Source organism: Solea senegalensis, linkage group LG20 (genome assembly GCF_019176455.1).
Source record: "Solea senegalensis isolate Sse05_10M linkage group LG20, IFAPA_SoseM_1, whole genome shotgun sequence".
NCBI lineage: Eukaryota > Metazoa > Chordata > Actinopteri > Pleuronectiformes > Soleidae > Solea > Solea senegalensis.
The window spans coordinates 10,439,880-10,569,898 of record NC_058039.1 but is presented as its reverse complement, the minus strand read 5'-3'; the positions used below and the strand labels follow the sequence as shown (position 1 = coordinate 10,569,898).

At 41.1% G+C, this 130,019-nt stretch overlaps 3 protein-coding genes across 7 annotated transcripts in view; all 3 read right to left on the bottom strand.

Annotated features, from left to right (window-relative positions):
- Window positions 1–17,161: 17,161 nt before the first annotated feature.
- Window positions 17,162–35,532, bottom strand: ptp4a2b (protein tyrosine phosphatase 4A2b). Of its 2 annotated transcripts, none has more exons than XM_044052791.1 (7): window positions 35,397–35,532; window positions 21,647–21,942; window positions 21,209–21,317; window positions 21,027–21,119; window positions 20,812–20,942; window positions 18,891–18,965; window positions 17,162–18,314 (listed from the first exon to the last, which is right to left on the bottom strand). In XM_044052791.1, exons 2-7 carry the CDS (start codon window positions 21,649–21,651, stop codon window positions 18,203–18,205), a joined length of 525 nt encoding a protein of 174 aa, XP_043908726.1. In that variant the 5' UTR covers window positions 21,652–21,942; window positions 35,397–35,532; the 3' UTR covers window positions 17,162–18,202. The 2 variants fall into 2 exon arrangements, with proteins under 2 accessions (XP_043908726.1, XP_043908727.1); XM_044052792.1 differs by lacking the exon at window positions 35,397–35,532 and adding an exon at window positions 32,480–32,556.
- A 1,707-nt stretch (window positions 35,533–37,239) lies between these two features.
- On the bottom strand, window positions 37,240–121,351 carry col8a2 (collagen, type VIII, alpha 2). Of its 4 annotated transcripts, none has more exons than XM_044053270.1 (4): window positions 121,220–121,351; window positions 78,689–79,151; window positions 47,900–48,091; window positions 37,240–41,954 (listed from the first exon to the last, which is right to left on the bottom strand). In XM_044053270.1, the coding sequence occupies exons 3-4, from the start codon at window positions 48,048–48,050 to the stop codon at window positions 40,051–40,053; spliced, it is 2,055 nt and encodes a 684-aa protein (XP_043909205.1). In that variant the 5' UTR covers window positions 48,051–48,091; window positions 78,689–79,151; window positions 121,220–121,351; the 3' UTR covers window positions 37,240–40,050. The 4 variants fall into 4 exon arrangements, with proteins under 4 accessions (XP_043909205.1, XP_043909207.1, XP_043909206.1 ...); XM_044053272.1 differs by having other exon boundaries at window positions 78,689–78,895; XM_044053271.1 differs by lacking the exon at window positions 121,220–121,351 and having other exon boundaries at window positions 78,689–78,895; window positions 79,034–79,212.
- Window positions 121,352–130,004: 8,653 nt separating this feature from the next.
- Window positions 130,005–130,019, bottom strand: part of trappc3 (trafficking protein particle complex subunit 3) — a 4,916-nt gene continuing 4,901 nt past the window's right edge. Inside the window, exon 5 of the mRNA XM_044053475.1 lies at window positions 130,005–130,019. This exon is cut by the window's right edge and continues 827 nt beyond it. The gene's annotated coding sequence lies outside the window, so the exon portion shown is untranslated.

The window sequence follows — 130,019 nt, the reverse complement described above, 5'->3', positions numbered from 1 at the left end:
AAAAACCAAGGAGACCGTCTCCCTCCATCAGCCTCCTCATGGTGGATGTACATGGAGGCCAATGCTTAAAATAACTGCTGGGGGCGGCGCTGCTCAAATGAATGAGGGAAACCATTTTTCTTAAAACAGCGTGATCTGTTCTCCATGTTGAGAATAAATAGAGAAATCCTGTACTTTTCACAGACATTCTGTTTTCTTCAGTTAGACAGATAATGTGATATGATCATATTGTAAAATTATTGGTATTGTGGACCATGTATTGTGTATCGTACCCTATGAATCCCACCCCTATTACAGATTATAACAAACTGAGGACTCCTGTCCAACTCACATCAGGGATTATCTCTTTTTATCAGGGATTTGGGCCACTGCAGCAGTGGAGGCTGGCTGCAATGCAGCTGCAGCAACACTGTACAGGGCCTCTGAGATGCCCTCTAAACTGCAATCATAAATTCTCTCAAAAAAAGAATACCAGGATCTTAAGGAGCAGGTTAACCAGGTGGATAATATATTGAAGTAGACAGCCAGCTCAAAAGGCATCTGAGCTCCTCGGCTATAGATTCACCAAGATAAAAAAGACTGAAGTGTACAAAGAAGGCATGAGCCTGTTCATTCAAACACAGAGCAGAGGAGGAGTGAAGTGAACAGTAGATGATCAGGTGGAGGAAAGAGTGCAACAGGAGCTGAGTGAGAACAAAAAAGTATGGGAGGAGAAAAAAAATTCAGTTGAAATAAGAGGAGAAGCAATTAAACGTCCACGAGCGCAGCATATTAAGAAGGCACACGAGGAAAAACAGATTCTAAAAGAACTAAGAAAACAAAAACAAAAGTCAAAACAAACAGAATGAAAACACTTGTCATGAATTGTGATTAGAGGAAATGGTTCATTTACAGCTCATGCATTATTCCATTAGTACTGTGCTTTAGGCCTGTAACTAACACTTACTTTAATAATCAATTCATCTGTTGATTATTCAAGTACTTGTTTGGTCCATAACATGTCAGAAAATGCTGATCAGTGTTTACCAATCCTGGAAATGATGACGTTCTTAAATGTCTTGTTTTGTCCACAAACCAAAAATGATTACATGTAATGATTTATTTGTTACACGGAGCAAAGTATGATATGATCACATTTTCAATCACAATTCTGTGTTAAAGTATGTCTGTCATGCATTTTTCCTATTACAAATAGGACAACCAGATACAGGTATCTGTAAATAAAATAAAAGATGTGGATGCCATAGTTGTTTTCTTTCAGTTCAGTTGCAATGATTTATGTGTCTTTTTCATACATTAATACCGTTTACACATCGCAGAATGTAGAACATACGTTACATTTCCAGTCACCCATTTTAACCAGTTTAAGTTAATACAGCCGTCTACGCCACTCACACAAAGCCTTGTGTATCATTTGCACTGAATTCAAATATTAAAAAGTGGGGTGGGGAAAAAAAAGACATCTTTTTTTTTTAAGCCTGCCAGTACATTTTCTTCCATTTTATACAAGTACAGTTACTATATCTGTGTATTGATTTCACTGCAGAAGCACTTCTGAGCCCACAGAGGTGCTCTCACTAAATGCATCCTATGTGGATTGAGGACTAAAGCTGCTGCTACTTTCACTTTCCAGTCTGTACAGACACGCAAGCCTAATGCGTACTTTAAAAACAAAATGTAAATATGAACATATAACCTCATCTTGAAATGTTATGTCCGAGGTAAATGTCTTTTGATCATTTTTCATGAGCACGGACTTCAATGAAAAATGTCAGCTTGAAATACCAATGAATGGCTTCAAGAGCGGATAGAGCGCTCCTTATTATCCATTCATTTCATAGTGGCTTATAGTGCAGATTTGGATTTTAATGGACAACTAATCTGCTATGTGCGGTTGATGGCCTTTCAAAAGGATAAAAAAAAAAAGGCATTGGCCAAAAGAAGAAAAGAAAAAATAGATTTCCTTCCATTTGAAGTGGAAAATTGTCATTTAAACTGACGGAGACATTCAAAATTCGCCTCTTGTTTTGTGTTTTTTTTTTCCATTACCAGGCTGTGACTGAGAATGAGAGTTGTAGAAACTGACAAGCTTGAGGAAAAAGTCACCCCAAACCGAGTCACAACTGTGCAAACGATGCCAACACATGTCTCAAAACTGTATTTAAATTCCTGTGTTTCTCTGCTTAACAGTCATTCTCGACACTGCCGTCACTCCATCTTGTGGCTGTCCGGAGAAAAAAAAGGTGTGGTGTTCAATTATCCCTCGCTTTGCAGGACATGTGCGGTGACCTTGGCCAACCCAAATGAATGACAGAGTGAACTTTTATTTGAAAGGTGGAAAAAGTACAGCACATGACAGGCAATTACTCTCAGTGATGTCAGTCTTTCAAGAGGTCACTGCTGCCACAATTGTTGTTATGCACTGTTCCTCCCATTCAGCCAGCGTTTGATAGGCATTTCTTTAGGGTTTAGGCCGAGTACTTCTGGCAGTTTGTGGCTGCACCAGGACAGAAATTCAATATGGGCCAACACTTGTATGAAAGAACTCGAAGAGAGGGAGACAAAAGGAGGAGGAAAGAATGCAATTAAGGGAGTAATACAGCCGTTTCATACACAGAGGAAGAGATGGATCAAACAGATCCCAAAAACTTGAGGAAATCTTTTTGGCTTTACCTGTACTGAAATACAGATGTTCCAAACAAAATGGTGAAGAGATAAAGGTAGCCCTGTTGTTTTATAAATATAAGCAACCATCTTGGGAATACATACAACGAATACATGCAAGCCAGGTAAGTGCTGTGTCTCAGCATAACCACATCCCATTTACCAACTTGAGATCAACTTGCTTGCTGCTCATCTCTTCCATAAAGAGCAGAGAGATTTTGCAAAAAACGTGAGAAGCTCGTTCCTCCAGGGGCCCCAATTTAAACATCCTTTTGGCAAAGTGGCAGCTTTTTATCCCTCACTGTCTCTAGTTCTTTTATTTTCATTGCATATAACAAACTGCAGGAAAGAAGCAGTGAAAGAAGACTATAGAAATGGAGAGCCAAGAAAGGGAGGAGGCGAGATAGGCTAGAAGACGGAAAGAGCAAGAAAGCTATTAGTCACGCATTAGTCAGAAATTATGGAATAATTTCAAATGTTAAAACTCCCTATCTGGTATTCAAAGCCATTATTGTACCATGGTTTGCGTGAACCTTCGGGACTGCGTGGACTGCTTATGCAGGCCGAGAATAACAGCTTGTGAATATTAAGCAGTATATTAACCAAAAAAAAAAACAAGCAGGTTTAAAAGGGTCTTTTAAGTTGAAGTAAGAAAGTGTTAAGGATGTACAGTGTGTGACGCAAATGTGCTTTCAACATGTACGCTGACAGTTTCTCATTTTTCACGGAATAAAACTGATTTTAATTCATTCACCGAGTCTGGAACTGATATTTCAGCCGGCTGATTTTGTGCAGATATTCACAACACCAGCCCATATTAGGGCATTTGAATTGAATACTTACTCATCTCACTGGGTAACACTTCAAGTGCATTCAGCTACAGAAGCAGTACAAGCTTTTGCTGTTTTGAAGAGAGCCAGTAAGCTGTGTGATCATTAGTTATGCTTGTGGGGTTGGGATGACTGGCAAGATGGCTGTGCTTTCCTTTTCACTATCTCTTTTCCTTATCAATGTAATAAGAGCAGTCGTGTGGTGGTTCTAAGCAGCTGTTGGCTGGGGTTCCCAATCACATGGACTAATGAAAATGGGTGCATGTTCAAGGAAGTGGAAGGTCCAGATGTGCTTAATGGTTCAGGCTTCAGTGCAGAACCGTGCACTGAGAAACTGATCCGGTGTGCATTCAATCTGTGGGATGACAATTGAGCCACAATGGATGCATAGACTATGCCTAAAGTTCTAAATATGAATTTGCCAGTCCTGAAAATCTTTGAAAACATGAATGGATGAAAGGAACTAAAATACTGGAATGCTTTTACTATGAAACAAGCACAGAAACTCTGTGTTTATGACACAGACGGATTATTTTCAGCACCCATTTGCGAGTGTGGCTTGTAGAGGAAATGGGTGAAAATGCAGCTGAGTCGCATGAGATGAGTGTCTCACGCTGAAATGATAATGTGGGTGTCCAAATATAAAAAATATACACCGTGCCATACACACATTAGTCAAGCATGCAGTGTGGCCCAGGCCTGAAATTAGGGTGCTGTAAAAAAATAAAAATAAAAATGCTTTGCCAACACTGCAGGACCAAATCAGTGAGGAACACAGGGGGACATGGTGAGGAGCAGAACCAGGCCAACATGGAGCAAAAGAGCTGCAGACACCATCAAAGGCAATATAGGCAGGGCTCAGAAATCAAAGGAGGCGAGGGATTTTTCATAAAAACAGTGTTAAGACTGAGTAAAAAGAGCCAAGTGATGCAGAACAGAGAGGGTGAGATATCCGTCCTCCTTGAGAGGCTTGACTTTAACAGGAAACTAAATCTGATAAAAGGGTTCCGAAATCCTTTTGAGCAGATGAGTTTGAAATTGGCAGAAATTGGGTTTTGGTGGCTAATCCGACAACGAGCACAAACCCTACATGTGCTGGAAGGCATCAGAGTGGAGTACAAGTAGTAGCATTAAAACACTTAACCTGCGTGTTTTCACTGTGTGTGGAGGTGTAGTCAACTATGTGACCACATAATATCAATAACGTACATAATACGTTGTTGAGATTATGTAACACATTAAGAACTAGAGTGGACATCAGCGTGCAAATATGCAAACATTTTCCAAACTCTCTCTCTCTGTAAACAATCAAGTCAGTCTGAGACTGAATGACACTGATCCACAGTGATTTCACTGCAGCAAAGATAAGAGGGCCAACATTACTCAACACTAATGAAATCAGGGACCATATCTCACTCCAGTACATGACACACCATGAAATATAGAGGCAACCATGCAAGTTAGGCAAGTACTGTGTTGGCAATGCGAGTGTGTAGCAGGGAATGTGACAGAAAGGAACAGATAACTGTGAATGCAACACAGACAACACAGGATTTGGAGTCTGTATGATATAAGGGGGGAAAGGCAAAGAATGACTAAAATATTTATTAACTACAGCACTTGGGGAAACAGTGGTGGTACTGCGAGCAGCAAAAGGAAACTTTCTTCCGTCGTCTATCACGTTCAAGTTGTACGGGATTGGACGTCTTTTACACAGCTTTGTGTAATGTGCATCCAAATCCATGCTCCTTTATCCCACAGCCACATGCACACTTCTCCACGCAGGGACAATGAGCTAGCTACTTATAACTATGTTGGTAAGACTCGATTCCAGTCGCTGTTGCGCTTAATTGTGGACAAAGGCAGGTCGTAAGGCATCAGTGTTATGCAATGTTATTTGCAGCCGTGTCTATGTCAACGTATTTTCGGAGTGAGTTTTTATTGCTGCTTTAAAGTTTCAGCCCGTCATTGAGGTGGGGGCCATTAAGCCTGTTTCTTATGCATGTGTGTTTTTCACGACTCTGGCCTTGTCCTTTCATGTCTTGCACTATCCTGCATTGCAAGTTGCCCCACTTGGGGAAAAATAAACACTAGCTACCCAGCTACTCCCCAGAAGCTGGGCCCTTTAAGCCGCTCATTTGGAACTTGTCAGCAGATAATTACAGTTGTCACACAAGCAACAATGTCAGCATCCACATACGCTGCATTCTTTGTAAAGGATCTGCAAAGGCCATTTCAGGACATGTGGCTCCAAATCCTGTCAATTAAGATTAATCCATGCAACTCAAGCTACACCACTGAAAGAGTGAAAGGATACACTGTAGCCCTCAAGGAAAATTATGTGTGAAAAAAGTATATTTATTATTCACAGGATTTTGGAGTAGGTAAAAAGAAAAGCATGAGAAAGAAAAAAAAGCATTTCTGCATACATACTCTGAATGACCATTCATGTGAGTATGTGTTACCAGGATTTTATCCACTGACAAGTCTTAGTCTGTGGTCAGTGAGGCAAAGTCCTCAATAAGCAGTTTGAAGAGCAGAACTTTCCCAAGACCTTATCCTGTCCTGATCCTCTGGCAACTACAGACACAACTGAAGAGAAAGCCTGAGGTGTTTGGACACAACAATAAACACTGTGATTATGAGGAGGGTCTGAGGTCAATTTTCTATTCTAGAAAATAACACACATACACATTTCTCTGTCATATATATATATATATACCCTCAGTGTATTTCTACATCTTGTCATTTGTTTCCTGCGAAAATTGCCTCCAAGACTGGCATGGCTCGAGTATATTACCATCAAGGTGGTGCTCTACAAACACATTTGAGGAAACAGAATAGTGCACCAGTGCATTTGCATGAAGACAAGTTTACCAGTTTCTCAACCTCTCATCTCACTCTGATTTCCTCCCCAGCCACTCCAATTGCCTCCACGAACAGGAAACATGTTATACATCTTGACAGCGCCGGGTGTTTGCCTGTGTTTCCAGAGCAGTCAATGGTTGGAATACCAAATAGGTTCATACAACGCATCTATATACGAGCTCTGCAGCAAAAACAGGGTTGAATTATACATGCATTTGGAGATCAATGTGAATATATAAAAGGAGTAGGAAAGAGAGAGATAAAAGGAAAAGTAGAAAAAGGTTGAGGGGGCTGCTATGTAGAATTAGCCGTCGATTATGTAAGCCCTTATTCACCCAGTCACCTGTCTGTCGCCGCTGCCCTCCGTCAACCACACTTGTTGAATTTGGATGCATCGTTTGTTCCCTCCCACCGCCACTCTTGTTTAGTCCCTCTGATTGCAATCCAAGTTCTGGCCTCCTGGCATTAATGCAAGCCACTCTGCATCGGGGTGCATTTGCCATCAGCAATCAGCAAAGGCCACCATGTCATGCCTAAAGACCGAATAAAAATGAAATGTGCAAAGAGATGGAAGACTGAGCCCTTAGAGGGACACATATATAAATAATACAGATAATTATGAATGTCAGTGAATGCAGACAAGGAGGCATGTAATCAAATGCAAACACACCTGCCACAGTGCAACTCAGATGCTTAAAATGAACAAAAAATCAGCTCACTACAGACACACTCACTCCCACTCTCTCATCACTATGTTGAATGTGAACCAAGCTGCAGCCGCAGCAGCTGATTAGTTTAGACCACCATAAACACCAAAGAATGATATTCTGTAAGTATTCTGGTGATAAATATTGCTGTGAGTCAGTGATAGAGCAGGTCATCTTGCAAGCGGAAGGTCAGGGTTCGATCGCTGGCTCTGCTAGTCTATATGCTGATTTGTCCTCGGGCACCCAACCCAAAATTACTTGTGCCAGCAGTATTTGAATGAGTATGACAGATTTTTGATAGAGCGGTGCTGCAAATAGATGTGCTGCATGAATGGGTGAATGGCAAAACTGTAGTTTAAGGTGCTTTGAGCAGCCGGGGGGGGGGAACTCACCAACAGTTTGATTCCACTTAAATGTTTTGTACAAATTTAAACATACCAACTTTGCAGAGAGACACGCATCCGAACAATGTGAAAACTACTTCTTCAAAACAGCAGCCCTATTGTATTCTAATGGTACACTGCAACAAGCCCTTTTGAACTTCCGTCCAATGATTTGAGCCAAAAACCTTCTATGCATTAATGACGCTTTGATACTGTGAGAGTATCACTGTACAAACCAACATGGTGTTCATATTCAGCCTCCTAGCATGAATACCCACTTTGCTCTGCCCACGATAAAGGAGAAGCTTTGGCATAATAGTGAGATCACCTCTCCAAAACCCTCTCATCCACTCGCTGGAATATCAATCAGGCAACAGTCAATGACCAAAGCGCTGTACACTGCAAAAGTCAATAGTGGAAAAGGGCATCACTGAAAAGAAAATATTATTGAGTCAATTATTTGACCAGTACTGAGAGATTAACATCACTTATATTACTTTCAATTCAAAGTCCATAGAAATACAATCCTGGAGACGCACTCTTGTGAGGGAAGGTTACAAGTCACCAGAGAGGGTGTTTACTTACGGCCTTTGTTTTGATGAGCGGTTTGACCACAGAGATGGACTGGGCTCTCTTGTCAGTGAGTGGAGGGAAATGTTGGCATTCAGATTGGATTCCTTAAGAGTGGTTTCACTCAGCAGGGATTAGCTGTCTAGCAGAATGGATTACGACTGGCATACGGACGTCTTCCACAAAGACCGTTTTGACAACTGAAAGTTGATCTCTCATGGAAACACTCACACACAACAGTAGAGCACAGTAAATACAAATACAATATCAGCTGATGTATGATATAAGGATATTGAAGCCTGGAACCTCCCTTTAATACCAATACTGAACCCTTACAGTATCTTAACACCTAACCCTCAAAATGTACCCATCTGAAGGACCAGAGAATAACTTTCAATACATGGCAGTTACTTACAACTGCATGTAAAAATACTGTTTTAACAATTTTAAAATGTAAAAAAAAATAAAAAAATTTCATGTTAAATTTGAAATATGAACAGCATAAAACATATTTAAAATAACATTTGTCTCACAATGTGCAAAAACAAGCTACAAAATGGAAACTATGTACAGGTGTACTTCCAACTCTCTCCTCTCAACAACACAAGTGAAATTACCCTAAAATAACATTGGCTTTGACTTGTGACTTCTTAACTCACAGAAACTGTTGGAATTTTTCCGATAGCTGTCACATAATTACGATAATGTAAAGGAGTGCTTGTGGGTTAGGGAGTGCCAACATGTCGTCAGCGATACACCCGGTGCTAAAGGGTTAAAGAGCAGAAGACATGTATTACCACCATATCAAACGAGTGTCTCAATATCTGTGCATTGAAACAAATCATCTTGATTTTCTTCAGAGAATCTGGCCATTGTGCCCTCACTCTTGAAACCCAAAAGTGTTCTATTTCTGCTCTGGAGAACTAATAATCAGAGACAGACGTTCCCCACTGTATGCGCCAGGAAGGTAATAAAGTTGTCTTTGTCCATTTATCCATTTACAATCAACAAATTATAAGCAATACATATCAAAGCACTTTGCAAGGAATAGTAAATGAATCAAATAGTTCAGATAATAGAATCAAAGGCGTAGTTTATAACTTAAATGAGAATGAATGTCCATTACATTCGAGCCATTGCCACATGAATTCACACAATACTAATTAAGCCCATCAGCTCCACACGACCCTGTATTTCTCAGTGCAACAGATGTTTTTTGTGTGTCTGTGGTGGCATTAGCGCACAGAGTGAAGCATTGTATGTCACGACTGAGCAGGCAAGGCGGAAGAAGCACATAGTACAAGCAAAGTGACCAGCACTATGGCTAAGAAGTGCCTGCAGACACAGATTCTACCGCTCAAAGCATATTTTATCACAATCCAACCACAATTTTAAACTTTCTTTTTTAATGGGATCTTCCGATATTAAAAATGCTTGTTCTGCCAGATAACAATCGACTCCACCTTACAACACTGTTTCCTGGATGCAGTCTAGATAAGTAATGCTATAATAAAAGACAAATAAAACAGCACATGACCAAAGTGCTGTCGTGTATTTGTTTCTGCGTTTTTGTTTGTTTTTGGTAAATGTGGTATTTGGACTGCTGGTCACAAAAAACAGGTGTGCTTGAATGGTTTAATAATGTGCTCTACAATTCCAATATTCATATGAAAAATATTCAGTCACTAAAATAACTCTTAGTTTTGACACCTAAGTCACCATCTCGTTGTCTTACCATTAGTATAGTATAATTATTACAAAAGGTCAGATTCTGTATGGTCTTATTTTTTCTCTCCATAGGTGGGAAAGGCATGAAGAATAGTTGCTAATTAGACAGCACATTTTAATGTCCGTGTGCATGCTATAATCAATTATGTGCTGAAGTAGACTACAAGGTAAAGCAATCAAAGAAAGTGACAATGATAAAGTTTAACAGAGGAAATAAGGCAAAGGGAGATAAGACAGATTGAAAATAAAAAGGAACACACACACACACACACACACACACACACACACCTGCCCACTGGAATAGCAGGGCCCTAACGGCTAATGAATATAGAGCTCAAACACAGCCAATCAGTAATGGTGCTTGTTAAGCCGGCCACTTAACGCATGCTGTGTCAGGATAGATTGGCCTTTCATGGTTGCTTTGGGGTTATTGATATGACTGCTGACAAGTGCATTAAGAGAGGAAAAGAGCTTTGGGTCTAACCGAGTCCCCTTCTCTTGGTGGTGTGCTTCTCAAGATAACTACTTCATTTTTATTCTGCAAATACATGAAGGTCAGCCACAGCATCTCCCCAACTACTCAAATGTTGTTTATTTGCTTCAGATTTTGCCTTTTTCCAGCATTAGAGAGAAAAGGAATGAATATGCGGGGAAGGCGGGGTACGAAGAGATTGTGTCAGGGGTGCAGAAATGGAAAGGTAAGTGAGAGATAGCAAGGGTTGGAGGGTAAAGCTATGAGGCACTGCAGAGCAGCAAATCCACAGGAAAAAAAGGGAGATGGACAGAAGCAGCTGGAGATGAGCGCTGGACTAATATACAAACATGTTAGGAGAGGAGAGAAGGTGAGATTTCTCATGGGAGGATGACACACATTTTATCCCCTAGAGAGTGGAGAGAGGGTCCAGACAACCCTGCTGATTGACTGGCAGTGTCTCAGCCTGTCATTCACCATCCACTCACACTCATCAACACTGGCTGGGCTCCCCGCAATGCAGCCAAGGGCAGAAAGCAGCACCGCACAATAAGATTCACCCACTTAAAGCTGGTCTATTCCAGACAAAAGCACCACATAAATAGGGGCTTTTCAAAAAATATGCGATTCCCCATCCTCAGCACTTTATCAATAAACATCCACGTCTTTCTGCCAAGATGGCAAGACATCTGAGAGCTGCAGCACCCATTTCTGATCTACACAAACAAACACTGCGAGAAGGCGTGAGCAAAACTGTGCAGTTATAATTTTTGATAAAATAAAATGCATCCATGTGCCAAGTCGAACTGCAATCAAAAACATGTTTTCCACATTGCAGTCTCCCTCGTGAGTCAAGCAAAAACAAATAAAAGAATCACAAAGAAGTTATAACATGCTCAAATGTGCCGACAAACTTCAACAACGAACAGTTAATTTGATATTAATTACTGCTCGGCCTCCGCTGCTGAATCTCAACTTGAATACAGTGGCAGAATGACTCACCAGATTGGTGCCATCAAAGGTGCTGCCAAAGAGAATGCATCACACTGCTCAACATTGCAGCCTGCCAGTATTCTGAAGGTGTGGATGGATTAGTACTGCCCTCTAGTGGTTATTATAGAGCAGGCATTACAGCAATGTTCTTGTGAGGCTCTATCACCATCTCCTGGCCAAGGGGGAGATTACACTTAAAAGCTCTGTACTCGACAGTAGAAACAGGGAGGTGTCATGAGCTGATTCACACAGGTGCTAATACAGGTGAATATCATGTCAATAAGAAAGTTATTTATTTCCTGTAAGGAGGGGTGAATGAGGTACTTATACAGTTGGAACACAAAAGAGTGGCAGAGAAAATGTGCTGTATCTCCTTTAAAAAAAAACAACAACATTCTAGTTATATGCTATATTCTGAATATCTTCAGAATAAAGCTCTTGTATCTCTTATATCTCATGTGAAGGCAAATATTTTGACACGCATAAGTACAACAATGTAGAAGCTTTTAGATGGTACTTTACAAAAAGGGCTGTCTGACAGTAAATAAATGCATATTTATGCTATGTTTCAGTTTCAAACCATGTTGTCTGAGCAAAACAATGTGTAAATCGGGTTCAAGTTCTCATCTTCCTCTTCAAACATGCAGCACTCTGAACACCATTTACTGTATGTAATAAAATGACTTGCTAAAGTACCACATTCAGCCCCACTATCCCTAACACACTGATTAATCGTTTTATGGATTGCACCCGAACTATGGACAACATGGAAGCTAGAGAGGCTATTTAAATGCAGCTAATGAATATTAGTGGGTGAAACATTTGATTACTTTGCATAAGGAGTAGTAAATGTTGAAAGAAGTTGGATCATCAATTGAAAAGCAAGTGTAAAGTTAAGATGTGCGAGTTTAGGTTCAAGGGTACAAATTGACTGAAGACAGCACTGAGAGTAAGCTGTGTAAGTGCAGAGGAAGTTATGATGTGGGGCGGTTCTGTGTTACAAGGTGTTGAAAACGCTCTTTATCCACATGTTCTTGCATGTTCACTGTCCATAGCAACACAAAATAAGAGGTCAAGGTCACAGCCAGAAGTTTTTTTGAAAAGAAGCTCTGGTGTAAGTTCACTCAGGAAGATTACTCCGGCGCATGCTTCTATGATGAGTCACATTCACCTTCTCCTGACTTTAATATCCTTTTGTGCATGCGCGCCGTCACTTCCTGGCTTTCACTTCCTGAGAAGGTCAGCGCTTATCTTTCCAATAGCACTGCAACTCATTAGTCAATCATCTTGTTGCTGACTTTTTCTCTTTCTGCCTTAGTTCTGCTTAAATAAACATGTCCTACCTCCCAAACCTGTAGTCTGCAATTAGTTTATAGATCAACCTACATATGTGTGATATTACAAACTCCTAAGACCCCAAAGGTCAGTAACCTCAGGTGACACTCCAACATGTTTCTGGGCCTTTGGTAAGTTGTCACAGTTGGTGAGTTGAGATTTGTGCATTCTTATTCATGCTTCCTTCAAGCAACACATTCTAATGTGACAAACACGTTCTACAAATACGCCTCACTGCCGAGTGAAATTTGATAATTTCTTTGAGTGTGCTAAGTTTTAGAGATGCTAAATCCCACTTTGAAAATTAAATGGTTTTGCTCTGAAGCACCAGAGAATGATATGCACCAGTGTAGCCTGTGGGGAGTTACAGTGCGGAAATATTCCGTCTGCATTAGACAGAGACAATTGATCAAAACAGACTAATTAATGTATGTGTTTTACATATATTCATTTCCGTATCAAATATTCATGAAAATAAACGTATTTGTTTTTCAAATGAGCACAAGGCTATCAAATATTTCAGACACGCCTCATTAAAGATACAGAGCCAAGAGCGAGCATGCATTTTTAAAGGGCCACGATTCACAATAGCTTATCATAGAGTTGGCTGCTTAATAACGTGGCCTAGATCAGCTTTGCAGCAGGCTGACTGTTGCTTGAGATAAAGGTCTACTTGTACAAGTATCACTTGTACCCCGAGACCTTTTTTACACCCAAAGGCAACTCTTAAGTCATAATACAAGTGGGTTATGGTTAGAATTCACATATTTGTGTAAAACGTAATAAGAAAAGCTCTGGTCAAACACTACGCCCAGGATTACTACAACTACTCCAGTGACTTTTAGTAAATAAAGTGAAAATATATGTGGCACCAACAGCCCATGGTCAAGCGGAATGGGAGGGTCGTCTGGGTCAAATCCCAGGACAGGTCAAGAGGTCACTCAACCCCATTGCTCCCTGGGCACAGATTAGTGCTGCCCACTGATCCTGCTCCTGCATAAAACTAATTCTAATTCAATAGGTTTCTGGTGTTGACATGACCAACACAAACGTGATAAATCAACACTTGCTAATCCACATTTTAAAAAAGAACTTTGGTCAACACTGCAGCAAGAGACCAGACGTTTCAACATATAGTAAAAATAAAAGACAGGAATAAAGAAAAATAACTCAATTTAAATAAATCTTGCAAAACATAGATCACCACATGTTCTAAGCGCTCCAATGTTATTTCTATTCGGTGATGTTATTGTTGAAGTTGTTGAAGTACTGTACCAACCTTGACTTTTAAATGGAGTTTAATCTCAAAGTGACGTCTTTTATGTAATAAAACTAAACTAAAAAAAAACAATTCAAGCCTTATTTAGTCTACAATTAAGATGGAACATATACGTTAACACCAAGCACTCAGACATGAAAGCATAAGACATGACAAGCATGACCCAAATCACAAACTCAGAGATAAACTGACACCACAAACACAACAAATAAAGGAAAGTGATTGCACTCACGGTTAGTTGAATGAGCTCTCTTCCATCTTGAATCACCAGCTGGTTCATAAACCGAGGTTCCCCAGTAGCGTCTTCGTTAGCGACGCAGAAGTGACGTCCGGACCTTTATGTGCTTTGTGTCGCATTTTCCAGTTTTTTGTGTTTAATTAAACAGGTTGTATTTGTCTGGAAAATACTGACATGACCTCCTTTAGCAGTGTGTCCACTGACAACAGACTTTTTGTTCTCCTTGTCCTCCAGATACCACGCGGTTAGCACCGGAACAGGTGAAAGGAACCTCGCTGCTGCTACTGCTGCTGCTGCTAAAGCTCTTATTTTACTGTGGTGGCAAACTATAAAAACTATAAACATGAGCTATTTTTTTTTTTTATGTATATAAAAATTAGATTACAATTAGCACTTTCCACAGCAGTCATTTTTGACGTGTTTCGCAGGGAACAAAACAACAGGTGTTACTAATCACGTTAATGACGGCGAACCAGCAGGGCCGGCCCTATGCATTTTGGTGCCCTGTAGGCACCCCCACCCCGCCCGCTGTCACCCAACACACACACACACACACCACAGTGGTTTCTAAACCATTTTAAGTAACTCTTCATATAAACAAAAACATCATTAAGATGTTAAATATGTACATTATATAGTATATAGTCAACAGGGAAGCAGGCAAGCAAAATGTGCACACAAAAATAGGATAAACCTATCCTGCATAGTAATAAATATAGCAAATGGTAAAACAAACAAAAATTGTTACATTACAGGTCATTTGAATGTGTCTGAACTTCCATGCACTATTTTTTCTGTCTTAATTATTATATTATTTGGTATGTTCATTTGTTAAGGGAAGTAAAGCACCCATGGGTAGATTTATTTGTTCCTTTTGTGGTTGTCCTGCGCCCCTCCAGTAGATGGTGCCCTAGGCGACTGCCTATATGGCATATGCCTCTGAATTGAACTCACACTTGTGAGCTGTCAAAATGGCTGATGTGCAGGAGCTCACTTAAATGCCTTAGTCTTTGTTCGTACTCCACTGTGAGATGCATTAATCCACTTTTGTTCAGTCTAAAATTTGAAATTCAAACACAAAAATGAATGACCCACTTGGCATGTTTTCCCCTCTCAGGTTGTCAGAAGTTACATATTTCTGTACCGCTAAAATTATTTGCTTATTTATGGTAAAAATATATATATATATATATATATATATATATATATATATATATATATATATATATAGTAAAATATGAGTCAGAATATTTATTTTCTTGCTGCCAACATATTTGGTTTCAATGCTGAAATGTAAATGAAAAAGAAAAATCTATATTTCAATGTGTATTTCATTGGGTGATATAGAATTGAAAAGGTATTAAAGAGCACTGTTTAGATTATAAATATTAGTGGTGTAAAATGTGCAAAAGCCTTTTTAAAAACACCAAATTTACAAAGGAAACTATTGGTATGATGACAATGTATCCTGGCTTAGTGTGCCATATGATGGGAAAATTACTTGATCTAATTCCATTTTCCTTGGAACACATCCTTTTGAGTTGTGGTGCTCAGTCAAAAATACAGACATGGACGAAAAAACATGTGGTTAATTGCTGGAGATAATTGAGCTTCTGTGTTATACATTATATTATAAAGTAATATAATGCTTATCTTGCCAGGCCTTTTGTAACAGGAGGCATTTTTAGCTGTCATCATTTCACTGATATCTTTAACATTGGCTCAGGAACCAGAAACTCAACAGCTCTTGCACTGTGTCTGTTCGTGTAAATAACCCGTTTTATGTCAAGGAAACCTGAAATTATAATTGTTTTTGCATGACATGCAAGTGTCAGTGAATGTTAACGAGCGGTGCTTTGACTTATACATGACCTATCTTGATACATAATATATTAATGTCATCAACTGACGTATTTTTCCATCTCTCTGAATGGCCAGCCTAAGGTCAAGGTTGTCTCCCGTCTTAATGGCTGAGCTGATGGACAATCTGCGCTTAAAATACCAAGATGAGTCTTCTTAACCTTCCAAGAGGGAAACTCAGCAGGTCATCGTCTTGACAACACACAGCAAAAAGAGATTTATGGCTTTGATAGTCATCTTGCCCGGCAATGACAACATACCGAGTCATTCATGTACTGTCCTGCATCACATTAAACACCATGAGGATCCTATAGATTCAGTGACACCTGATGGTGGAGAGCATGCCAGATAATGGTCTGGAATGATTGAAGACTAAAATGCTGGGACTAAAACCAGGTTAAATCTCTAGATGGATGACCATTTAGAGTCCATTTCAAAGCAGGTTGTGCAGCATGATTTTAATGGTGCAGCATTGCACAAAAAAAGCAGGTAGATAATGGCAATAATTACGGGTGTCAACAGTTTAAGTGAGCCTGATCAATGATTTGACGTCACTGCACAAGTGTTCGGGGGCAGATAATAGGATAAATGTCTGCTTTGATACAGAATTATGGTGTTTTGGTCACATATTGTATAGAATATGCTGTTAACACTGCCTTTCCCACTGGGATTACTCTCCAAATTGTTTTCACCATGACATCATTTGGCCAACAGAGGGAGCACTTTCACTTCATGCAGGTAATGGTAGGAGTCGTGATTACCAGCTGAGGTTGTGACTCACTTCTCAGTACCACGGTGTCCTGTGCTTTCCACGTGGTGCTGACTCACCCACTCTCAGCTGGTGAAAGGACATGTAGGACAGCTTTAGACTGACATGTCTAATGAGCACACACTGCCTGGGAAACACTGAGTGCGTTTATCACAAAGTATGAGGTGACAGCACTTTTATGAACAGACAATACTGACTTAGGTAGACCAAAACACTTCTGGTAGAATAAACACAAAAGCCCATGTTACTTTTTCTGTCATCTGAATCGAACTCAATGCTCACCGGTCCAAACTATGCACTCTTCATACATCACAAAGTAAAGCAAGTGAGTCAGGAATAGTCAGGAATAAAAAGACAAATGCTTTTTATTTCAATTTATTTATCTTTTAAGAACCAATATGAATTAGGGATGTTTTCAAAATGGGTACAATGATAAAAAACTGACCATTTTCATTCTTCTCCACCTTGTCTTTCAGATTGAATCTTAGGCTCTGTGTGAGTTTAAATATGCATATTTAGGGAAATCCTATAGTAGACCCATTACAGAGAATGAATGAAAGCAGGAGAAGTACCTGTTGTAGGAGTTACGTCTGTATTTTATTTCCTGTTGAACTGTCTGGATGTGTATGTGTGTGTGTGTGTGTGTGTGTGTGCGTGTAGGTGTGCATGTGGGTAAGACGCTCAGCAGGGTTTGGTGGGCTTATTCGAGGTGGACTGGTTATTGCACTCCAACAAAATTAAAAGTAAAATAACATGGCTCTCAAGGCTAAAAAAACAAAACAAAGAAAAACTATTGGATGACAAAGTGTCCATGCCCCTGCCAAACTCTCACACATAGAATATCTTGTGAATAAATATTGCAGACATATTCAAACTTAGTGAACCCCTAAACTGAAAGTGACTTAGCAAGTGAAGGGTAAAACATTACTGCATTGTCAGGTGAACCTTTGAATCTTCATGCAAAACAAAAAAACACCCAATACCAAAATGGACAATCACAACGTGTTTGAGTTTAAAAATGCTTTTTTAAAAAGGTACATTATTCTGGTCTAATCATAATATCATTAATTGGTGGAAATAAAAATCATAATATCATTCAACATAACATCTTTTTATCACCTGTTTGTGTAAAAAAAAAAATTCACAAAATGGAAAACGGTATCCCATGATTACAACTGGAAAAAAAAAAAATACAGGATGGACTCAAGTTAAAAAGATTTTGGCCCGTGGTTGTACAGTGTAACCGGGAGGCGGGGCCTTTTCTGTGTGCTTTGACCTTCCATTCATTGGTTCAGCTGGTGGATCCCAGATCTGGATTCATTCATTACATCACTCACTTGCTCTCTGATCAATTAACCATGACTCAGTGTTAACAAATCATCACAATAATTACTGATAGCACGCTCTTCATTTTTTTAATTCATTTTTTTTTTTTTTTTTTAAATCTTCCCCTGTCAGAAGATTCCCCACTAGATGCACATAAGTAAGATGCACTGACAGGTAGCCTTACTGCACACAGCAGATGTGGCCGTTGGTATCCTTGAACCGCAGACGCATCTTGGGTCTGTATTTCTCGAGGTAAAGGAGCTGTTTGGAGTTGAAGGCTCCACGTCTCTTCCTATAAAAATCAAAAGGGCAGACATTAAAACAAGACTAGCCTCAAACGGTACACTCCACTGTGGTGATTAAAGGAACAGCTTGATATTTAGGGGCCAATTCATATGAGCTGATTGAGTTAAATAAGAAGATCAATAGTATCCTGACTTGTTATGTTAATATATAGGGCATTACTTGGCAGCAACTTAAGCTTTTCTTAAAACTGGCAACAAGGGGAATAAATAGCTAGCTTGGCTTTAGCTGGGTAAACCATCAACCTGCCAGCACATTTAACGTTTACTCATTAACATATTATCAGTTTTTGTATAAAGTATTTATTGTTTCAGGTATAAAGCAACTATTCCTTTCACGTGAGAGTTTTTGCAAGGTACAGCAGTGAATTTACCTAATGCTTGAATTAGATTACGACAGTTCTTAACAATGCTTTATTTTATTAGTTGTAAATAAACCACAGAAACAAAAATGGCTGATTTATTTAGATTAATTTTTTTTTTACATTGCACCCTACAGGGCAAATTTTTATCTAAAACCTTTATATAAAAAAATAAATCAATAAAAAATTCGGGAGGTTACTTACTGCCTTATGAACTGCACAGCGTCTTCATACTTCATCCCACACTCAATGAGGGCTAAGGCCACCAAGACTGGAGCTCTGGAGGTAAAGGAATCCAGTAGACCAGATCAGGGAAACAGTGAGAGAATCAAAAGGAGAGAGAAAGAGAAGATTAAATGCCAAGGTTCACATGGTTCCATGGTAATATTGTGGAGAAGGGGGTAACAGGTCTGCTCAAACCTGGGAAACAGGCCTGGGAAATCAACAGGGGTGCACAAGTTCACCACTGCCCTGCTGAGGCACAGTGCTCACACCCTAAGCCTCACACACATAACTCTGATAAGTAACAGTGAGACAACCTTCTCCTTTATCACCAGAAGAGATAGAGTGAGTGGAAAAAAAATAAATAGATACAAAAAACTTTCTCGAGATCCAGTGCTGACAGAGCATTTCATTGAGAGGCTCTTCTCACATGAAATTCTCAGGGGACAGTATGTGAGAAAGACTGGCTAGAAAGAAAACGGGAAGGAAAATAGGGTGAGAGAAAGGGTGAGAATATCATCAAAGAACGGACAAACAACAACAAGACAAATCGCTGTAGCCACCCACACTGACGGCAACTGCCAGCACACGAGGGCCCATGTGACAGATTTTGTCAGTGTGTGTCTGTGCACTCTGGTGGACTAGAGATATGGATCATAAGAGCAACTGCAGTGTCCATGGCTGTTTGTGTGTACATTACAATAGAGGCCTGGGGAGAATGTTGACTGGTGTAAAAGCACATCGGACAAAAAGGCCATGAAAAACCCAGATGACTGCAGTAAACACAGGACAGGGAAAAAGAAGAAGGGAAGAATGCCGGTCTAACCAATACTGGTAATTATATAACTTCTCAAATGCCACAGCAATGCAAGAACGCTGGAAGCCATTCAGAACCTATTGGCTGATTGCACGTCTGTGGTCAGGAAAGAAATTTTCACACTAGCTCTCCCGTGTCATGCACTTCTGCTGTCTTTGTTTTCACACTTGTTGTTTATTTGGCACAACCCTTTCGTAAATTTACTATCACATAGGCCTTTGAATGTGACTCTGCATATCTCTATATCTGCACACTGCCAGTGCAACCTTATGACCGACAGGCAGATCACATGCAAATGTAATTGCCTTTCCTTCTTCAAATCTGCAGAGGCCACAGCAGCAGCAGCAGAAACTGCTGTCAGACATGAAAGAAAAGATTAGCGGCTGATTGTCGACATGAGCACGAGAGGCGATGTGTACTTAACATGGGACAAAGAATAACAGGAAATAAAGGTTTAGTGCCACATCTTAAGTCAAGTCGGACAAAGCTGAGAGCAAGTGTGAGCAAGACAAGGAGGGAGGAGAGGGATGAGATATCTGGAAAGCTAGAAGAAAATACGATTTACATTCAAGTACATTCAATCAATAAATCTGTGCCGACTCTTACAGGTGGCCAAAGTCTGCTTGGATACGTTTTGATCCAGTGGAGGTAAAATGAACCTTCCTCCATTCACCAAAAGAGCACAAACAACACACCAACAAGATAATACTAACAGAAAGGGGAAACAGGTTGAGAGATTAGGACAAATGGGACGCATTACACTGGAGAGAAGTTGACAGTTTGTGTTGCTACCTTCCAGTTAAGTCTTTCATCTCTACAAAAAGATATCTGCCCTCTCCTGATGCCAAGATAAGTTAAGGGTTGGTGGATTTTAAATATTAGTATCAATCTTTGGATACCACAGCCACACAACTTCACATCAATGTATTTGTTTGTGCTCAATAATGCATGTCATATCCTGGTTACTCTCATTAGTCCAAACGGTTGTTAGTACAAGTAGTAAACTAGGATTTAGCAACAGTAAACCAAAAAAGAAAATGAAAGAATGAGACAAAGAGGACAGCCTTGCCCTCTAATAACACTCACCGGCCAAGCCCTGCCACACAATGGACAGCGATGCAGCAGCCAGGCTCCTCTCGAAACTTGTTGTTGAGCAGCTTGAGCCAGTCGTCCACAATCTGGGTGGGAGGAGGGGCACCATCATCGAAGGGCCAGTCCTAGAGGAGGCAGTAGAGAAGATGATATAAGTTGGAAGGGAAAAAACATACACTAAAACAAGCTGTCAGTGTGTGGACTCTTACCAGGACCTGTATCCCCTCTTTCTCTACTGGAGCCTTATCGTAGGTGGCATCACAAACTCTAACCAATGTATTCACCTCAAACTTTTTCAGCTCCTGGCAGACAATGAAACAATAAAAACTTTATGCAAAGGACTTTTAAAATCAATACACAAACAAATTCAAAGAGACAGATGAGGGCATACCTCAGTGAACTTGTTGAGCGTGGCATTGGTAGGGTTGTGGGTGATAAGGAACCTCATGCACTCATAGGCAATCTCGACTGCAGCGGGGCGGTTCATGTTGGCGAGACGGCTTAAAAAAACAATTACAATACAATACTCTTACAAAACAAAAGCGACTTTTGGCTCAGAAGTCAGCAAAGACTGCAAGGAGACTTATGTGTTCAGGAAATGGGAGAATAAATAAAAATGACTTGGAGAAACACTTGGAGAAAGATGGGTCACGATGACAACAAGTGTTCAGCTATGGGATGGATAAACACAGAGAAGGAAAATAAAAAGGATAAACTAGTCCACAGTACTCCGGGATGTTAAAAAAAATAATTCTTACAAAACCAAAAAAATTTAAAAGAAAAAGAAAAAAGATGGAGATACTATCCAAGAGTCATCCAGTCAGTTTACCCCATTCAGGAGAGCTGTTTGTGATTGGCTGTTCAAGGAGAAAGTAGAGAGCAAAGCTTTTTCGTATTGGTTGGGACAGGTCAGGGTGGTCGGTCCAAGGACTACGCAATTTCCAGGAGGGGGGGCTTTAGTCGGGTCTGCAGTTCCTAGTGCGCTGGCAGTCAGGGGGGTTTCTGGGTAGCGTAGTCCCTTGGGGGGCGGCCGATTCACTTCTCCACTGAGGTGAGGTGCTGTGCCTGGCAAAATTCTCCGCTCACACACGCCATATAGGTACGGCTCAAGTCAACACGGAAACCCTGTAAAGAGCAGAGAAAGGGAAAGAAGCGAATAATCAGACAGAGAAATTTTGAATGTAAATGAAATTAAATTAATGACACAAAACATATAGGGTTCAGCAATTAAAATAAAACATTTAACTGGTAGAGCTCAGGATCCAGGCAAGGCACATTGAAAGCCTCGCCATTGATCTCACTTTTTTTTTTTTTTAACTATACAATCAGTTTTTTTCTGGGGAATTATGGAGAATCAGAAACTTTTTTTCACCATACGCTCATGATACTCCCAGTTGCTGAAGTATATTTAATTTCCATCTTTACAATTGCTCTCCACATCAGCTATGGAAAACCAATCATTGGTGGTTGGTATAACACTGATAAAATGCAGTGCTGCCAGTGCACAGAAAGAGAATGTCACCACACACACTACATTTAAATCTTCAGACTGATCTCCACCCCGAGATTATTAGTGTTACAGAAGAATGTAACAGACATAAAACTTGTATGTAGAAGTCCCACAATTCAGCCTTTCAGACTGCTATAACCTGACAACATGTTTGGATTACATCAACCTTTCAGTTTGCTACCCGTCAACAAAATGGAAACTAATAATATGCACAGTATGGAGTTCACAAACATGCGCACAAGGGTGTCTTAGAAAACAGGTAATGTCTGGTTTGTAACTGGCCATGGAGCAAGTCCAACTGTGCCAAATCCTTGACAGTCCAACTCCAGCCGCCACAGACTGGCTGGAACCGTCTCAGAGCAAAATAGGGGGAGGGGGGGAGGGGGGTTTGTAGGTGAGCACAGGGAAGTTGGATGACGAGAGCTGCCCGTCACTATGTCGACTGCAAACACGTAGGTCGTAGGAGGGAAAGAGAGAGAAAGGGCTTAGACTTTAGCACCGTGTCAAAGGCAGTAGTCACAAGGTGAGGATTACAGGGTGGGCAAAGCTTCAAACAGTCCAAGTATTTCAGCCCAGTGTTCCCTCTTTTCACCTCCTTGAGAGTGACACAGAACTCTCTGTACTCCCTCTATTCTTGTTACACCCAGTCCCAATTTACTCAAGATATTTAAGTGTATCACACACAGCATACACTACTTGTTTTGTCTCACAAGTGCACCTACTTGAGTTTTAACACAGCTAAATGAGAAAACAAAGAGAATCATTTCCCAATAATTATTGCAAGTTGACTTCACTACTTTTTTTACAGGTTTGGCGCCAACTTCATACCTCATTGTCAGTTATCCTCTGTTAGCTGCCAACCACAGAGCCACAATCCACTCTCATGTCTAAATATCCTTCCTTTCCTTCATCCTTTAGACTTTGACATTCAAAAACAGCCTTGAATTCTTTTATTTCTTGTGTGACGACTGTGATCCTCTGTGACTCCTTTAATTACCACCTTTCAGCGCTACTGAAGATAATGTGGAAATGCTGCAGACAGCCCTTACTAAAGATTGGACAAAAGTAACCAAACCCAATTTGATTCAATAGGCTACTTATACTTCACAGATAAAGAGGATGGACAGGGGCAACAAGGGTTATTTCAGCTGGACGGCTAAAAGGAGAGTGGAGTAAGACATGGAAGAAACGCTGAGGAACAAACAACCAACAGACACACCAAGGACACCACAATGACAGCTTATATTTCAAGATGAAAAGAAACTAGACGGCAGAGGTTTGCACGCATGCACATTGAGACATACAGTCTGCATGGGTTACAGAGGCAAAAAACGGAACACAATTTTAAAGATGATATTGGTGTACCAACTATAGCGCCTCAGGTAGGAAGTAAGAGCAGCTAGAAAACCCATCTATGGTGACTGCAATCCCCTTACCATGTATTACTTTTTAAATGCAACACTGCTACTGCACTGATCTGGATAATACAAGCAACTGCTGCTATGAATGTCTGACTCACAAGTCAAATAAAAGCAGACAATTTAAATTAAGTAAAGTCATTTATAATTTGACTGTGGAAAGCTGTGTCACAGTGAGCCACAGTTGAACTGAAAGCTATGCCTCCACATACTGTATTGAGAAAGCTCCTCAATAGAAAAGTGAGTAGGCCATGGTAACATCAAGCCTGGCACACTCTGACAGACTGCCGTCACTGCTCTGTCAGGGACACATGCAAATCACTCTGAAATTTGCACATTGGTTTGGCAGTTACACACTGCACAGACACAGAAACGATAAAAACAAATACACATACACCAGATCTGTTTGTAGGAGAAAAGAAATTAACCACACAGGAAACAAGAGGCAGTGCTTACACAACAGCTGTCATAACTATAGACAAAAAATATCACATGAGTCAAAATGTTTACTGTATTACCAACATATTAGTAAGCATATTGATCGTTGTAGAATATATGTGCACAAACCAGACTTCTTTATACACTATGTATATCTTATCAGCATTGTCCATTATGCGGCTGCATGAAACTGATGTGACGTTTCATATGTGACACACACAAACTAGTGACTTATAAATTAGTTTTCGGTGTACTGAATCAGTAGCCTAGACTAAAGGATTAGCTAACAGAATCGTTCAGTGACCAGAGCCCACACTCCATTCGACACAGTCACAGAACTGAAATACGGCCGCTCTCGGCAGTGCTGTCGCTAAACACACCAGACTCCACACTTTCCCTTACTATGTGTTATGTCGCACTCATGACTCTTCCAGTGACTTTTTGCCAATCACTGGCTGGCAGTGTCGACTTCACATCTAGTACCGGCTCGGCTCGCTTGGAACCTCATCAGAGCAGGTACTAAAAATGTACCAGGTACCACTGTGCTAAGTTGAGTTGTGCTGGAACTGTGTTGTGGAAAAGGCGACATTAGGTTCATTTCTATCCCCAGAATTACAGTAGGTGAACGTTCCTCAGTTTCACAGTGCTTTGTTTGGTAAATTCATTCCTCTGCATCAGATGTCCCCTCCTTTGGATGACGATGTCTGCAATGAGTACAGGCATGGCTTATTTACTAAATTACATGAACATTATTGACAGTCAATAAATGCTATTTAACCACATTGAAATATGTTCTGCCAGGTCAACCGAGTATGAAAAAGACTGAACAAATATTGAATGCAAATCTGATTCAATAACCCAAAGGGTACAGCCCTGCTGATGTAAAGTATATTTGAGGTACATCCGGCTTTCAGTGCAACTACAAATGCTAAACTGGGAGAAAGGTCACAGAGTAAAGTCAAAAGGCCCACGCAGTGGCCCAGAGAAAGGTCCCTTGTTGCCCTGTTCCTCATCACGTGGTCTAATGTTGGAATGGGTCAGCAAGTGGAGGGAGCAAGAGTGACAGGGGAGGGGGACATGTTGGTAGGGAGAACTTCCCAGATCAGCTGGCCTCTCCCAGAAGCCCTCAGCAGTGACTCAGGAGAATGAACAGACAGAGGTAGAGAGATATGGAAAGTGTGAGAGAGCAGAGATTAGCAGAACTAGCTGATAAGGACTATGGTATCAGAGAACAAAAAATGACATGCAAACCTAAACGGGTGATAAATGTGGCAAACAAATGGGAACCAGGCCATGGTTATCCTACAACTGCTAATGCCAAATCATCATTTTAGGATGATTTATAAATGTGTCCAGCAAAATAGAAAGACGTCAGGGTTTGATATTGGTAGAATTTAAGTGCACAAGATGAGGCAGCTGTTCATTATCAGGTTCATACAGTAGCCAATTCATATTTTGTACCAATGAGGATCACGTTATCAACAAATGATTGGAGCACTGCCCGTGGAAGTTGTAAAGTGCATAGAGATGGACTTAACTGTTACAGTGGGAGTGCTAACAGAAAGCCTTTCACTTGTTAAGCTTTTCATGGACGGGGGACTCAGTCCATAACTGCCACATTTAGCCTATGAACAGGTTGTGTGGACACCTGTTGTTAGGTGCAGTATTTTAATTTATTTCCCACCATCACGTTCACATATTCACTATTCTCATGATGTACAAAGTGTAAATAGTCACGGGCTGGCTGGAGCAATACATTTGCCAAAAGGGTAAGTAGGGTTGTTCTAAAATTAGACACAAAAAGACAGACACACAAGAGCAAATAAGCCTGTCTGGATATGGCAGTCTAGAAGGGCAATGTGGCAGAACATCTGAGTCCATCTTCTCCCCTCCTTGTGAAAGATGTTAGTGTTAACATCCAGCCATGTCTGGTCGTCTGAGGTTGTGCTCCAGTCTCACTGATGTTTTGTCTGGAGCCAGACTGGGCATGACCAGACTGTGCTGCCCTGAAACAGCTCAAGACCTAATTTGATGTGTGGGAGCTGAGTCAGGGAGCAGGGGCAGTCCCCGTTATCCATGGCAAGATGGACACTGAGAAGAGGAGGGGGATAGCCCAGGTTCTCTTTGCAGTGACAGCAGCATGGACAGCACAAGAAAGATTAAGGGCCTGATACGCTTGCCCCAAATACCGCCTGCTTGCTACACCCACAGTACACAGTTGCACACTTCTCCTTTTCGTGTGGCAGCTATTTCCTCAGGCAACACAAACAAAATGCACAAACGTAAATACAAGGTGTCAGAGAAGCATTTTCGTCTTAACTGCCTGATCTCAAACTCGCCACGGAGAGTATAGGACAAACAGACAGCTGCAGTCAAATTTACAGAAACCACAGTTTGGTGGGAACAGAAAGGAGGCCAAGTGTCACAGAAGCATGTCGCCATTCCTGTGGCCTCTGTGAGTGCCAAATAAGAGATAATTGATATGCATGCAAATGTCAAGGAGTACTTGAAGAAAACCGGTAAGATGTGAAGGAAAATCTTCAAGAGGACATAACAATGGATAAGAACAATTAGATGAGAAGGAAAAAAGCAAAAAAGTAAGGGACAAGCAAAGAATCGTAGAGCCTACAGCTTGGCAGGGACTATGGCTGAGATATAACAGAGGATCACACCTGCCCAATGGTCCAGCTGGTTCTCAGCACTGACGTCAATACTGCTGATAAGATGGGTGGGTGGATTTCACCACAAAAAAAATTGGAGCTGTACTCAACCCAAACTTGCAATTGAAGATAAAGGAGACCCTATTTATTAATTTCAAACAAGTAATGAGGCCAGCTCTAATGTAAAAAGACCCACTGACACACACTCATAGTTTTAGGGGGGGTTCACTGGAGAATCTCCGACTAGACCCAAAGGCATTTTCACTGATCTAGGAAGTTTTGGTAGATGTGTGTCCATCTTGCATGTTGGCCACTTCAAAATGGGATTAACGACAGCAAGCTCAGTTGAGGATCATTTTCATGGAATATGATATGCACAGTGAAAGCTATGATGTTGTCACACAACAGATATCTGACCTACAGTACAGCAAAGAAGGAAAACAATGATCACTGTGATGTCTTGGAGTTGACAATACTATCTTCTGAATCCATGCATGAAGTCACCAGAACAAAGCATGTCAGGTAAAAGTTCGCAGTTACAAAAAACAATAGATTGGCCTTGTGTGAAGGAGCAGCTGCATTGTGAAATGCCTCACACCCATTAAGCAGACTGATCGTCTTTTCTACTCTACTTCACTTCTTTATTTCTTTTTTTAAGTGTTTTCATCTTAGAAGTGTGAAAATTGTTTTAGCGCAACATTCAAAACCCTCAGTAGATCATAAGAGAATTAACATCAGGCTCGTTAGAGGAAAACAAACAGCATTCAACAAAATTCACCAAACACAGTGCAAGAATGAATGGGCCCGTCAATGTTGGGTATGGTGACAGGTCACTGCAGAATTGGGCAAACACTACACACAAGGAAACAGTGTGCAAAGCTCTCCCTCACCATCAGTCATACTCAAAACAAACACAAACAAAAGGACAAACAAGCAAGAAAGCAAACACACACACACAAAACTATAATAAGCTACAGTACTCAAACTGCTCTACGTATTTTAGCCTTACCAGTTTATCTGGTATAACAAACAAGAGACTAAAATCCCTATGCATGTCTGGACAAGAGGATTCAAAGATGGAGTAGACACAGCTTGTATGCACAAACTGAACTTAAGCAGCTATCCCAAGCTGTTGCTGTGCCTCTTATGAATTGCAAATTCCTGAGCTTAGCAAACAGGAGCGTTCAACAGAAAGCTATACCTTTTAGTCACTGGATTCTGCGTGGCCCCGTGCTTTGTTGACTGAACTCTGATAACATGCTCACCAATGGATTTCTGAGAATGTAGTGTTGGCTCAGTGAACCTGTCCTGTACATGTTAATTCACAACCTTTCTGAGAAGAGCATCTGTCTTCACCTGCCGTGCAGGTAGGGCAAGATGACCCCTACACAACAAAGCTTAATAATTACAGGTGTGTTGGGAATGCTGCCACTACTACTAACACCTTGACCAAACCTCAAGATTATCGTTTGCTCAGTGGCAAATAGCTGGATATTACAACACATTACTTTTTTTAAATCTCTTCTGATAGTTTAAATTAATATTTAAGCTGTACAGTCATTTTGTAAAATAATTTGTCTAGCACAGAATGTTTGACTTTGTATGTATTATCTTTTTGAAGTTGAGACAGCTTGATGAGCACCACCAATCTATGATGCAACAGTGTAGTGTATGCTACTCAGAAATAAGACAACGTTTTGTTTGAGTTTTTTTTACATTATATAGTATAAATTGTAAGCATAATTGAATTATTTTTATTCTTGTACAGGCCGTTGATGGGAAAAGACATTTTAAAAGAAGAAAACCATACAAACCCTATGGAATATATTAAATATTAAATACTATTAAATCTACTAAATACAACTAAATATAGCCCTTATTGGAGAAGATCACTGGATCAATCATTTCCAAAACAAATTTAACAATTTCTTATCATAACTAATAATGGAGCATACACGGTGGATGTTGTTGTGTTGGCTCTCTAAATGTGAATTTGTGTAAATGTGAATGTTACAATGGAAAAGACAGCTTGCATACATTTGTGCAGGCAGCAAAAGTATTAATCACTGCAAGCAGTAACAGACAGACCACGTGCTCTTTGGACCAGGACAGTAAATCAGAACCTTATAATTGGGACATGAGTCACCACTGCTCATGTCTTTGTTTACCTGTGTCTAGGTAGACCCAGGCACAGTCACTCTGACTCAAGCTTGTGGCTGTCTCGGGTTGAAATATAATAAACCTGTGTTTTTCACAGCAGGCCCCTAAGATACACACAGTGCCCACAGTGAGCAGGAGTGTTTTTAACTTTTTTTAAGACTTAAAAGAATAGCATAGGGCAAAACCTACTATTTATTTATTTTATTACTTATATATTTATATAAGTACTATTTGTCCAAAATTCAAATGTGCTGACAAACATTTGAAAGTGTGCATGACCAGGGAAACCTAAAAAGTATGAATACAGAATTTCAGTTAATAACACAATGATCTTGACTGTATTTGATCAAGCCTTGAAAAATATCGGGGGTAAACGGAAAAAACACAAAAAGAAAAAGAAATTTAAGACGCTAAATCCAAACTGCTAAAAAAAGAAATATTAAAAAGTACAGCAACAGCCACTGCTGCACATAGAATGATGATGCCTGGATAAGAATAACCCAGCTCTGTGTTTACCAATGCAGAGCATTTGAATTTGTCCACTTCATCCTCCACATGAGGGTCGCTAGAGCCAATCCTGGCTTTCCAGCTAGGGTAATAGGTGGGGGTACACCACATGGACAGGTCGCTAGTCCATCACAGGGCCAACACGCAGAGACAAACAACCATTTACTCTCATATTCACACCTATGAGCAATGTAGAGTGTTCAATTGACCTCTGCATGTTTTTAGACTGTGGGAAGAAACTGGAGGACCCGAAGAACACACACACGAAAGGCCCTTGTTCGGAGAGGGTTTCCCAGGTTTTTGCTGCAAGACAGTGGTGCTAGCCACTCAAAATATTAACTTTATTAACACTGTGTCACATAGGAGTGGTAACTGTCCACCAGCCATAATGTTCCCTAAAGATACTGCAGTACACACGCCTAGCTGAGAGGACATTAATCACACATCAGTCAGTATGAACTCACTTCAATTTATAAACCACTAAACTCAATATCTGTCCACTGAAATCAGATTAAATATGTAAGTATCATGCCTACCAATTAACACATTCGGTTTAGGCTGAGATTCATCACAGATGCTATGAAAAAGGCCAACAAGGACGAAACAAATCAACAAAAACATCTACCTACCAGGATGCTAATGTTGCTTTAAAGCACCATATGTAATATGCATATTATATCTTCTGTGTTATTATTGTGTAGCTGTTTTCACTAGACTCAAATTACTTCCATCCATTTTACATATCCAAGGAGCCATCTTGGTTCTGTTGCCTCCAGAATCCACACCTCAGTGCTTCTTCAGATTCTCCACGGAGATGAATCACATGACACTCAATATATTCCTTCTTGCACAATTACAATTTAATATTTGATGTATTTGCTTTGGTGATGCAGTTGTGTTTTTTGCCATCTTTCTTGTGGCTGAATATTAATCAGGTGAAACAATGCCACTTCTCTATAGGAATCAATACATTTGTTTTAATCCTGAGAATTGGACATTGTCATTCTATCCCCCACTCAGCACAACAGGTTACTCTCTTCTGCTCCCAGAGGGCTGGGGCTAATCTGCCTTTGGAGTGCTTGTTGTTCTGGGATCTTATGTTCATGTAAAGCATGCCAGACTTAGGAGGCACAAGAATATCTAACACCACGGATGAACCCCCACAACCCCCAATTTCCATGGACAGACAAACACCACCTACACTCACAGGTGGCATGGCCCACTTATCACACTGCTTTTCACTCCCTGTATGAGTACAGATAAACAGCGTGACAATCAAAGGCCTCTGTGCTTACAGGGAGGGAAAAGGGGGAGAAGGACTGATCCATCTCTGAAAAAGACTGAAAGAGGCCAGGGCACATAGTACCCTAGAAACGGGAATGAAAGAGGAGAAAACATATCCTTGTTGACCGGTTCTATTCTTCACTGTGACCTAATTGCACTTATAATCACACTTTACACAGAGGTTAACTCTGGTAAATAAATAATAAAAACAAAAAAAGAGATAACACTGATTTTAGACTCTAATTTGACTGATGGTGAGAACACAAAGACATCTGCTGACAAAGGAATTATATAGGGTTAAATAGGCTGTCACCAAAAACTGTTTATATTTGCATATATTTTATATTTACACTAAGAAAAATATGTATATTGAAATTTTGATTATTTACCTGTTTGTCAGTTGAGGATAATGTGCTGATTTTGCAACAGACATGGGAAATACCAACCTTCAGAGTTTACTGACACTTTATGGAGTAAACAACTAATTGATTAATGTAGAAAATAATCACTAAACAGATGAATCTATTAGGAAAATAACTTTTAGTTGCAGCTCAAAATCAATCTTACGGGGACTACTACAAGGATTTTTGCCCTTATCAGTCCTCCTTTATGTCATTTTAAAATCTTCCAGCCTGGACAGACACAGAGGCCACCACAAATAACTGTAAACCAAACCAACCTGTTGTTGGTCCAGGTAAACAAATAAAATAGTGCTAAAACTGAGTTCAAAAGAAAGAGCTGCAAAAACATTTACTGATAAATCAGTCACAATACAAGGTGTTCCCTTCACATTCAAGTTAACAAATACTTACACTGTGGTAAATAACTGACAGCCACCTACACTGATGCAAAACCAGTTCTATAGAGACAAACGGTATCACTATAAAGAAGTGGCTGGATTATTGGTTAAACTACATATTCTGTCTAGAATAGAAACAAGATTCGTGCAAGAGGCCAGCACTCAAGCAGACGGGAGAATGTCCCTTTACATTTTTGCAGAGAGGTGCAGAATCCCTCTGCGACATCAATTCATCTGACATTTGGAAACTAACATGGCTTTCTGACAGCAGCATCAGGGGATGCCTGTTGCCATATCAACAATTGTCTCAGTGGTAGCAACAAGTGCTCCTGTGGGAATTTTTGGTGTTCCTTTAGAAGAGATCAGAGAAAAGCTGTGTGCTCTCTTTAAACATTCACCAAGCAGTAGGAGGTACAGCAATGAGCAGGTTCAGGGTCCAACTAAAAGCCTGCACGTGTACACAGATCTAGGAATTTTTTAATTTTTTAACATCGTCACCAAAATCTTAAAATATGCCCTGTAATATAAGATTAGCCCCTAATAGGGATGAATATGAATAAATTAGTTTGAGGTCATGTTGTGAGAGGCACCCACACATTTCAAGCATTCAGTAAGCTACTTTAAGGAACTGAAAGAAAGGTCAAGCCCTGTCAACAACAAAACACAATGCCAGGACAATAGCGAAACACAGCACATTTGTTTATGTGTGATAATCCAGCTTTGTCTAGAGTGCACTAGTCCAGATGCTTTAAAAAGTAAAACAATTTCTCGATCGGCTGCTGGAAACACCTATAAAAAACATAGCATGTTTCGGCAAAAAAAACAGAGGCACTAGCAGCTTTAGCTCAACATGGTGGCTGAAAACAACAAAAGAAACCCTTTTTACCTGTTACTATAGTTTCAGTAGACAGCCTTGCTGCAGCATCTACAAGAGGCATCAATCTGTCCGACACAGACAGTGCCACAGAGCTTGTGCCTTTGCTTTATCCCAGCACTGTGGCAACAACAGTAAACGAACGCCATGCCGACCAGGACATGATTCATTAACCAACACGCTGCAGAAGAGACACACAAGTTGTCCATGGCGACTAGTACATAACTATATTAATTTTCACCTCGTAGTCTGAAATGAGAAGAAAAAAACGTGTTGGCATCTAATCCTGGCTTCCCATTTGGAGTGATTTCAAAGCAACACAAGATTGCTTTGAAGCAAGGGACCTTAGCAAGCTAACACACAATAAAAACAAAGCTTGTGTCCCATTCTCACCCAGGGGCATAACTGGATTTTAAACTGGCCAAATCTGTTAAGCCAGTCTCTGCGGAAGGGACCCTACCTTTCAACATTCACAGCCACTCTGTGGCTAGATGGGCTTAATGCCAGCAAGCTACAACATACAGTGGGTGTTCCTCTCCCCCAGTAACCTTACTTAGTAAGTGGGTGTCATGTTACTGTAAAATGGGCTCACCTTTCACAGTTACTGTAACCAAGGCAGAGAACTTCCCAACTTGTCACATGGCTTTCTAAAGATGAACTACCCTTGTGTTGATTGGAATACGTGTGTGTGTGAGTATGTATATATACATACATACATATATATATATATATATATATATATATATATATATATATATACACACATACACATATATACATATATACACATACATAAAAACAAGCATCCTGCTGTATTGCCCATAGGTAGTAGTAGTAATACTTCAAATGTAACATTAACCAATGCAGAGCAAATCAATATATATTAAGATGTCACAACTACCATCAACCACAATTACTAATATATTTTACAGCTTATTGCAAACACAAAGCGAGAGACACACCTACAATATTTTTTACCTATTAACAACTAATGTTGACACACACCTACACTATTTTTTACCCATTCATGCCTTCTATTAACAACTAATGTGTGCTGACGCTTATTAAACAGAACTACTCAGATAATGGCAACAGTCTAGTGGTGTGTCATGAATGTGGCCTCCTACTGTAAGGACCTGTCTTTATCTGAAGGGTGTGCTGCTTAATGAAGAGTAACACTAATTCTAGATTGTACAGTGCATTGTGTGTCAATTAACTATAATAGAAAGCAAGTGACTGGTACAAGAAACCTTCCTTCACAACAACATGTGAACATAACATTAAGACTCAAGTTGACGACATTTTACACTACCCAAATCAGTATACTTGTGATTTGTATAATAACTTCAATATTTACAATAAAAGTATCTACCTTTACTTTGACTACACATTGCCATTGCTTCTGTTTTGATAAGTGACTGCACAAATGCATGCTCTTCTAAACAGAATGCTAGGATTTTAGGTCACCTTGCAGTGACTCACAGGCTGGAATGTATAATTAGCTTACCTGTTACACCAGTCAATCATTGACACATAGACTAGTGTTAGTGGGAGTGCTAAACGATATTATTTTGTATTAACTACTCACTAAACATTTACTACCAGAGAGGAGACTATAACCACTGAAAGGTCATAAATTGAAAACTGAGAGGCATGGGAATGTGCTGCGGCCTTTAGTGTCACAGCTGCTCTGGTGTACTTCCTCCCCTTCTGCATTTCCTCATTTCACTTCAGCCCACATGGCTATATTGTATGGTTGCGTGCTTTCTGGTTTAAGAAGCCAGACGTAGCTGAAACATAGACCCACCCATTCCTGATATTAGTTAAATTTATACATGCAAGCATATAGAAATTAAGTCAAGGCGGCTTTTGCCAATAAAGAAAGCAGTCTGACGAATCACAAAACAACAAAAACGGGCAACAAAGGCAGCACGCCAATCGACAGACGGGAAATGATCTGGTTATGGACTACTTCAATTTGTTTCCGAGGTGATATCTTGGTAAATGGGCCACAAATAAATAGGTCAGCCGTGGTCTGGGTCAAGACTTATCACAAAGGGCGGAAAACACGTCGCTCAGTCGCCATCTACCTACAGCTACAGATGTCTGTCGAGGACACTCCGTTACACAGCTTAACATAGTGGAAAAACTAGCTTGTTATACTTTAATCGCTCGCGGAAATTACACTGTCATAAACGTTAACCAGCACAGCTGTTAAAATGTTAACTCAGGTGTTTGTTGAATGTTACATGTTGTTCAAGAGAAATGCTCCCTTCACCGAAGTACACATAGCTCATTCTACAGCTAGACTATCCTTAGCTATCATTTTATGAAATTTTCTGTCGACGTTGAGTGTGAACAATAACATGGTGCCATTCGGCACCTAATATACAGTTTTCCACAATGACAATAAAGCACACGGGGACATATTGGTATAACTTTGAAATTACCATGTTAGATACTATCTTGTGTTTTCCGTCTAGGAAATAGCCTTAGCCCTGGTAGCAAGCTAACACAGCTAACATCAGCTTGCTAGCTCAGCTCCGTACAATGCTTCTTTAACTCTCGGCAACATTTGGTAACTAACACCCGTTGAATCAGAGTAAACAAGGCCGAGTAATGTAATTATTAATTATGTATCAACACAAATTTGAACACAATACGGAGCAAATTCACTCCACTGAGCATGATTTGCTAGAGAAGCTAGTGTTAACGTGGCTACCAACTGGAGCGTTAACTCATACAAATGACCACTGTAATCCACTTGAGCTATCCCGAGTTATTGTGATCATTGTATACATACGATAATATCTGAGCCAACTTTTAGTCAAACTCTGGCGGGTCTGCGATGTTGCTACTGAGTACGATTGCAACAGAAACGACTTCCTACAGATCCGTATTGAAGTTAGCTGAATTATTAGTTACTCACAAAGAGCAGGCTGAACATTGAAATCCCGGAGAAAGTGGCGAGAGAGCAGAAACCGCTGTCAGGTCGTCGTTTTGTTCCTCTTCAATGTGGCAGCTTCTCGTCGGAAGTGGAGAACTGTTGTTGAGGAGGAGCCTCGTCGGTTTGTCGACACCCTCGGGCGCCGTCGGAAATGTGACTTTCAAGGCGGGCCCAGGTTGACGACACATTGCCACAACGGAAAATAGGCCGTGTTTAATAAAAACAAAAAAAAACTTTATTATATTTGTAATGATTTAAAAGAAGCCAATATATATATTTGTTTCCTATGTGTATTTGTTGTCAACATGCGCAGTGAGTTACAGATTGGAGCATAGGGTCTTCAGTTCCGCACGCATTGTGTGAGAAGATGTCAACAGAGTACACTGAAAGGAGACACATATAAATGAATGTGTATTAAAAAAGTAATCTGCCGTAGCGAAGTTTATTTGTCATAAAAACACAATAAGTAAGCAGGTGTTGTTTCACCCCATAATAAGAGACGCACACACGTCAACACATAGTAACATAAGTATTAAAACCAAGATGCCGAGTTTGCCGACAGCACCTGAACGCAGCATCCAGTGACTGGCGTCAATACGACGTAAGAAGAATCCGGGTGCGTGCTGACTGCTCACCATGGTGACGACAGTTCCAGAAAATAAGTACACAGCATCCCTGCCCTCGTGGCGTATTTAGTGACATAAATAATTTTAATTAAATGAATGAATTCAATCAAAATTCAAGTAACTCTAACAGACAAATGAGGGAATCATATTATAGACAATAAGATATATATATCTTATACTTATATTTTATTATAATGTTTTATTAATTTTCTTTGTGTAGTATCTATCTATCTACAAACACATTTTCGATTAGATTACATGCTTTTTCCATTTAGATGCATAACATCGACAAAGCTTCAGTATGTAAGCACCTGATGATTCAGGCAAAAATAACCATGTCAACAGGAGAGGAAAGTGAAACTGAGGACTTTTAACAAACACCTATTACCAGTGTAATTATGCAATTACCCAGTTGGCAGAAGAGCAAAGTAAGAATGCACAAACAAAAGTGTACATCATAACAGTCAAGCCATCTTCAAATGCCACTTACAGCGTATTGCAGTACACCGCAAGGCAAAAGTAGCTTAGAACTAGTTCCTAATTAAGTGCTTAGTCTATGTTTTCAATTTAAGATTTAAGACTTGTGTGATAGTATTTGCATTTAATTGCAATTCCAAGTGACAGAGCGTGTGAACTGATAACAGAAAACTGTCTTTACTTTGAGCTTCAAGGCAGATCAGACAAGAATCTGTGAGATGCCTGAATCAGTTTTTTTCCTGTAATTGAATATCTCCCAGACCACAGGGCGGAATAGTAGCTTGCACTGTTGCCTTGCAGCAAAAAGACACAGGTTCATGACCCAGTCTGAATGAGGGCCTTTCTGCATGGAGTTTGCATGTTATCCGCCGTGTGTACGTACGTGGGTTTTCTCCAGGTAGTCCGGTTTCCTCCCATAGTGCAGAGGTTATATCGCCTGTAGGTGTGAGTGTGACCCACAACCCTCATGTGGAGGATAAAGGAGTAGACAATCAATTAATGAATATCTCCCTCTAGTGTCTGTTCCTTTTACCTGCAACATATTGCTACATCACATGTGTCAAAGTGGAATCTTTCCTGAGGAAAATAGAAATGAACGTCTACATCTATCTATATCTACTGATACCACTAATCCCACTACGATGAAACATTTTGTGGTGACTTTTATGGTCCATGTTCCACATGTAGTTGTTGTAGACAGAAATGAGAACCTGACACCAACGTACAAGAAAAGGTTTTATTGATGTGATATCAATACAATCAAGTACTGTAGATTTTGTGTAAGCAGACAAACATTTTCAATTAAATAGAGTGCACGCAATAGCCTTGTATGACAAAAATTCTATACGGTGATACATTGTACATTACACAAATAGAAAATAAAGTCCACAAATAATCCTTCACAAACAACACTAGAATGCTAACTACAAAAAAGTAAATGCTCTTAACTCATCGATGCTGTTAAATACCATTTATGCGTTACTCGGCTTCGGTGGTCGGTTTTGGCATCCCTATTAAATTATCATAAATGTATAAATACATCTTCATTAATTTCATGTGCAAATGGGAATGACCGTTTGTATTACTTGAAACTGAAACAGACAAATATCCCTTAAGAACCGAAGCAAGGCTGTTTTTAATATCTTTTTTTGTTTGTTAATTTTTTTTAAAGAAAAGAAAAACAACAACAACATAAAAGCAATTCTGTGATTGAGACGGTACATAAATCTTACTGACACTTCACTTGCTAAATAGTTTGCACACTGGGCAAACTCCGCAAGCAAGTGACATTGTCTATGAAAACAAAAGGACAGCGAGTGTAAGCCACACGTAACTCACATCACAATGTCAAAAGTTCATAAAAAGAAGGTGACAAAAAAAAAAGGCAAAATACAGTACATAACGAGCCTTGGACTGTCTTGTAGACCTACATAACAATAAAAGTTTGCATTTCACATAGATAAAATACTGATTTGGCCTCCTACAACTGATTTATGTATAGTGACACAGCATGGTTTGGGGAAACTACTGAAAATCAAACAGTAGATATTCTCTGATTGCAAAGCTCATGTTGGCACACTCCTCCTGTATATTGACATTCCTCCATTGGGGGTGTAAGGTAGTCATAATTTTGTGTAATGGTCGTGTTTGGGTGGCACAAGTTGACTGGATTCATATCTGAGCTGAGCAGGTGAAGGCACAGATTTGGCATCATAATAAAGCACTGGCTTTTCATCACAGCAATGTTCCCCCCTCTCTTTATCTCCTGTCTTATTTAACTGTGACTTTTAAATAAAGATCTGGCACACATCCCTAATTGCCTGTTTTTCTTCACGACTTTGTACAACACAGAATTATTGCACACCATTATGCCTCTCATAGGAGCAATATGCCTATTCAGTGTTATCCAGAAATGCTATCGTCTCCTCTCATTATATCAATTTAAGTCCAGTTTTTCGTCTGTCTGCCATAATCTATCATTACATTCATTACCTGTTCCCTTATTTTGCAAGGCACCGTATGAGTGTGTGGAATTGTCTTAAAACCCCAAAAGGAATCTAAAACATTTAAAAAGTTAGGGTTTCTTGTGGAACATTAACAGGGCTGTAAGCACTTCCTAACATTTTGTCACTTCATTCAAGTTTATTATTATCTTTGCTGAAGTGTTCATGACCTGAATGCCAAGGGCATAATGTGACACCACTACACACACACACACGCACACACATATTTACACAGTGACAGAAAGAAAGGTAAACCTACCAGAACACAAACAAACACACACACACATACAGCATGTATTGTTAATGACTTTCAAACAGAAATGAGTAAATACATAGCTCTCACCTCTGGCCTACCACCTCCACTAGAAATCTGGCAGGGATTTGTTACATGTTACATAACCTGTATTTCACAACCTGTGGGCTTCAGTCAAGTCCCTTTATTTATAGAGTAAATGCAGACTGAATCTCATTTTCAGCTGTGTACTTTGACATTATTCATTTCTGAAACATCCTGTCCTTGCAGCCACAGATGGCCCGTTAAGCTAAATAACAATCCAGCTATTTCCAACATCATGGAATGAATAGAAAGTATTTTTCTATTTAGGACAACAAATGGTTCAGAATTGCTTGCATTTGCCCAGCAACAAGTCACAAAGACTTGCATTGAATAGAAGAGGTGGATCTACTTTATTTGTCATCCTTTTGGTTTGTAATTCTTGCCGATTACATTTCTAGTTCGGTAAATTATAAGAGAGACAAAGACCCGTCATTATATGATCAGCTACTAAATTCAATGCAGACAAATAAGCACCCAACTGATGCTTATGCCAACTAAATGTCAATATGTATACAGTATAAGTCTCACGCTAAAACAAAGAATCCTATTAAAAGTTATCAAAGAAAATATAAAAAGAAAAATAATTGGTATTACAGAACTAATGCCATTCTTCTATTGTTCATCTGTACTTTATATGCTGTATTGATGCTGTTTATGTCAGTATTATTGTTTTAAATAAAAGGACAAGGGGAAAGTAACTGCAGCCAGAGGAACCAATCACCTCCCAGGGTTTGGTGATGTCATCCTTATGATGTCAGAGCATTTGGGCAGGATGTGCAGTCACATGGGAAGGCCTCTTACTCGCAAATGACAATGTAAGGCACTTAATCGTCTGAATCCAATAAACAATGACAAATAAGGACAAGGACCAAATAGCAATAAAATTATGACAGTATAATAATTAAAATAATATTGGCAAAAAAACAACAACACACAGACAAAAAATACAACCCAAAACACACATTTTGAAGGACACTAAAACAGAGAACACAGTATGAAATTCCACCCTGTGCTTTTTTTAAAAAAAAACTTTCCACTTCATTCACAAAGTTTTTTTTCTCTTTCACTGTAGTTGACATTGAAATATTAAAAGAATAGTATGGGTTTTGTTTCTATTATGGCTGCAGGTGTTGGAGGTTTAGGGCTGCTCTGAGGTGCCAATATAGGAACATATTTGAAAAGAAAAGACAAGGTTATGTGGGACAAAGCAGAAAACCTGAAAAGGAGGAGTGGATGTACTCGGTAGAATAGAGGCCATTTGCCTGATCCGAGGGCATTTGGACCCATACCTGATCACCCTCCTTCAGGTCTAAGACAGCACTACCAGATGCTTGGTCCATGTAGCCTTTCTTGTATTCATCATATGTGTAAGTGGCTGGTACATTGTTCTTGTATAGTGCCACCCACAGGCTAGTTCCCTTTACATGCATGTGGTACGCAAAGTAGTAAACACCAGATAAAGGCGCAGTAAACATGCCAGTAGCTGGGCTGTATGCATTTTGCCCATTATAAAGGGTCCTGTCAAATTTGATTGGCATGCCAGAGGGAGGGAATGGTGTTGTAAGGATGGCTGTGAAGGCTGGTGCTACAGAAGCGGAGAGTGGGACCTGACTGAATGCTGACCCTTTTCTGTCCCTTGGTATTTCATCCCCTTCCAAGTCTGAACCTGTTGGTCCTGCAACAACTGTCTGGCCGTTTCCTGGAGGACCAGGGGGTCCAGGAGGTCCAGGGGGGCCAGGGGTCCCATTAAGCCCACCAGGGCCTGGCTTCCCTGGTGGACCTTGGGGACCTATAGCTCCCCTCTCTCCAAACTTCCCCATTCCTGGAGGCCCTGGAAGTCCAGAGTCACCCTTTGGTCCAGGAGCACCCTGTGGCCCCATGGGACCCATGGGCCCCTGAAGACCAGGAATGCCTGACTGGCCTCTGGGACCTGGAGGCCCAATAAACCCTGCTTCACCTTTAGGCCCCGATCCCCCCATCAGCCCTGGATTTCCAGGTAGGCCAATATGCCCTGCTTCACCTTTTGGTCCAGGTTTTCCACTTGGACCATTCAGCCCAGGAAATCCTTTTTCCCCACCAATACCAGGTTTACCAGGGGGTCCACTGATGCCTTGGTCACCTCTGAGGCCAGGCAGTCCCGGAGGGCCCTGTGGCCCAATCTCTCCCTTCAGTCCTGGCATCCCATGTTTTCCTGGCAGTCCCATTGGACCTTGAAGTCCTGGTGGTCCTGGCACTCCATCAAGACCTGAATCCCCAGTTGGGCCCCCCATTCCTTGTTCTCCTTTGTCTCCTGGCAGACCAGGCAACCCAGCATGGCCCTTGTCTCCCTTTGGCCCATTCAGACCAGGTTTTCCATAACCAGGGGCCCCAGGAAATCCAGGAGGACCCCTTGCTCCTGACTCACCTTTTTGTCCTAATAGACCTGGTACTCCTGGCAGTCCATCTAGTCCAGGTTTCCCTACCCCAACTGGTCCTGGAAGACCTTGTTGACCTGGGGCTCCAACCTCTCCAGGTTCCCCACGATCTCCTGGCAGTCCGTAATCACCTTTAAGACCAGGCAGTCCAGGCAAACCTTTTGGACCTGGTTTTCCTATGCCTGGAAGACCAGTTGGTCCACTACTGCCTTTCAGCCCAGGAGGACCTCTTATACCAGGTAGCCCGGGCTTACCATTTCCATTTTCGCCTTTAGCCCCATGCTCACCTGCTGGGCCAGGAGCACCTTTTATTCCTGGTTCTCCCCGAGTCCCAGCAGGGCCTCTGATGCCTGGTAGTCCAGGTTTTCCATTCAGAGAAAGGCCAGCTGGGCCAGGAAGGCCAGGCTGTCCTGAAGGACCTCTAGGGCCTGGTTCTCCTCGAGGACCAACCTCACCAGTAAGCCCTGGCATCCCCTTTGGCCCAATTTTTCCTGGAAGACCTGGAAGTCCAGGCTTACCAATACCTTGAAAACCTGGAGGCCCCTGGGGGCCTGTCTGGCCATTGAGACCTGGCTTTCCAATTCCAGGTTTCCCTTGAGATCCTGGTGGACCAGGAGGGCCTCTTGGTCCAGGTTTTCCTTGGGGGCCTGGTTCCCCCTTTACTTCCATCATGGGTGGCATATCTACAAAAAGAGGAGATGGTATATGTAATGTAACAATATAATGTTTTTAAAATAAAAGAAACAGAAAACAGTTGTACTAAGTACCATGAAGAGGATAAAGTGGTAGAAGATGGATGAATGGATGGATGATCATTTCAGGATACAATAATCAAGTTATGGATTCTACGTCAGTGACATAATTGTCACTAGTAAGATATAAAAAGGAAATAACCTATGAAGAGGAAACCTAAAGCTGCACACTGCAGCAACTGGTACTCGAAAGTAATTTGGACATGTTATTGACTAATTATGCCATTTATTTTTACATAAAGGCATGATTTGGCGAGTATCACATCATGCCTAGTGGTGAGTGTTTAATTGGTTCACACACTCAGTTAACCAAATCTACACAGCTTGAATAAGAAGTCTATGGGATCTATAGAGTCTGGATGTTTGACAAAAATGCCCTTGGAAGGATATTGGAAAATGTATTATTCTGGTGGCAACTCTACTGTCAATTTGAATGAAAGTCTAAATGTACTACTTACTGACATTTATAATGTCAGTAAACATTCCTGAGAAATTGTAATGGTTTGCAGAGATGGTCTCAATTGCTAGTTTTAGGTCTTCTTTGATAGCATATGATGTCAATTCTGTTCACATTTTGAGGAAAATACATGTAAATACATGTGTACAATGGTACAATGGTATCATTCAACTGGAGACTGGTTGTAGGTGACACCTCTGAGCTTCCCGTTGAAACAACATGGTTATTCTGGAGGCTTCAAAATGGGAGTTCAAATTCTTATGGGTGACATCATGACTGGCTGCCAGTTCATTTAAATGTGTCTCCTTATGGGGACACTGGATGATTATTCTAATAATGTGAGACAAAATATACTAGAAATGCAACATGTTGTGGTAGGGTCCACATGAAAGGAATACCTTGACTTGAATAGGCAAAATTAAGAGACAGTAAGATCTTGACCATCATCTGCTCATTCCACAATGTGGTCATAGACACCAAAAGCCCACATATGGCAAGGGTGGAGTAGTAAATAGTTGTAATAAACAGCCTGTGTCTCAGTGTTTCATAGATATTTGGTTACACAGGTTCTTTCAAAACTGGGACAAAAGCGTACTCTGAGTAATGTAAAATGTGGAGTTAGGTATTTGTGCTGATAAAATCTTAACACATGTTATGAAGTTTAATGACTTGATCGAGTCTACTGGCATGCAGGTCTATTTGTTTAAATACACTGTATCTGTCTTGTCACATGTATCTTAAATTGTAAATTAATAATGACTTTGTTAATAAATGCTTTTTAGATATATTTCTAGACCATGTGGACTAAATCAACTTACTGTGACATAGTTAAAGTGAGATGTACGTATGCTTGTGACGAATATAATAGGAAGGGTGTTGGTTTCAGAGATTCCTGTGGTGAAACAATAAATGCCTTTTGGCTAAGTGTGTTTTCTGGGTTCACCAAGAGGATTGTTCATTGGGGGCACAGAGAATGTCAAATGACTCATGCTCCCTTACACTTGTGGTCTAAAATACCACACTGTACTAAGACATCTATCCCCATCTAAGTACTGTTGGGAAAATGCTCATGAAGACACAACTGATATTTTATATGATGAAAAGATAATTAACTGTGCTGTTACCTTTAAAACCACTTAACAACCACAACAAGTTTATGGACACCAGTGTGGGGTAGCACTTTGTATTATATCAATTATTTAAGCTCAAATACTTTTTGAATCATGACCACCACTGTTTGGATCAAGGAACTGTTGAGACAAGATTCTGACTTAAAGTTTACCGACCCAAATCCAAAAAAAAGGAGTTTTACAACTTAAGTGTGGCAACGACGATAGCTTCTCTGCTAAGTGCTAGCTTGTTGCTAACGGGTTAGCCCTAAGCCTGGTCTGCGTGATAGCTGCAAAGCATTATGGGAAACACAGTCCTTCATTACACAAACACTAAATATAAATAAAATATTAAAAGAAATATACTGTCATGCTTTTAACTTCATGAATTGCTTTATGTAAATTATCAACAGATTAATATCTTTTAATTAAACACTATCGACTTCACACTCCTTAAAAGTAGGATTTGGTTGTTGTCCACAGATTGTCTACATAAGATAGCTTTAAAGATCTTGGAAAGCAAATTCTGCATTTCTTGTCTTTACACATTATATATGTTAGAAAATAGTGGCTGAGAACAAGTGAAAGAATAAAGAATTATGTTACAATTGAAAATAGCTTCTCTCCAGTAGTCTATTCAAACACCTTTCTGCATGTCTAAAAATATGGCTTCATGACACACAGGAGCCATAGTTACTGTAGCTCAACTCCTCCTCAAACACACTGTCAATACAAAAACTCTCCTTTAACTGCGTTCTCCCGTTCCCTTGTGACTCACTGAACCTGCTCCTACACTACTGCCTTTGTTTTACGAGACAGCCGAGATGTCTTTGTCCCACAAATCTGTCTTACCTGGATGTAAAAACACCCAGAGTAGCTCTGACTCTTTAAAATTCCTAAAGACGAGGAAATGAAGTAGAGAGACTCCTCACTGCTGATAAAGAGGAAGAGTGAGACGGAGGGCTGCTAAACTAGCTCTGTTTGTGTACAATATGCCGATAAACTATACCACCAAAATGATGAAAATCTCGCTTCTCTACATGTTGTAACCCTGAGCTATAAAGCATACCTTTATTGTAAACATAAAACACTGGATTTTGGATTAGGGCCAAAATAAATTTTTATTTGGAAAACCCTAAAACAACACACTAGGAGGTGTCTGTATATGTCTTTTGTAAAGGGACAACAACTATGTAGGGGCAGATGAAATGGGAGAAAAAACATGTGACACATGAGATAACTGACATCACATCAGGATTAAACAGGGAATCCAATCTGTTGGGAGGAGTTGTCAGGATTTCACTTCTATCATTTGGTGGCCGTTTCAGCTTTTCCATCAAAGGCATAAAACTTTTCTTTTTTGAGCAGGTAATTTATTCATAATTTTGTTGGCAAGGATGTGGCAATCTGAGTGACATAATGGATTCATATTTCTACCTGTTTCTGAGTTTTGTTTAACTGTACAACCGGACAGGAGTTAATGTTTATGTTTTCCAACCGACTAACTCTTGTTGGGCTTGAGAGTGCATGTAAAACGCAATAGTTATGTTTGTGTAACTAACAGACAGAAAACTCTCGACTGAAAATCAAGTATGCATCATAAACTGGCATTATTCTCTCATTATTCATTCCCAGCAAAGAGTAGCAGAGCCGGAGAGAATCATAAGCCTGGTCTGCAGAACCACAACAATAAACCACAGCCAATTTCTTCTGACTTGTTCCACTACGTTATCTCAGCAACACTGTGAATGTTATTCTTCAAGGTGAGTCACACGGGCCAAGGACAGCTCATCTTTTATTCTGTTCATTAAGAACAACCACGGCTTTGCCCAGCCTTTACCACACAGAAAGGTGAAATACACAACTCCAGAATATTGCCCTATTTATTGTCTTATTCTTATCTTAACCAGCTTGCAAGGGAATTAAAATTGAAAAATAAAATCCCATTACACACATTCGTCAATACTTCCCCCCAGTGGCAATACAGAGACATGCAGTCTTGTAGTGGTCATGTACTGTGTGAGATGTCCCTATCAGCCTGCATCATGTAGCCTAAAGTCATAAAAATAAAAATATATCATTTTGTGAGAGTTTGTGAAGAGATGCACACACTTAGTTACAGTTTAATAAAGTAGCAGACTTGACAATGAACAGGCCACAGAAACTGTGCATAGTTTTAATGCTCACAATTTTACCTGAAGACTGAATTTCAGTTTTAAAACGCTTTCTTTCTTTCATTCACTTCAGGTTGTGTGTACATTTTAGGTTTCACCTAAACATGGAGTAAACAGTGTCTGTCTCTCTGTGTAAGTAAGGACGCCACCTTGTGGTCAAACCATATGCAATACCACGTCCAAAAAAACATGGAGTTCCTGTGCACCTTAATTTATCACATAAACTGTAAAGGCTTATTCATTTTTTTGGGTTTTCAAGTATGAGTCTTAGAATATGCTTATTACAGACTAAGTTTGTTGAAATCAATCAAGAATTTGAAAAGAAGTGCAGCTTGAAATTGTAACTTAATTGTTTTAAAATTGAAATTTGAAAATACACAATTAGCAACTCATTTTGTTTTAAATGATATGTATATTTTTGATGGTTTAATGTGGTAATGCACCATCATATCCTTAAATGTATTACAGTAAACATATATTGCACATCAAATCATGATTAGATATTTTTTACAAAAATTGTCCAGCCCTCCCAACTTTACAAATAAAGTTCTTGTTAATATTTAGAAATGAGCCCTGGGAGTTACCACTCATCACATCATCTCTCACCTTTTTTCTTTTTTCTTTTTTCTTTCTTTGAAACACATGACATATCTAATCACTCGAAATCCATGAAAGCATTTTGCCAGAGAATTAAAATGTCCTAAGCAGAAATACCATGACCTGAATGATTTGGGATGTAGGACAGACATTACACTATCCTCAGTGGTTTGTATTTATGGTCACACTGACCATAAAATACTAATGTCTATCTATTAATTAATCTATTTTGTGAAACGACACAAAAGACAAGTGTAGGATTTCACTGAATCAATTCAAAACATCCTATTATCACACATGATTAATATACTATACATTTTGGCCTCTGACAAAGGGATGCAACGTGTTTAGTTCAACTGTGTTGCAATGTGGATATTTGACCACTGGGTGGCAGTAATAGCATAGATCATATAAGGCACATAAAGTATGCATTTCACTCATTCAAGTCAAAATAGTGTCTCTGCCAGTTTTTGCAATCCTACTTAAAATTGAAGGATGGGGAAACGATCAAAGACGAACATAAATGTTTCTTTGACGGATTTAAATATAGTATTTCACATTCAAACATAATAATTATTATTGCTCTGATACCAAAAGGCACACTCCATAGAATTCATATATATTGTAGTTTGAGTCAAATTTAAATAAATAGTGTGCACATTTTGCTGATTTGAGACTCGCTTGATATATAACATGTCTATTATATCTTTATCTTGTAACAAAACATTTCCAACACGTTAAATCTATAGAAATCTATATTTCTATTCCAGGTAAATTCAAGCACTATTTTGGGAACATAAATTGTGTGAATGCATGAATTCACATTAGAGAGACACAGAGTCACGGTGAAACACAAAGCGCTTCGGCAGCATGATCCAGTACAATGTGCTACGTCATGGTATGGTCCGGTTTGGTACAGTACGGTTTGGAAAGTTAAAGTCGTGGGTCAGGCTTGCGTTTCGACTGAGAGCAGTACCTTTACTTGGTCAGCGTGATGTCATACCGGTGTGACGACAACGACATAACAGACAACAGCTTGTTTATTTTCCTGCTTGGTTTGTGGCTGTCTGTCGCAACAAAAAGTCAAGCTTTGTATGAGAATAGACTGCAGGCGTTGAAGAAACGCCGGTCGCAAGGGAGTTAAGTTTTTTCTGTTGCCCAATCAGCTGACTGATGTGGGTGGAGCTGGCCTAGCTCCATCTGGACCGTAGGTACAATTTTACTCTGGTACCCCAAGGGAAGGGTACCAAAAATGGAAAGGTTGGGGTCACTCACGCTAATGTTTCATAAGGGGGGGTTTGCTCTGGAAGTTTTATCAGAGAAACGTCATTAAAACATGACCAAAATGAAACGGTCCATGACCTGGAAGAGTAATGTGGACGAGTGTTGGAAACTTTCTGGCTAACATAAGAACCTGCTCAACTAAATGTTAAATATTAGCCTGGGAATTTTGAGATATGCCGAAATGCTACGTATTATATCTTTCATCAGTGTAAGTGCAAAGATGACATAGCTATGACACCCACAGGGATTACTTACCAACATAATGACCCTTGCCCTCTCGAAACGGGGGTCCAATAGGCCCTTTCATCATGGGTTGCATGTACTTCATGTGTGGTATGGGGGGATATCCTCCAGCGAGAGCACGCCCTCCCAGCATCAGTAGAACAAAAGCAGAAGTCAACAGCATGGTCGCCAGCTTCCCAGGCTTCAGGTGTCAAACACAAAGAACTGGAGGAAACAAAAACGAGGGCAAGAGGAAGTCAGAGAGATTATCACCTACAGTGCTTTATGCTTTGCTGCCCCTAATGAGTGACCATACAATAGCACACATTTATGGAAAAGCTCTTAATTTGAACCGCCAGGCAACAGTACCAGCCACTTCACACCTGTGTGGCCTTTAAGTCTTACATGTGGTTTTCTCATGTGTGTGGCTGCAGTCAGTTGGTGCACAGGTACAGGATGTGGTAAGTACTTGGCTGAGTCAGTGTTTGGTCAAGATGACCACTGAGCAACTGTGACGGACAAATCTGTTGACTTTAATTTACCTGAGGAAGAAACCGTCACATGGCTAAATATTTTTACAACTGTGGTCAGGTGCAAATAGAAAACCATCAGGGGGAATCTTACAGCAACTGTAAGAGCCCAGCACTGACTTCAACTTGTGAAATGATGTGTGAAAATGGGAAAAGAAAATCCACTCCATCTCTACTCAGAGCTGTTTTGTTTGTGTCAGCTCTCTCTGGACTGATGACTTGTCAGGAGTTGTTATTGCCAAAAAATAGTCTGTATATTCTGTACGGAATCTCTTCTCGGTTGTGGGAAAAAGGTGCAGAAATGTGAAAAGTGTATACTGCATGTTTTTCTTTCCATAACCTGCCAGGGATTTTGTGAATTAATCAACATACTGTAGATTATTAGGCCTTGTCTACAGGGCTGAACAATACAATTGGGATAATTTACATTTTGCAACACAAAAACATACACTTTGTCACTCTGTCACGTAAAACTCTAATTTGTATCCTTGATTTTGCCTGCTGTAATATTTATCTGTCTTTGGTGTGTGTATGTGTGTGTGAGAGAGGAGAGAGACACATACACACACACGTTTGTGCTTCATTCATAGTGAGGAAACTCATAGACATAATGCATTCCCTGGCCCCTTACCCTAAGCTTAACCATCATAAGTAAATGCCTAACCCTAACATAAAACCAGGTCTTAACCCCCAAAAAGCCTTTTAAAGATGTGAGGACCAGCCAAAATGTCCTCCGTTTGCCAAAATGTCCTCAATCCATATAGTTTATATGACTTTTGGTCCTCATAAAGCCGCAAATAAAAGAACACACACACACACAGTTTATTCTGAGGTCCAGGAGTTAAATAAACATGGGTTGACAGTTTCTAATTTGGAAATGATCTGACAATTTCTAATTTGAAAATGACATCAAATTACACACTGCAGTTAATTGGAAGCAGGGATCGGGGGTAAACTGGGTGTTTCAGAGCAGACAGGCGTCAGAGCACATATACGCGCCTACAAAAAAAAAGGTGTGCTCATTGCCACCATGTGTGCTGACACCAGGCCTGTTTTAAGGCTTAGCTCTTACAGGAGTCTGCGATTGCTGATCAGTAGATTTAGAACTGTTTACCAGAGTGTTTCTCAGGGATTCTGAGGTATTCAATTTTGTAATTAGTCATAAGTGCATGTGTCTGCGGTATCAGTTTATGCTTGTTTATGTTACTGTGTGTCGCTGAAGCCTTTGCCACAATGAATTAAACGTGACAATTTGCCTACCAAAGCTTAAATAATTAAGAAAGCAAAGACAAATGTATTTGAGGAAATAAACCCGGGAAAAAGAGAGACCAGCAGTCTTTGGTTATTGGCCGTCTTGCTGGCTGGTTGGCAAGGAGGCTTGTCTGGTGTGGGGGTCTGTGGTTGTGGTGCAGATGTGATTTAACTGGCTGCCCGAGATGCCCACCATTCTACAGGCGTCAAAGTCTCCAAACGACGACAGCAACAAACATTAAAACACAAAAGCTTTGCATGAGCAGGGATCAGGCACAGACGGGCAAATTCACAGTCTGTTCATCAAATGTTTTTTTAATCAAAAAGCTCTGCAAATGTTGTCAAGAAAAATCTTTTAAAAAATCCGCTGGCTGGTCACCATGGACCACTGGACCAAAACACTCGTGAAACAGAACATGCAGGCTCAGTACGCATGAGGACAAAACAGAGTCTGACAATTGATAGTGAACATACAAAAACACTCCAATTGTTGACTCCCCGACATTTTCACACAAAATCCCCACAAACAAACAAACAGCAAAACCTGGGGATTTTTTTATGACGAGAGAGGAGCTAATAGTGAATCAAAGTCTCCTTTGGTCATTAAACATGAGCTGCATCCAAAGTTACAGCCGAAAAGCCTCGTCTGGCAGGCCGAGTGACACTTTATATGAAACAGATTTTACTGCGAAATGAAATCACTGCACACATTAAAGTAATGGATCCAAAAATTCACAAAGAAAGAAACAGAAAAACGTAGCATTAATGAGGAAATAACCGAGACTGTGAACCTTGTGTAAAGGGGCAGCGCCAGCTCCATCGGTGCATTCCTATAGTCGGCACTTTGTTTGTGCTTCCAGACAGCTGTCAAATTACTGAATGTTACGTGTGATATCCACATCAACAGGCAGACGATGGGAAAGTGAGCCTCTGGTTAAAGTCATGTAAAAGGACACACAGACAAAACATTAGTAAGGAAAAAAACATGCTTTTTTTGTGTGTCTGTTTGTAGTAATCGTGCTTCAATTTGCAGTTACTATCATCTTTGTAGAGGCCTTTGCATCTCTTTGGAGTAGTATCTGCACTTTGAATAGTTGTTTGTTTCCCCTTTTCTTTGGCTCATTTAAGTTATTTTGCTTGTGTTTGTCTGTTTGGAGGTGAATTGTGCTCAAAACTGAACCTGACGAGGAGCGTTTTGTTTACTAGGGAGCTCAAATAGAAGCTGTGCATGGCTTTAACTGTGTGTTGCTGCAATATGAAGAACCAAGTTGGACTGGTATTGGTCTGCACAAAAATATCAAAGGGGCCTCTGCAGTCCTAGGGCTCCTAGGTATGTGCTTGATGTCGGCCTCTTCACTTATCCATCCATACCCATATCAACACACAAGATATATGTTGGCAAGTACGCAAAACTGAGGCAGACATCCACACACACATATGTACACACTTCACAGATCTGTCTCCAAACCACGTGCTAAACCAAACTTGAAAAGACATGTTGGATGCCACCGTAAGAACCAAAATGCTAATCAGAGAGGGTTTCGGGGCAGAGTCAAGAGCCTCCAAGGTCATACTTAACTGCACCAATACTAAAGACAGATAGACGAGACATGGACACTGCAACTTTGTCCAGGCCAAGCACACACTTCCCTGACAGATCTGTCTCCCCTCTAATGCAATCAGCAGCGTTGAGGAGGTGAGGTAGAAGGTGCTAAATTCCCACGCCAAGCATGCCCTAAACCACCACATGCCGCAGAGCGACTGTAGGTACAAAGTGTGAGGATTCAGTGTCAAGGCAGGGACGAGGAAGTGGCTGTTTCTGTGGTGAATATCTGAGTGAAAGGAATCACCACCTGAATATTATGTGCTGATGCTACATCATAGTTTGGTGACAACCACGGGTTTTTGCAAAGACCTGCACTTAAATCCAAACCACACATTTTAGCTGACTCATGCAATCCTCAAAAACCTTTGCCACAACCATGACCATAACCTTCCATAATTGCAACTGTGATCCCATGAGTGGTCGGCCATTATTCAACCACAACCATCTCCTTTTACCAAACTCTCCTCTTGTAAATTCAGCAGGCAAGGGCTGGAACCGAGAATGAATTCCCAGTAGTGCATGGGAAGAAAGAGCGCACTTAAAAGTAAAATCAGTTTATACATCTGTAGTTTATTATTTAATCTGTAGTCTAGACGTATGAGTAATCGATTTTACAGATTTCCAGCGAGACATGCACCTGCAGACATCAGGGAAACTCTTTCAACATACACAAACAGGCCCAAATACTGATGCATCACTTCCAAGCAGCACAGAGCTCCATTGACCATTGACTGTGAGTATACGCCTTGTTCTATACATGAGAGGGTGAGGGACAGACAGAAGAGGGAGAAAGGAAGTGGAGCAGTTTTGCAATGCGGGACCATACAGCTCTTGTTGTGTTATGAGGAGGACGGACTTTGGTTTAAATCCAGAGAGGGACAAGAGTATGTATGTGTGTGTTATTTTTAGAGAATCACAAGTTTTTGAATGAGGTCATTTTCTCCTTCGACCAATCTGGCACTTGGGCCGTTGCGCCTTTCAGCTCGCCGTGTAATAATTTAAGCAGCCGTCATCATTTTCGCTGCTTTTGAATGCACCCTGTGTTATGAGCACTGGGTAAACAGTATTGCTGTTGTGCGCGCGTAAGTGTTGCCACAAACCTAATGCAAACATGACAACACCTGTTTATTCAGTATATAAAAGGTTTTGTTTGGTTGCTGCTCAAGGAAAAAGTTGCCCCCTTTTGCACTGCCAAAATAAAAGCTCCCATGTTCTCTTGTGAGTGTTTCCACGACAGAGCGTACGTCAGACGTGACGTACGCCTAGGTTATATTTTATATTTTATATTTTATTTCTGCTGTATGCCGATTCACACTGACGTGACTACAAATGTACTAGTGAACAGTAAACGTCTTTGTGATGTACAGACCCCGCACTGTTTATACCTTTAGGTTATAAAATGGTTGGTTTAAACCAGACAAACGCTGTAATGCAACTTCATAAAAAAACAAATACTAAAAAAACAAACCTTACATGAGTAAATTTAGGTAGTACGTTTTAATTGTTGAGTACTGAGACTGATTGATTTCCAATCTATCACTTTGATCTTTTACAAAGTATCACATAATGAAAAACAGAATATGGGACAAGGGTTCATTTTTCGGATATAAACATGCGTTTCTACGTTTCCGCTGTCTACAACATGCCGTATTAACCTGCCACATTTATAGTGAAGCTGAGCATGAGAGCTGTGTCTTTACGCCCAGTATCAGTACCTTAACTCACGACTGCTTTGTGGCTGAATAAAAGACAAATCCTTTCATTACATAAAACACATAAGAGACAAAAGAAAGGACCGTGTTTTCCTAATATCACTGAGGGTAAAAGAAAGGAGTTAAAAGCACTGACGGGAGATGAGGGATATGTTTAAGCGGAAAGTGAAGTAATAAAGTCCAATAAGGTGGAGGATATAGGTGGCAAGAAATACGACTGTGTGAGTAAAGAGGTCAGATGAAGGGTTTTCATTTCTTGATGACTTAATTCAGTGGAAGCTATTTAATACTCTGGGCACTTGACTGAGTACAGAAGCAGATGTGCTAATGGTGAGCCGGAGAGGGAGATGGATTGTGCATATGACATTGCATGTTTGTGTATTCAAGGACAAAGGGTGAAGCAGTCGGGCTGAGGCTAATTTCATCCGTCCCTGTTATTAACCCACAGGACCTCACGCACGTACAGTCGCCATGTGTGCATATCGTGTACATGTGTACATGTGTGAGGTCCGACACGGGTCAATAACAATGACTAATTAAATTAGATTGACCGTGACTGCTTCAAACATATTGAAATTACACAAGTGGTCCAGATTAACATCTAACCCATCACGAAACCAGTTGCAGTGCAGTGTGGGGAGAGACACCAGGTAGACAGACACAGCTATACATTTCTGTCTGACCAGTTGGTGCACCTCAACCCAATATGAGTGCTTGATTAGGTCATTGAGAGGAAAGAGTAAAAACAATAATCTTACAAAGGGGAATCTGCTCTGCGTTTCTCCCGTAAGCACTCGTCCATGCTATAAAACACCAACATTACTGGCTTTGTATCATTTTGCCATTGTAAGAAAAAAACAAAACAAAGAAAATTAAAACAAACACTGAGATTTATGCACTGAAGCAACCATGCAGGGAGCCGAGGAGATGACCTCACCTGCACAGGGGGAAAATTTAAGGACCTCTGGTAACATAATCTCCAGTAAATCAGAATGATCACTATGTCTGGACTGGCAACTCCAGCTCTTTCCCTCCCCCCCCTCCTCCTCCTCCTCCTCCTCCTCCTCTCTGATATTCTCTCCTCCTTAAGCCTCCAGCTCTCTGCACCACTCATTGCTGGTGTGAATACTTTGATTGTTTGCTGCCAAGACCTGACCAGCAAGGCTACCCCCCCCTGTAATTCCACTAGTACTGATATTATACTCCACTGTCTGTTATTCTTAATTAAACATAAGGATAAAAGAGCAGATGGAAGAAAGGAATGAAGGCGGGGACATCAAGGACAACAGGAAGTGAAACTGATTCTAGCGTAGTCCATTGACTCCTAATGGAAAAGCAGCTTTAAAAGCAGTCATAGAAGATATTTTGACACCAATCGTGATCACATGTTAAACCATCATTTTAGCCACTGCCCTGTCTGAATAGAAATAATTTGCATTCATACAAACCCACCTGAAAACAACACCTAAATACAGCTCACTATGGGATGGATATACAGTAGATAGGTGTCGTGTAAGGCCGGAAACTGGATGGAGGAAAATGTATACTAGGTTGATTTAGGTTTGGGTTTGGAGAAGGAGTGGTCTATTGAAGATTCAGTACTGTGAAGGTATGAAATGTTTTGGGTGCTGAAAGGGGTAAACCAGGAATCCATCAATTGTTCCATTCTGTTGTGCCAGGACTGGTAAGAGTCCCAAGCTGCATGGCGCTGAGGCCAACCTCCAGGAGGGAAAAGCCCTAAAAAGACCTCTTCTAGTCTAATTCTATCAAAGGATTCCACACTCTGACACTCCATGAAAACGCTAAGCTATTACGGATCACATTGTCAAAGGTTACCGCTCGTCGTGACAGAGTGAAATGGAAACTCATGTCGAAGAGTGGGGAGACAAAGAAGGGGCAGCTCATGACCATAAATGAGGTTGAACCGGGGGGGGGAGGAGCGAGAAGGCACGAAGGAATCATGAAATCCTTATGACAGGAAGGAAGAAACACAAGGAGATGGACGAGAGAAACGAAAGGGAGCCGGACGTAAAAGCTTTAGCTCTTGATCTTCCTGCTGACCCACTTCAGATGCATGCGCCGCATATCATCTCACACACTCCTTCTGCTGGCAGCCGGAATGCCTACACACATACAAACACATCGGTTGGCAGAAACAATAGAGAGGGAGGCCTATATAACTATCCGAAATGGAGAGACAGATCGAAAGGTAAAAGGGAGATTATAATTTAATAAGAGGCAGGAAATCTTTGTCAAATCCCCCTGAAGCAGCTGAAAATGCCTCCATGCTGGAGGCTACTGGACTTCAGAGTGACTGGGCGCCATCTGAATGGGCTTCTCTGGTACAGAAGGCAACCAGAAATGCACACCAGGAAGAGAAGAATCTCTGAAAAATGTTTGCAGCAACAGATCAAACTGTCAAACCTGCAATTTGTAAATCTATAGTATGGAATGCATGGTTTCCACTGGGAAATACAATCATACATTCAAAGAGTAACGTCCAGCGCCTAAAGGTTTGGACACTTTTTAATTGAACTTCGCCTAAGGCTGGGTATTGTTTGAAATATTTTGAGTTTTTCTCTCTTTACCCTATCAAATGAAAAAAGCCAAACGTATCAAACACAACCACGACTCAATACATGCTGTAGTAACACCAGAGGTACCACTACTATTCACTCACTCATCTTCTACCGCTTTATCCTCCACATGAGGATCACGGGTGCCAATCCCAGCATTTCTAACCCTACCACAAAAAAGTGAGAAGTGACACACTTCGTTAAATAGACTGATTCCTACAGTAGTCCTTGTCCTAGTGAATGGCGCAGTTGAGTTACTACCATAGCCTGACGACTGAGTGTTTCACAGGTGCTGTGGTCGTCACAGAATAAGGAGGTGGAACATGTTTACACAAAGTGATGGAATGCTCTACTGCAGTGGTTCTCAAATGTTTTTTATACCAAGTACCGGCTGCAAAAACACTGAGCTCTAGAAGCTACGCTATTTAAACAGCAACTTTAAAATACGGTGCCGTAAATATACGCCGAGCAAAGTCACGGACTACGGATAAGATAATTTGCTCACTCATCATCCTCCTCTTCCTCACAGATACTTCACACACTGGTATAGTGAAATTAAGTTAAGCTGTAACAAGATGGAACAATTATTATTTCATTTATTACTTTATTTGTTTAATTTTCCACGCACTGCAGTTGAAATTCCTCAGCTCCACTCGGATCACATACTCTGGTACATGGTAAAGTATTTCGGATTTTCCTCCAAGTACCACCAGAGGATGCTGCTGCACCACAGGTGGTACACGTGTCACAGTTTGAGTACCATGGCTCTACAGCCATTATGTTGTTTTCTTTCCATGGGTGGAGATATGCATGGTGTTTTCATAGTGTCATAGTGTTTGGTCTGTATGTAACACCATCTGTGGTCTTATACATGAGCCGAAGTGTAGTAGGGGTTTAACGATTGACTCAAAGAGGCTTTATATAAAGAAAAGTATTATTCTTTTCTCAGCTTTAGAGGGCTGAAAACATATGTGTAGAATCCTTTTCTATTCGGGAATCACTTGTTCACACACTAGCTGTTTAATGAAAATTCAATGGATGGTTTCTGAATCCCATTAACTGTTCATCGGCCTCCGCTTGACTGATCACTCACTTAAAGCACCGCTGACCCCAGCGGGGTTTTTCAGTCTCCAGGATTACCCAATGGAAAACAACCCAAAAAGTACCTCATACACACACACATAGAAACACACGCATAGTAACCAGACCACCAGCATACAGTGCAGGACCCCTCTGACTGTGGTCCTCCCTGGAACCCACCCCACCCATCAGGATCAATGCAAGTCTTTATTAGCTGCTGGCTACGAGCCCTGGTTGTGTAAAAGGACCCTGCCAGTTCTGGCCTCACACCTCCCGAAATCCACCGCTGGGCTGTATAAACGTCGCTCTGTGAGTGTGTGTGTGTGTATTCTGTCTGTGCAGAAGTAAAGATTGTGTGTAAGGTTGAAAGCATCAAAGGCAGATTTAAAAAAAAAAGTTGGACAAAAAAAAGAGAGGAAAATGTCTGCAGATGATCACATCAAAGGGTGAGAAGATTTTTTTTTTTTTCAAAGTGCAGTGAAAAAGAATAAAGCCACTCAAAATAGATGAAGAATACAGTTGTTGTTGCACTTTTTAATATTTTCCAAGCTGTTTCATGCAAGGTTTGCTGAAACAGCAGTGCAGTGTCAGTGGAGACAGCATGCGAATTTGATTTAGTGGGGCTACAGCTGTGCAGTCATAATCAGTCTGCTTTTCTAGTATGAAACGCATTAAAAGACGCTAGTTGGCCGCTGACGTGCACCAACGGACGGGGGTTGAGCGAGGTGGTCATGTCAAAAATGTGGGAAAACCGAGTGATCCGTCCTGTTGGAGCACCATAGAGCCCACGCTATCGTGTCCAATGAAAGTGAAAAAGAACAACCCAAGAACAACACAGGTCAGAGCAGACAGTATGAGGCAATCTGGGAAGTGTTAAACACTCAGATGAGGATGAAGACAAGCGGAGGGCTGGGATCATGACTGTCCTATTTCACACAGTATTCACACAGTATCATTTAGTTTCTGTTTTTATGTCCGGGATCTAGTCTCAAATGTGTGTGTTCCTACAATACGCACAGTACACACAGTAGCACAGGATAATAAATCAAGCAATGCAAGCAGCAACATTATTCTCGAGGAGAAAGTGAAACAATTCACACATGTACATGTGGTGTATATATCTTTAAAACTAATGATGTCATATAGTTACCTAACAAAACTAACAAAGACATTTCCCCTGTGGAAGTACACAGCGTTTTGCAAAAGGGTGACGGATGTAAATCTGAAAATAGCAATAAACGATGCAGGAGAAACTTACAATGAGAAGCTTGGCCTGCTACAGCGTGTAACAGCCAGCACAGTCATTAAAATATCTGGAATAATATTTGGATTATTTACACTCATTCACTGCGATATCCCTGATTTTAGACGGATGACAAATTGGCCATGTTGTTTGCTCATGATCCAGCGCAGCGCTGCAGATGTGTCTGATTAATATCAAAGAGGAAGGGAGACAGAGACGTGCTGGTTTGCCAGAAGTATTGTGTCTTGTTTTAAAAGATCACAGTTTGTTCACTTTGGAAAAGGAGACCAAAAAAAAAAAAAAGTAGCTAAATGAGATGCTGCTGATTTGTCGCCAGGCCAAGACAACCAACAGACCACAGCCAAACACAACAGCCATCAGAAGTAAAGACAGTGAAGCATCTCATCACGGGCAAATACAGGCTATAATGTGCTTTCTTTGAGATAATCAGTGCATGAATGAATGAAGGATAGACTTAAACAGAGTAAACATTGGATCATGGAGTGTGGAAAGAGAGACAGAGAATCAGAGGAGTAATGAATTAGTCCAAGCTCGGAGCAGCAGACATGAAGCATGCCTCATAGATACAGAGGTTAACTCAATGTTTCCTCCCTAAAACCTTACAGTGCAGATAAGGAGGACGTGTGCGTCTCGCCTTTTCTGTCGTGTCTCATTTTCTCCATCTCTCACACAGTTTGAACAGTTTCTGTTAACACCCCTCCACACTCTTGACACGAATCACGATAAGGGTGACTCCCCACTCCGTTCTTGTTTGTGTGATTCATTTCATAAGGTCTCCTCTTTTTTTTCTTCTTCTTTTTTTAAATTAAACCCTGATTCTATTTCATTTAATCCTTATTTTTATCCCTGTGTCTGTGGCCCAGTCACGAGGAGGTCAGAGATCAGAGACACAAAGTGGAATGCTTGAGCTCAGACCAGTGCTTCAAATGGACTGCAATGATACTTCTCATGAGATGCCGGTACTCTGTTGTACTTTTTTCTAAACCAAGTTTTATTTCCAAGGGTCTTTCACTAATGTTAAGCTACATTCACGTCTTGCCACATTTGTGTCCTGAAGGACAGCATAATAACAGATTAATCTACGTATAAAAGTTGGCAGAATGTCTCACATAAGTCCAGTTTTGAGTTACTTGGACTAAATGTGTAAATAAAAGCATCTTCTGGAATCTTTTATTTACTGAAAATACTCACAATTTGGTGTTAAATTGTATAGCAATACAGGCAGACATACACACCTCATATGAGGACTGCCACTTTTTTCCCCCACTTCACACACACAGGCTCAGGCGAGATATGACGTAACATCAAAGTTCAAAGGCAGTCAACAACGTCCGTCTGGGACAGTTTAGGTGGACAAAAACCATACAGCAAGTTTATGTAATCTGGATAGGACTTCCAAAGGTCCACTGAGAGACTGTGTACCATAAGTTTGGTTTAATTATGAGAAAAAAGGAATTACTTACGCATCTGTTAGACACAAATAATCGGACACATTTTTACACTTAATGGGCTGTAAAAGTGTCTGGTCTGCTGCAAAGAATGTCAAATTTAGGTGCTGTTCTTAAGGAAGTAAGGAGAAAAAAAAACACACAAGAACATTTAATGACAACAAATGTTCATATAATTGTGTTAATAATGTAGTGTTGAATGAACTCTGTTTCCTCATTCACCTGCCACATGGAATTCCTGAAGGGCTGCCAAGATCCAATAAAACCACAAATCCAACTTTTGCAACGCTAGACGCAATAACAATCCCCTCATTATGTGTTTTATAGCAAATGGTTGAAATAAAGTGGAAATAAAGAATTGAATTGAAATGAAATATTTTCCCTGTTTTTGAAGGGAGAATTTGCTCAGTGCTTCAATCAGATCATATCAGGGTACTCGGCGCGGCGGAGCACAGTTTGGGAGGTTCCGATAAGGCCGAGCGAGGCTACATCACTCTGCATGCATCTAATGGTTCATTACGGCTGATTCTCAGGATCAGATAGGGTGTGTGTTTATCTCTGACCTGGCACTCAGAGGAAGGGGACATTCTTTACAGTCTGGAGTTAGTTTAGATTGATGGGCCCTCGTTAAGATAATCACCAGACCAAAGGAGGGCTAAAGCAGATTCTTTGTCTCCACTTGGCAGCTGGAGGGGACGGGGGGATTGGTGGGAGGAATATGAGAGTTAGAGAGAAATAAAACTCACACCACAGACATGAGAACGAGACACATCCTTGGACACTAGAGGAGCACGAAGGGGGGGGGGAGGGGTGAGCTGGAGATGCTGAAGGGGCGGGGTGGTGGTGGAGGCAGACTAAATTAAAACAGACCCAGAGACCAGTTCTGCTGTCTTTACAGGAAGTGCAAGGTGCATGTGTTCTTAAGAAAAAAAAGAAGCTGGTTTGTAAGTTTGAAACATTGGGTGAAGTTTTCCTAGATTTCAGAAACGGAGAATCTGCATTGATAAGCACACAGAACCCTTCGATTGTTTATTGTCTAGATATGTTAAGTTAAAGTCTAGGCGGGTAACATGTCCAAATTCATATTCAAAAAGCAAAAGTCACTGATTCTTTCCACTGCAGCTAAGAGGCCTCAAAATCAGTTTGAACAGCTCCCAGTCACAAAAACAACTTCATTACTGCACTTTCCTTGGAGCACAATGACTCCTCTGTGTCGTATGACACACGCAGACTCAAATAAGGGTGCATTAATAAGGAAGACAGAGTGTAAGGTATATTCTTATGAAGTCATATTCAGTCCTTCCACTAAACTAAATTCCTGCAAGAGTGGGAGTCTCCGCGATGTTATTACTCCAAACAAACCTAAATGACAGACCCGCCAAAGTCAGGAATGACGAGGATGAAGAGGGGATTTGAGTGAGAAGAGGCCGCTGAGTGGCCTCTTCCACTATGTTTGTTTACAAGTTGTCACTTGGCCATTAACCACAGAGTGGAGCCAGAGGGCACCACGCCAAGCACAGCTGGAGCACAGCAGGTCGGCAACAGTGAGTCAGATTAGGACGAATATGTAATCTTGTCATTCCCGGACAGATGCCGTCAATCTACATACAAGGGTGTGTGTGCGCTCACGATGAGAAACTGTGTAATTTCCTATAAGATACACCCTTGTTATACTTTAACAAAAGGATAAAAGGAGAAAGTCTGCAATTTATCAAATGATTTGAAAAGAAAGCCTTACTGTTGCATTCAGAAATAAAACGTGGTGATTGTGTGCAGATCTGCATGGCAGACAGGTTTGAATTTCAGAACAGGCGATATCATCTGCAGACTGATTAATGGACTCCGAGGGCTTACAATGACCCAAACACAGGTGCGACTGACGTCCAACAACTGACTCAGCAGCTCCGTGGCGAGGGAAAGACAAGGAGACAGGGAAAGGAGAGCTGCTGGACTTCCTCAAATGACACTGTGCAGGCCTCTGTGGGAAACCACAGCTCCTTCACCTACTGTGGGCTGAGGGCATAAAAAACACCACTCCGTTTGATCTCCTGGGTCGAATATATCTCACAGTTTCCTAAAAATAATATAACACAGCTTTAAAAGCCATACACCTCAGTTATTCTCCCATTACTCCCGTCTATTTCTATTCCCCCCCCCCTTTGTCCAATCCTTCCGCATTAGTGATTTTGTCTATGAAATGAGAATGGAATGAAGATTAAAGTGTGGGTGCGTGGAAGAGCCGCGTGGTACGGAGCAGTGCGGCACTTGGCCTCAGCGAATGGAGTAATTCACCCGGGGTCTGCCCACTGTTAGCTCTGTTCTGTTGACTGAAGACGGCTGGGAAATAAAGGAGGGCCTTTGTCTCCCATCATCCAAGCAGCCTCACTAAATGCAATTTGACAGCCCCTACATCTGCTTTCCACTCTGCACAATCGTGCATTATCCATTCACACCTCATGCTTTAACATCTCTGGAAGGATTTAAAAGTCTGTTTCTGGGAGGAAGAGTGACCTTACAGCACTGTGAAATCAAGCTTCGCTTTAAACCTCATGTCTGTTCTCCATTTCTCCATTTTCCAACCGGCATCTGTCCACCAGCTCAGCGACTGTCAGTCAAGAGCCACCGGACCAATACCACCTCCTTGGGTTCCTGTTGTGCCTGAACTGTGACCCATAATGACCTAGGAAATGTCACCAATTATGAGGCAGGTGAAAGAGTCTGAGGGCCACGTCTCATGCCAGTCAGTCTTTCCTGTTTCAGTTTGTTAGTTTGGCTGTCAGAGGTATTACTGTGCAGGGGACTGTGACCATTAGTTTTCTTAGGATTTACATTATTTTTTGAATCAGGGATCATCCAGTATGATACTAGCATCGGTATCAGGCCGATACTCGTCAAAATCACTGGATCAGATATCGGACACAATGCAATCATCAACGTCATGCTGTGGTTCTGTCTTGGGAGGAGAATATTTGCGGCACAGGTGGAGGAATTATGTCTTAAAACGGCTTGAAATGCATCAGGACAAATGTGATGTTAACAGCTTCATAGTTGAAAAGGTCTAAAATGAACGGGCAACAAACTGTATCAGTTTGTGCTGTCGGTATCGGACATGAAAAAGTGGTATCGTGAAGACAATGCAGGTGAAACTGAGTCTCTTGAAGTCACGTGATGTAAATGAACTGCAGACTTTCATGTGATACAACTATAGTGACTATATCTTCTATGCAAAAAGGATCAAACTAGTTGAAGGGAAAAAAAATGCAACACAAACACATTTAAGCCTGTGTTTACTCATATCATTTTCAGGGTAAAATCAAACGCAGGTTTCAAATCTTCATACTGAATAGGTTTCATAATTCTGGAGAGGAGAAAAAAACAAAAACTGGCAAACAACACCATACTGACATGACGTGATGCTATAATTCATTTTCACAAACTTATTTTAGCATGTTAACGTGATAATATGTGATAAAAAAAAAAATAACATTCAACAAAAATGAAACCAAAAACACTTATCGCAGCATGAGAGGGAAGCAGCAGCGGTTGCTCTGTTTTGCATGAGAATAAAATCATGTGGGACGATCTGTGATAAACAGCTGATTCTGAATGAACGAGTCATACATCACATATTTGACCCATTTTCAAGCTGATCAAACAATAGATGTATCACTCAGGACCAAAGTGGTAGACAACCGACATTTTTTGGTGTGACTAAAATGGCTTAAGAGGAAGCTTGTCAGACATCGCTGGCTTCAATAAAGTGATCTAAGAATCTTATTTTTTTTTTTTAAATGATTCCATTTACATCTGAAAATCTCTCACGCCATTGGCAGAAATCTAGGAAAATAAGTCAAAACATACATATTTTGCACTGTAAAAGACCCACTCCAAGGATTACCACAACTCACTCCCCCAGCTGTAAAGGGGACTTGGGAACATCATCGTTTGAGATAACCATTACAATTACCGACTTCAAAGAACGACAGAGGGAGCAAGAGGGGGAGTATTTGCATCAGTGGAAAGCCTCAACCGATCCCATAATGCTACCAGGCCCATTTCCATACCACATTCTGGCTTCTCATTCTGACCGACCTCATAAAACCTTTGCAGGCGTATAACTGTTGTTGGGTGCAAACAATCAGAAGAGAAAATGTGTTTTTAGCTTGAAAGTACTACATTTCTCTTGTAATTTCACTGGCTAATAAAAAGGCCTCCCACACTCCGAGGACACATGTTGCCCAATCCATTACACATCATTGAATCACACTTCAAATGTTAATTTATCTCCATAGAATGATTTCCACTCACATACAGTATACTGCCAGGATGGCTGTGTTAATTATGAATAGATTTGAAGCCCCATTAAGAAAAGAAACTTGAAAAACAACAAACAAACACAACACACACACACATATATATTTCTAGTGTGTCTTCTTCTCAGCAGCACATGGACGTGTGCGAGTGCTTCTTTAAAAACAGGCACAGAGAAGGAGCTGGAGACTCTGCTAGAGCAATTATCTTGTTCGTCAAACCTGCCATTTAATGGAAATCCTAGGCCTGAGCCAAACTACACGCCTGTCTTTAGGTATGAAATGACGACGTGATCCACGCCCCCTTCTCCCCCCCCCTCTCATTCCACCAAATATTTTCATAGGACATCTGACTTCAGTGGCATGCTATTAGTTCCACAGGTGTGGAGAGACAAACTCCATCAAAACATCCCAGGACATTCCACCACTACAGGCCCAAAAAAACTTTCTGTACCCCCAACATGAATTTTATCTTTAATGTATTTTCAATACTTCCTACAAGTCACCAGATTTTAAAACTATAGCAAATGTAATTGTTAAACACTCTCTGCGTATGAACATGTGTCTGTGGGTGTGTGAGCACATGTTTATTGCTACAGTAGCTGGGACAAGCCTTCTCAGCTGTGAACTGTTGTTGTTTTAAAGCCCTTGGAGGCCTCTGTATCAGTGCCACTCAAACTGGCACAGGATAGAAAGTGTAACCAGATGGAGGCCTTCTGCCATTGTTTTCCAGTTCGCTAGCGTGCAACAAAGAGGCAGGGGAGGTGGGTAAAATAATCTATAAACCAAATCTCAAAACACAGAAACAAAATCAATAAACAATCTAAATATTTTTGATATATATATATATATATATATGTCAAACACTAAAACTGCCAGCTCTCATACAAGGTCATGGAATGCCAAGGAGAAGAAGTGGGTTTTTAACACGTTAGTCCGACTAAAATTGAGCAAGTCTTAGTCGGACTAACACACCTGGATAATGTGATTCATAGTCTGATTAGTCCTGCATGTATACACTTAGTCTGGTACTGCTGTTGAAAATCACACATCTTTCTTCGGACAACAAAAGCAATCACAAGAGCCATGCTCGATGTGATTTGTATGTACAGCAGGTACGAAACATACAGAACCACAGCACGATCCATCTCACCGTCCATCTCGCTGTTTGCTGTTTGTTTTTCTGTGACGTAAAGGTCAACAGGAAACTGATTCAGTACATACTAGCCTATAGAGAGATATGGAGGCGGCCTCTACAAGTGGTCTACGGCCTTAGGTGGATTGAACTATGCTAGTGTTGCCATGCCAAATGTGATACTAAGCTTTACTGATTTCCCTACACAATGAAAACAGATACAGTGTAATCTCATTGTCTCATTTCCATGATTTGTGAAGCTTGCTATCATAACTTAGCAGTGAAAGGGCACATGTGAATGAAGGCCATCAAACAGAGATGAGATTGTCCGTCCAGAGCCAGAGGAATGACGGCCTACCGCCCGCAAACGACCCCGAAATGACTCAGAGTCTTATGCATGTAAACTGCCCACAAAACCTATCTTTCCTTTCAAATCATTCATCCACTGCTGAGAAAGCACAACCCCGGGTCCCAACTGACATCTCCCCTTAGCACGACTCGCTATGGTTTGGAAGCCAATGTGTTTACTTAGGTCTGGAGAGGTAGGAGTGAATATCCCAAACCTCTTTTGTGAGTGTATTTTCTGTGCGAAGCAAAACTAGACAGGGTCAGTAGACGATTCGATTCGTGTTTATATCATAAGTTTAAGAAAATGTGTGCATGTGCCGGAGGTGGAGGTGGTGCAGGTTTGTGGTGGGGTGGGTTTGAAGGAGAACAAGCTGTTAATCAGGGGTAATGGGTTTGGAATATATGGAAATACATTCCGAGCAGTGTCAATATTGGTGTGCATATGAGCACACTGGTGGTGTGAATGTGAGATTTCATACTACATATATACTGTACATAATCTAAGTAATAATCAGAGAGGAAGAATGTGCCTGGAGTGGTACGTAGGTGCCCTGCCTTTTGGTATGTAGGTGGAAAGGTTTGGTTTTATGTGACAATGTTTTATAAGATTTCAAGAATAGTCCTTAACTTTGTATTTTAAGGTAACTAAAAGCCATTATTTGCCACCTCTGAATCAAGCTCAACATGATCTATGATTTCTGAACATAATCACATCAGATGTTGTCAGATGATGAACAAAAAGTCATGAATCAATTAAGTAAGAGTCATTTTTATCATTTCAACAAGTCAACACTAAAATCTCCAGACTCGTAAATCAAGTCTGGCTGGAGCCATGTTGGTGTAATGACCTGTTAGAGCTGTTTAAGAAAATGTTTTTTATTTAGATGTAGAGGTACGAGGATTTACATCCTTCAGTGAGCGATGAGAGATGTTGATACAAGAAGAGAGGGATAAAAAAAAGCGGATCAGGACACCCACCCACCCCCATAAAATTAAGAACACAGTCATAAGACGTCAAGGAGCACAGATTATCTGACATCTCCTTCACCCGGCTCCATATTTGCACTCGGACGGCTAAGCTAACACTGGCCAGGATCGCGTGGTATGAGAGCGCTGTGTTTATAGACGGCTTCTCACAGCCCCTCAGTTGAGAACAGTGCAAATAGACATAATGCTGAAATAACACGTGGTGGAATGCAACACTGCATATGTGGTTGTTGAGCTTGGATGGAGTTTCAAGGTCGTAAGGCAGACAGATAAACTCCCCCAACTTTCAGGCTACATGTCAGTCTGGTCAGTCACGTTTGCAGAGGAGGTTTGTTGTGTGAAGATAGTCTGGGATGGGTATCAAAACAACGGGCAGAGCATGTTGTGATGTCACCCATAACAAGTGGTTACAACAAACATCACCTGAAACCAGGTGCCTACTGTATAGGACGATACCAAGCTGTCAATCACACTGATGTCCACTCATATGTGCCGTGCTTTATTATCTATTTTCCTCTAAAAGGGAACACGGTTCACAAACTTGACATTACGTGCTATTGAATGGCCCACCTGTTTTCCTTTGCATACATGAGATTGTGAGTGTGAGTCTGCTGTTCTGCACTTTCTGCGTGAGATGCCATTGTCGTCTACACACACATGTTTTTATTTGGTCCACTGCTGTTTTTAAATGTGATTGAGGCCATTAACTCCTCAGGAACATGTTAACTGATAAATCAAGTGGGAAGTAGACTCGTTTTTCCATAGACTTCCATTGTTTTTGCGACCAACTGAGTCGCCTCCTGGTGGTTATTCAATAAGTCTGGTTGGCTTCAGGAATAAAACCTGCAGACTATGTCTTGTTGTTTTTTTTATATCAGGTCTAAGAATCACACATCCTGTGAAATGTTTCCTGGCAACCAGTGGCCAACATGGTCAGTATATGTGGGCACTGTGGACAAATCACAGCAAATCAAGCCAGCAGAACTAGACCAGTGGGAAAAATCACACATTCAGCTAACAGGAGAACTAAAGTGATTACTGATAAGACTGGCAAGAATATAAACCCTTCACACCTTCCTGCTATTACTAAATCATGTTTCCAGACTGCAGAGTTTGCCTTCCTCTCACTGAGAAAAGAAAAAAAAAACATTCAAAGCACAGACTTAAAAACAAACATTGTCTGACTTACTTCTTAAGCAGCCCGTACAGTTCGCCTTACGACATACCTTTCCCTCTTTCTACCTCCCCTGGATGCATTATAACAATTTATAATGACTGTGGTTTTTATTGGAATGACTTAAGTGGCCCTTAAACTGCCCATTTGAATGATGGGTGATGTGTCTATCCTCTGACTGAGCATATACAGAATGTGTTTATGCATGAGTATGTGCCAGCTCCAGACCCTGTTTCCATCAGCAATGCCAACATTTCTTCACCCACGAAAACCAGCCCCCCCCCGACATACACATCCACCCCCAATCTCTTGATATTCGCAACATCCACCACAGTGGTCACACTCGTTTTTTTTTTTTGCTTGTGAGACTTTTTTGTCCACTGCTTCTTTACCCACACCGTGAGGAAAACCCCATTTGCCCCCTCCCACTCATAAGGTAATGGCTGCAGTTTGCTTATCGTGCAAGCACAGATGTGTAAATAAGTGGAGTCTAGTCTAGTGGAGTCAAAATCCTACCATCTGGTTTAAAAACCTTGTTTCCCAGAGCATCACAAGTCAATAGAAGAGAGACACCTTTTGTGAAAAAGGGTGATTTCCAAAGCTAACACTCCATTATGTGTCTGCCTGTCTGCATCAGTTTTTCCTCTTATCATACACATTATGCTACAGTTAGATCCTTCTCGCTGCACAAAAATGCACTGAAATGGTCACAGACACATTCCACACGCCCATCGTGGAGTGAATGATGGACCAACAGAGACACTCAAAGATGCAGAGAGGACATAGGATGAAGTGCATCTGAGGTTACAGATGGTGCTTGACATGTTTCCTTCCTCCCTGGAGCTCAGAATATATAGGGAAATGAGGAGACATAAAGTTTGAGTACGGGAACACAGCTTGTGCTTGTGCCGTGTTGCCGGAGGCTATACACAAGAACAACTGTGCTGCAGCACCATTTCAATTGACAGACAAATCATGTAGGCAGCATTGTAGAGAAATGCCAAAACTGCCAAAGGACAAAACAGAAGACAAAACCAAAATGTGCCGGACAAAGCTGAATCCACAGTCAGGCCGAGACTGTGAATATGCTGTTGTGTCTGGCAGGCCTGAGAACTATTTGGACAATTTTGAACTCTGGCAGTGTTACAACTAATGCTTTGCTTTTTCCTCTCTTCGCTGAATAGTCGTACTTAGGGCTGTCTAATGGGCATGGAAAAGGCGAGAGGAGTGTCACATGGAGTAGATTAGCAGATTAATCGAGGTGGACTCCATGGAGTGCATTCCTCGACATTGTTCTCCCATGTGTTAGATATGTATCACTGTAAGGAAAGGGGCAGCGAGAAGGTCTGGGTGTCCTTGTTCCTCAGTACAACAAATGTGCCTCTGCCTCTGGAGGAAAGTTTTAAATCATGTTCTATGGTGGAGAGTCTTTCCTGCCATTCTTAAACCATGGCTGCTTTTTCTGTCACCAGACAATCACATTAATACTGGGCAATTATACCAATGTCTAACACATGGTGCCTATGCCGATTTGCTAGTTAATTGCAGTGGGACACAAATGGTTGTTCTACCTGACCTTCAGATGTTTTTGGACAACAGTATTATGGTATTGTGCAAGAGAAGTATTATGTGTCTTTGAGGAACTCCAGAGAGAAGTGTAGACGTGCCATCAATAGCATATGGAGCACAATGAGACAGAAGACACGATCGGGAATCTGGTCTTCAGATCACACACACACACACACACACACTGTATGTGTCTCATCAGAAAAGGCCCTCAATTCATTAGGGCACTGTTAGCATACTGTGCTGACTTAGAGGAGGGTCTGACTTGAGAAAGGGTCTGGATTTGTCATCGTCTCCACATGAGAATGGATGGCTGTTTGTGCGTTTCCCTGCATCGGTACGCCTGGCTTCCCTCAGCTGGCCTTCTGCATCATCCCTGAAGACGAGATGTCCTGGCTGATCCCCTCACAGACAGGGACTAAGATATGTGGTTCACCACTCGCATTTTAACCATTTTCACACAGACGTCTGTTTTTATCCTGTCTACTGTCAGCATCTGGAACCAAAGACAAGGCTCAAACCTGAAAGGTGAAATTTAAATCCCGCATTTCTGCAGGCCTAATAAACATAAGATCTTCACATTTCTTAATATTGTAGAATCTGGGTTTGTTTTTTTTAAGTAATTTCCACAAGATCAATTTTTACAAAAACAACTTTTTATGTTTATGTGTCAAAAGTTGAAAATATACAATACTATTGAGAGGTTCTCCAGCGGATTAAGGGACTTAAACAAAGCCAAATAAATTAAGTACCCTGACTTGTATTCCCTTGTACAGGTTAAGTTTCCTAAACAGTGGATCATCCACTTGATGACATGTCACGTAAAGTCAAAATTATTTTTATAGCACATGTAAAACAACATTAACTGACCAAAGGTCATAACAAAAAACAAGCATAGGCAGGAGAAATAACAACAGCAGAGATCTGGCATGACCAGCAGCAGAAATCAGAAACGCCAAAGACAAGAAAAACATTAAGGGTGCAGTGTCTAACATTTACATGGCGAAAATTAGTATGAAAAAAAAGGATGTTTGTAGAAGTCTATACTGCTTTGAAATAAAAATAATTAGGTTTTTTTGTAGAATAAACTTCAATGTACTTTAGGCAAGGGTCTTCTTTTAAAGAGATTGTCATCTTGCACTACTGTGGTTCAACGGGAGCCCAAATGGACAAACCAGCCAAAGTGTGCTTTGTGATTTGAAGCATTGGAAACGGAAGAAGAATCCTTTCTGGAATGTGTTATACACACAAATGGCTCTTAATTTTAATGCATTAAGAGCTTTCAAAGACATCATCTGGTCTTTGTCTTAGATATGTGTAGACTCAACTGTGAAATGACTTGGATTATTTTCTTAGGCCTCGGAAAGCTCCGCCCAAAGCCAAGACTTTTGGGCCATGAAACCAAATCACAAAGACACAAAGATGAGTCTGTAGAGCAGAGTGTAAATGACAAAAGCAGGCGATAACAAATGGTTCATCACTATGAGTGACCCATTTCACATTGTACATTGTCGTTTGACCTGCGGTTTGTGCCACAAATTTGGTTGGTGCAGATTTAAAAACTGTAAAAAAAAAAAAAGAAAGAAAAATGTGTCTTTATGTCTCCCTATTGTTTGTGGGCTAACACTGAATAAGCCTCTAATTCTACTGTCTCTCCAGTGACTCTCTGCTCCCGACATAAGGTTTAAATCAGCAGACAGTCATATGGCAGAGACACAGCATTCAGGACACATCCTCTCACTATAATGATCTGGCAGACATTTCTGCATCCTCGTCTTCCTCCTCTGCCTCCTTGTTATCCCTCCCCCTTCCTTCCAGACTACGAGGGATACAGAACATGCTTTGCCTGGATGATGGAATACAGTGACTCAAGCAGAATAAATGGATCTCTATTACAAGGCTAAAAGAGAAAAAAAAGGACTTCTTGTCACTGAGTAAAGTGCAGGACATAAAGGCAGAACTGTTGGACTCAAATGTATCTTTTAAATCTTCAAAACTACCCACATTTTCACTTCCCCCCTTTGAGATTAACAGAGAGTTCAGCTGATTGCAAGAGTTCTGGGGTATTACTGAGCTTGTTTGAGGAATGGCCGGGTGTTCCCGACAGGGTAAACAAACAATGGAGTAGTAAAGAGACTGTGGCGAACTGAAGCAGAGTAATTCATGGAGGAATGATCTGTCTGGGAGCAAACAGACGGCCCCTGTATGTTTCTGTTGACACTGGTTCAAATCCTTGGCCAGATCAAAGACGCCACATGGCTGCTACAAACTGAGAGCTCCTCAAACCAAGCTTATTTTCTCTTTTCTGCTTCTTCTACCTTTAAATCTCTCCCTCTCCTTTTTAATTCAACTTCCCACAATCACTGCCTCTTTCTTGTACTCCCATTTCCATTATGTCCTACTTCAATCTCTCCTACTTTTACAAATAAATCCACTGCCATTCCTCTTTTCTAACCCCGATATTTCCTATATCCCTATCACACTTTCACCACATGTCAGGAAGAGGGGGTTTGTGTGGTTTCTGCCCAGCTTTGGAAGTCCTCCAGCAAAGGCTCCATTGGGCTGGTTGTCGGTTCAGCTTGCGGAGCAGACCGGGGCCCACAGTTAGGAAATGACCACTTCTCTGGTTCAAATTAGCACCGAGGCAACACAACAGGGCTTTTTGATGGAGGCCCACAGGAGAAAGCGCAGGGAGAAGAGGGGGTAGAGACTGTATAGCCATCTGCAAACCACATGAAAGTGAGTGGTAATTGATTCAAAGCCCTCTCTAATTAAGTATTATGTTGGTTGGCCAAGGAACATCCTCCCAGAAGTGGTTGTACTTCTGTAGAGCTCACTGTCCAAACAACTGCAGACTTGCATGGCTAACGTTTGGGAGAGGGTGTTTCCATTCTGCTATCATCGAGAGAACATCTGCGTCTTAACACGGCTCGTGCTCAACCTTTGACCTCAGATTCTGACGATTCAGTTTACTCCCAGTTTGCGTTATGTAGCTTTGGTCACGTTCTTGCAACCAACAGCTTCAGTTTCTTAAACCCTCTAATCTTGTTTTCATACGTGGAAATGAGACGAGCGAACTGTATTTGATTTGACAACATTAATTGGGGTTTCACTGGGCATCATCTGTATATACAGTGGAAGAGGCACCGCTGGCTTAAATATCAGGTTTTCGAAGGAAGAACCTTTCATACTTCCTTGCGTGGTTACTTATGTTCCCTGACTTAAGTTGACATTGAAAACCAAGCAAATGCATGATTGAGTGGCAAACAGTGAGGCTGTCATCCAATTAGCCCTGTTTGTTTATCTTTGTCTTCACTCTTCAGCATCTCACATATCCTCCATGAAACTCAACTCAACCTCTATCCTGCCCAAATTGTAACCAGAGGCAGAGCAATAACCCTTCCTGTCTTGCGAGCATGAAACAAAATAATTCATCTTCGACGGCTTCTCTAAGCACATAGGAATGGTGCCAGACTGCGCTGCCCCTCCTGTCTAACTTCAGGAAGCATTACATATATTGCGGGGATAAACAGAAACAAGAGAAAGGCAGTTAAGTTAAGACCACGTACACACGCAGACACACAACCCAACGCACTCACTCACACTGTGTTCACCTAAAATGAGCTGGAATGAGCACAAAGTCCCGTTTTCATTTGTGGTTTCGCTGCTTTGCTGCTGATTACAGGAAATGATTAGGACGAAATCCTTGAAGAACTGGTTGTGTTGTACGTAGCTTAATGCCTCAGAGCGTTGCATTATGAAACACATGTTGCTCAATGAGCTCAAAGTCTGTTCATGAAAAGATTACCTCTCTAAGCTAAGGCCATTCACATATTAAGTCTATTAACCAGCACCTTGCACTGAACAATTGTGGCAGACTGGGATGGTAACTGTGCTTAAAAATGTGTGTCCTGTGTTTAATTTGTTTTTTCATCGTCACATGGATTAGAGCCTTGGTAAACAGAACGTCAGACTATAGGCCTAATTTGAGTTGTGGAGATGCATGGAGAAGTTTGACCTAAAAGTCAGGGAGGGTGGTCCGCTACAGGAGATAAGTCCTTTCATTATAAGCCAAGCTAAATTTCAATTGCTCATCTGGGTGGAATCTCCGGTCAGTTTGTTTAAGGATGGGAGAAAGAGGGTTCACAGATTATCTGTGGTCGTGATGTGGGCACCCGTAGTCATCTGCACAAGCTGAAATCTCTAGGTTTCATGAAGTGTTGGGCAGAATTTACATGATTATAATATTATATATATATATATATGTACATATATATGCTAAGTTGTGTGTGATATAGCTGCCCTTTTTAAGTTTAATTAACAAACATAAAGTCACACTAATCATTACCTGCATTTGCACACCCACAACTTTCTCTTGGGACACTTTGCAGGATGTATTTTGAATTTATTACCAGTTCTAGAATCGATTTCCCCTCTAATAAAGCAAACAAGTGTATTCCCCCAACAGTTGCAAAATGAACCTTGAGGTGATTCGAACAAAACTTGTTGAAGTACAGTTGATGCCTGCAAAGTGCAAACTCCACAGTGAGTGAATGTGCAATACATGTGTCACTTGGTAACATCCTTTTCCTGCTCCAGAAAATCTGTCTTTGTGACATAAAATGTCTTTTATTATCCTGCTCCGAGGGAACTGTAACAACACAATAACCCGGGACGTCTTTTTCTCATTTCACGAACACCTACGCACACGTCTAAATCAAGCTCAGACTGAACAACAACAAAGTCTGGAGTTTTTCAAAAGGTCTCAGAGGAGATGCTTCCAACTTCTTTCCCAATATTGATGCATCAGAGAGCGATATATCTGTGCTGCATCTGAAGTGAAACAATAAAAATAAAGAGTTGGCTTCTGAAGTGCGTCTGTAAGGAGATGAAAAGAGGGATAATGTGAGTTTTATACTGAGGAGTTGACCCCTGTTAAGAGTTGGCCCAATGTCCTGCTTTTGGAAGCCCCAAACAAAATTCTTGCCAGACGGTAAAATGAGGGGCAATGAATGAGCGGTAAAAAGGCAAATAAACCTGCCTTCATGCACTGTACGCACATGCTCATTTGCACTAACTACCCGAACATACAAATATTTATGCTACCTAGCCGACCAAACATCAGACAACCTACATTTGGTTTCACTCAGGGTTACAGATTCCTCCGTCTTTTCCCCATAACCGAGACTGATCGGTGCGGAGGCTGTACACCTCCTCAAAGAGACACAGGGAAACTCTTGCTTCCTTGCATCCAGTGTTGAATCAGGGAATACTCAGCCTGAGTGGAAGAGTGCAAGATGTCACAACCCATTAAGCAGGAACAGCACTGTAGCTGGGTGAGCACTCAGGCTCTCATTTGCTGTTTGTCCCTGTTGGATTCTGTTTGATAACACAAGCTGCCGTCCCAAAAAACTCGAACACACCACTGGAAAAATATACATTTGACTCCAGGAAACACTGCTTAATACGTTTTTTATCCGTGGCTTAGTGACTGCGCCTTGTTCAGGCCCCACTGACTGAAAGCAATGCCTGGCGTCTGAGAGCAAGGTTGCTTTACCACATGGGTTTAAGTTTGAGCTCAGTTAAAAGTGACGGTTTGGAGGATTTGTATTCTACACCAGCAAAAGAAAATTATAAAACGACTAAAAGAGGGCAACAAATGGAATGAAAGTGAGAAGGAGTGGGGATGTTGAGTGTTTTGTTTTGTAAGTGTGTCTGTGACAGTCCCTGTGATAGCTGAAGAGGGAACATTGTCAAAGCCCCTCTGAGCCTGCAGGCTCTTCTAAGACTGAGAATCTGCTGACAGAGTCAATGGAAGGCGGACGAAAAATAACAAGAGGCGTCTGCCAAGCCTCGCTGCTGCACTGTGTCTCTCTGTCCTTCCCCAGTTGGTGCCAGCCCAGTGGAAAAACTGCCATTGGTCCAGACATTATGAGAAAATTAAAGTGGGAGACAGATAAAGGGAGACAGGCAAATGAAAAAGACAATGGCAGAGAGAATTCTGCCCGAGAATTCTCAGTAAGAAACTGTTGTTGTTGGTTTTTCCACCTCCTTCTGTTATTTGCTCTATTTTCCTCAGATCTAAACGCCAAAACTGTCCAGACCGAGATGGCGACTGATGACGACTTTATAAACACACAAAGCAAAGACTGAAAATGGAGACAAAATGTAAAATATGTCCCTTTGCAGTCTCTCTCTTTTCTTTTCCCCATTTCTTTTCAAAAAAAAAAAAAACCCAAATCCTTCCAATTAATCTTGAATGTTATGATCCAAACAATGATCAAGACCAGGACCTGGATTCTGTTTCCACCCCCTTTAATGGAAATTCTAGTTTGCAAGCTGTGTAATACATGTTGAAGAGTGTGTGTATTAAAACCTTGTCTATATGTGTGTGTGTTGTTACATCATCTTTCCTCTTAATATAAAAGTATGAAACAGAAGGAGAATAGATACACGCACGTGCACACATACACACACACACACAGGCGAGCGTGCATGTGTGTGTGTGAGTGTGCTTGCTCTGAAGGTGTTTGGCTTTCAGAGAAGTAGCTGAATAAGTGGGCGTTCACTTTTCCTTGAGAATGACTGGCATTCTCTTTCATTTCCTGCCAGCACAGAACAGACAGACCCACACACATGCAACAACACATACAAACATAAGCTAAAGGACTATTACTGATCATTGGTGGTTGGCCTATAGAGGGCGTTTGGCATCGCTTAAGAGAAGCCACAGAAAAACCTTTGTTGTATGAGAATGTTTTTCGATTAATATAATTAGCGAATGAAATTCACTGCAAAGAAATTGCTACTATTAGACTCTAATATTACTATTTACTGAGCGATGTATCTCCTGTTATGCAACAGTCTTCTCCCATGTATAGACAAGTTGCTCATTCAGATAGTTGATGTTTTGTGGCAAGGTTTGTCCACATTTAAAGATATAATATGTTATATTTCTGCATTAAAATATCTAATAACAACTAGATGAATGTTGAGTAGTGACTTACATTAGCCAAAACCCCTTCGAAGCTCTATTTATCCATTGAAATCCATATTTATTTTCATGGTAACTAACCATTTCATCTTGGTCACATTCTACACAGAAGAATAAAAACAACAACACTGCAATTCCCATGATCCCACGCTGCTTCCTGACGTTATCAAACTAGGTCTGATGTTATTATTTGGACTGGGAGATCTCTCGCGGCAGAAATTACACACCATGCTTCAACCTGACCCCCAAACAGGTGGCTGCATAAAGAGATGCATCCCATATCGATTGAGACATAGGCAGCAGGGAACTCAAATTGCACTGTAATGATCTCTATTGAAATGTGGTGTGACAGCTGGCAGATGCAAGGGGAAAAGAATCACATGTTTCTGATGTAATAATATCCAAAAGTGATTATTCACTTAAGCCTTTACAAACACCACAGAGATACTGTTAATTGTGTTGTGTTCATGTTTCTATCCAGGTTAAGCAGCGAAGTGCCTGGTTTTCTGCCCCCTAGTGGCCACAGAGGGTAGACTATTGTACAAGTCATAGATAGGTTAGGGGGATACACAGAGGGCCTTAAAGCAGCAACAGCTCCTGACTTTTGATTGCTTTTGTCTTTTTATACATAACACACAAATAATCAAACAAACACAAGTGTGAGAGAACCAGCTGAGGAAGGAGACATTCATTAACAATTCACATTTCAGAGCCCACCAAGTGCCCTTTTGCTTCAGCTCAGTCTCTACTTACAAATCTACAAGACAAGACCTTGTATTTTCACTTTGACATTACATCAGGAATCGTCCTCAAGGATTTAAAAAAAAATGCGCTGATGAGCTGATGTTATCTTTGGAGTCTTAAAGTCCAAACTTCAACATGTTCTGGTCTATAAAGAAGCTGCAGTGGGGCGTGTGAAGCTCAGTGCTATATGAGCAGGCGGTTTTGGCAATGAGCAGTGTGTGTGTGTCAGCAGTTCCTATCCAAAGAGTGGAGTGGTCAGCTGGTTGGGGGAGGTTAGTCGTGGTTGAATAATACACCACACAGACAAACACACATTTGTAACCACCAGTCAACCAACTGCTGACCAAACACTGAGTCACTGACATGGGGTTGCTGTGGTCACAGCATAGTGTTGCCATCACCCTTGTTCCAGGCGTTGACTTACAGTACGTGCCATGAAGGAGTGCAGTTGAGTGATGCTGGCAGAAACAGAGAGGAGAATAAATATTCACACCAACAGGTACTTTAATAGAAATGAAGAGGGGGTGAGAAGCTGCCTGGAAGCCATTAACTCCGTACAAAAGGCCCCGACATTTATGAGCAAATACTACTTTGAACAGTACGGCAGATGCTCTGTCAACCACAAAGCTTCTGACGTGCCTCGCTGTCGGGGGCGGAGGGTTCACACTTTAATGCGTGTCCATTGTATAACCTACTTTGATATTTATGCAGTTTTCAGTCACCGAGGAGCATGCTTGTGTGGCTACACGTGTGCGCACACACACACATGTGCACACACAGGTACATATCCAGTGAACTATCTTTGCTATACGCCAGTGAAATAGAAGGATGCTGCCAAATGTTTTTGGATCTGAGAACTCCAGCTCACTGTCTTTTCCAGATTCTCTCCCCCTTCTATTTCTCTTACTCTCAAGCTATAGCTCTCTTTCTTTCTCTCTCTGCCCCTCTCTCTCCTTCCTAACAGCCGGCTGTCGGTGCACTGAAACACATGTGATCGAAAAATGTATCATCTCAGCAAAAGCATGCGTTTTGGAATCTTCTCTTTAGTTTTGGACATGTTTTCTTAGCCTCACTAATGTGTTCCTTTTGCTCTTTTTCCTTTTCATTTTTGCTCGTCTCTTTCCATCTGTCTCGGCCTCAGCTATTTTGACACGCGGGGTACCTGAGGACTCATGCTTGTGTGTACCTCTCCTCTCTCTGTTTGCGATGGAGGGATGTCGTTACAATGGAATGCAGCGTAGCCTGCCAGAGGCGTCACAGTGGACGGACAGAGTGAGGCAAGAGGGGCACCAGGAAGAGAAGAGAAGAGAAGAGAAGAGAAGAGAAGAGAAGAGAGAAAAATGAGAGGACCATGTGTCCTTTTTCAATATTGCTTTTTTTCTTGGTACATTCCAAACAAAATCTAATGGTTCTTCACCAAATGCATAAAAAAACCCGCAGCTGTTCATAGCAACTGAACCTATGACTGTAATCACTTATGAGAAGGAAACATTCACAGATACATATCAACATGTCTGTTACTGAGCCAAACCTGTTGCACTCATCCAACAACCACACTGACCAACCTCACATACACAGCACGCCCACTTCAGCATCAGCAAGTGTCCCACATGTATGTGGGCACAGATATCTCGACAATGTCTTTTTTTTTTTTTTTTAAAGAAAACACTCCTGAAAATTCACGTTTACGAGGCAAAAGCAAAAATCATTACCATCAAGTTTCAGGGCAGAGAAACGTCACCATCTTTACAAAGAGTGAGACTCAAAACAGAGTGAAGCAGAGGTTTGCATGGCCAAAACTTTCATATAAAAGGATCAGTGTCTATGCAACACAATGTCTATGGAAAACTGAACAGACTCCTTTTAATCTTCACGTTGTTGCTCTCTGCAGTGAGGGGAAATATGCTAGTCCCATGATTCAGATATAAAACAGTCTGTTTTCAGATGGTATTTAATTTTCCCTTCCTGTTTTTCCATGTCTGTTACATTTGGCCCCTCACCCTGCATTCCCACGTGATGGAAGTGAAATGACAGGAGATGACAGGACACAAGGATGCTGACAGAGCCAGAGGGAAGGTAAAGGCAGGTATGGCTTACCTTTTTCTCCTCAGATAGTTTAAAGGGCAGAGGGATGCAGTGGGTAAGGGTGAGCTTCAGGGGGGTCTCTCTTCTACCTCCCTCCTGGCTTCAGCCACGCGTGTCTCCCATGGGATGTGATGGCATCAGAGGTTTAATGAACATGCAGCCAAAAAAAGGAGTGGTGTCCTCCAAGGCAAAGAGCTGGCACCCTAAATTGGTCCAGAGCTGCTCACAAGTGCAGATGGGGAGAAAAAAAAAACAACCAAAAAGGAATCTGGTTATTTTCAACTGCAAATTGTCTTTTCAACTTTTATTTTTCTGCCAGCAGCAAAAAGCAAAAAAGTTCATCCATGTGCTCTGTACCAGAGGTGGTCAAAGTGAGGGAGACGGTAGGAGAAGAGGGAAAAATCCTCTCTGTGTTGCCTTCAAGCTGTCCAGACGCAGGTCTGAGGAGCACCTTCCCAATCTGCGTGCTCTCGCTCTCCAGGGTGGAAAGTAGGAGGGAAGGAGCGAGGGAGAAGGACAGAGAGGGAGAGAGAGTGAGTGAGAATAGTGGAGTGAGTCAGTCAGTCAGTCAAGTCTGTCAGTCAGGCAGTAAGGCAGCAAGGCAGTGTTAGTGTGGGTCCTAGCCGGCTGCACTCCAACTCAGAGGACTTATAACCAGGGGCTGTGCACCTTGCTGCTCCAATCTCCCTGGCTTACTCACCAATTCCTCTCCCACTGGCTTATTTTGGGAAAGACAGACAGGATTGTTCATTGGGTTAACCCCCTTCATATATAAAAAAAACAAGTGTATGTGGCTGGCTGTATTGAGGGGAGTGAGCAGGAAGGGGTGGGGTAGCAGTCGCGCAAAGAGGGGTGGGGTAGGATGAAGAGGAGGGAAAGGAACAAGACGAGGGGAATAGGGAGGGAGGCTGCTCACGTTCATGTTCTGCCTCCCCCCACTCTCCTCTCCTTCCCCAAAATCACCTTCCAGTAAATTACCAATATTCATTTACTTTTCAAAGAAATCAAATCAATCACATTCAACCCATATAGTGGATGCTGGCATGGAAACACATCTTAACACTGGATTCTTTAATAAAGCTGTCCTCACTCCCCTCACTGTTCCACTTTCCAATTAATAATCCCTGTGCATGACGTAACACTGACATAAAGGAGCACTGTATTGCCGCCTAAAACCTGCTGCCTGAAATCATTACATGATAGGGCTCTCTTGTTAATAACCAAAGTGCAGCGTAAATAACATTAGTTCTCATCGCGCCGCAACAGCCCGGCTATTCATCTATGAGAGTTGTGTTACAAATATCAAATAGACCTTACATTTAAAATGTGCCAACTCTTTGCTGGGGGGAAAAACATTCATTTACATTTAACATAGGTAATTAGAAATCACTTGGACGTTAGCAAACAACTTGGCCTAAATTAACTTTTTTCTTATCATTCAAGTGGTAACTTTCAATAGGGCAGATGTTTAGCGAGGCCAGTACAGGCTTACCATTCAAGGTTTAATTTGCAGAGCATTAGCTTGTCCTGTTCTATGGTAGTGGACCTTGAAAAGCATGCTCTACTCTGCCTGTGATTGGTCAAGGTGGGAAACAGCTGGCCTAGCCTTCTCCCAAAAGACCTATTGGCGGAGTTAGAGATAGTAGATCTTGAAACTCTACAAAGAGCAGAGAGAGGTCGCACAATAACGTTTTGTGGTTCATCATCAGGTTGTACCAGTTGGGACTGACTTAGGAAATGGTCAGTCATTTCAGTAACATTCACTGATTCAATCACAGCACAAAGTCCAGGTCGTGGTCAAAAGCTCTATACTCTCACTCACGTTTTGCCCAAAAAGACTGCGTAAATTCCCCAGACTGTGTAACCTACAAACCATTAAATAAAAAAAAAGAAGAAGAAAAGAGTCAGCTTTCCTTGCATGAGAACTACAGGCTAGATTTCAATTAGGACACATTTGGATAAAGAGGGTCATTATGGCAAAATTTACAGTGCAGATGGATATTTATGTGTTTTTCATTGTCTCTCTGTTTGGCAAATATCATTAATGTTAAGATTTTTTTTATCCATTCACAGATGTCTTTGCTGTACAGATGCCAGTCGTAAATTGGACGGTGGTTGATTGTGTCCTCGGAGTCAACAGAAAAGCATTTTGTTCACAAGTGGAGCCGGCTTAATTAAATCATTTCTAAAATATAAGCAATTGCCGTCATGTCTGAGAGAGAGAACCATAATGTGGTTGCAGCTGAATGCCTCTCTGAACATGGAAAGGGTGGAGTGACCAGATGCCCAGTCATGATGTCATCAATAGGACTCCTGTGTGGTAGTCAGGCCTGCCATTCATTCATCACAAGGTGTGTGGGGTTTTGTTTTTGCGTGAGCGTACGTGTGTGTTGACGATCACACCCTTACCACAAAAAGCAAAGGCTTTTCTGTAGCTCATTGAAGCAAAAAATTGGTTGGTGGAGGCTCGCACACACACACACACAAGCCTCCGCCTCCTCCAGCGATGGCTATGCTACAGTTCCACTGAAGAATTCTGCCTCCTGGCTCCTCAAAAAAGGCCTCAGCTCAACCTCTAATACTCTCACACAACACACATTCATTCTCAGTCATACCCTTTTGGTCAGCACACACCCCTTGAAAAACCTCCAAACCATTCACTTCGGTATGGTACACAAGTCCCCTCCCACTGGCTTGCTTTTACAAGGTGAAACATTCCCGAGAAGAGGGAAAAAAACACCTGGTTGTCATAAGTTTCTCTTTTTCACTCCACTTTTCCCCTTCGCTCCATTCCATTAGTAAGAGTAAAAACAAACAGCAGCCATTTACTGACTGGAAAACCGTTGCATTGCATCACACGGACTTTGCCCTTGATGTTAGTCAAAAGTCCAAAAATAAGCTGTGAAAGGTGCGCTGGCGTCACCGATACACCCCACCCTCCACCACACCTAGACTCACCAAACACAGGCCCACTATGTGTTAACGTAAAGGGGTCTGTTCTCTTCGGAGGTGGTGGTGAAGTGGATTTGTTTGGAGTTGTACCGTGCGTGTATGTTCCTTGACTGGGTTTTGTGAATGGTTGGAGTGTGTTGGAGGGTGGAGTTGTTTGTGTTTGTGAGCCTGATTGGAATCAACTTTTGGGTGTAAGGCGACTTTGTTTATTCCATTTATCAGTCAATCTCTGAGTAACGTGTTGTATAGTAGTAACTGCACAGATAGCATGAGCCATACATGCTTTTTACAGACTTAATTCTCATTAATCTGATGCACAAAACCCCCTTAAAAAGTTCCCAAACATGTCACTTTTCAACACCAGGTTAGCAGTTTACATCTTCACATTTGCTTTCTTGTAGCTCAGCTCCTTCTATTCAAACAGGGCATCCATATCACATAACATAGGTCAGAGTTGAAGGTTCACATGAGGACAGCAAGAGACAGGTGTTCCTCTCTTCCATCTCTCTTTTTCCCTTTGCTTTTATACTCCCTCTTCTCTTTGCTATCAATTTCTCTTTCCCTCAGGCTTGATTTAAAAGAGCCGTTTTCTCTCAGGTGATGTGGTCCAACCTTTGTCTCATCTAACCTTACAAAGGAATGCCTGGCATTCACCAGGCTGTGCCTATGTAGGGCCTGTTTGGGACACTGAAATAATGTGATGAGGGAGAAAGGAAAAGCCAAAAGGAAAGCGAGTTTTGAAGAAATAAAACGTCAAGGAGCATGGCTAATGTGGAGGAAAGGGTCTAATAAAGAGGGAAAATGCAGCGAGGACAACCTGAAGAAAGTTGAAATTGCTAAAGATTTTAACAGGGAGAGAGAGAGAGGTTGGCTTGGGGGGCTCTGCCACCCCAATCACATAGCACATGGCACATGGATGGATGCATAGGTGGATGGGATTATTTTAGCTGGACTCCCCCTGGATCATCTGCTGCATATTGTTGCCAAGCTCTGTTTACCCCCGGGAAATTATTTGACACTGAAAAAGACGGGGAGGGGGGACAGGGCTGAGAAAAAAGGATGGCAGTGTTTCCATCCTGAGAAAAAGCTCTCCAGAGAGATTAGAGGACAGCCAGGGCAATTCACCTGTCTGTTGAAATGGGCAAGAGGAGAAGGTGGGTAAAAGAGAGCGGTGGAGAGAAGTAGAAAAATGGAAAAACAGGTTGTGTATTTTTCGGGGTGTTAGGAAAGTAATTCTTACCCCTACTTTCTTCACAAACAACACATGCACAAGTGATCAAAGGCAACACAATTTGACCGTCTCCCAGGCACAAACACAACTATGTTTGTGTACACACTTCATTGTCTGTCACATTCAAATTTGCCAGTGTATCTCGGATTTTTTAAACTCCGTTGAACCCACTTTAAAAAAGGCAATTAACATAATTATCATCGTCAGTGATAAGTGTGTTTTTTTTCACCCCTACTTCACCCATGCATACATTTGTGAAGTCACATATGCGATGGGAAGAAAAGGAGTCAGAGGGAGATACATACAACCACCGTGGAGCTTGGTGCGATGGCTTCTCTCTCAACCAGTGGTGTGCAAATAGAAGAACAACAACTGAATGTTAATTTACTGCTCCTGTATTTCCAGTAAGTGAGTTTGACACTGATGATGTCCGGTGTGTGTGAGCCTGCCAAACAGAGGTAAGTAACCACAGAGGGAGTGAGAGTGCACCTACTGTACAGGAGAAACAGTGAACATGCACAAGCATTTGTTAGTGTGTTTGAGGTGAGTTGTGCGTTCCAGCGAATATCCCAATCAGCTGAGCTGGTGGTGGTATGAAAGAATGCGAAGATTACTGCTGGCTGATTGTTTCCAGAGTGCAACAATGCTTCCGTAACACAAACAGAAGGCGAGGGAGTGTGTGAGTCCAAACATTATGCATCTACTGTCCCGCGACATGTTCATTAGCATGTTACCTACTGTCCTTATTCCTCCTCATCTGTCATTAAGGTGCATACAAGCATAAACACACCTTGCAGCTGTTACTTTCCCGGCTACTCACTATAACCATGTACTGCCAATCTCCTGCTAGCACACTTTCATGCAACAACACAAAACAAACTCCTAGAAATATGTACTCAACAACACTACAGCAGCTATTCCACAATTCAAATGACTTTTTCTCCCTCGTTGACTGAGTCGCACTCTTTCACAAACAGAGAAGAGAAGACAGAAACCGATTCAGGTTTGCTCTGCTCTCTATATATTTCAAAATAAAAACATTTTCTGCAGGTTCTTCATCTCAAGATCACAAATTAATTATCTAATTAATTCTCATAACAAACCGTTTCTCATAATAATTACGTAATTATCTCATTATCATGATAAAAAAAAAAGCAGTGTAGTGTTGCCGTGCCAGTTGTTTCATGCACAGCCCCATTACTTATCATAAAATGGGTTTAATCATAGTGAGACGTCCAAACTGTTGACAGGACGTTCTCTTTTGATCGCGTCGTTAAATCAGTGTGATATACAGTGTGTGATATGTTTTCATTTAATTCTCATGGACACGTCATCTATTTTCAATTCAGCAGAAATAGTTCACAGAGCTCTGTGGGGTTGGCACGTCCTCTGACAGAGTCTGCTCTGTCAGTCTGATGAATGGACTCTACAACTTAGACACATGAATGGGGCAAATATGAAGCTACTGAGATAATAAGGCCAGAATTATGACACAAAAGCATGTGGAACAAGTTAATGGACAAACAACAAGCAGAATGTGAAGAAGATAAAAAGAGGAAAGGCTGCCGCAGAACAACATATAGTGGGATTGTTCGCAGCAATTACACTAATAATTAAGTGTTAAAGTATTTAGATTTAATAAGTGGATCAGATACAGGATTACAAGTCAATAGCCCGCTGATTGAATTTTATTGTGGATTTCTAGTTGCTGTATTATGCTCCTGCTCTCACAGGCGTTACAACAATCTGGGTCATGACCGTTTGAGGCGACAGCAATCCTTTCCCTGACCTTTACCCCCTATGTTCACACTAAGTAGTTCCTATGTTCTCACTACAGATGCCTCAGCTATTATAACAAAGTCACTTACTTGCTTGACCACTTGTTGACCCTGGTGAACTTTCTAGTACTGTTTGTCCTGTAGCCTCTTTATTGCCAAATAAGAGCAGTAGCTGGAGCACTAGCTGTGACACTGTCAATGGTGCTGTCCGTGAAGGGGCACACTCGACGTGCACACAAGCATCCTGTGAAATGTGCATAAACTCACATTCACATGAAGTGTAATTGGCGTCTGTTCCCACCTGGCTTCCTGTCGAGCTCTGTGAATGTGTCCTGACCTTGATGCTCACAGGAACCTCCTCCCTAAACAGCTGTTTCCTTGTGTCTAACCACCCGCTAACCCATGGAAATGGAGAAATTGCACACTAAGGAAACACCTATTTTTTTCAAACAAAATTCATTAAGTTGACTTATTTCTGTGAAACTGAGACGACAGAGTGGCACAAGGATGGAATGTTTGTGTGTGTGTGTGTTACACTACACAAGCTGTCAACAGAGAGTATAGATAATGAGGTTGTCAACATGTGTGCCAGGCTTCTGCCAGCAAACCACAGTTTATGTCAGCAAAGTGGGGCACACACCGACGTTGACATACACCTATGGGGAGCAGTGTTTAACTTGGATTTAAAAGCAGAGTGTCCATGTTTTGCTGTTTTTCTGCACGTATGCCCAGTTTCTCCTCAGTAGCCAACAGATACTGTATGTAGCATTGCGAAAGAAAACAGGCAGCAGGCCTGGCTAGCATGGAGAGACATGCCAGACAAAAAGCAAAAAGAAAGACCCATATACTGTACAAACACCACTGCAGAGAGGACCACCCATAGAGGTGGTGGCAAGTGAGTGATTAAGACCAAAACCAGTTTCTTGGATCAGGCTGCTATCGATAAAAAAAAAAACACAAGGCATTTCCTGGTGTGAGTAGGACACAGTATGTATACAACCTGGCTGTCACTGCTTCTCCTCTGAGCTCACTCTCTCTCTCACTATCTCTTGTGTTTATTCCCTGACAACATTAAAGTGATTTACAGTTTAGTGGCAGAACATGACTGTTGCCTTGTTGAAGCCTTTTTGATGAACGACTGCTGTCTGTGCTATTCACTGTGACAAATATATTTTCTGCTTATATTGCATTTCGATCCTTGTAATAAAAGTTATTCTGTGTTTCATCTTTACTGCGAGGCGGCAGCAGCAGCAGCAGCAGCAGAAGAAAATGTTGGGAGTTTTAAAATACAGCTCTCAGACAGCATCAGGAAGCAGACCACAGTATATACGTGCATTATTGCCTGTGAACAACTCTCTCTGCAGACAATCAGAATCTGTCACGATTCCTCTGGGTGGTCTTGTTCTCTCCTCTGGACCAGCCACTGTCACTGTTCATATCTCAGTCTTTCTCCATCTGCCCACCAGATGTCCCCAGACGTTCCTCCCTCTTGCGATGTCATAGCTGTGATAGTGAAAGCTCGAACCAACTGTCACTCACCTGTCTCCCATTAACAACCACCTGAGCTTCCCTTTCTCCCAGTTTCCTCTTTATCATCATAATCCCTCACCAGTGAACCAGCCACGTCCACTGCCTCCTTGTCAAATCATCTACTTATGAGCTGATGCAGTAAGTGACCTGTTGCCAGTCAAACTTAGTGTTCTTCAGTTGATCCTGTTAAATTCTTTGAATGAAGCTGGATCTTCTCTGCCTGCACTGCTGCCACCAGCTTTGTCAAATAATCTAGCATGAGAATGGCTGACTCCACCAAAAGAGTTACTCTAATGAGGTAAGATACTGAGTACCATAAATATGTTTGATTTCATTATGAATAGCTTCAATGCAGTTTATTTGCCTGTAGTATGGTAAATGGTCTGTACACGCTGCCATCAGGAGCAATGTGGGGCTTAAGTGTCTTGCATGTTTATGTGCATGAGATGTTGGCTTGAACATGGACAGGATACTACATTTTCGCCAAAAGATTTCCTGCGTTGACTAGCTGCTAGCGGCAGGCGGTTCTCTTCTTTCCTGAGACAGACAAATAAATATTACTGTGTGTCCACAGGCATATGTGTTTAGAAGAGGGCATGTTGTATTGATGCACTGAATAGAGGGAGGGAATATATGAGACACATTGGTAGCACATTAGCTGATGTAGTTTGTCAATTAAATGCTCATTATCGCAGTTTTACGCAGTGAAGTTGTGTTTTGTTTTTTTCCTGCTGCTTTTCCTTGCACAGGATGAAGACAAAACCATTGATATCATTATGCTACGCATCGCCAAAATTGCGGGTAATCCAAGCCAGAAGTTGCGAGTAATCCAGCCCAGAAAAAAATGTTCACACTTTAGATCCGACACTATGCTGGGTCTGTACTCTCCGGGCCATTTTCTCATGGGAAGAGAAGCAGAAAGTGAATAACAGAGCAAGACCTTACAAAAAAAACATGCCATAATAATGAATTGTTAGTTTTGCAATTACATTTCAATTGGATGAAATTGTCACAAATGCAGTCAGGGGAATTTGTGTACTGATTATGTGCCATGACGTTTGGATCACAAGCAACAGTTGATGCTGCACTCACTTTAACACACCCATACACACGTAAACACACAAATGTAGAGTATACACAATATAACCAAGTATGTCGTCTATAAAAAGTCAACATATTTTGGGGAAATACAGTATGCTGCCCCCAACCCCCTCCTCTATACTAAAGTCATGCAACCCTGGAAAAGATATTAGCCTGTGTTTTGTATGAAACTTAAAGCCACATCACAGCTTTATTTGACTCCCCACTACCACTTAATACCCCATGTTAATTTATGTCCATAGCAGCTAGAGTGGATATTAGTTTGGGGGAAAAGTTAACTGAATACTGCACACAATGGATGAAGGACTGTGTGTGTGTGTGTGTACAATCCTGCTGCACTCCACTCATGTTTAACCTTTAGTTCATCATCCTTCTCCTGTTCTCTTGATCTCCTCCTCTCCTGCCTCTTGTCCAGCATCCTCGACATATTTCTCCCTTGGTGTGTGTTTTAAAGGCTGAGCTCTCAACCTAACCAGTGGGCTGTGGTTCCCTCCTAAACCATTCACATGGAACCGGTTAGGAAGACATTCCTTCCATGAAGGGAATGTCTGGCACCAAGTGCCTGTAATACAGAAATCATAAACGGGAGGTCCAGCCTAATCACATCCCGTGGCACTCTCAACTTCTTCCTCCTTCCGATTCTTCTCATCCTCTCTGAGGAGTTATTAAGAAGGGGAATGGAGGACTGAGAGCATTAGCTTATCCTATTGTTTCCTTTACTGTGTACATCAGGGCGAAAATCAAGGATCGGATAGTTGGTTGGCAAATCTTGTTTATCTGAGCCTCTGACTTTAATTACAGAGCAAATGTGGTTCATATATATACACATGTATATCCTGTATATATGATGTAAATAGATTAAATGTGCATACAAATGTCATTCTGTGGCTACATTGAGGGTGTCATGCCAGGCTGAACAGGTTAACATTTGATTAATTGATTTGAGCTGACTGTCTGCAATGCATTCCAGGTGGGAAAGAAATCTAAATAAAATGTATTACATAAAATTATTCCAACTATCAGATGTTGGTAATGTCCCTTTGGGCTTTTTGGAAAGTTTTGGTAACAACAGGGTCCAATGCAGAACAGCTATCTCCCCATGTGGACTGAGTTGACAAAATATTGGGGTATATATAGAGATGAGCAACATCTCTATAATCCACACCATCCACTCTCACACACATATACATACAGAGAGAGAGAAGCAATGCTGTCTTCTGACATCTGATTCTATTGTACTTTGTAACTTATCTATTGTAAATCTATCTCCTAACGTAGCATTACTTGTCCAGAATACTTCCAGGAAACTTGGAGCTGTGTGGTCAAGGAAACAGCAGCAGCTGTTATTGGCACAGACATGCAACTGTTCAGAGAGCGCTCGAGTGATTGAAGGAGCAAGCATTTGCAGTATCATGTTCACAAGAAGCCAAAATCATGACAGTGATTACTAAACAGCTAGAGTAATACAAGTTACGCACGACAGCTTTCAATAGTAAACAAAGAACTAACCTAAGTGTAAGCAAAGACACAGTATTTCATAATTGTATCATTTGTATGATAATTTGGGGTAATGTGGTGCTGTTGTTTCTGTCACATAACCATAATAAAATTTGATTTAAAAATCAACAAAATGATAATGATGTTTAGGAGTGTCTTTTTGGATGCTACCATTTTAATTTTCATGTGTTGCAAGTTGACAAAGAGCCACACAGATGGAGGTGCAGAGATGACAGATGTGGCTGTTAATGTTAAACTTTGCCACTATATTAGCCCACAAATCACCTCTAATGTAAAAAAGAATACCCCTTTTCCCACATTTTGTGCAGCTATTAAAATATTTCTACATTATTTTCCAAAAGGGATGAAGAGGCAGTTGGTTCTTGCCCTGCTACTCTTACTTTCCCTTCTCCGCTTGGAACTGTTTTGCTCCCTAATAAGCTCCAACAACTCTCCATCAGTCTCTCTGGCTCAATCTGGAGAACCTGCAAATGTCACTGCCTCTGTTTCCTCCTCCTGTTTCTCTACTGCTGCACTTGGCGCTGACTCTTCCTCTTAGATGGAGGTGATGAGCGATGGGGAGGTAGAGGATTGCTTCCATTCCAGTTCTTCATCCATGAGGACAAACCACCGCCAAGTAGAAGCACTGGGTTTTCCACTTCAGGGTCCCTTCTCCTGACCTTTGGCCCAAGCTCAATTTTAGCTCACATGTTTTGTGTTTTCTGGCTGAAAACACAACCGTCAATGTTTATTTAATAAACTGTAGATATTTAATATTAATAACATAACCTGGTCATGCTACTCAAGGTGTTATCTATAAAACCTGCTCTTTTTGCCACTGTGTAATATATTGACCACTGTGTAAACAAAAGTCTGAGAGGCTGTTATCCTCCATAAATATATTTGCCCATTAATCATTTAAACTGATTCCCGCCAGAAAGCATTGGCACTAATGTTAATTTAGCACGGAAGAACACAACATTTGTGCAACAAAAAGTCATGTCTCACCTTTCCCTCTCCCGTCATTCTGATTTTTATAGGTCTTTCTTCTAAATGTGTACTGTAATGTGTGTAATTCCTGTAAGTAGCACCTCCACATCTCTCCTGGTTTGAGTTTCTTAGAGAAACACTTCATCACTGGACCCCAGAGAGACTGGCCCAGGAAAACAATGGTGCCCTTGAATTTCTCCTGCTCATTTTGCATTTAATGATATCTAGATTAAAGACAATATTATTGTTGGCCCATGTAAGCTAATCAGACGTTTCTCTCACCCATGCATCAGAGAACGGTGCATGTGGAAACAGTTCTTATTTCAAAACACCATTTTGCTCAGAACTTCCTGATGGTAGTTTTGGGCAGGAGTAAGGAGGGGGAGAGGGTAAGGGTAATTACAGTGTAGAGAGGAAAGGAATAATGAAACAGCAAGAGAATAAAATGCATCCACAAAACCGAGTCTTGAGCTTGAAATGTTTTGGACAGGGAACATCCAGTTCATGTATCTATAAAGTTCTCAGTGAAATACCACCTGGTTTTGCATGAAGATTAATTCATACCAAGGTAGATAACTTGGTAGTGAGATGGACTCCTCCAGGCAAACCTGGAAGACCAAAAATAGTCTGGTGCAGAACAATGATGGGTGAGGTAGCCAAAATGAATTAAATTTTAAGAGGCTTTCAGTGTTGCCAAGAATACAAAATCATGAAGGGAGCTCATTGTGGCCTTAAAGTCCACAAGGGATGAAATGCATTTATGAAAGAAAAGGTACATCACCTAGCCTGGGTGAAACCAACCAAGCCTGCCAGTGATTTGATTTCACTCTGCAGACACGTCTGGAAAGGACAGTGTTTTGGCCAACTTGTCATCATAAACAGGTTTTTTTTTTCCTTGGCTTAATGCAATGATGACAGAACGTCTTCCAGCTTTTGTATACATTCAAAATGGTGGCCACTGAAGTACAGCTGTCGGTTGTTACATTTTAAGTGACTTGCTCTACGGAGCTCCCCCTAGCAGACGTTGTTAGACGCCATTACTACTGTATAGTCATCGCTCCTAGAAAACTACAACAAACTATAAAGTTTGTTGAGATGCAGTCTGGCATAAACCAAGCTATCTGTCGGTTTCATCAAATGAGATCGAAGACGGTAAATAGTCAGAGGCAAATTTTGCATAAGTTCAGCCAGTGCGGGGGTACTTTGCCAATCTCAGCTGACATAGGGCGATAGGCAGTGTACACCCTGGACAGTTCACCAGTCCATCACACGGCCACATAGAGACAACCATTCAACCATTCACTCTCATGCCTACAGTTAATTTAGAGTGTCCAATTTATCTAAGCCCCATATTGCATGTTTTTGGGCTGTGAGATGAAGCCAGAGAACCCGGGGGAAAACCCACACACACACGGGGAGAACATGCTCCATGCACAAAGGCCCTTGTTCTGACCGGGGCTTGAACCCAGGTCTTCTTACTGCAAAGGCAAGAATTCTAACCACTACACCAAGCATGTGGACCCAAACTGCAACATGCTCACAAAAAAAAAAAAATAGGATTAAACTATAAAATAAGATTCAACTGTCTACTGATGTTTATAGTGATTTGCTTTTGGATGATAATGCATACATTAAATAAACAAACTCATACTATATTCTCTGATGTCAAATATTCAAAAACAACACATTTTTCTGAATATGGTCACTCTGGGAACCAGCTCATTTAATTTCACAAATGACTAAATCCAACAAAACCACATGCTCTTCCCAGCGCTTTTGTCCAATCAGAGCACAAAAAAAATCAAAACTTTAACTTTCCTTCATAAAAAGAAACAAAACAAGACAGGATCCTGTCAGACATTGCAGACATTCTTGAAAGCATATAGGAGCCATAAAAAGTTCATACAATCTGCTGAGCTCACTTTGATCTTTCTGCAGTTGTGTTCTTTCTTGCGATACACAAACAATGTGTTTTTGTTGCTCTCCTTTCCCATTGGTTTTGTCACCTCTCTCCTCCTCCCACTGTAGTTTTGACATGGGGTAATTATTAATTCCTTAACTAGGTGCTGTTTGCACAGATGGACCTCGTCCTTTAGAACTGCCCATCCTTTTTGCAGATACTGTTTCCTCTCTCCTATTAGCCTGCGCTATCACGTGCTGTGCAAACACTGACGCTTGCTGAACATGCCAAGCACAGCAGTGCTCCTGTAAGAGCGTAAATGTGTGAATCAGTTGGCCGAAACATTGCCCGTATATGTACTCTTATATTTTATATTTATGAGTCCCATGCTCTCTTCAGTAATAGAGTATAAACTCTCTGAGTCAGACTTCAACCACATTTTACAAGATAAAATAAGAGGAGTTCAAAGACAAACAACAGAAAAGGAAAATGAGGGAAAGTGTTAGAAAGAAAGTCGTACAAGGAGAGGATTGGAGACATTTTGGCCACGGATGTCAGAGAGGAATCAGTGAATAACTTGGCTTGTTCCTTTGTGGTGAGAACAGCATGGGCTGAAGGCTGGAGCCAGAGCCCACAATGTCTAGCCTGGAAGGTTCTCTCATTAGAGAGATTGGAGCACACAACCTCCTGGGAACCGCAGCGCCAGAGTGCAGCACTCATCAGAGTCCTGGGAGCACTCACTCTTAAAGGCCACCTCAGGTACCAAATTATGGAGACAAGAGATGTTTTTGTGTTGTACTATTTAAATAGGTTGTCACTGTCATCCCTTGCCTCTTTGCACCATGTGTCTGGAGTTTGTGGTGATACTTGGAATTGCCCAGAAAAGTCGCCTTTGAAGGAGTGTGAAAGTATGCATGTTTTTTGTTAAAACAGTCATTTTATAGCTTTCAGGGAGCTGAGCCTTGCTGGTTGGCAGGAGAAATGACAAACTGCAGAAAAGGACCAAAGAAGGGAACAGAAGAAGAGAGGAAAGGGGTAGGAAATATTCCATTGCGGGGTCTTCAGCATACTGATCATCTGACCCTCAGCGACAAGGCCTCAGCAGTTTTTAAAGTCCCCTCCTTGACTGAGCAGAACAAATATCAGAAATGGTCTCCTCGGAGTCGGAAATCATAAACGGTCAGGAGCCTTAACAAGAGCCATGCACGTGTAATTACAACTATCGAAAAGTCACTGTGATACACATGTAAAAGTGGGTTCTCTCCCAAATGACCCCTGGCATGTAGATTCTATAGCAGGCCATGAATTAGATGTGTTTGACTTAACAGAATCTCATTTAACCTTTCTCATGGATTCCCATTTGCTTTATGGATAATAAAATTGCTTTTCAAAGGTCAGTGAATTAACTGGTGAGTTCAACTTTTGGGTGTGGGTGCATGTTTGTCTCAATAACTGACTGCCTGATTTCTGACACCCCAGTCTGAGTTTCTCTGATACTTTTTGGGTAAGACTGTGACTTGAATTGGATTGCTCTTAAGCCTGTACACCAACAGGGCCTGTAATGATTTATTCAAATACATATACAGTACATATACAGTATTTTAATATGGAATTGATACCCCTTTTGCAGGTATACCAGCTTCCACACCTCTTGAAAGTCTTTCCACAAGATTTTGGAGTGTTTCTATGAGAATTTGTGCACGTAGAGCATTTATGAGGTCAGGATTTTGGACAAGAAGGCCTAGCTCGCAACCACCGTTCCAGTGCATCCCAATGGTGCTTGAAGGGGTTGAGGTCAAGGCTCTGTGCAGGCCAGTCAAGTTCTTCCATCCAGTCTTTAAATATATGCTTTGTGCATTGGGGCACAATCATGTTGGAATAGAAAAGGGGCTTCTTCAAACTGTTGCCACAAAGCTGGAAATATAACATTGTCCAAAATATATTGGTATGCTGGAGCATTAAATTTGCCCTTCACTAGAAATAATGGGCCTCGCCCAAAGCCTGAAAAACAGTCCCATACCATAATCCCTACTCCACTAAACTTCACAGTTGGCACAATGCAGTCAGGTAGGTAACTTTCTCCCAGCATCTGCCAAGCCAAGACTCGCCCATCTGACTGCCAAACAGAAAAGTATGATTCGTCACTCCAAAGAACACATTTCCACTGCTCCACAGTCCGGTATCAGCGAGCTTGACACTTGGCATTGGACTTGGGTGCAGCTGCATGACCATGGAAACCCATTCCACGCAGGTCCTGCTGCATGGCTTTTGTGCTTACAGTAATGATAGAGGAAGCTCAGAACACTTTGCCTGTTGAATCAGCAGAGCGGTGGCAACTTTTACACACCATACACCGATGCACGCCACTCTGTGATTTAACGTGGTCTTCCAGTTTGTGGCTGAGTTGCTGCTGTTTCCAGACACTTGTCGTTGTCACATGTCTCAGTTGTAGTCACGTCCAAATGTTCAAATTAAATGAGGAACCTACTGATTCAACCTTAACAGCCAATCATAGCGATCTATTGCATTGATCGACAGCAACATGATTCAACAAGCTGAATCAGACATAAAGCTTGATGCTAACAAAGGATAAATTGCTAGGGTATAAGCATAGCTATAGAACATGGTAGATTCCGAGGAAGAGGATCTGCTCCCAGTGTAATATACAGTAAGGGGCAGTGGTGACAAAAACATAACAGGAACTTAATTTCAATGATCATGATGATAGCTGCTGAAAGGTCCAACAAACTTTTAAACATATTGTTAAGACAGAATTAAGTATTATCCATACCTTGACTACTTTGATGGTTTCCCTGACATTAGCCAGGATAACCCAGAGTAGATTTTGAAAGATACTCAGGGCAATATAACCCCTGCATCTTTTTCATTACCCCTAGCCTTGGGGAATTTAAGGCATGCACACTTGAGGTGATGACTTAGTTTGAGTATCCAGGTAAGACATATTTTTGATGCAGCAGGTGCTGGCCTCGAGGTTGCTGAGAACAAAAGCTACTGTAACTGCAGTGAGCCTGGTAAGTATTTGGCCTCCAGCTAAGTTTCAACTTGGCCAATTAAATTTGCATGAAATAAAAAAAATTATTTATGGATTGGTAGACTTTGACATTTCAGCCGAAAACCTTGCTGCTTTGGCATATATCATACATTTAACACATTATTCTTTATAGGCACTAAAATGTGCAAAAAGCACCAGCTACAGTAAGTACACACTAAAATGCATCAGTGCTCTCTCCTAAAAGCTGCAGGGGTTGCAGGAGTGGCTCCAGTACTTCAGTACAAAAAGAGTGAGCAGCTGTATTTCAGCTTCTAAAGCAAGTTTACTCTTTATTTTAACAAAGTTTTGTGGTGCACTGTGTGTTTTCAGGCATGGGGGCAGCTGGTTATGATTGAGTAAAAGTGCTCGACTTGAGACGTTGGTACCACAGGTGAACAGGTTTTGTGAAAGGTTTCATCCATCTCAAAACCATGACTCAGCACTGAAGAGGAGAGATAAAAACATACTTGCCATGATGAAACTATCAAATTCAGAATGTGTATTAATGAAAAACCTGTCAGCATTAAACGTTGCAGCACACCAAGTATGTCTTTGCTCAAGCGATCTTACCCTAATGTTACTGGTTTTCGAAATGAAAGCAAAGGCAACAAAGTGCCTCAAAATTTTTCTTCTGCGTCAGTCCTCAAAGGTTAAGTGCTTGTTAATCAGCTTGAACTTATTCAACATTTAACTCATGGCTTCTATTAAAAAGAGGGCTTCCTGTGTGGAAAACACTGTGATTAATTTTTCCCCAGCATCATAACTGTGTTGACAGTGTTTGCCCTGCAGGGACACATATTCAAATTGGTTTGGCCTAAGTAAAAAAAAAAAACTCTCTAAAAGCTCTAAATTCTCACACAAAAAAAAAAACAAAAAAAACAACAGACCTCCTCAGCAACTCATCAATGCAATTCTGAGAGCTTGTCCTCATGTAAATGGCTTTGACACGGAAGAGACCGGGTGCAGTTTGATTCTCTGATAAATACAAGTAATGTATTCATGAAATCTCAGCACTCAACTGGTCACACAATTATTATTCAAAAGATACACTGATATGAAACAGTATAATGTGTTATAGTTTGTAACTCTAATGAGCGTGCCTCTGGAAACACTTATCTGCATCTGGTAGAGGTAATCAGTAAAAATAACATCATTTTCCTGCACATACAGTACATATATTAATACATCCATAGCTGAGAGTAATACACCCAGTCAAAGCACTTAAAGTTATGATTATTATTTCATGTGGCAATTTATCGGCATTAAGATTGTGCGTGTTGACCACACTGACTAGCGCATGTGTAGTATTTTATGGGTGGAACCGAACAAAATGTGCCTAAATCCACCAAGGTTGTGGTGTCACATGAAGAAAAACACTGACAGGTCATCAGGTAATAAGGCAGGAAAAGCCCCAGCTATAGCAGCTACTTCACTGCATTAGTGGAGAGATATGGTAGACCATGAAGTGTAGTGTTATACAGCACAAGACTAAGGACTAGTGTTGGCCTCCAGTCACGCCATCACCATGTTTGTTTTTCTGTCCAGTGATATAAAAATGCAAGGGGCCGCATTGATGGGAGTGTGTTGTTTTAGGTACGGCTGAGATACAAAAACACATTCTAGAAATTTCCAGCTTCAGCAACAGATCCATGGTTATTACCATTGCACTGCTACTCACAGCTTCTGAAGTTGTCCAGTTGAGATAAAAAAGTGTTAAGTTTGACCAGCGCTAGCATTCAGAACAGAGTTCTCAACACTTCTCTGCATCCTCATCCAACTGCACTGAGTTCCTCTGGCAACAGCTGTACTGGTGAGATGGGACGGTGCTTGGAACAGGACAAGAGGAGCTGTGGTGATTTCACATCGTGAAATACTAGGCTGTACCGCACCCACTAACAATGCTTTTCGCCGTCTCACACATTTGAATAAATGAAACTTATAAAAATGCTTCAAATGAACTGACACGTCTTTGTGCACATTCTGTACTCTTGTTGTCACCAAAAGTGAAATGGAGAGAAACCTCACTGAACCCTTGTTTGACGACTGAATCAATGAGAGAAGCTTTGCACCAAAAGATCTTTTTCTAAATTCAACATGAGAGTGTGTTTCACCGCAATACCCTGACCATGCTTGCACCTTACAGAGAGTACAGCCAGATAAATCAAGACCTCTGATCTCCCAGCCAGGAATTCCAGGCTGCCTCGGCCACACCATTCAGATCCGCGGAATACGGAAACAGCAGCTCAATGCACCAAGAATGCAAAGAATGCCATTAGACTCCATTTGCAGAGGTGACAAGAGGAGGGAGGGCTGAGGGATGAGGATATTTTCTGATATCTGAACAAATGAAATAATCCACTTTTAAGCACGGCCACATGTGGTGCTTTGAAAAGACCACACACAAAGACAGATAAATGGATAAAGCTCAGCTGAGGGCACAAGCACACAACTGCAAGACCCAAAAAAGATTCAGAACAACCATTTTTTTCTCAAGCAGCTTCAGTGTCATGTTGTCATCAGTAGAGACCTCATTAGTGGAAAGACAAAACGGTCCTGTTCTATATTTCGGCAGGAAAAACAGCCTGCACCTGTATCATCAGCTTTTTCCTTCATATAAAAGAAGACATTTTCCTTTATGTCTTCTTTCTGTAGTCAAACATAAAAGAGAAGTGTTATTATGTGCTGAAAAGATTGGTTGTACATTTGACTCGACTTGGATGAAGCATTTCATACTACATGCAGTGGCAAGAATGCATCAGCTCTGATAAGCAGACAAATTAACAAAAGAAGCACTAAACTGATGAGATACAAAAACACACGTGTAAATATTCGCTCTTGTTTGAAGTGCTTCTAAAAAAAGACAGCATTTGTGCCTTTGTGTCAGTGAAAATATTAGAGGAGACACCATGGTCAGAGTCACCCAACTGGAATTTGTGCAAAGAGGAGCTAAAAGTATAAAGTAATGTCCGTGATCAAAAGGCACCAAGAGGGCACTTGACACTATAATATGAGTTAGAAGCCCACAGATGATAGGTTCTTTGTTGTGGGACGCTTTCTTCTCTTCCGCATGTCCTCGTAAAATTTCAGGCATAAAAAAAAAAACATTGTGAGGTCAGAGAAAGTCCTATCATCCATTTAAAAAGTATAACAGGTACGGTCTGAAGGCCAGATGCATTGCTTCAGATGGTATTCCGAGTTCCCTGTTTTCAGATGAAAAGTCTGAGAAAGACAGATGAGGTTGAAAACAATTTAAAAGTTTCAAACAACAGCTTTATTGATCATTCCACGGCCCCGATGGAGGAAAACAGATCACTCACCAGACTTCTTTAACTCTTTTACCTTTTCACTGTTTCTGTGGGAGTCTTTCAAAACAAAAAGAAAAACAGCAAAATCCCAAATATCAGGTCTCTGCTTAAGGTCAACGCTGAATGAACATATTCACTAACACAAGAAATAATATCAAAGCAGGTCAGGCTTTAGCAGCATGTATATTACCAACAGTAAAATGGTCAGCACGCAAAGCCTAATCCTGAATATATAGGGAAGAGCTTGGATTGACAAATAGTTCAATTGAACTAAACTGAAGTTAGTTTCTCCCAATGACAAGCAAGCAATCATTTCAAATGGACACCTTATATGCGATTGTGACATATTTCATAGATGTATGAAGAGAACTTGATGTTCTTCATGTAGCAAGAGCCGCGCACACACTCCATGTGAATACCCAGTGAAAAAAACCTCTTCAGGCGTGTTCAAGTTTGGGCCCACAAAGCATAAACATCCTTTTCTGGTTGATCCAACTTGACTTCCCACACATGAATAACAGGAAAATATTACACTTATACAGTTCTCCACCACATGGTTTAAATTGGGGTAATACAAAGGTTAAAGCTGTGCTCAGAGACACAACAGCACACGTGTCGAAAAGAAATAATTCATTTATTGAAATGGAAACTGACAGGATCTGCCCCTTGAGTGACTTTATGTATGGGCTGTGCATGGGCCTGCATAAAATGTGGCTAGGAGCTAAAAGAGTGGATGCTAGGCTTATTTATTTGTTTAAGATTAATGTTAGAATGCTGAGAAAATGTCAAAACCTGAGAAACTAGCTGCAACAACTTATGTCTTGATGGATTTTGGGATGTTACCTCTCAATATTGCAACTCTTCCCTTAGGTCATACAATACATTATTTATTTATTCATTTATTTTGAACTTTTACATACAATTTTGTTTTTAAAACATACAGATCAGCCACACAGAGGTTAAATTCAAAAAATAACATGTCTGTGCCCCGTGCACTTGAGTGGAGTTTTGACTCCTTATTGCTTTAATGCTCTTTTAATGAAGTGTGGCGAGAAGCCTGGTCTCACTAAGAGGTGATTAGTATTAATGTCAAAATGTCAAAACTGAGACTAAACTGACACCACGGCCTGACTTAGCCAAACAACCAGCAGCTCAAGCACAAGCAAAATGAAAAATGTCAAACGCACAATGGCATGCACATGTGCAAACTCCCTGCCAGGTGTATTCACTCAGGAGGTATAATACACCTTCGAGCACATTTTTATTGTCCCTTCTAGCTAATATAAGCTGTGAACCATTCTATGGTGAATACCTGCCTACTTAAAGGCAGCAAATTACATCCGAGGCATTAGCTCATTTTAAAACGATGTCCATATTTTTGTACATTTTATTTGTGGGCTGAGGCTCATAAGTCTGGATCCTGTGCATCAAGGGCCTTGTATAACCCCAGTTTTAACATGCCATTATGTTTATGTACCTAGACATCGTGCTTCTGTTGAATATCACTCTCATTGTTCCAAAGTTTGGGTGACCGTTCCTTGGCTTTTGCCCTTGTTGTCTGTGTCAAAGGAACCAGTTTCGTGAGGTAATGAGGCCAGTGCTGGCAAAGAATGCTGAAAATGTGGAGGAATTGGAAAGATTGGATCAGAGTGGATTGCAGGGGGTGAGACTGGAATTTGCTGCCATTGATAGCATCTTGCTCAAAGCACAGTGGAGGATTACACCTCATGTAACCGAAAAAAAGGAAGGGGAAGCTTCTGTATGTACAGCAAGTGAGTCAGCACACGGGTGCACATAACATCTCTTTTTGTAAAAGTGTAGAACAGAAAGTGATGCAGAATTGAAGGTGTGGAAAAATAGGATTTGCCCCATTGTTTCCACATCTGCACTTGGACTGACCCTGCCTTTTGGAATACCGGTGATTCTGATTGACAGCTGTAGGTCAATAGATTTGGGAAAGGATCCAGTGATAGATGTTGTTCCACCCTATTCAAATATCTCCTCCACTTCAGTCAGAACAACATGAGCTTACGAAAACACATCTGACCCTTGCCTTGGATGTGACCTGACCCTGAGGTGTCGTACCTGTACGATGACAACGGCATTGACACAACAGACAACAATGGAGGACATCCAGCAGCTCGGTTTTATTTCTGAGAAAGAGGGTACATAAAAGTGGAACGGTTAGGGCCAGTTATTTTGGTACTATTCCTAAGGGAAATGCAAAAAAGTACATACTGTATCATACCTAAAGTGACCCGTTCCACTTGGTGGAAACATGGCTAAAGAGATAGCATGAGTTTCATCTGTTCTCTCTTCTTGACCTTTTGTTTTCCTGCTCTGTACATTATTTTTGAAATCCACTCTCTCTTTACATGCTGTAGGTGGCAAATATGACTAACTATCAATCATATGCCATTATTTAACAAGTCATCTTCGAGGGATGGCAGGTCCAGTTTGAATGATTTGAATGATGATTTGCCAGAGAAAAAAGAAAACAGATGAACGTCCCCGAGTCCCATGAATTTTCTCAACAATGCCAACTATTCCAGTCGCCTCATGGCCCGTTCCTGTCACAACAGAGCGATTCATAATCAATCAGCGTGTACCTTTCCACTCCAGAAAGTCCATCGCATCGCCCATGGATTTATTTTGAGTGGTATCCCCATGCAGAAGTCTAGACATGCACCTCATCACTGCTGTTTCTTTTGAAAATGAAAGGGTGGTGTGAAAAGGGAGAGTGAGCGGTGGAAAATGAAATCCAATTCCTGACAAGGGATCACACAGGCACATTTCTGCCATTGTTCATGTTGAAGGAAAGAAATGTTGATGGATAGTATTTTTAAAAGACGAGATTATGAGATACATGTGCAATGGCACATGAAATGATGACTGTAAAGAGAACAAGAAGGACACAGCATTTGCTTGATGAAATATACTATTGGCCTTGGTGAGTCAGTGTTGTCTCGCTCCGTGATGAAGCTGTCTTCGGACGGTAATGCACAGCTTATCTTGTCATTTTAGTTTGGTTGAAGAAACGACTAAAGCATGCTTGGAGTGGCACAGCACGTTGGATGATTCCAGCCAATGTGTTTCCAAATTTGTGAGAAGCCTCTTAACTCTTCCTCCTCTCCATGCATGATTTTTTTTTTTTTTTGTACTGGGGTCTGTGTCACTGATATCCTCTCCCAGCAAGCCTGATCAAAACCTGATGCTGAGGAGGAGCGATTCACCATCGCTGCCCATCGACAGATAATTCCAAAATCCGTTCCAATACCAAACCACAGCATCACTCCAAGATTCTCCTGGATATAATGACCACACAAACTACATTTCCAGAGCTGTGAACGTAACTACACACCTTTGTCAAACTGGCAGAAAAAGGCTTGTGATACAGTGGCACACAGGAAAACACTGAATATTTATCCAAGCAACCCAGGGAAGAGGTGGGGAAACTCTGCTTTACAGGGTAAAGATTATACAGGAGGCATAAAAAAAGGAGAATTTTAAAACATAGGGGAAAATGGAAGCTTGTCCTTGAACAACAGAGAGAAGGAAAATGTATTTCACATTTGCAATCGTTGCACAACTGAAGTGTGCAACTGAATTCACTGTTTCAATTCTCACTTTCATTTTCCCTCCTCTATTTTGGCTTAAACGCATTTTTTCATCCTTACTCAAATACACAACTGTCACTTCTCCAAATATTCAATGTCTCACGGAGAAGAAAAATTGATGATGTGCCCAAAAGTTCTCCAACAGCAGCAATCCCATCTCTTTCATCCGTCATTTCCCATTTATACAGGAATCCACAACTTTGGGTCGAACGGGGCCTGTTTGAAACATATTGGGGAACAATCTATTGTGTGATTCTTTTAAGTAAAATAAACATATTTGGTCACTTTCCGCAGTCAGAAATTATCAACACACAAGCCACTGCAGAAATGTATAATGAGTCATGGTAGAACGTGATCCATAATCATGTTTCCATCCAGCTGTAGAGCCAATCTTACATAAATATGTAACAAAACAATGTAATGTGAGTTAGCATGACTGGCAAAGAAAATAGAAACGATAAAAAGGAACTTAGCTGCATCAGGAAACACTTTGCTATAAATGGTATGTCATTATTTCTATTCATGAAATGAGTTTCCTTTGTTACTTAATGCAGAAATTCACATGGCTTCTCCTTCAAGGTCAAACAACCAAAATATTTTTCCTACCACAATGATTTCTTTAGTTTTGGCAAAGGAAAATACTGAATGACCCTGCAAAATTGTGAGCTGAAACACTACAGAAACTGTACTAGCTATACTGCCAAACTCCATTTACAGTGTTAGCATGTAACATAACGTTTCCTCCGTATTCTCAGACTTTTGTAGCCGGGCAAAAAGCTTCAGATTAAGATTAAAATGCATTGTTTGTGTCTACGTTTATATGTTAGAAATATTCTTTGTTGTTCCCCAATGAAAAAAACAACACCCATGCTATCAGACAAAAATGCTCCATAGCACTACTAGCGGTCAAAAACACCACTTGGTACCTTTAAATATTTTAATGGCAGCCACTAATGAAATAACTTAACACCCATGAGGTTATATAGGTGCAGTCAAGACTCTTGCTGAGGAGACAGCATAATCACTGTTTTAGCACTTTAGTTTTATCACACACACACTATCAAATGCAATTAAATAAAAAAAAAAAGTCTAACGAGACAGTGCAATTAAGGCCTAAAAGGCTCATTAAAAGAGTGCAATTACAGACTAATGAAGTTTTATTTAGGCTGCTGAAGTTCTTCCTACAGCACAACCTGCTGCTTCATAAGGACGGGGTCTATAAAAAGTTGCACATCAACAGACAAAATAGAGGCACGGTTCCAGAAATGTGCATTACATTTACATTCTAAACCTCGCAATTGGCCCACGTGCTGCCTACAGAGAGGACCCATGAGAGGACAGTAAATAAATAAACATTGCCCAGGTGGTTACTTTAGATTACACAAAATGGAAATGTAAAATGAGCAAAAAAAAAAAAGAGGGCACCCGAGAGGGTCGCGTCTAGACTGCAGTAGAACACCGCTCTCCATGACGACCGTCCCGTTTGCTTGTAGTTATTATATCAATGTTAAACATAAGTCTGTATGTGTCTGTGTAATTTATAGTCTCCCGCTGCTCAGCATACAGAAGCTTACAGTATGGGCCAGTTCTCGTGCTGAGTTGTGTAACGTTGAAAAATATGAGAGGGACTTTATCTCTCCACAGGCGTCTGGGACACACAGCGAAGCGCACTGCTGTGTAACTGGACAATGACTGATGATGGGGCTGATGGGAAAGCGGCTGGAGCGCCAAACCTCTAGGTGCTCCAGATCGTGCGGGCCTGCTAATGTACAGTCTGCTCCATTGCATGTGGCAACATTAAATCTCTTGCACACAAAGTATAATTGCAGTTGCACACAAACAAAAAAGAAACCCACGCAGACATACAGTCAGTTCTGATGCGTGTACTCTGGCCTTGCACACCAAAGTGAAGTAGATGTGTTCTAAAAAGCCTGTTATTCACACACAGCTAAGCATGGCTGCTGCTGGAGCGGTGTGCGAATAAGCTTGGCAGTGCGACTCTCATGTTCTTTTTCTGTCATATTTTTCCCCATATTTTGTTCTGTCTTTTTGTCGGCAAAGATCTCACATGGCCTGCCACAATACATTTCTGAGTGTTTGTGCTACAGACATTTTTTTTGGGTGTAATGACTGACTTTTCCTCTTCTGTGTTGCACCGGAAAAAAAAAAAGAAAAACAGCATATGAACTCCAACTCTCCCTGTCTTCCTCACAGACTCCCTACATGGGCAGCAGGGAGAATCACTGGGTCAGCTAATCATTTGCGGAATGCGGCGTGGATATAAGATAGGCCCAGATTGGGAATGCACAGAGCCAGAGGAATGGTAATTACTGTGGAAATCAAACACCATCAATTGTGAGGTTTTTCAACATTTCACAGTGTCCCTCTCTCGTTCTCCCCTCCCAAAGCCTGTTCTCCTCTTGCTCCAACTCAAACGACCCTCGCTGCCACTCCCCTCACAGCCCTCCCTCTTTACTTTTCTCCCCTATTTTCCACTAAACTCTCGTTCCTCGGCCTCCACTCGCTTCTCTTACCCTCGCATTTATTTTCCCTTAATTTTCCTCCTGCTCACTCCACCCTCTCACTTTATCGATCTTAACTTTGTTTCCCCTGCCTTTCGCCGTACACCCATTTAGACCTAATCCTTTGGCCAACAGTGCTTTGTTTCTCATCCTATGTGCTCCGCCCACATACGCAGGCAGTCACACAAATGACCACATAAGACAAATGACCCTCATCATCATTGTATGTCTGGAATGTACAAACACTGGGAAACGGCGCCCTTAACATTAGTTATACATTCCAAATGCTTTCAGAGACTCGCATGCACTTTGCACGCTGGTGTCTCGCACGAAACAGCAAACTAATTCTAATTCACACCATTAATTTTGCATGCGACTAAGATGATGAATTTAGTTGGCAGTATGTCTTTCTTCCCCTGTGCCCATCTGTCTCTTTACTCAGGCTGAAAAGCCACACACATGCTCGCATGACCTCAGGGCTTGTGAGGAGATTGTGGCGTGACAGGTGACAACAGGTCAGTTATAAAGTCTGTGCTCCCCAGCGTGTAGTTGGACTGTGGACCTCACATATGGCCACACTGGGCTCCATGACACAAGCCCACTCAGTGCAATCAAAGCCACTTTCAGACAAGTCCACGTGTTGGGCTTGAGGGTGTAGAGACCAAAGAGCTGTTAAATAACACATAAGTGCACACATTCATGCACATATGGTCCATTTTAGTGGCACTCTTTATACATATTTTGACGAATGTGAATTGGGCAAACATGGCTTCTGTCAAATTAACTTCCAGAGATAAACATCAGTTAGGTTCCTGAGAGAGAGGGAGTCAGAGGTTAGGTCCAACACTTAATCCATCTTTCCCCTGAGCTCCAGCTGAGTAATGCCGTGTGGATCACACACTACATTGATTTTATTTATTCTTGCCTTTATGTCATATTAACTGTATTTATGTTACTTGCTAGGCCGATATTTATTCACGTAAAGGTCTAGAGAGTGTCTGAAAACGACTTGCTGGTCGAAGGAGGGGAGTACTCCATAAGCACTTTGCAACCTTTGAAGCTTATCTCCCATGAGCCCCCTGTGCACAGTCAGCCACCCGTCTGTGAGAAGACAAATAGACAGAGGAAGCAACGCATTAAGGAAGCAGGGAAACTCGCACAGACGCGGACTCACGCACACGCGTCTGCACATTTGTAGGGCGGTCCAGACGGTAACAACACTCCTTGCCAAGTGTCACTAAGCAGTGTTTGCCAGAGCATTACATTCACACTGTGCTATGGCAACAACCACTTCCTGCTTCCTGCTTTTACTGTGCGATGAGACAATCTGAGGAAATCAATTGTGCTGCAAAAGGTGCAATGCGGAGCAGAAACTCAAACCTGCAAATGCAATGCACATGCAATCCATGGCATGTCATTGCTGCCTCTTATCATTACAGTAATATTTAGCCCCTTTTTCACCAACATTTCTAGAAACTTTAATTACCAGGAACTTATTTACCTGGCGAAAAGAATTCCGTTTAAAAGTGGGTTGCATCCACTGCAAAATGTGTTCCACCAATCAGCGTTCACAAAAAGCCCAAGCCCCTCTAAAGTACCTGGTAATCTGAAAGGTCCCTAGTCCCTTCTACTTCTTTTGGAGAAAGTTTGGGGTCGAGGTTTTTCAAAATCGTGGGTAAATAAAAAAGTTTTCTGCAGTGGAAAAGGGTCTTTTTCTTGCACTAAATGGATACGTGATGAAAACATGAATGCATATAACAGCAGACTGGTGGAAATACGCCTACTGACACAGAAAAAACAATGGACCTCTTATATTTAGCAAATCAGATAGGAAAGTAAACAAAAAACATCAGCTTTCAGCACATTAATGGGGGCAACATCCATGTTTCATCACTTTGAGGAGCAAGTGATTGTATCATAATAAATCACTTATTTGCATACAATACTGTTGGGGTTTGCTGAGATCTTAACGCCATATTCAAAAGAATGCAGACGTCACTGTCACACATGGTAAAATGCTTCCTGTTTGTGAAAGTGGCCGTATAATTACATCCGGTCTGCACAAACAGAAGCCTGCATACCATGGTTTCACTGATTATACATCAACAGGTGGAGCTTAAGAGTCTCATTGAAGGTAAAAATTGAAATGAACACATGGAAGAAAATTAAAAACACATTCATGTAAACAAAAGATGTTCTTTCCTTTGTGACCCTATAATTAATGATGTTGGAAAATAGCAAGTGTGGTGAGCCTTTCCTGAACTAATTACAGAATTATATAACTGTGGTGTCAGATTTTCTTTTCCTCTTACTGTAACCATGGAAGCATGTTTTCACTTAACACAGAGAGCTTCTTCTACTTTGTTTTCCCAGATTCTTTCGCACGTGATTGATAGATACAGTAGAAGGATGAACTAAATTGATGTCTGAATTAAAATGACTCTGTGGCCTTAACATGCTCCTCATATTAGTACGATGATAAATCACATCATTTGGTGTCCGCCCATTTGTCAGCTGGCCGAGGCCTCAGCCAGTGACATAGGAATGTGTGTTTTTGAATGATGTAATTTATATGGTTCTTGGTGAAGACTGTGTGACTGTTAAAACATTTGGAAACTAAGGGTCTTACTGCCACAGCTCAATATTTTATAAATGTTCCCCCTCAGATTAATAAAACATTCTGATTCTGATTAAGGCTTTATGCATCACTGCTGCTATTGAGGAGCTCATTATTTAAGGAACTTAAAATTTTGTATTCGCTTTTGGACCATAGGACATCTGTACTAATCTGAGTCTCAGATTAGGCAGGCTGAGAACTTCTCACAGCAATATCTGTCAAATAAGAGGGATGGATTTAACAAGAACATTTACTGTCAAACATCTTTTTTCTACATGCCTTATGTAGCCTTAGCCACAGATTGGTGCTGATTTGGGGATTATGTAAATAAGTAATTTGTGGTCAGTAGTTTTACATAAGCACAACTGACACAATTGCCTTTTTTGGAATATTTTGAGAGGACGTAGAAAAATTTACCAGGGGTCGAATTTTTCAGAGTAACTCTAAACCTTTATTTTAATGGAAAGGTGATTAAATTATTTTCATCCATCTTCTACTTCTTTATCCTCCACATGAGGGTCACGGGGGGGACCTGTGCCAATCTCAGCTGACATAGGGCGATAAGCGGGGTAGACACTGGACAGTTTGCCAATCTTTCACAGGTACACATTCATACAACTAACCACTCTCACCTACGGACAATTTAGGGTGTCCAATTTACCAAATCCCCTTATTGCATGTTTTTGGACTGTGGGAGGAAGCCTGAAAACCCGGAGAAAACCCACGCACACACGGAAAGGCCCTTGTTCCGACCGCGTTACGAACCTGGGTCTGCTAACCACTACACCAACCGTGTGGGCACTAAAATCATCAATACTAAGTCATACTGACCTTGCTTAAAGGCCCTTGTGTAAAATTATTTTAATTTGGCAGCAATTGAGGAAAAATAATCATACTTTTTGGACAATAGACAAATGAATCATCTAGTTTTGATGTTAACTGAAGGCTACATCGGTTTTTCCACCACATTATACAGTAAATTAGATATTTTGCTGCAACATGCAATTTTACCAATAAATGTTGCTAAACTGGATACACCATACCTTACACCATAAAACCCACATCAACAAGTGACTGTGTTTCTGCAGTGTATGTGTCATGATATATGAGTGGCATTCTTCATCACAGAGTTTGTGTGTGATCAAAGGTCAAAGAAACACACAATTATACTAATAATATATACATATATATGCTTCTGCCACCTTAACATTTCACTCAAGTGGTAAGAATAACATTCCACCAAATTAATCATCAAGGACACAAGTGCATGTCGAGTGAATAGACCTCCACACACACATACCATGACACAGAGGCAAACACAAGGGATCTAATAAAGGAAATCAAAGCAGCGAGCTCCACTCGCTGATGACAGAGTTCTCCTGGCCTCCGCTACGCGACCCCCAGATGCTCCGTCTGCTCCCATGGTAACCCCCGTGCTCATAAACAGCGTACGATATCCCAGTAAACACAAACACGGCAGCCAGCATCCATCATCCAGTGGTCAGAACACACTCTTGATTTACAGTTTATTGCTTTGCTGGCTTGTTTTCCCTTTTGTTGCCAGAATTCCTCTTTTTGTTTGGATTTACGTTCCCATGTCATGACCACTTGCTGTGTTGAAAGTTTTGTGAATGCGTGTTATCATCTGTGACATGCACGGCAACAAATATCTTAACACCTGGCTCGGACCGCTACAGCAAGAGCAAATAAACCGCGTTGTTAATTTTAGTGTGATTGATTCTGGTTTAGAGGTGTGTGTGTGTGTCTTGACCCCAGCAGCCATGTTATCAACACAAACGCACAAAGATGGTGATAAGAGAAAAACTGCAACATGTGTATATCTGCCCTTGAGGTCAATTATTACAATCACCTACATTTTTCAAAAGATTAAACAAATTTGATAAGAGAGAGAAAATTCCATCTGAGAAATAGACCGTTTAGAAATGTGGCATATGTTTAGAAAATGTTTTAAAAAATGGACCAAAGTGTAGGCCAAGTTATTCAAATGGCTCAAGTAAATGGGAAAAGTGGTCTTTTAGAAGTATCCCATACAAATAAAAACAAAGTGTATTTTTGAAAAAGGTGAAAATAAGAGAGTTAGGAAGAGAAGTATTCAGTGGTGAGGCTCACACAGTCAGTCACATTATTTAATTTCATGCCTAGTCTTGGCAAGCAGCTCACCCACCCTATGAGGTAGTCCAGGGCACCATTTCAGCAGAATACATAATGTCCTCTCCATTAATCTCAATTTGAATGTATACAGCACCAATTCCTGCCACCACCATTACACCAAATCACTGTGCTCCCGGCCCCATTAATCACAGGAGCCATGTGCAAAAAAGTGAAGCAGATCATTTTTTAGAAAACTCACTCTGTTTAGTTTTTTTGTTTTTCTCTTCCCTTCAGCTCTTTCTCTTGTTCCTCTGTCTGGGCTTCATTCGTGCACCCTCACTCTAGTTTGTTTTGCCACAGGAGCAAGAAATGCTAGATTGAGGGATAACATTCAACATGACATGTTAGGAGCGAGGCAAGTCACCCACAGTAGAGCAGATGGAAAACATGTGCCCAGTGTGTACTTGGTAATAAATGCGCTGCATGTACTAAACTCTAACTTGAGTTTTAAACTCACTTTGACGTGCTCTGTCGAACAGTCTTTAGCTAAACGTGTGAAAGTGTACATGTTAAAGTACGACTGAAATTGAAATAATTAAATTTATTTTTTGTATTTTTTAATGAACCTTGAACCTATTAAGTCGGACATGAAAAGTAAATTGATGAACTGACCATAGTTTAAGTCACTTAATGTAGAATCAGCTGACCTTTAACACTATGTGTGTGTATGTGTATGTCTCTGTCACTGCTTGTGAGCTGTATTTTATTTTCAATAAAATTAAATTCAGCCCACTGTGACCCCATCATTCTCATCATCACAACCACCTGACAGCAGACAGCTCAAAAAAGAGAAGTAGTCCCAGCCATAGGATTAGAGTGTTAGTGTGATGTATGTGTTGAGAAATGAAGTACAACCCTCGCAGGCTTTGGAGAAAATTTAAATCATCCTATAGAGGGACAAAATTCCCCAGCCCTGCTTTAATACCTGCTGAGTCACTGAAAGCGCTTTTGTAGACTTACTGCTGTGTCTGTTTCCACATTGTAGAGAGGAGGGGGAAATCTATAGGTATTGGTAGCCTAATTTGTACTTGCAGGAAATGATGTGAGTCCGGCCAGATTTTAGAAACATGCGGTCCGAGAGTCCGCATGTTCTGTGCTGCAACTACGATGCTCAAGTTATATTAACAATGATCGAGCAAAATCCATAATATGTGAAAAAAGGAAATGGTCTGGGGTGGGGGTGCGGAGTTCGGGAACACAAACAACCTCCTTTGTTCTGTTCCTACATGTAATAAATATTTATACCTGTGAACAGAGAAAACACACAGGGGAAAAAAAACAGTCACCTGGCACGGCTCGCAAAGCCCCAGCGACTGCCAAAGACTTAAAGTTTGCATGAGTCCTGAGGCGGCGGCGGCGGCATGTATGAATCATTCTCTAAAAGCCAATGCGCTGTCAGTGGACCTCGGTCTTGTTCGGGCTTGAAATTAAAAAGACGGCGATGACAATTTCCAACATATTGGCTCTATTTAGTCATAAATATTAGCCCTGCAAGCCCTTGAAAGTTTACAAAAGATGTATAGAAGTAGATGGGATTGGGTTCGTAAATGGGGAGACATCCACTATTACTCTATATGCATGGAAAATGGAAATGCACATACACACACACAGACTGTGATTATGATTGAAGCACACATGCACATGCTGAGAGAAAAGACGTCCATCGATTCTTTTTTCCAAACTACTCATCCCGTTGAGAGTTGTCTTATCTTATAATACAGAGTAAAGCATACACAAACACACACACACACACACACAAGATGTTGAAAACCAAACAGTGCAAACATTGCCCAAAGGAGCTTTCAGCTGCGCCGCAGATGTGCTGCGTAGAGTGCACAATATACACACATGCACACATTCACATACCCACCTTCCCTCACCAGTGAAGATGAAGAGGGTGGTTTTAGGAAAGGGGATAAGCATCCCATAACCTCCACAACAGGATAATATATTAGGACACTGATCAAAAAGAGATTGGAAGAAACATATGAAATATTCCCTCAGACAGCTGCAGGGTCAGGAAGAGAGAGTGAGAGGAAGTTGGAATGAAAGAGAAAAGGAATGAGGATGGTAGAGAATGGAACCAAGACTCCAACATGCAGTTCAGATTATGACTCAAATCCATGAACATCCTAAAAGGAGAAGCTTGTGTGCTGATCCAAGAAAATTGGCAATGACTGGCTGGAGGTATTTGCGGGGGCATAAGTGTACTGCACTGCTGGCAGCGCCGTGTGACAGTGTGCACTTATAAAACGCAGTATCATCACACTGTCTTTATGCCACCGTAGGCCAATCACTTCCCCCACTGTCATGCAAGGGGTCACCATGCATCCGCGTCGAAATAAACACACACAGTTACACATTGTTTCAACATCTAATCAGGTGTAGTCAAGTCGTGACGATTGGGCAGCACAAAGGTTGCTCTCATGGCTTTCTTATAATTAAAAAAAAACAAATAGTGAAGGCACACCTCTCTCCCTCCCTCTGCAAAAATAACCCTTGTTTTTGTTTCTGCCGTCCGAACGCACCACTGATAAACAGGTAACACAGACAAGGCACACATTCTCATCTCGAAGCAAACAAAGTGAAGTAGTCTCTGAATTTGTTCCTAATAGAGGCCAGAGTAGACCTGAACTCTCACTGGGCCTGTTTCTGATCTGCAAAGAAACAAAAACAAAACATTCCACTCAACTCCAAGCAAAAAGGCACCAGTCACATCACGTGGACAAACACAATGTTTGTGATACTGCAAGAACACCCAATGGGCTTTTCTTTTTTTTTTCTTTTTACCATATTTTTCTATCATAACCTCCAAAGTCATGATTTTACAATTTCTATGGGAGCACTTTCTTGGTATTTTATCGGTTTTCCTCGGTGATGGCCAATTAATCTGTCCTTCTAAATGACGGACTGTGACAGGCCAGAACACTGGTGCTTCCACAGAATAGGTCAGTTTCACAGAGGTGACTGAGTCACTGGGAATGCAGGTATAACGCACGGCCCTTTAGCCCCAAGCTGCTCTGCACCACTGAGGGACATAAGGGAGCCAGGCAGAGACAAAGACACCACACACACATTTGGATGGACCCCACCGTCCTACAGATATAATCACCCCTGGAAGAGTCTGTGCTAGTCTGTTTCCCATTTCAAACCTCAATGAATCCCATCCTCATCCTTTAAAAGTGCACAGACGCACACGCACCATGGCCCAGAGAGATGGTTCCACTCAGTGTTGACTCAGTGGAAAATTACAGAACCACAGAAACAAAGGCCATTTGGTAGAATTGTGCTCATACAGTATATATGTCAGTCCTTGAACAACCATAACTGATGTAGGGTCAGCATTGCTAATAGGATGTATAGAGTCTTCGCATTGTGCCAAACACCAACGCGTTCACGTCCTAAAAATAACATCAATCAGTGTCCCACTTTGAGGAGTGACAATCCTGTATAAAACTTTCAATAGGTGGTGTTAAAAAAGTGTCCACTATAAGTTTCATCTGAGAAATGTGAAGTAAAAAAGGTCTTGATTCGTATAATGTCAATAACACGTGTCGCACACAAAAACCTGCAAAAAACGATGGAGTCATTTGACCGCCGGTGTTGTTCTCATGACATCAAAGCCTGACCTGCCTGTGAGTTCATCTATTTAAGACCCGCCGTCACGAGCTAAGTCCTAACGGCACACCACTCTCTCTCCTTTTCCGTTCTGTATGTTACAAAAAGGGAAGCGTGTTTGGAAGTTGTAACAGTCACTCATATGCGCTTGTTTCAAAAAATGGTCTTGGCTGGAGCAGCGTGTTTCCAGTGTGGGTTCTGAGCATCAAAATGGAAACATATTGAAACCTCGGTACAGATCCAGCTCTCTTTTAGTTGTGTACATTCTTCATCGTCAGTGAGCACTGCTGAATCAGAAAACGTTACATAACAAAACGTTGCGAAACCTCCAGAATTGGGGCAACAAGGTAGCCGTCCTAGTCGTGAGATGGCAAAGAAAACTTTTACAAATGACTGGTATTTATGTACAACAGTATTGTCTACCCTTATATTTTGCTTCTTCCACTGGGTTTTCAGTGTTTAAAGGCCCACAGCCACAGTCCAATAACCGTTTCTCGCTGCAGCGCCATGGTAACGGCTGGAATGTTCAAATTATAAATGTCCCGTGTTAGTCACGATGAAATACAAAAGGTAAAAAGTCCAAGCTGATCGTAGACTGCGTAACCTTAAAGTGGGTCTGTGTACAAGCAAATACGTCCTGCCTCTGAATAAAATGAAACCATGCAGCCAGAGCAGAAATGATTTTACCATACAGTGAAAAATGTCCCATTTTTACGTCAACATTTATCATGAGAGGTTTGCATTGAGCAGAGGATGAGTGGAAAACCAGTGCTGTTAACTGCAAAACATTAACAGCCAAAGTGACCTTTTGTTAGCACTGTTTTATTTTTAGCCCCTGATGAGTGATGTACTTTTTTGGCTTGAATCCTAAAATACTTCAGCAAGTATTAGAGGGTGTTCTCTTTTTTTTTAACCTATTCATGATGCCTGGAGATCAATAAGGCTTAATCACTGTTGTCAGTCTGTGCAACAGAACAGAACATATAAGTCCTTTTAAGTAAGTTTCTCCAACACATTGGTGTAATATTATATATTATATACTAGCCTCTGCTGTATTTTGTGTTTACACCACATTATTTGCTAATTAGCATGTTAAAAACAACAAATCTGAATTATGCACGTGACTTTGTTTGGTTAAGACATCAGCGTTCATCTCATAGCAGACAGCTGCTTGCGTGGCCTTTTGACAAAGTTTGATGGTTTCCCATTGTCTTCCATGCAATGACGACAAAATACTTTATAGTGACAAAAACTGATAAAAAAAATCTGCTGCAATGAATTGCGAAATCGCTCTCAGATTTTCTGTATGAGTCTGGGCTTGTTTACTTCTTTATTTATTATTTATTGTTTTTATTGTTTTATGCTTGGTACTTAACAAAGTGAAACCAGTTGGCTGGGTTGACATGATGTCAGAAGAAATAAACTAGCAATATGGGACAGATCTTGCTTTGTTAAATATTTTTATCAACCGCCCTCGGGGCAAGCATGACAAATAAAAATCAAGCTGCCTTTTAAGATCCCAGAAAATACGTCGAGAAAGTCTGCACTATGTGAAGCGAGCCATCAGAAAAATGCAACTTAAATTTGAAAAATACCACCAAACAAACAAACAAACCAAAACAAATGTTTGAGGCAATAAAAAAAGTATGCATATGATTGTTCAGGTTTTTCATTGGGAACAGTTATCATTAGCCCTTTTTATTTCCCCCCGTTGGCCTTTGTATATAAGAGGCAGAATCTATAAAACAGTTACTGGGGGGGAAAACATGTGACTAAGATCAATGTAGGGTCTTTCCAAATGGGGCATAGAAAACATATGTATGTAATCTGTGCAAGAAGGTCTCCAACCAGGTGCACGAGAGAGTTAAAGATAAAAAAAAAACACCATCTTTCTCGTCAAATGCACATTTATTTGTGCTCCTTCAGAACCCATGGTTCAGCACCAGCTCAGCATCTCTGATGGGTTCAGTAGGTAAGGGGGGAAAATGCTCTTCTGAGGGCCCGCCACTGAAATCTCCAGGGCTTTAGAACGCGTCATTGGCCCGACGCTTCAAAACAATTCTCAAATCCTGGAGATCACCCTGAGAGGGAACATCTGTGTGCTGGGACGGGCTGCAGATGAGAATAGACTGCGCTGTGTGTGTGTGTGTGTGTGTGTGGGCGGGTGCATGCAAGCGTGTGTGTGTGTGTGTGTTAGACTGTGAGATAGTGGCTGTGATTGGTTGCATGGGAAGGTAATGTCAGTTATGATTTATTTAAAGAAGTATTTAGGTCTATGTTTGTGTAAAATGCATGTTAGTCCTTCTGTGGACGCCAATTTAATTTAGTATATTAGTGTGTGTCTCTGTATCAGTGTGTGTGTGTGTGTATGTGCTCCAGTATGTATCTTTGTGAGGAACAAAAATGTATGAACAACAGGGAGTGAGGACATTTGGTCCTGACAACTTTCAAGGACTTTTTGGGGGTTGAGGCCTGGTTTTACTCCCTCTACTGTCCGTCGACAGTAAAGTTTGGAATAGAGTACCACAGGCAGTGCACAGGCAGGACGACCTTGTCAGTATATATAGCCTATAGTCAGAGCAGAGGGTTTGGGTATAGATAGCAGCTATAGTTAGGATTAGATTACCTGTTTAGGCATGTAAACATAAAAATGATTAGGGTTAGACAACACTGTGTTTATGGTTAGGCATAGATAATAACTAGGGTTAAGATGACCTGGTTAGACATATAAATGTCACAAGGGTCAGGGTTGAACACCCCCCTGGGTTAGACTTGGGCTTAAGTTAGGATCAGGTTAAGGGTGAGGGTATAAGGCACTTAGGTGTGATGGTAAGGAGCTAGTAAATGCATTATGTCTGTGTCATCATTAGGTAGTACAGTATTGACACCCTAAAATCAAAGTTATTCGTCACTGTGGAAAGTAAGCCTGCTCACACTATAGGATTCTGTAATTGGTATCACATGTGTGAAGAAAGTAAAAGGACGTGTGTGTGTATCCATGTGATGCCAATATTACTTTGTATTCACATTTTCAGAACATCGGCTGCCCTGTCAAAGCAACACATGAATTGACAAGTTAATAGATTCACTCTGTTCTGCTCTGGCAGCTTGAGAGTGTTTTAAAGAGGAACATTATCATGATGTTGCCTTAAAGAGTTCAGGTTTTTGTGCATAAATTCTACTGCATACTGGATCAAGTAAGTACAGGCAACACGATAGGGGGCGGGAATCACAGGGTACCTCACCATACGATACAATATGTGATACATGGTCCACAATACCAATAATATCACGATACAGCGATTCCATGATAATCAATATTTTGCGAGACAATCGTAGACCGATACGTCACGATATCAGTCTAACTGAAGAAAACAAAACATCTGTGAACAGTTAAAAGTGCCTTTCGTCCTGTATGCAGTAGTTTTCAAAGTCAGCAGTGTCACCTTTATTTGCATTTTCTCAAAGTACTTCGCATGATTATCCAATCCAATTTATTCATAAAGCACATTGTTGAGTCTTAAAAACAGCAAATGATGAGGTCTGCCTTGTGTGTCGCAACAAACCAATTGCACAATTTGGGAGCTGCTATGGCAAAGGCCCAATCACCCCTGAGCTAAAGTTTCTGTTTTTAATAATTGAGGAAAACAAATATAGCCTAGATCACTGGCATCATAAACAACAGAGTAGTACAGCTGTAGCCTTAATGTTGCACAAAGGAATCCTCAAAGCTTGTTACACTTTACAAATGTTCCTATAGAAGCTTGTCCCTCTGTCCATCTGTCCATCCCCACCATTCATTCCCTGTGACTGGTTGGGACAGATGAGTCGCAGGGGATTTTCAGGGGGTTGCCAAATGAAGTCCTTTAATTTTTTTTACAACCTACTACTTAAAATGTATTTAAAAACACATGCAAAAGATTAGGTTGTGGTTTACGCATGAAAACACATGCTGGTTTGTGTATTCAAAACACTATATAGCAGTAAAAAAGAAAATAGTCAACATTTGCTTTTGTCAAGGGTTGGGATAGTTACTTTAAAAAGTGGGTACTGTATGAAAAAGTGTGTCTGATCTGACATAATTATATCCGACTCTTCATGTTGTCGGTAGAAAGCTGACACAAAGTCATTAACCCTAACATTCATACTTTTGCGTGACTGAGCTGTAGGAAATCCAAGCATGCAGTGGAAACCCACGCAGTTGGAGCATGCAAACTGCACACAGAAGAGTCCTGGCCAGCTGGCTGGCAGGTTCAAACACAGAATTAATCCTAAAACACTGACGTCCTCACACAATGTTGAAATAAACAAGGTGAAAACACAAGACAGTCTTGATTTGGAAACGTGCAGCATTTGTTTATACGTTCAGATGCTGAAAACCTCTTCAGGTCGTGTGAATAAGGACGGGAGCAAATGGTTTTGGGTTGTTGGGTAACATTTAACCAAACATAACCATGAAATGCCTAACCAGGTGGAAAGACTTGATGATGAGGGATTTCTGGATGAAATGCAACCTGAACTAAACCTATTGGATTGGTCTTGTTGGAAAACACGCTTTACATAAGCTCCAAAATCTCAATACAAACAAACCTCACACACAGTATATACACATGTGAACTGCATACTCACATTCACACACACACACACACACACACTATTAACTTCACACTCTAATCATGATGACCTATACACATTGCCTGCATGCATAGCATAAGCTCAAAAATCATGTACAGCGCAGAAACACAGACACACTGTAGATCCATTGCATATACACACCACCCACACACACTGCTCTTGCAGCCAAGACCAACTGTTACTGACAGCTTAAGCAGATTCAGTCTATCTGTTCCCATCAGGTGTGATGACTGGCGGGGCGAGGGCTCCAATCCAAAACTTCACTCTCAACAGAGAAACGGTGTATGTTTAAACAGGTTGCTGCCAACTAGCCAAGAAAAGCAGGACTTTGTGGCCACCTCAGCAAACAGCTCGGTTAAAAGGATTTACCATTGATTTCTTGGTTAAAGTTACAGTGGAAATATTTGGACAAAAGGCTGCTATCAACATGAATTACCACTGACATGTTTGCACATTTGAAAAAGAAGGAAGGAAAGGAGGAATGCTAAACTCGGCGAAACCGAAGAAAAACAAGAAACAAAGCTACAAAGAAACAAAGAAAGACTGAGGAGAGATGAAATAGGGGAGCAAATATTAGATGGGGGGCTATGGACATCCCTCGTTTCACAGTTAGGCGCATGTTGAAGGCTGGGTACACTTCAGTATATGTGGTTTTCCCAAGGCCAAGCAAATCGAGCCAGGCCCACCTCTCTCTCATAGACACTGAGTTACACACCACTACTCTGAAAGGAGGGAGAGCCAGGGTTTTTCTGTTCATGTGGAAAAAAGGAGGGAAGAGGGGAGAGAAGAATGAGCCGAGGTAACTTAAGACGTCGAGGTGGCCCTCTGGTAAGGTCCAAATCTTACTATTCTCCTTCCTGAATTTCTCAGACTCTCGCACTTTCAGGAAAACCAATGAGCGAGCTGAACATGTGGCGTGAGGCACCGCGCTTGGGTTGGTGGACATGGCTAAAGCCTCTGTCTGTTTTTGAACCAGCTACGTTATGTTCCACTGGGTGTTCTTTTAAGAAAAATTAAGCACTATGTGGGCCAAGTCTGTATATAAAGCATATGTCTTAAAACACAGGAACCAAGACTCCTCAGGTCTGGGTCATACTTTCCAGGTTCCCCGTGTCCACACAGAGAATTTCCACATTCACGTACATGGCCACAGTTCCATTCGTACTAAAATAAGGGGCCACGTCAGTGGATCATTGAATGCATGCATACTCAGTCTCACATTCCATTCCAGTAGCAGTGATTTCTTGCGAGGAGTTTGCCCCATTTGTGTGTTCTTTTATTCTTTGAGTGATGGGTCGTACAGGTCTGGATACTGTCAGACCTCCCTGTATAACCTCGAGCAAATGTCTTCTTCGTTGTCTAGTTTTTTTGACGAGAACAAGAGTGTGCCACCAACTGGACTGGAAAGTGTTCAACACGCACAGTCCACGCGGTCAATAAATAATAAATTTTTCTACCTCCATCCTTTGTTTGACTGGATAAATGCTTGAAGCAACTGGGTGACAGAGGGTTGGGGTGGCGCAAGGTCACTGAGATGCCAGCAGTGTTTGTAAATTCCTCAGAATTCCTTCGCAACAGAAATTACACACTACACCTTGAGCCTTTGTTTGGCAAAAATGTCGGAGAGCAGGAAAGAGAACTTAAAGCAGATGGTTTAGTGAGTTAAAAAGCATTTACCATAGATTTCTAATTCAAAGTTACAATGGAAATATTTGGACATGAATTACACTAACATGTTTGTACATTGGAAAAAGAATGGTAAACACTGTTTAGGGGAGGAGTTTAGTGAATGGTCAGATGTGGGATTGTGTAATAACTGCCCATTTATGACTGACTGTAAAAAAAAGCACACACACATCCAGAGCTGAAAACTGAACCCCAAAGCTACATTTTTTGAATGTTTCTTAAAATGAGACGGAGAAAATTTGTAGTTTAACTGATGGAGCCCGAACAATAGAGATTTTTTCATGACAACTCCAGGGCTCTGGTGAGTTCATTTGAGCCTCGCCAACCACACGAAACATCAACAACCAAAAGAGAATCACAAGCAGGTCAGAGTATCATACAGTTACCCCGAGTAACCTCTCATTTGCTTATCAAGGTACATCTGGTACAAGGGTGGATCACATTTGGATCAACCTGACCAAAACCTTTTTGACAGGCTTTGATGATGTGAGGACTTGGCGACAGCGAACTGAACGTGACCTATATCGCTCCATTTAATGAGGATCCTTGGTCACTATGCATGAGAACCAAAGCGCAGCGACAAATGCATGTGACACCCTCCCCTCCACATGGAATGACTTAGTGTATATACTCAGTCTCTGTGCCAGAACGGCGTACAACGACAGTCGTGTTTTTAAGATTTTATTACAACGTCTGATCTGACCGGGAGTTAAAAACAGACAAAGACAAAAAGTACAATGAGCGAGAAATTATCAAATTTTTCCACTCTCCTTGATTGCTAAATAGTCCATTAATTATCCAGAGGCCATAAAATAATAACATTTCACCAACTTACAAATCAAAGCACTGCTCCCAGGTCTTTACTGGCTTGACTAGAGATCTAACTTAAAGTCAACAGATTACCATCTAGATGTAATTTTATAAATAAGATAGTCCATTTACTTCAATCAGAAATGCAGACGCAGAAGTCAAATATGCTCATTTTTAATAGGCTTTGGCGGCTCAGAATTACAGCAGAAAGCTCTCAAGTTACCACAGCTGCACTCTGCACGGTTTAAAATTTGGGAAATCAATTTGGAAGGAGGGATCCAAGATAGAGACAGGATCGAGTGAAGCTGATGCGACCTGGACTACCTCAGCCAGTGCTCACTGACAGTGATGGAGAAGAAAAACAAAGGGCTGGAGGAAGGGAGAGGAATTGCAGAGGAAATTAATATCTTACAGTAACACATGGTGTGAAAGAAAGAAAGAAATGTCTCTCTCTCGCTGACCTTCTTGTGTTTTTTATTCCTCCCCTCTCCAAATTTCTATTCACCAATTGAAATATGCAAGCAAAATAGTCGGGGAAATACGACAAAGCAGTTTATGACTGCATTTAGACCTGGTCTGCTAAGTAGCAGTAAGTCCGTGGCGTGGACCAAATAAAGAGATTTAAGTTGTGTCAGTATTTTGGAATTATCAGTGTAAAATGATAAGATAATGAAGGGAAAATGATGCATGGGAAAGTTCAAGGAGCATGGAGATAAGGGTGGAGTAAAATAACAAAAGAAGAACATGAATGAGAGGTTTATGCTCTGGAATGACTTGATGAATATAGGGATTTGAAAACACACAGGTTCAGGCCAAACCTCATCTATTTGACTCTTCTGTCAAATATCTGTCTCTGTATTTTGGATTCTCCACCCATGTGAAACACCCCCAATAATAATGCAAAATTATATCTTCTTTCATATCAAACCCAATAAATTCCATCCTCCACAGCTTTGTTTGGCCAATTATAGAAGCTAATTATTTCAAGAGGGAAGAGGGGCAAGGATATGTGACAAATGTTCCCAACAGAGATTGTCAAGAGAACCCAATCACCAATTTGTTATTAGGATAATAAAACTGGATTGACATGCATGGAACCTCATCTACGTATAAACATATGTATGTACGCACATGCAGAAATGCGTAGCAGCTCACTGCAGACACAGAACTTGGAAAGTATGACCCTGGTCTCCCTGACTTATGTGTTCACTTTGAGCAGCGACTGGCCAGAAGTTCAGAAATGAGAAATCTGGCAGAGTTGGAACTATCTTGACTGGCCAGACACATGTTAAATCTTTTAACTTGTGTCACAAGCGCTCCCTTTTAAAATTCTTCACACAATTTCATCTCGGTGGGATTTACAAACGAGTGCATTGTACATTGTGAAACAATTTGAAACCACCTTGATTTGTAAAAAATACACTTTTTGTGTCAGCATTTCTTAGTTTCCTTTGTCATTTTAAACTCAGTGGAATCAAAAACATCAATGCTAATCATGAGGTTACTATCAGACATGGAAGACAGACTAACCTGGTCTGACTTGGTCCCAGATGAGGGTTCAGATTTCCCGTGCCCACTTCACAGGTCACACAAGTGCATCCTTCTTCCTTTTCCTACACTGACCTCATCTGTCAGCTGTGACACTGACACTCCTCCCACCTCAGTTCCTGAAACACAAAATCAGACAGGAAACATTGTGACCATCCCACTTTCCTTCCAACATATGTCTGTTATTGACTCCAATGTATAAAAGAACACAGGCCACTGACTCCACAGGTATCCCATACAAATGATTCCATTTTTCACTCATACACACAAAAGGAAGGCATTAATGATAATAGATTCAAGCCCTTTCAGGAAATGGAAATAATAATGCATGTTCTTGGAGCTGCTGCTTGTTGCTTCAGTCCCACTTGGCCTTTAAGGCACCAGTAGCAACAGTAAGTCTACACATCGTTTTAGTTTTAACCACATTACATGCTTACATAAGTGTACAAAATGTGAAAATGGAAACAACAGATGCCGTTTTATAAGCACGTTACTATTTTAAGGTGCAGTGCACCTTATTTTAGAATTTGGTAACAAAGATCAATGAAGAGGTGCCAGTGTATGACTAACACTTCATGGAACCATCTACTGTGTTTGTCAATCTTTCCTTGCTGATGCAAATGTCCACACCTTGCATTATGGCCATAAATGTTTTAGGGTTTTTTTTGCTCGCTGCCTCAACGTCTACTGTGTTTTTCCTCAATCGTGTGACAACATTACTGTTGAAATAAATGTTTGAGTTACATTCAGTGATCCGTCATTTAACACTCTTTCCAAAAGCTGTTACGTTCTTTTTGTGAGTCGTGTTCGTGTTCAAGGTCCATACCAGTGGTTTGGGGTGTGTTTTAGCCCATTAGCTACAAATCACATTAAGTCTTTACTTTATTGCCAGCTTCTGGTTTCTTATTTATTGCTGTAGCTATAAAAAGGACTTGATATAATCCATCACAATCATTGTGTGCTCTATTTGGACTTCAAGAAACATAATGCTTTTGGTGTCTCAGCCTATTAGCTATAAGCCATATAACACACACTATTTGTTTGTTTAAATTAGATCAAATATAATAACCACTGACCCAGACCTGTGGAGCAAATGTACCAGCAGGTATACATGTGAGCATGTTATATGTAACGTGTCAATCAGGCAGTATGGAGGTGTTGAGAGGTGCCTTAGGTGTCACAAGAAGCACAGTGTTGGTGTTAGTGTGTATTGGGGGCTAAGGGGTCACTGAGGTGAGAAGGAATAGTGGGGGTACTAGTCGAAGGAGCTGTGACTGTGATTGACGGCGCCTTCTTATAATTACAACCTTAGGTTTTTCAGAACATATTCATTATTATTTTATGTTTGGGGTTTTTTTCCCTCCACACAGGTCTCCGTCAATCTCAGTCACATCCACCACTGACATGTTTTCCCAAAGCTGGTGTTATTGCAAATACCGTTAGTGCTGGAAAACCAAACAAAGCATGACACAGCACTCCATCACCTGGCCAGATGATGTCATGAAGTCATAAATGTCCATCATGGCCCCACCTATTTTCCTGCATGTGTTGAGATTGGTGAGACATAAGCAGGTGTGTGTATGTATTTATGTACAAATCAGTGACATTTTTGGGGGGTTGAGTAGTGACAGTAGTCCCCCCCGCTTCATGTTGTAAAGTTGAACCAGACCATGCAGTACTGGAGCTGGGTTTGAAAGGGAGGTTTTGTCTGTTAACAGTCAAGTCTTTGAGTTCCCTCTACCAGGTCCACCCTGGTAGACTGCACAATTCATGGAAGAGGCGTCGCCATTTGGATGGTTGGCGCCTCTGGCCGTACATGTTCATGCAGATTCAACATTTCAATCAGATTCTTATTGCTGCCCATATTACAAACTAAAGCAGCGTCATGTTACATGTAACATATGAATTTAATTGCTTTAACAGTAGCTCAACAGTTGAAGATTTCAGCACTGTTTGGAGCCGAAAGCTAACATGTTTACATTCTGATGTTCGGCAGTTAAAAAGCTTTTAGTAACACCATTAACATGATATTTGACATAGAAATGAATTGAATCGTGGTACCACACGTCATATGATACAAGAAAAGTTAGGGGATCAACAGAGTCAGTATGATTCATCCTCTGGGAACCATTAAAGACTCTGTCCAACAGAGTTTTAGCCATTTCGGTCTGGATTTAAGTGGTGACCAAACTAACTGACCAATACTGTGGAGCTGCAATGTTATATGGAATAAATAATTAAAAAAACACACTTTTGAAAATGTAATCAGGTGTGTCATTTTCTGTTAGTGGTAAAAAGAGTGACCCACTGCTCATGGACTAAGTCATGAAATGGTGACTCATGCCAGATAAACATAATTCCTAAATGAAAGGGTCATCCATTCCATCTCGGAAAATACATGTCGTCATCGTCTTCTTGCACTTGTTCACACCTGCAAAAACCGGATAAAACAGAGAAGGGAAAAAGTGGAGATAAAAGTAAAGAAACAAATGAGAATCTTGGATCCTCCCTCACTTTTGAAATCATGGGTTTGTCTTCCAAAGCACATCTCTAAGGACATCCAGGTTTCATTCAGTCAGCTTCACAGACTTTTATGTTCACTAAAACTGTCTCCATGGTGTGTGCTGAATACCGAGTGAAAAGGAAACCAAATGTGGTTTTCTGAAAACAGATTGTTTTCTGTCATTATGTTTCACTTTCCTTTGTTTCTTTCAGAATACAATTTTGGTTTAACTGATTGTGGTTACATTTCTGAATCAAAGAAACACTTTCATAGAAATAAAGGAGGGGAAATGGTAAATAATTACATGGTCTCCCAACATATTAACAAAATTGGTTCATAGTTACTGTGAAACTTAAACCACAGTGTGCTCAGATGACAGTGGCTGGAAGGATGAACAAACATAGAGAATCTCACTTTGTGACAATCAGCTACTTACTGTTCACTGAAAACAAAAGCCTGTTCTGCTGACATGATGCATACCTCTGGTCTGAACCGTCCAGCAAGAAAACAATTGACGGTTGCTTGTGGAGATGTTTGTAGCCATGTATGTGGTTGCACATTGGTTACAAAGAGCATAATCTCTCCAGCTTTTTACATTTTACCCTCCATGTAACCAACCCATATGACCATGTGTCTTTTACCTGTCCAACTAATGCTGATGCTTACCCGGGGCCCTGAAGCAACCTCACAAAAAATGCTACACAGCTTTTGACAGCTTCCTCCGTCCTCTTCTCGTGATCTGGCCCTTTGGAGCTGGAACCAGTGGGTGTTTTGTCTGGGCCAGATTTACAGTAGATTTAAGCGCCACTGAACACAACCTGGCTGACTAATTGGAAAAAGGTTTGTACGTTACGAGGCCCGCGGAGAGCGCTTTCAGCACCTCCACACTGAATGAGAAACAAGATCTCAGAGGGAGTTGTATAGGTGAAGCAGACACACACATCCAGTTCAGTATGGAAGCATGCAGATACAAACTTCACAATTTTAGAGACCGTAAAAAATCTAACAGGAGTTGTACCATGACATCAGCGAGGGAATCGGAAAGGCAAAAGTTCAACATTCAACTACAAATCTTTGGAAAGAACACTGCCATTAGAGAATTTACTACCATAGGAATATATATATCCAAATATATTTGCAGCTTGTGTTGTATTTCTCATATACTGTTGTTTCCCAATTCATGTAGTGTACGGTCAAACCAGGAAGCACGGGATCTAGCTTCTGCCATTTCTTTGCTTTTCAGGTTATAAAATATCCGAGAAAATGGCTTCTCCTTTTCACAAGCAATTTTAATTCCACTGTGCATATAATCCTCTTCAATGTCCATCGTAGATCAGTGAAGACGCACGCTCTGTGCATGTTAGTCTGACTGATAAATATGGCCCGTTACATAAATCTCTCATCGCCCCCCCAAGGCCTTTGTGTCTGTGCCCAGCAGGTGAACAAGAGGTCTTGAACGTAGCAATGATAAAAAAAAAAAAACTTGGACAAACATATCACCAGGATTCCAGATGCTGTGATGCGAAACACTACACCTAATGAAAATAATACACTAACCAACACTGAACAACTTTCTGTCATGTTGTTAATATTGTCTTGCCAAAAAATGTCAAAATGTGTCTTCAGCAGCTGATTTTAGGCTTATTTGTGTAGTCTATAACAATAATACACAAAAATGAGTACAAGTCAAACCACTGTCAAGACTAAAATATCTCAACAGCTACAATTCCGGATTAACATTTTTCTCAATTGAAACCAGTCGTTGATGTTTTTGTTTTTTTAACAGAATGTTTTGGATGATTTGTCCTCATGTCTAGTACAGACATTAATACGACACATAGTCTTAAGTAAAATAATAACAGTGTTGCAACTAACAATTAGTTTCATAATCTATTAATCTAATCTTTCCCAAGTTTGGGCCATAAAATGTCAGAGAATGTTGAAAAATGTGACTGTAAATGTCTTTTCAGTTTCCGTGATTTCTTGGTTACGTGGAAAACAGAAAATATTCAAAGAGTTTGCCTTTATTAAGATGGGATGTTTATAATTGAATGTGGATAAAAAATATAGCTAATAATGCCCCATTAGAGATGTCCTATGATGGGGGTTGGTAGTAATCTCCAATTCACTCATCAGAATTCAGTCTCCTTTGCCAGAATGACAGCTTCAGGGGTTTTCAATGAATAGTCTACTGAGGCCTGAGATGTTTAGTCTCTATAATTGGACATCGAGACCTTTTACAGTCATAGTCAGTGATAAGTGCTTGCAGTGGGGAGAATAATAAAAGACTTGTTGAAGACATGGAGCCTCAGAGCTGGTGTCTCGATTCATGCTGTGATACAATCATGCTTTAAGAGTGCGATAAATGGCCGGTTTGGGACACATGTTTCATCAGGAACAGTGTCAGTGTATAGTGTGTTTTGTTTTGACTTTAATGTGACACACACAGACAGTAGTACATACTTGGCAGTGGTAAGGAGAGATATCCCGTCTAGTGCAGCTGGTGTGCAGCCTCTATGCACCAGAGTGCTCTGGAAGGGAAGCCTGGTTTGATTTTAGTCCAGGGCAAACCAGGACTTTCACATTCCTGCTTTTCAATTGGAATTAACATACTTGTTACAGTCTAGGACAAATATAAATATATGCGTACGTATTTGCATTTGGTGGAAAGTCCAAGGTTCGGTGCCGTTTGCCCTCCGTTTGCCCTCTGGACCGGCCACTTTTTCTTTCTCTCCTACTCATTTTTCTCACTCCATCTTCAAGTGAGGCCATTCCAAGCTGGCAAGTTCTGCTGCTATTACAAAAAACGTCAACTCAAGTGGCTGCAGGGTCAGAAACAAAAAAGGAAAAGGAATGAGGGGGAAAAATGCATTGTGGGAAAACGAGGCGCAGAGATAAAGAGGATCTGGAACGGGTATCATCAGGAACGTCTACAAACTCCTCTGAAGAAAAGAGGAAGAACAAAGGTACAGGAGGAAATTGGACGCTGAGTGAAAGCAGCTTAGCAGCTCCCATCCAAAAAGCCTGGAAGAAAGGAAAGGAGGGAAAAACTAAAAACAAGGCATTAAATGGCTCAGCATCCTCCAGGGCTCCGACTGAAACCCTCCTGGAACCAGAAAGGAGATGTGGCCTCCAACCAATTTCAGCCTGACATGTCTTTCAGCTGAACATATATATATATGTAGAGAGAGGAGAGGGAGAGGGAGAGAGAGAGAGAGAGAGAGAGAGAGAGAGAGAGAATGGAACAAGAATTTCTTTGTTAACAACCTATGATGTTATTTTATTTTTATTTTACTGTGTGAGTTATCTTGATCTAAGCCATGTGTTTATGTTTGCTTGGGGAGGTGTGTTTCACCCGTCCTGATGACCCACACATAACTTCGGGAGGCCTAAAAACATTCTCACTTTCTATTGGACGGGCAATACGTGCTAAATGGCTGAGCAATGCATGAGTTTTCATATTTATAGGAAGTGTTCAACAGTTTGTCTGGAAGTGGTTGATGATTCATATTCCAAATGGATTGCAGATGCTGGAGCAGATTTAAGAGGGTACACACACTGTCACTCAATACCAAATCAAGTCACACGTACCACGAAGAAAAAAAAAATCCACATCCACCTTCATTTACTGAGGTGTTTACTCACAAGAATCCATAAGAAACAAACCCCAAAACTCACTGTGTAGAGCCGATCAATTATGTAACAAATATTGTGTTCATATTAGTATCTTTTCAGTTGCAGCGACACACTCATCAAAGCAAGCACCTCTTCCAAACGCTCCACTGCCTGAGAACATTTTTCTGGCTGTCTGAACAGGAGTCTTTTCTCTCTTTCTTTCTTTTTTTTTGCTGACTCACTGCATTCTCTTCTTAAAGAGTGCTGTCCATCTTTCTGTCGTCTCTGCTCTTTCCACTGACCAGACACAAAACACACACACTCCGGAAACCTCTGGAAATCCTGGGTGACTTCGTCAGCCCTTACCTCACCTGAGTGACAACATATTTCCCTTCAGACAGAGGATGCTCCCAACAGGTTGAAAACCTGACTCTGATTTAGAGACTTGCCTTGAGCACATCAGCAAACATTACCGGAGATGGAGTGAACAAAACACAGAAAAAGAAAGAAACTAAGAAACAGTTTATGAAGTAAAGTGGAGGTGGAAGGAAAGGATGCAATACTCAATAAGTGCAGGTCAGGATCAGGTTGTGCATTGGGCTTTACTGTCACAGCCTGCCTTTCGACATTTGTTTCCCATAAAGGCCACATGGTAACATTTAGCTGGCTTAAAGCAGATTGGAGTGCATTGTCTCGGGCCCACAACATTTGCTACTTGTTTTCCAGGTCTGCCCATTTTCTAAAAATATACAATTAGCTATGATAAGTGATATTAGAAATAATCTTGTCTGCCTCCATCTTACTCTCTCCCTCTTGTCCTTTTCTGTTACACAGGAAACACAACAATTATGTCAAAATAAATGACCATGACAAGACAAGGCGCAGGTTTGCCACTAAACAATGTGATATGAGTGAGTGCAAAGAGAAAAGAGATAAAAGGTAAAAACCAATACACAAAAACAGCATCTTCAAAAGCAATTCCTCACGCTTCATAGAGAATCTTAGGTGCCTCGTCAAGAACTCGTGTTTTTTTTTTCGTCTAGTGTTTGCATTCTGCAACAACATCTGTAAACTTGCAAAGGGAACTGAAATCACAGATGCGCAGGTTATGAGAAATCATAACAGAGCATTAGGTTTGTTTGTAGCCTTAATACTTCTTTCATGGATAAAACTGTGAAAACAATCAACACATAGTGTAACCCTCTGCAGACATACTCGGAGATGTTTAAGGTTTGGGGAAACAGAAAATGACCTACAGTATGTGGGTGTTTGGACGAGGTTCCTCCAGTGTGTATTAATATCTATTTTTGAGTACTCTGTTAGTAATAAAGTCTTCCTCACTTTGGCCTCCATGTATTGTATGTGTGCATACCCGTGTGTTGCTGCTGTCAAGTCAAATTCTTGTGAACATATGGCAAAGTGATACAGGTTTTCACAAATGCACAAACCCATCTGTCCATTCACTGTCAACTGCCAAGTCATTTACATTTGAGCCTCTTCCGCACAGAAACTAAATCCTGAGGCTCTTTAAATCCACCGTCCAAATCACAGGTCTACAGGGTGCAAAGATTCCGTATGTACACTTATCGTGTCAGGAAATCCACTGGGGAAAAAACCACTGGGCTCATTGTATGCTTACAGCCTGTGTGATGCTTCCCAAATTGTATCCTTTTAAATGAACACTGCCTTAGACAGAATAATTCAGAGGCTTAAAGTAGTGTCTAATACTAAGAAAACTCAACCTAATACATTTTTCCACTGAACTGAAGAAGTGTAGAAACTGCACTTGCATCGGGCATACATTATTCAGCGACTGCAAATTGTCTGTTGCTTCCTAAATAATAATCTGAAAATTAACATTTTATTTAACGTTATCTAGCATCTCTAGTCACTCCTCTCACAGATAAGATGTCATATTTCTATTACAATAAACATCTTTGACACAAAGTACATAACTCTGTATAAGCCACATAATAAACTAGGGAACAAATGCAGCCTCCAGCTAAAGAACATAATGTAAACAGCAACCTCTAGTGGCTGCTGGGAGAACATGACATAATGCTGTAAAAAGCGGCAATGGGTCGATGTAATGGCAGCTATGAAAGAGGATGTTTTGAGTGTGATGGCTTCCAGCAACTAATAGCTGACGGATTTTCTCAAAAGGAAATCCCCATCTGACAATTTCATCCCATAATTTTGGAAACTGCTTTGTGTTCCTTTAGTATCCAGATGTTTGCTTCTTAAATGTGGCCAGGAACGTACGTTTACATATAGGTTTGTGTACAGCCAACCTAAATGAGAAGTTGCGTCCATTACATCTGGGCGGCGTTAAGACCTTCACAGGTGTGACAACCAGAACACCCAAACACACACAGAAAACACATGCAACCACACACAGATTAATCTAATGTACCCTGAAGAAACATAAGAGACTAATTAGGTCTGTTATTGTTTGTCTTTGCCAAGTGCCTGCAGTAGTCCAAAGGGATAACACTCACACAGCAGACTGAAGCAGAACTGACAAGGTGGCGCAGAGGACACATGGTATATGCATGTGTGTGTGTGTGTAGTTCAAACTGTTCCTGGTCCACCAACAGGAATTGTTTTTAAGTCCACAACTTTCACAAACCAAAGTGGAGAGGTATCACATCAAATATGAAGAAT

Coding starts and splice junctions, on each gene's coding strand:
- col8a2 (XM_044053270.1), bottom strand. CDS start 48,050: ATGCTGTTGACTTCTGCTTTTGTTCTACTGATGCTGGGAGGGCGTGCT. Junction 41,955..47,899: donor GGGCAAGGGTCATTATGTTG/GTAAGTAATCCC, acceptor CTCTTTTTGTAG/ATATGCCACCCATGATGGAA.
- ptp4a2b (XM_044052791.1), bottom strand. Junction 18,966..20,811: donor TGTGTGGCAGGGCTTGGCCG/GTGAGTGTTATT, acceptor CTTTACCTCCAG/AGCTCCAGTCTTGGTGGCCT. Junction 18,315..18,890: donor GCTGTGCAGTTCATAAGGCA/GTAAGTAACCTC, acceptor TGATTTTTATAG/GAAGAGACGTGGAGCCTTCA.